This window comes from Alosa sapidissima, chromosome 5, assembly GCF_018492685.1.
Source record: "Alosa sapidissima isolate fAloSap1 chromosome 5, fAloSap1.pri, whole genome shotgun sequence".
NCBI classification, from domain to species: domain Eukaryota; kingdom Metazoa; phylum Chordata; class Actinopteri; order Clupeiformes; family Clupeidae; genus Alosa; species Alosa sapidissima.
The window spans coordinates 14,333,013-14,462,549 of NC_055961.1; the positions used below are offsets into that span (position 1 = coordinate 14,333,013).

At 41.5% G+C, this 129,537-nt stretch overlaps 6 protein-coding genes and 2 long non-coding RNA genes across 9 annotated transcripts; 3 read left to right on the forward strand and 5 right to left on the reverse strand.

Moving 5' to 3' along the window:
• Positions 1–2,956: 2,956 nt before the first annotated feature.
• ubl3a (ubiquitin-like 3a) lies at positions 2,957–26,296 on the reverse strand. Its single transcript, XM_042093257.1, has 5 exons — positions 25,625–26,296; positions 9,366–9,474; positions 6,986–7,072; positions 5,132–5,209; positions 2,957–4,803 (listed from the first exon to the last, which is right to left on the reverse strand). Exons 1-5 carry the CDS (start codon positions 25,649–25,651, stop codon positions 4,751–4,753), a joined length of 354 nt encoding a protein of 117 aa, XP_041949191.1. The 5' UTR covers positions 25,652–26,296; the 3' UTR covers positions 2,957–4,750.
• Positions 26,297–39,754: 13,458 nt separating this feature from the next.
• Positions 39,755–49,538, reverse strand: katnal1 (katanin p60 subunit A-like 1). Its single transcript, XM_042093212.1, has 11 exons — positions 49,436–49,538; positions 48,533–48,704; positions 48,206–48,366; positions 47,803–47,962; positions 47,538–47,662; positions 45,245–45,350; positions 44,623–44,781; positions 44,401–44,527; positions 43,885–44,019; positions 41,864–41,990; positions 39,755–40,471 (listed from the first exon to the last, which is right to left on the reverse strand). The coding sequence occupies exons 2-11, from the start codon at positions 48,695–48,697 to the stop codon at positions 40,273–40,275; spliced, it is 1,464 nt and encodes a 487-aa protein (XP_041949146.1). The 5' UTR covers positions 48,698–48,704; positions 49,436–49,538; the 3' UTR covers positions 39,755–40,272.
• Positions 49,539–50,482: 944 nt separating this feature from the next.
• Positions 50,483–54,579, reverse strand: hmgb1a (high mobility group box 1a). 2 transcript variants are annotated; one of them, XM_042093245.1, is made up of 5 exons: positions 54,427–54,579; positions 52,187–52,347; positions 51,949–52,094; positions 51,667–51,841; positions 50,483–51,445 (listed from the first exon to the last, which is right to left on the reverse strand). In XM_042093245.1, the coding sequence occupies exons 2-5, from the start codon at positions 52,331–52,333 to the stop codon at positions 51,293–51,295; spliced, it is 621 nt and encodes a 206-aa protein (XP_041949179.1). In that variant the 5' UTR covers positions 52,334–52,347; positions 54,427–54,579; the 3' UTR covers positions 50,483–51,292. The 2 variants fall into 2 exon arrangements, with proteins under 2 accessions (XP_041949179.1, XP_041949178.1); XM_042093244.1 differs by having other exon boundaries at positions 54,393–54,526.
• A 9,516-nt stretch (positions 54,580–64,095) lies between these two features.
• Positions 64,096–67,341, forward strand: LOC121709671 (arachidonate 5-lipoxygenase-activating protein). Its single transcript, XM_042093256.1, has 5 exons — positions 64,096–64,262; positions 64,426–64,507; positions 65,527–65,597; positions 65,923–66,004; positions 66,733–67,341. Exons 1-5 carry the CDS (start codon positions 64,193–64,195, stop codon positions 66,893–66,895), a joined length of 468 nt encoding a protein of 155 aa, XP_041949190.1. The 5' UTR covers positions 64,096–64,192; the 3' UTR covers positions 66,896–67,341.
• LOC121709664 (mesenteric estrogen-dependent adipogenesis protein-like) lies at positions 67,196–71,052 on the reverse strand. Its single transcript, XM_042093247.1, has 5 exons — positions 70,527–71,052; positions 70,248–70,381; positions 68,826–68,941; positions 68,443–68,610; positions 67,196–68,356 (listed from the first exon to the last, which is right to left on the reverse strand). Exons 1-5 carry the CDS (start codon positions 70,718–70,720, stop codon positions 68,342–68,344), a joined length of 627 nt encoding a protein of 208 aa, XP_041949181.1. The 5' UTR covers positions 70,721–71,052; the 3' UTR covers positions 67,196–68,341.
• A 1,919-nt stretch (positions 71,053–72,971) lies between these two features.
• On the reverse strand, positions 72,972–78,596 carry LOC121709686. Its single transcript, XR_006032011.1, has 3 exons — positions 78,586–78,596; positions 75,889–75,890; positions 72,972–73,071 (listed from the first exon to the last, which is right to left on the reverse strand). It is a non-coding gene; the product is annotated as an uncharacterized LOC121709686 (long non-coding RNA).
• Positions 78,597–80,937: 2,341 nt separating this feature from the next.
• LOC121709644 (beta-1,3-glucosyltransferase-like) lies at positions 80,938–107,550 on the forward strand. Its single transcript, XM_042093209.1, has 15 exons — positions 80,938–81,198; positions 82,904–82,950; positions 83,308–83,338; positions 85,547–85,656; positions 90,456–90,532; positions 91,469–91,580; positions 93,164–93,300; positions 93,446–93,509; positions 97,810–97,938; positions 100,595–100,664; positions 102,109–102,222; positions 105,008–105,107; positions 106,018–106,137; positions 106,346–106,490; positions 106,971–107,550. Exons 1-15 carry the CDS (start codon positions 81,135–81,137, stop codon positions 107,139–107,141), a joined length of 1,491 nt encoding a protein of 496 aa, XP_041949143.1. The 5' UTR covers positions 80,938–81,134; the 3' UTR covers positions 107,142–107,550.
• A 5,957-nt stretch (positions 107,551–113,507) lies between these two features.
• LOC121709680 lies at positions 113,508–115,248 on the forward strand. The gene is made up of 3 exons (XR_006032005.1): positions 113,508–113,988; positions 114,527–114,595; positions 115,119–115,248. It is a non-coding gene; the product is annotated as an uncharacterized LOC121709680 (long non-coding RNA).
• The last annotated feature ends 14,289 nt before the right edge of the window (positions 115,249–129,537 follow it).

Consider the following 129,537-nt stretch of genomic DNA (forward strand, 5'->3'; position numbering starts at 1 on the left):
ATTTTTTTAAAAGAGTCCTAAGAAAATAGGAGTAGCCACCTACTGAGTGAATAGGCAAAAAAGTCCTAAGGTACCTTGTCATGCCACAAAGAAAGGCCTTTTTGGCTGAAAACAGTTTCTGTTACAGTTTCACTCTCTATTTTGTACTTGGAACACATCATTATGTTTTTATTATTGAAATTACCGTATAATTCAATACCCATGGGGAAGGGAGGACCAACTGTTTTTGCCAACAGAATGGTTTGCAGGACTTGTACCTTAAGGGTTCACATTACACTTACAATGTAATTTTTGCATCAAATAACATACATAAACCCAAGTCCCTAAAGCACAGTGCTCAGTCTTCTGTCTCTGAAAGAAGCAACTTGTGGAGTTCAAAACTAAGAGAAACTAATCCAAGAATACCTTTTAGAAAATCTGATTTCAGCGCAGTAAGCAAGAGGAGGAGGTCCCAACATTTTCGTACACTGAAAAAGGGAGAAAGAAAACATGTCACAATGTGAGGTGCTTGGTGACTGCTTGTGGGCACTAATCTCTTCCTAGTGTCAAGATAAAAGTTAGCTCTGCAGTGAGAATGAGACAAATTCATCCCTATCCTAGATATGTCAATCGTATAAACCAGGGGTGCCCAAATTCTTCCACGTCAAGGGCCAAAAATGAATTTGAAAAAATGAAGCTTGAATTTCCCCTGGGAATCAATAAAGTATCTATCTATCTATCGCGGGCCAAAACTAAATGTTCAAGTCGTGGACCATTAAATTGAAATGTATTGCATATTTGTATTTAACATTCTATAAAAAGTAGATTAATTTTAGGAAATAAAAACACTACTCTTTACTGTGCTTAAATTGGCACTGTGTTTACAGTGCTTGCATTAATATCATGAAATGCATCCATATGGTTGTTTTAAGGGGTATAAATATACAGTGTATCTGAAGCAATCAAAATCTTTTTGGCATATGGAGCTTTTATGTATTTAGATTCTGTCTTGGAAGAAAGTATGAATTAATAATTTATAATATAAGTACTATAAACAGGTTTCAGGGATAACACTGGATTTTGTAATGTTATTTTTCTGTCAGCATTTGTTAAAATCAGCATTCAACCACAATTAATATTATTTCACAAGTTTCACAAGCAAGCAAAAGGGTCTCTGGCAGGGTCTTTAGCCAGGGTCATGAGGTGTGTTGTAGGGATCATGCAGGAGTCTAATGCACAGGCAGGAATCACACTGTTCCTTTCAAATGAAACCCTGTACAGCTGTTTCATTGTAAGTTGGCATTGACACAAGATGTGAGTGTATGTGTATTTTGCACCTGTAGTTGATCACGAGCACTATGGTGGCTAGTTCATGTTCCTGGGTTAACAGATGTCATTCGTTACAAGGTTCTTTATACAATACTTGTCCTTGTCTTTTTTCTTTCTTTTGTCTTCTGTGATCTGAGATTGTGCTTATTTTTGCTTTTCTGATGATAATCAAGTAAAAAAATCATAGGCCTAGGATACTACAAAATTTCTATCAAAACTTGTGTGAACAATATGTGACCACAAGATGGAACCAAACACTAAAATAGAATCAGACCTTCAATGTCATTCAGAGTAAGAGGTCATGGTCAGACATTTACACAGAAGCACCTCTCTTTCCATAGATTTTCCCCACAACCTAGCATCTCATAGCTTAAACCGATCGGTTTGTCATTCTGTAGTAGTCATCCATGTTGAATTTGGAGCCACACATAAAGTACATCAGATTAAACACTGTGAGAAAAACACAAAGAATTTTTGTCAAGTAAATATTTATGGCAGGAAATCCAAGCTTTCCAGTCACTGAAGTGGTTTATGGGACAGGCTCTGTATAAACAGGGAGGAGGAACAAGGAACTTCAAGGCACAGATCAGGGAAACGGTGCAACCCTCTGCAACTACACCTATGAGGTAAGTGATTTTATTGTGTCATATATTATTACTTAAAGGATTCGATCGTCATATAAGAACAGCAACAGAAAACACTTTTAGCTTCACACTGCCCAAACAGTGGGCACACAGGCTAAGGAAATGTACATCAATGCTGTTTTACAGGCAATTCAGAAGTCAGAGATCACTCTAATGTCACTATTTTCTAGAGATCTTCTTCTGTGATGATCCAGCCTGTATGACAGACAGGGAGTGTGCCATGTAATGTGTTGCTTTCTGGGGCATGCCTCTAATGGCCAGAGAGAGAGGGAGAGAGAGAGAGAGAACGAGAGAGAGAACGAACACGAGCACGCAGTCACCCCTCCTGGTCTCAAACCCAGGCCTCTGAAGTAATAAAGCTGCATCCAAAGGGCCAGGCTGGGTGAACGCTGACGCTCCACTACATATGTCAATATAATTCTCATTACTGTCATGTAGCTCTTCTTCATTCTTCTCTAGTGACAAAACAAACAATGTCCTTTTTCCTCGCCCTCACCTAAACAAAAATTATCTGTTTAAAAAAGAAAACAGCATAGCGTACTATAGTGAACAATACTTTTTGGACCATATCAAGACCATATTTCATAGATAATTTGAAAACTGGTAAATATTTACAATATCTTACATGGCCACATACAAGCTGTAAGGTCATTCAACCTGTATGTGCTATGTGAGTTCACAGCGTTTCCACACCATAACAAAAAGCAGTATATTTATAATGCTTTCGTTCATGAACTATTTGAAAGCTAATATGTCCCTGAACATAACCTAACCCTTTAAGACGGCAATGTTATAGACACCCATTGTAGTCCATTCTCAGATGAAGGAAAATTGGACAGTGTTTAAATATTTTTTCAGGACAATGCAAGATTTTCCAAGACATTGAACTTTCTCTCTCATTTTCCATGCTGGGAAATTGGTCAGGTAAATGAATGAATTGATCTCACTGAGGCATTTTTCCCATCATCTGTGAAAAGAAAATACCAAAGAAAATATTGCACTGATCCACTTCAATAATTCTTTTATTCTGTTTATAGAGATTCTCCATTTGTAGTTGGAAGGGGAAAGCATTAGTTCTATTTACAATCAGTTTGAAAACATTTTGCTCTGTACAGATTTGAATCCTGATCAATATGAACAATACTCTTTAAGACCTAGCAATGTGTTATAAAGCATTTCCTTAAAGCAAAAACCCACAAGATAACTGATCATATTATCAGCTGAAAACAAAAAAGTAAGGGATAACACAGTACAACTTGTAACTGATTAGGGGTATCCTGCTGTAAGTACGAGACACTGTCTGCAAGTGACACTTCCTAATGTACTAATTGTATTGACAATCATACACTAAACACCTATATATACCAATAAGATCTACAGTTATGTTCTATATAAGATTCATATTAAATATAATCTACACATATGTAACCTTGGAATACAATTCCATTTGGAAAAATATCAAAATAAACAAAATTACAGGTTAAGATGAAAGAGCACATGCTTCACTGTTGTGCAAATGGATTTCATTACATGAAGACCAAAAAAATTCCAAAGTCACTCCATAATCATCTTCTGGCTTGGATTGCAAACCTCAATTTTCACTATGTTTTAGACAAAAACAAAACAAACAAATAAACAAACATTTAAAAAGAAACATGAAAAAAATAATTATAAATCGAGAAGTTGTTAAATTCCCTACACAACAAAGCCGTTTTAAACTGATGAAGGCAGACAACACTGATTGGTCAAAAATAACATGTGCACTGTTAAAATCCAGCCATAGATGTTGCTGAAGAACAGCAATTTCATGTTTTTGCTTGTTATGTACTGATTAGACCTTCATATGAGACTAAGGGGAAAACATCTACCTTGTCTGCATCAAGTATTGGAATTGCACTACAAGTATTAGGAGTTACATCCATATAATGTGCACTTAAAATGCATTCAGAAATGAAGGAGAAAAAATAAACAGACAAACAAAGCATCAGCCAGATTCACTACGCTTTCAATCAGGCACATCAACACTTGGTCTACTGCACTGAAACAAAAAAAAAAGATTACGCGTGTTGATTTAATCAGTGGTTAGAGCACTACTTGTGTCCTGGCTGAAGAGGCGCGGCGCAGCGCGCACATTGGGAGGAAGCGTCCTCTGCCACATTTGGGCAGCACAGCTGTCTGGGAGCATCCCTGCACATCAGGAAACTGGGGAAGTTTGACGTGGACGACCATTTAGAAGAATTAGTAGCTAATTGTGTCTGCCTCTTTATTTTGTAATATGTGGGGGGTGGGGGGGGGGGGGGCACTACAGCCCATCTGACCCTGTTAATTTCCTTCTCACACACCGACCGACAGTCTCAAAGCCCTAGATGTAGTGAGAGCAGGCAAACTCAATGAACAAGAAGATGGCCTCCACGTGCAAACCCTGTGTGTGTGTGTGTGTGTGTGTGTGGTTGCCTGTGTGTGTGTGTGTTTGTGGAGGTGTGTATATAAAAATGGAAAGAGTTAGAGGGGGAGAGTTCATAAAAGGCCGGAAACAGAAGTTAAGATTCTAGGGCAGGATGCATGGACAGCACAGTGCTGAAACTAATGGAAAGACTACGAGCCCAGAGTCCTTCCTCAATCTCTAACCTAGGCCTAATGCTGCTTCCTTTTGTTTCCATATTGCAATGTCTCCACCTTCTTATTCATTCATTTTCTCCTGGATGTGTATCTGTGTATGTGTGTAGGTGTGTATTTCAGCAGCATGGGAGGCAAACTACGAATGCATCCTGTTCAGCTTGGGGATGGAGGCAATGTATTTACAGAATCACACAGCAGTTACTCTCTCCGGTCTTCTCGCGGTTTCTCTGCCCTGAGAGTGAAAGAGAAGACGGCACACAGTAAACAATTCTGCTCTTTAGATATAGAGAGCTTAAAAAGACTGCAATTATGTATTTCATGTTTATGTGAAATTAATGTTTATGTGTCTTTAAGAGTATCTTTGCATGGTTTTGTGGCACACAAATATATAATAATTTCAGACTTCAGTCAGAGAGAGAGAGAGAAAGAGAGAGAGAGAGAAATGGAGATGGAGCAAAAAAGATATGTGGAGCACAGATTGCAAAGCATACAGTGAGGCTTGCTTGCAGCTTGGGAGCATGTGAAACTCTTGAGAAGGCACAAAATTAAAAAATGGTTACCTTGGGAGTTTGGCTCGGGCAATGTCTCTCTGGCAACTAAATGCATCACTGTAGTCTTTCCATGGGGCAGTTTTAATGCTGCAAGACATACACACACACAAGAAATTACTGTGGCTGTACCGAGTATTATTGGGCAATGCATCAGGGAAGACATCAATCAAATCCTTTTCAGGTCACTCTTTTCAGAGTGATAAACGTTTATGGGCAGTATCTGAGGAAGGCAATGAAACAGCACATTAACCCGCTATTAAACCCCTATTAGGGCTTTTGAGGGAACGTTGACATAGGGCAGAGAGCCACAGTTTGTAGTTGCCCTCCTTGTGGCAAGCTTGTCTACCATCAGTCTGGTTTTCGTGGGCTAGTATTCTGCGCCCCAGATGGTGCCGGTGCAGATTGTGGAGCCTGACATTTTTTGGCCGAAGACCTGTCTGTGCCTTGGCACAGAATACTGACACCGACGATGATGCAAGGCTTTAATCCAGCTCTATCCCTGGTGCATATGTTCTCTAATGCGAGAGGGAAAGGAGACAGCCCAAACACCATGATGCTACTGTGTCAGAACTAGATATACTATATGTGACACGATCTGACAAAATTAGTCAAAAATCGTATATTCTAATTTTGAGATACAGGCCGATTACTTTAAAAACTATTGAAAATATTGATTTTTCTTTTTTGGTTTTATATGAAAGAAAAGACTTTCAAAAGAAATTTCCCTAAGTTTCATAGTCAAGACAAGAACGTAAACTTACAAAAAATTTAAATAAAATGGGCAAATCCTAAATGTACCTGCCTGTAACCTGTAACTTCAAACACGGTTTTCTCAGTTTTTCAATTGGAAAAAGATGGTGGGAGGCCATAATTCAAAATGCTGTATTTTGAAAACGATTTGTGACCCATTTTGCAAGATCGGATCACATATATTATTGTTTGAACATTAACTCATAATATTAACCCATAAAATTACTGTGTGGAAACTACCATTTACTGTATTACATGTCTTGGCTTAAGAACAGGTACATAATATATATTTACATGAGGTTTATTCTCAGTGAATTGCTATGGTGGTGGCTTTGTCATGCTTTTTGACTAGAATTGCATAAGGAACTGCTATGGGCACAACAAAAATGTCATCCGTTGTCTGATAATAAAGTATCATCATCATAGAATTGTCCAGGGAGCACCCATAAAAGCAAATGGAGTGTCTTAGCAACTGACTGGCCTATATGGAATCTTCCCCCTCTTTTTAGCCTCTTTTTCTCTCCGTTTGGAACGGGGAGGAGTGCCTGCTTCTGTCTTTCATTCTGTCTGCCTTCTCTTTCCATCTCATTCCTTCTCATTCTGTAAGCTCCTTCAGCACCCATTCCTCCTCCCCACCTAGGTTAACCTCTGTCTGAAGGACAGCCAAACAAAAACACGCCGGCTGCCCACCACTGGCCCAACTATTTCCTTTCCGCCCTGCTCTTCTGAAAGCAGGTCTGTCCTACAGACTAGGACCTAACTGTTCACACAGACATCATCACCACACAAACATCCCCACTGCTGTTCAATTTATCTATTTATATACAAAACCTCTCCTACCAACCCCACCAAAACACTTTTCAGTGTAATAGTTTTGGTGTGTTTCCGTTGCATGAAACATTTGGTGTATCTGGTAAGGTCTGTCGGAAACACTCTATTCTCTCTCTCTCTCTCTCTTTCTCGTACAGAGCTGGTCCTTCATTTCACCCATCACCCAGACTTTGTCACGGCAGCAGTAGCTAGAACCAGTGGTGTTAAAAAGACTCCTCTCTCCGACCCTGGCTGCCATAGCAAAGGGGCAGTGAGAGAGGAGGACGATAAAGCGGGCCTCACCTCCTAGTGTCACGTTGCCATGCAGGAAGCGTCCCTGGTAGATGAGCCTCAGGATGTTAGGACTGCTCACCTGTTCCTCTTCCCAGTCTGTGGAATGAGAAAAAGGGGAACAAAGAGGAGGAAAGAAAGTGAGGGAGACAGAGAGAAACGGGGTGGAAGGGCAGAGAGAAAGATTAGGAGTCAAATAGGGGATGGAGAGATAAGAATTTTAATAGGGACAAGGAGAATAATTATATTTTCTCAAAATAGAACCTAATTTAACATATTTAAGCATTTAACTTCTTTGAATACGCTCTTGTTACATAGTTTCAGCTTCAGAGTTAACAAATGTACCAGGCCTACACTTTGTTAGAGGAATTCACATCTATTTTGGCTATCATAATCTACATGTTCACACTCTTATTAGTGATAAAAAATATAGCTTTAGGTGTTTCTTATGGTTACACCTCAAGATGGAGTTTATGAGAGGCGAGGCTTAGAATAAGATGACAGGTATGTGCTCCTTTCTAAATTATTTAATTACAGTGCACACAATGCCTAAAGCCATGGTGTTAACTGACATTACAACCATCATTATCCTTAGAATGCCTGACTCTGCATCTCTCTTTGTGTCTCCCTCTCTCTCTCTTCTTCTTCCTCTTCCCTCTATCACTCTTTTCATCTCTACTCAACCCTCTCATTCCCTAACGACTCCTCTGTGACCTTCCAGAGAGGCTACACTGAGGACAGTGGAGCAAGCGCGCAGTCATGAGTTTCATATTAAATCCACTTTGCTTTGGTGACGTGAAACACTCTTCCTCTCTCCAATTACCCAAAGGGCTGATTCAATGCATCCCCTTTAGAATTATGACAGGCTACATATTTTTGCCCTCCCCAAAAAAGAATCTGCTTTCTGTACTTTCTTTCAAATGTCATTACCCCATGTGATCGTTTTAGGAAAATCCACAATTTCCAGTGTCCTCTAATGTCATACAGACATTGCTTCTGTGAAGAATAGGAAGCACAGTTGTTGTTTTTTACTTAAAACTAGAAGCAATCTACAAACAACGAGAATTAAGTTCAAACCCTTATTATTTGTGATAGAGCTCAAGTTTAATGAGTCTCACAGGGCAAGAAGAAACGAGACTCCCATGGAAAGACAATCACAGATAACAGAAAAAGAGAGGAGGCTACTGAAAGAGAACTAGAGAGAGAGAGTGAAAGGGAGAGGAAGGAAAAGATGAAAGGGATATCTGGACACCATCTGTACTAACTCCCCGCAGAAAGAAGTGGTGAGCTTAGACGCCGATCCTTTTGTTTGTGGGCATGTGTTCTCTTGATAATAGGCTCCAGACAGGTGCCTTCGCAAAGGTGTTTTGTCTCGTGCCAAAGACTTTGCACTAGTCATCCTCCCAGATTGGCTGTTCGTGCTTTGCTCTCAAAGTACTCTATCAAACTATACACCCATCTATCCATCCACCCATCTTTCTTTCTTTCCCTCTCAATATCTCTTTTCATTCTCTATGTGGACCTTCCAGTCATATTGTTTGACTTTCTTTCACGTCACTGTAATTTCTCATGGGGCATGTATTTATGGCATCCATGCCAGTAAGTGAAGGTACATGTCTCTGAAGGGGATTACCTATCTGGAACTGGGCTCAGATGAGATGAGCTCCGTCGCACAGTAAAGATTAACCAAGGATAATAAAGCATTACGCAAACAAATGAAACCAGCAACCTTCAACATGGAAGGACAACAACAACAACCTTGTGGGGACTGAGACTCTGTCCCGGCTTTTCTGTACCACACAGAACTCATGGGATTATGGTGGGTTATGTATGGGCCATGTGTGGTGGGTGCATAGGTCATATGGGTGTAGGGAGAGTGTATGAAAATCCACAGATTTGTTCCAGTTCATCTAAGGACAGCGACCACACATTCAATAATTGACTAGGCACTGCGTTGTAGCACAGACATGGGGTACTTTTTACTTGGATAGTCCGCTTAGGCGCCCACAGATTATCCACGGATGCTCAGATTCTCAACAAACTGTCTCTGTTAATTCTCTGTTAATCACCATTTATGGTCAAGGTTAGGGGTTGGATTTGGTTGTGGTAATGTTCAGTAATTGTTCAACAAAAATTTTACATACTGAAATTGAATCTTGAAATTGAAGATGATATTTTAAACAAAAATTATATAGACTCTCCCTAGACTATCCATGTAAAGTATTACACAAGCATGCTGAGAGCTATTGAGCTTTGAATGTGTCTTCAATAGTTTTATCTAGCTACTCTTGTGGGTACTTCCACAAGATTGATCATTTATTACAGTATAAAATGTTCCTTGCGCTGTAACATGCAGTTGTGGGGTGCAGGGTAGTGCTGTGAGGTCTCTTACCCATAGGCCAGTTATCGTACACATGTTTGGCGATGTCTGCAGCTGAGTCGTTGGGCGAGAACAGGAACTCCTTTGTTTTTCCACTCACCAAAATGAGCCTCAAGTTGATCTGGAACACACACAAAAGGTCGGGTTGTTAGGACCTCAAAAGCGAGAGAAAAGAGAGCACTGGGTCTTTTTCCTTTTTAATTCTCTGGCGGCGAGCTGCCAAGCTCCTCTTGCCACACAAACACAGGGGTTCTCACCGGGCATTAGTATGATGACTGTTACACCAGTGCAATCTGAGTTCTGGCAGGAAGTCTATGACTGTTTCTCTGTGTGTGTGTGTCTATGTGCGTGCAGAGACTACATGACTCCAACAGCTTTGTGATTTCAATAAATGTCTTTCTCTATCTGCATAACAAAAGATTTGTGTTCGATAATAGGCAAGTTGGTGGCAATAGCTGCGAGGACAAAAATCCCCCCTGAACAGGAAGAAACTTCCACTCCTAACATGAGAAGGTGAAGAAGAGTGACAGCGGAAACAGGAAGGAAGAGGAGCAGGTAATGGAGCATGTAACAAAAGAAGCAAGTACGATACGACACCTGCTTGACCGACACAGCAGTATAGATGCTGCTGTATGCTGGTCAACGGGAATGTTTGCTTGGATTGTTCCGGTGTACATGAAAGCAGTGACCCAGTAGGAGCGCAATCCAACCCAGTGGTTTTAGACAATGACATTAGATTTGTTTCGGACACCATTTTATATTGCATGTAGTACAAAAGCAATATGCTCCCCATTATCTGAGAGTTAAATAACCATATGAAAATCTTACTGAACGGTTCATTCATGCTCCATGCCCAGCAAACTGCAATAGCTAGCTATGGAGCTTGTGAAATGCATAACAATGTAGATATCTGTGCCATTTTGTTAAGAAACAGTGAAAGCAGGCTCTCACCAATGTGGACATTGTCTCTTTCTTTATCGTGTACTTATTTTGCATCCCTCTCTCTCTCTCTCATTTTTCCCCTCCCCTGTTCTCTCCCTCCAGCTGTTGGCTGGGCATGTCTGATGCACGTGAGCGTCATTACGCGGCTGTGCTTCCATGTGCCTCGTGTATGTGAGTCCACTACATCATCCCCCCCAACCCCCAGCCAAGTACACACACACACACACACTCACACACAGCCGGGTGGGTGATGTAACAGAACTAACACCAGCGGATTGAAACAGAGATCCTCCTAAGCACTTTATCAAATCAGATTAGTGTAGCGCGCAGGAGAGAACACTCAAACACTCATACAGCAAAATCAAAACACGGTCATATCTCACTGGTGCAATCAAATCACATAGCCACACAGTCAAAAAAAATAATTTCTATGCAATTTGGTAATATGTCCATTACTTCTGCAAGCACTAAACTACATTACATCTCTTGCAAGGTAGAAGAAAGCAAGACAAAAATACTCCAAAAATTATGAGAAATATGGGTAACCAGAGTAATAGTATAAGTTGCTCTGAATTAATAGTATAAATAGGGGAAAGCTTTTTGATAGGTTTAGGAAAATATGTGTATAGTGATGTTTTTTATTCCCTCTACAAATCTTATATTAGCAGACTCCAAAACACACACACACACACAGAGACACGCACACACAATAATAAAACTAGAGACTGCCCCTCACATTCCTCTCTTTGAGGTCGTGCTTAGATTGGGGCAGCCCACGTGCACACTAACCCGAGGAAGGGAGGACAAGAGTGCCTCTGACACATCCACCAGCGGCCATCTGACGGACTGACGGGTTGGTCAGTCCATGCCCTGCATAGAGCGTGTGTGTATGTGTGTGTGGATGTGTATATGTATGAGTGTGTGTGTGTGTGTGTGTGTGTGTGTTTGTTGGTGTTGGCGCCGCTCGCTCGCTCTCCGCTGACATCACAGTATGCTTGAGCCTCGCGCTCGGCACCAGAAGTCCATTTCACACAGCTCCTCGTGGCTGGCCCAGAGCCACGGAGCTGCGGTCAGAAGTCCGACTCTAAAGGACACAGCTGGCCTGGCTTAGGTCATCCTGTTACTGTAAGGTGGACCCTGCGTTTTGGGGACTATGTGGGCCTGGTCAAGCAGCCTCTTCACAGTGCACTTAAAAGTGTAAATGTATGAGACAGATTCAGTATCAAGACAGAGGCTTTTGTTCAGTAATCATTTAACACAGGGGGTGTTGACATGAGTACAAGATTAAGTAGTACCCAGTTTCCATGAAATAACACCCTACATAAATCAACAGCTGATTATGTTTTCCTCCCAATATAACAAGCAATGTCATGGTAATGGTGTTTTCAGGTATCTACGTGATTTGCATAAAAATATCTTTTGAATTCCAAATGATGCAAATGGAACTTAAACACTCCAGGGCATTTTCTCCTTCCCACAAACACTGTGACGTCATGCCCTACAAGGTTTTTTTTCCATTTGAAAAGAGCGCAGGGTGGCACAACAATGAAAAAAGGATAACAGACACCTTGTTCTTGTTTCCATAGCGACGTGCCAGGTTGGGAGCCACTGCTTACTGAGGAAACACCTCCAGGCAAGCGTTCTTCCTGTTCCACTGCTTTCTCTCTCCAATTTGATCCACTTCTCTCACACTGTTTATCATCTCTCTCCTTCTTTTTTATTCTCACTCTGTTCATCTTTACTTGTTGTGGAGGTAGCTCCCCAAATGCATGCCAATAAGGCTTCAGTGAGAAGTGAGGGAAATCCGCTCAGTGGGATGTAAACAAAGCAGTCCTGCTGTGATCCACCAACACACCAAAAGGGGGGAAACCTTTAGCGGCTCCTTCCCCAACCTCAGGTGCTCATCACTGAGCTAAGCTGTGCGTCACTGCACAGAGAGGATGAGGTCATGGCATTGTGCTTCTGGCGCACATGGGACAGGACGCAGGAGGGTTGGAGGAAGAGACGTCCTCAGAGGTGTACCTGACAGGAAACGCAGCTAGCTGCCTGGGCTCTGAGGAGGGGTTCAGGAGAAGTGCCCTTCCCTATGGGCTGCTGCCCTCAGGATAGAGAGTATCCTCTGATTAATTAACACACTGTGCTCCCATATGCACATACAAAAACACACACACACACACACCAGGGTTGTGCACAATTCGAATTGCAATTCTGCTTCCTGTTTGCTACCTCAATTGAAATGCAAGTGAAATTCAAGAATTGAATTCGAATTTAAGAGCCAGTTTCAATTCAATTCTGGAATTTTGCACAAGCCTGACACACACACACACACACCACATCAGGATGGCTGGGCCTTATCCTTAGGGTCTGCCTCATAGCTCTTGTGGTGGCTAGGCATTGCATGGTGATGGCCACCCATGAGACAGGAGGGCTCGGAAGAGGAGGAGGGAAAGCAACGATGACTGCCTACCAGGGGAGGCTTAGGAGACAAACAACAGCAGCTGACTGCATAACAAGGGAGAAGCTGGTGTGCCTGCATCTCTTGTCTCGACAAAAACAAGAAAAGGTAACATGAGGTCTATGCAACTCGGCTACCAAGTCTACCAAGTCGAGCTTTACACTGTGCAGGGACCAACATGTGCGCAATCTCTCTGCTCTCTTTCCATTACACACACACACACACACACACACACACACACACACACACACACACACACACACACACACACACATGGCAACTGAGCCATCTTATCATAAGATTCTTATGCAATCACACATCAGTGAGAATAACATTGGAAACAATGCCGCTGGCAAGGATTTCTCCAAATAAGTCCAGCGAATCTAGTGGTAAGCTCCCTGCTGCTCCCCAAATGTTTGCCAGGACTAAGCGTAAAGGCGAGGAGGTGCAGTCCACCTGTGTTGGAGTAAAGTCCCTTTTGAAGATAAATAAACATTTCTGTCATTGCAGCCAGTTAGTTGGCAGACTTTTAATGAATTCCACAACATCGAAATACATTATGGAATTTGTAATATACTGGTATGTAAATACTACTCAATATATTAGTTAAAAATTATATTAATTTCAGTCAAGTACGATTTAGATAATAAAGCATGATATATCATCACCACCAATTTTAACAGCTGCATTATGCATGTTTGTTCTGGTCTGCTGAACAGTGACTCAGTAATTTCAAATTGGACAGATGAAAGCAGTGGATCTAAGGGTGACTAATGATTAACAGGCAAACACGCAAACACACACACACACACACACACACACACACATGAATGGTACAGCACATTCTCTACTTAAGTGCAGGCTGTGGTCTCCATAGGATAATTCTCATTCTAACATTACACAGAGAGGGATTGAAAGCCATTTCACTTGCAATGAATAGTACAGAAAAGGGAGAGGGGATCAAAAAGAGAAAAGAGAAGTGAAAATGGGAGAGAAAAGGAGAAAAGGCAGAGTGCCTTAGGACCCTGTATTTTATGAATAATGAATAACAAGGTAATGACATCAGGCTAGTTTTCAAGAGGAACAGTCCTGGTAATTTATGGAGAGATACTGCCCATCATCATGCAATTGACGTAGCTAAAACATTACTCTTTTCAGTTCAGACTAAAACATACAACCATAAAACAGTTGAAGAAAAATATGCATGAAGTTACCTATGCCATCAGGATAAAAATAACATTTAATCTATCCAATGACTTCAAATAAATTCACTTGTTGAGCCAATCATGGCACTGAGAGTTTAAAGCTTAGTTTATTTTTATGGTCCATGGTCATTTATTAGACATACATCAAAAACATTGGAATTCGGAAAGCTGAACAGAGCATATGGGAGAATGTCATCATATGAAACACCAGTACGATTGCTACTTTTTTGCTACATTATTTGCATCTAACTATGTACTGGAAACACACACACACACACACACACTTCCCTTCTGCTTCTTTCCTGCAGCGTCCATTTTCATTAGCTTGATCAATCCAGGCCAGGCCTCACTTCCTCTCCAACAGCTGCAACCCACTAGCGAATAATGCAGAAGTGACAGGTGACCTACTGCACACACACACACACACACACACACACACACACACACACACACACTTCCTCTCTTTTCTCTTCCCTTCCTTATCAGTCTTCTCATCATTCGCCCAGGTATCACTCTCTAAACACCTGACAGCACTCATGTGACAAAATGGCAGTCATCAGCCACACTTTGATCACACTCCACCAATCCCCCCTTCTTTCTTTCTTTCTTTCTTTCTGTCTTTCTATCTATCTTTGTCTCTCTTTCTTCTTTTTCAGGGAGCCGGTGTCACCCTGACTGCACATCATTTCCAGCACAGTGATTATTGACAGGAGGTTGTAAAGAAGGAGGCTGAGGGCCAGAGGGCACCACACCCTGTGGACTGCTAATCTCAGCCTACAAGTGAGGTCAGGACAAAAGCTGTATCATAAGACGCACTGGCACCATATAATACAGCCATGCAAATACTGTGGACCTAAGGTTAGGTTTAAAATGTTAAATAATATAAGTGGACCGCATAACTCAACCTAAATGAAAAACGCTTGGCTCTGTGAAGTAGTGTTCTTTTTCACTAGGTGCTGTAAATATAAGTAGTCATTAGAGACCATAACCAGGCCTTTGTGTATAACTCCCTGAAATATAGAGCTCCTGAAACAGACCCAAGGGAGAAAGAGCAAAGACACAAGACAGAAGAGTGGATAACTGATTTGGTAGAGGAGGGTTATATGATAACTAAAAATATTACTCTGGCCTTCAGGCTTGACAGCATTTATAAGGCCCTGGGTTGCAGAAGCCTAGCCACCAGTGCTTATTTAATAAAGTGTTTGGAAATCCTGAAAGCTCTGGGTGTTTGTGTTCTTCTTCCTGCCCTCCTCCCCTTGTCAGAGGACGAGGTCTCCGGGGAACAGGATTAGTGAAAGCCACCACCCAAAGACCTCACTTTAGACTCAGTAATCCTTGGAAAACAACACCAACAGCCCAACCCAATCCTGGACAAAGGCCTTAAACTAGACTGACCTTCCCAAAGCTACATGCGCTAGGTGTGATAGTTTTCCCTCCTGCCATTATTATTACCACTGGTGCTCACACTACTGCTAGTAGTTGCAGGAGCACCCTCTCTAAGACACTGATAACAGCAATGCATTTTGATCCCTCAAATAACCCCCCAACCCCCAACAGCTCATCGCAGCAGCACAAAGGCTCCTTTTCACCAAACAGGACACCAGTCAGTGCTCGACCCCGCGTCAGAACATCACAGGAAGCCATTCATCAGCATGTGATGACTGTCTTGCGTCAGGCCCCGTTTACGAAAAAAAAAAAAAAAAAAAATGTTAACACAGGCAGGCCAAAAAACAAAACAGATAATTTCATTACAGTGTGGGCTAAGACATGAATAGCCCACACTATAGACATATTTAGAAGTCTGCCAAGAGGCAAAGTGGTGGGTGGGACAGGGGTAAGGCCTTAGGAGTGGGGGAGGGAGGGAGTGCTGTGCTCTCATGAGAAGTTAATTTAGTCTCTGACGGGTGGCCCCGGCAGAGTTCAGAGCTAAAGGTGGGTGGGAGGAGACTCGTAGGCTCCAGGCCTGTGAGTGACAGACATGTCTGTGTCACACCGCAAGATGAGACCCATTCTTTGTGTGTGTGTGTGTGGTTGTTTTATGAGGGATCAGTGCCACCATTACCTTAATCTGTCTCTTTTCAGAATATAGGCCTGGCACAATTACATCACCTGTTTTGACTGCTTGGAAGGACAGTTTATGGAGCTGCAAAACTGTGTTATGTTTCAAAGCCAGACAGAAAAAAAATCACTATTTTGTTATGATGTCAACACCAGCTGCAGTCTATTCAGCCCCAAAGTCATATCATATCAAAGCACAGAACATTTAGTATGTACTTACAACATTAGTATATAGTTATAAGCATAAACAATTGTAGCCAAACATTGATTAAATAGTCTTCAACTGCTTGAAGATGTTAAGTAGGACTGCGGTGGTCATGTATTCAGGAAATTGGCTTTACAGTAAGTGGTATACTGATACTCAAGTCATAACATAGTGCATAGTCCAGATCATGTTAGTAGGTAAGGATAAGTAGTAAAGCACTGAATTAGCTGTGATAGGACCACTCTGTTTTATGGCTTAGCATGGGCAGCTACCAGCATTCTACTCTGTGACCAACACACACACAGGCTACAGAGAGAGAGAGAGAGAGAGAGAAAGAGAGAGAAAAAGAGAGACTTATACACACACACCCACATGAGCAAACTAAATCTGAAAAAGAGTCAACAGCTTTTGCTTGTTCTAGGAATATAGCACTGTGAGATTTCATTCAGTCTTTCATTCGTTGATCCTATCCTGTTGTCATCGTTCCTCTGCTGACATCGTGTGCGCTTTCTCCACGGGCCAATTACAGACAGATGGAGAGGCGGGTGAAGGGAGATATACAGCTAAGACCTCTGAAATCTCACTCTGCTGCGCCTGAGACCTAATGCAGAGTGACACGTCAATCTCTGAAGACTACGGTGATCCCTCACTTCCCATGCTGTGTGTGTGTGTGTGTGAGAGAGAGAGAGAAAGAGAGATGGAAGATGAGAGAGAAGGAAAGAATGAAACATAGAGAGTATGAGAGAGGGGGTGAACGAGAGAGAAATGGGGGGAGGGGGAGACACCTCACAAAACTATAATTAGAGTGTGAATGGGGAGGATACTTGAATATAAAATAGTAGGTAGTATAGTACTATGTTATGGTGTCGGTTATCTTTGAGTAGTACACATATGCTATGCATATGTCTGCACTCACTGAGTGTGCATTAATAAGTATATGAATGCTGAAAGATAAGTGGTTTCCTCAGTGTGGTAGAGTGAGGCTATGTTGCCTCTTTAAGTGCTAATACAACAGCTCTCAGAGCACTCAAGCACTCTGATTCAAAAACAGAAGGTGTACGCAAGCCCACTCCATTCCATGCATGAAATACTGAGGCTGAAAAGGACTTTAGACTACGCGAAGGAGTGTAAACACTTCCCATAAAACAGTAATGAAAAGTACTGAACTAGTATTTCAACAGTATTAGCACGGATGAAAAGCTAAACTTAATTGACTTGGCTGATAGGGACACAGGCTCAGCAGGGCTATTTAATTCACAGTCGAGTCCCTGCGCAGCGTGGTCCATCTTTAATTTCTGTTTTAGGCCCCAGCTTTCTCTACATTACCAACTGCCAATTGTTCATAATCGCCAAGGACTTCACCAGGGCATGACCTTTCTGTGACAGGCTGTGAGAACTGTCATGTTCCTTCCTCGCCTTCATCATTTGCAGATCTCAGAGAATTATTAAGAGCCTCTAGACGAGAAAAATTCACCTAGATTTAAATGTGAGATTGCAGGCCCTCATCTTGTCACGAACACAAATGGGGTTTTTTTTTCACACTGAGAAAGGTGTCATAATTCTTAAAGCGAGACAGTGCCTTGAGTCCCCTCTTCTCACCTATGGGCTTCATACGCCAGTCAAGTGGAACAGTCGTATATCTAAGGGAGGGACTTCTTTTCTCAGTGGCTTACCAAACAACCCAACATGGCTAGAGGGATGTGGCACTGACAGCACACCACTGTCTCTAAAGATCTACAACCTGATATTCTTGAGGAAAAAGGCCAAAGGTGTTCTCTGGTCACCTTTATTAAATGATTTACCAAATGCTGAACAGCATATCCTTGGGTATTCCAAGAATGATTCATACTCTGTCTTTCATTAAATCCACAGTCAAGGTCTTCACAACAGACCGTCTTCTTAACAAAATTCTCACCTCCAGCACTCATTCAGTGTTTTTCATTCAGCTCACACACTCACACTCACACACACACTCACACACACACACACACTCACACACACACACACACACACACACACACACACACACACACACACACACACACACACTCACATGGCTGAAGAAGACGTTCCTCTGAGGCAGAAACATTGCGGTCTGAAAGCAGCCTTGGGATGATGAATTAGTAATGGTATGTTTTACTCCACTCGGCTGTACCTACTGTATGCCGCTCCATCTTTGAGATATCAACACAGCAGCAGGCACTGTGTGCAGTTAACAACGACGTTAAGGGACGACGGCGAGAGGGAGGAATAAAGACATGAGTCTGATGAAGACATTGTGTTTAGCCAAGTCAGAGGTCTGTCTCACCACAGACAGGGCCTGGCTTCCTCGGAACCATTAGCCTCGTGGTAAACCACGAGCACAGCACAATAGCAGCTGCAGGTTTGGGCATGTGCAAACGCTCGTTCAGCACTCCTGAAGGACATCCTGTCCAGACACCAAGAGGCTGGATATGGAAGAGACAGACAGAGAGAACGAGAGAGAGAGAGAGAGAGAGAGAGAGAGAGAGAGAGAGCACGAAAGGTGGTGCTCCATGTATAGACCAACAAAGCAAACCTAGACACTTCAAGAGACTCAAAGTGTTATTACTGGAGAATCAATAACATCATCTGGATGAGGGAGAATGCTTATGAACTGAGCTCAGAGTTTGACCATCCCTTATCCCTTCTCATACACAGACACACTACTGCAGCCAACCAGCCAGGGCAAATCCAGAGAAATTAGCACAGATTGAGGCTGCTAGCACACCAAGCTCAGGCCATAAGGCATTCAGATAGAAGATTGCTCCATGAGCGGTGTCCCTGTGTCCCTAAGGCAAGTGCTAGGAGAGGGGGGCTGTGCTGCTCAATTATTAAACCTGTATGTCATCATCCACATACTACCATACAGAATGTTTAGAGGGAACCATAACAGAGTAAACAGGTATTCCCATTGCAGATACAATGTAGGTTTATTTACGCTTGTGTTTAAGATTCAGGTCATAGCCTGACAACTGGTTTGTGGTTGCGTTTGTGCCAGGCAAGGAAGCAAGGATAGGCTAATTAAAATAAGGTGAATCTTCAAAGGAAGGGAAGATGCTTGATGCTTAGATGGAGTCCAGGGGGAACCAGCAAACGGATGCAATAGACAGGATGTCAATAAGGATAGCAAAAAAAACAGCTGCAGCACACAGGCTAACACACAGCCATTAAAGACAAAACCTCAACACATGAGGCAATGCATGAGATGTCATGTAACAAGTCCATTAAAACAGGAGGTGTACAGAGAAGGAGAGTTGATGCCTGTGTAGAGGGAGAGATTGAAGGAGAAATGAACAGCAAAGGAATGAGGCAGGGAATGAGAGAGGGATAAATAAACGGTGAACTAGACAATTGGATGGGAGAGGGAGAGAGAGAGAGAGAGAGAGAGAGAGAGAGAGAGAGAGAGAGAGAGAGAGAGAGAGAGAGAGAGAGAAAGACTCACATCTCCCTGCCAAATGAAGGCAGGCAGCCCCTTGCCCTGGAGCCACTGGTCACGTGCTTTGTAGCAGTAAAGGGCAGACATCTGCAGAGACACTGTGGAGGAGAGGGCAGCCGGGAGAGACGGGGGTGGGGGGCAGGGGGGCGGAACTGCTGGGCAAATTGAAATGTCCTTATCCTGGAATTGCCAGATGGCACAGAAAACTTCCAGGAGCACATTCTCTTTCATCTTGCTAGCCCCTGTGCTTCATTTATACAATATGCCCCTGTGTCTCGTTAGCATCGCTCCATGGCATGCTCTCGTCAGACAAGGCCCTCATTGAGCAGCACTTTAAAAGATACATGCATGGGGGTTTTATGGACACTTTTTCTTTTCAACTCTTTTTTTGGGGGTGACCAGTACCCCAAGCGATCCTACAATCCGATGAAGCCATCTTTTCATCCAGGCCTGAAGTTGTTCCCCAAATGCCCCCAAGACCCCGATTTCAACTTCATTAAACAGCATTCATCAATAGCATCAGAGATTTAAAAAAAAAACTGACATTCTCACAATCATATTGAATTTCAACACATAAACATATTGACTGAACTGGTTATAATTTAGCCACAAGTGAAGTGACAGATAAGGCTTTGATGACTTTCCTTAATAAGCAACATATTGTTTTCCAAATGGCAGAGCTTTACTTTTTCTACCTTGTTATTCTGGCCGCGATGGAACAAGCACATGAATATGTCATCACATCAGCAAGCATTCCAATCAATAATGCTGCACCCTTAATTACTTAAATGGGTCCCTCGATGTGCAATCAGAACATAATCTGAGTGTCCTACAATGAGTTGAGCCTGAGTCACCATTTTGGTTCTCATTCTATGTTGTGCTATACGTTATATCATCAAAGCTCAATAGTGTGAGTGCATTCTTTGAGGTCACTGTTCAGCTGTTTGCCAGGCAAACCAAGAGCCACAAAACACAATAGCAGTTCTCTGATGGAGTCTCACCAGTAATGATTCCTGGAAATGCTACTGAATGTAACATAACATAGGCTAACAGTCAGAAAACAAAACATTCAGTAACACTGACTCCTTAAGATTGCCGTTGTCTCACTAATTTCTACCACATTTAAAATCACTGGACCGTAAAGCCGCCAGTGCGCTCTGCCTCACTTGGACATTAACTCCCTAAGCTTAATTGGCTGCAGTAACAGTTTTATGGTTCTCATGCTTCATGCACGCGATCAAACGTCAAAACATAAGCTGCTATTTGAGCTCCCGTGCATCTTGACGTGAAGCCAGCACAGCAGCATAATGCAAAGGACATGCCATTGACAGACCTGTGCTATGAATAAAGACTTCTCTTTTGTTCTTCTATTGATAACAGATTTTCAGTAATGCTCTACCAGTGGGGTTTTTCAACATACATACATAGGGTGTACATGTAGTGTTAACCTCTTCATACGCCAAGTCCAAGTCATTATCCACTGCAGCGTTAGATTAGACAGGCCATGGCTGTCTACAACCACCTGGTTTAATGAAATGATGCTCCAGACCCCCTTCCCCTCTTTATGTGCATACTGCTCTGTACTGTGGGGTGTCAATGTACTAGAGCATTCTGACTACTTTGTGAGTGCTGAAATTGGAACATGCACCATGATGTTCCCTTTCATTGAACACTTCCTGGTTTAAGGTCAGAATAAGCGAGAGAAGGAGATGGACTTAGGTAGAAGAGAATGTACCACCTGCTAGGAACAAATATACCAGTATATACAATACCAACATTTTATAAATCCTTCATGACCACAGGGAAAGGGGAATGTCTCACTTTGTGGTGTTTGGTAGACTACCTGAACCAGATTGTTATTGGAAAATGATGTTTCATAAACACTAAGGAGCTTGGTATTTTCTTCACTGACCTGCTTAAAAGTTCCTAACTGTTTTATTCTCAGCTCATCTGACAACTAGAAACACCACTGAATGTTTTACCTTCTGCCAAACACATTCTACAAATGCATTCTACAAATGTGACTCTTGTTACCATTCTATATTTAAAATCGTCCAGGAAATTGTTTCTGCGAGCAAATATTCTAAACATGAATTCTGATTTGCTAAACATTTGACCAAAAGGAGGAACTGCAACAAAATGACTTCTCATTTCCTGATTCATTCTGAAACAAACTACTAACTTTTAGATGATTTATAAAATAAAGTTACAGAACTATGATTCTAGTGGTATAGGTAATGTGATATTCAGATGAAGATTTGCCTCTCATAAAGGCCTATATTTTTACCTGGGCCCTGACTCACCTTCAACACCACATTTAAAGACACCCACATACCAAGTACCTATGTAACTGTGAGGCAATGCACATGAGAAACACAACCATCCAAAAGAAGAAAGACAGAGTCCACCATTTTAGAAAGGCTGAGACTATATCACAAGATATTGACAGGATGTAGGGCACGCTAAAGGAGCAGCTTGAACAGGAGCAGGCTGAGCATTTATAAATGTGTGCACCTCTCTCAGACTCTGCTGTAAATTGTCCTCAGTCGAGTTGAAAGGGTCCTTTATTGAGTGAGTCTGTGCCACTTCCTCTCTCCCTCCCCTCTCTCTCTCTCACTCTCCCTGCCCTCTCTCTCTCTCACTCTCCCTCCCCTCTCTCCCTCTCTCTCTCCTTCTCCCCCTCAAGTCTTTAACCCCCTCATGGTTACTCTGCCGCAGGGCTTTTTTTTCAGGCTAATCTCCTCTGCTCCCAACATTTGATGAACCTTTTTTGTCCACCCCCTGCCTATGTTTACCCTGAGGCGTTGACTAAAACTCTAACCCTCCTCTTCTTCTTCTCCTTCCTCTAACTTCCATCCATCCATATTGACAGCGAGGGGATGCATTCAGAGGCAGTCAACTGTGACATCCAATGCAGGTCAGGGGTCGGTGGGGCTCTCGTCCATCAAGCGCTCTCCCTCTCCTGCTCTATAAATGACCTCATCAGCACCCATTGTGCCCAGCCAGAACAACACTTCCTGCTTTTCTTCTTATCTGGAATATGATTTGTGATTGTGTAAAGGTCTAAAATGACACAGCAATCATGTCGGGAAAAACAGGTTTAGTTTTACTGCAGATTTCCTCAAGTCACTCATAGCCTCAGACAGCTGACCTGCACCAGGCCTTATTCAACGGTTGCTGATATAACACATGTGTAATGCAGCACTAGGACGAGAGAGTAAGATTATGATTATGTAATAAATGTAATCTTTTTCAGCTGTACATTCGACCCGACTAACAGCAGCCCATTTCCATGCTTACAACAGAATAGGAAGCTTTTTCATCCCAATCAATAAAACAACCACCAAAAGAGTCCATTGGTCAATGGATTCATGACACCAACACTCAGCTATTGAGCAGTGTTAATGCACCCACATGAAGTCCTCTAACCATTGATGACTCAGACGGTCAAACTAGACACAATAAAGCATCCATTCACAGATCCATTCACAGATTACTTCCCATCATACAAACACGGACAGGAAACTGGATTATATCTGTGGAACTCAACACAATCCCACTGTAAAATTGCATTATTGCACGTCCCGTTGATGTCAGATAAAAATAGAAGAATAAATCTGACTTAAAATGGAATCTTATGTTGACTTATAGTGTCCTGTGAGAAGCGCATGAAACTTCACCTGTCCACGGTTCGATGTGAACGCCTGAATTAGAACAGAGGCTAATGAACAACCTTCTGATGACAGAATGCCAGCATTCTGCCTGCTCACCGCCCATAATGCCACGATCTGTTAAGCAATTCAGGGATAGACAGTGAGGAAATTGCTGAAAACTCAACTACTGCGGCCTACTACTTCTGCTTTCACAGCAATCCTATGATTAGAGTGTTTTAGTTACGGAAGGTGCGGCGGGTTCATCAAGAAAGAACCAACAGGATAGCTGTAGTGAAAAGTACAGTGCATTCATCTCGAGTGCTTGCATTCTCCTCCACTATTTCACCTACTTGGCTACTGCTTTACTAAATTGGTATCAAACATATGTATCTACAGCTGTCAATGTCTTTCGAGTATGGGCCAATGAATGTTTCCTACCGATGTGAAAGTTTCAACATTGTGGACTGTTTGAGACAGTGGTTTCGGACTATTTATGTGCTGGCAGAGACTAATATGAGGACAAACGACAGAACCAAAGTGCCTGGACTTGCCAATAACTAAGAGGATACAGATTCATGAGGTACTGTTCATCTGGAGATGAGGCACAAACACCAGTGTTTCCCATACATTCACTTATTTGTGGCGGCCCACCACAATATCAACATTGACCACCACACAATGATTTTCTATGTTGTACTATTTAAATAGGATGAAATCCTTTCATTGTATGTGCAACCCCGCAACAAACTAAGCTTGAGGACATCTTACACATGTTGTGGATTCTACATCACTCATAAGAGCCACGGTTTTATATCAGCTCATCTGAAGACAATGTTCTATGCATGATTTTATATCAATGACATCAGTACACGCTTACCAACAAAACTTCTGCTTAGCCCTGAGCTTTCTTTGTCACTGGCCAATACTAAGTTGAGGTTGTAATCTACACAAACTGCCACATAAATGCCCAACTAAGGTAGACATGGTACCAATATCATCACACACGTGCCACCTGTCCAAGCAGTCTCTTGATAAAAGTGTTCCGGCAATTAACAACAAAAGAGCTAATTTAGAGTCTGTGGCCTATCTGATGTGCCACTTCCTTTGCAGTGTTTTGAGAGTTACTGAGAAACTGTGAGAAAAGGAGAAGGGTGTAGATAGAGAGATCTTCTAAGAGGATAATGACACATACCCTTTAACACACACACACACATACACCACACACACACACAGTCATTGTTTGACACCCAGCCCCCACACACCGACCCCACGCCCACCCACCCACCCTGGGTGTGGACCACACACCGATATGCCAAAAGTGTCCTGGTTAGTGTTACAAGAACCTTGCAACAATCTACAAACTACAACAAAGAAATCTGATCTCTGGTGCTAACACATAAGAGGTGCAAAAGAAACCAGTGTGTTTTATCCTAATATGACATTCCTGAATAGAAGCATAATAACAAGACATTTAACATAGTATCCTACACAAACTACTAGTAAGAAATGTTTGAAGCATTGTGTGCAGAGCATTCTACATGGAGATAAGACAATCTGAGATCTACCAGTTCCTCACAACCACTAACACGATGGCTATCATTAAAGAGGAACCCAAACAACATTTCCATGGACAGGAGAATAAGACATTTCCCATTTTTTGTTATGCTGATGAAGGGACAACTCATTTTATTATACTTTCTACATAACCAAGTATTCAACCAAAACTTATGATAAGCTATAGCACTGGAAGTTGGTTGAGGAACAACAAACTAGTCCACAGGCACGAGCATAAAATCACGTGTAGACTCAGTTTCAGCTGAGTTCGGTAAAGAGCAATGGGCTCAGACATAACCTCTACGACTGTGTGGTTTGTTTGGGATACAGTATATGCTTCAGAACAATACCCAATATTCAAGGTTTGCAAATTACACTCCACGAATCACCAATGATTAGCCAAAACAGTAAGCTGAAAAATCAGTCGACAGTAGGCTATAGGTGTGCAGTAGGTTGCTTAAATCTGCAACTGCGCGAAGTAGCTTACTTCAACCATGGTTGGATATGAAAATGCATGCAAATAGTTTCTTATAAAAACAGAGGGGGGACCCGTGAGCGTCATCAGCAAACTCCTTTAAGCTATTTACAGACGTTGTCATTCTCTGGACTAGGCTATATGACGCCCTAAAAGCGCAACTGCCTATTTGAATTTTGAATACTTGAATTAAACACAGCTAAGAAACTTTACGAGGGCAAGAGACTTGCTTGGTATTCGAAAGAGTGTCTAATAAAGCGTTCTCACCATATCCGCTGGGATAGTGCTCGTCATCTTAGAACAGTGTCCTTTCGCAATTTCACAGTAGAAAGTATTTCCTTGTATTCACTTCGTTCTTTTCAGTCTTTGTTTCAGCAACTGATTAACCATAGGCTATGCTGAGGTCAATGAAATACCCTTCAAAAATGTTTATTCGTTACTCCTGTCCCCACGAATGCGCAGAGGTAGTTGGGCAAATGCAGGAATGTGTTCTTGTATTATTCATTTGCTTAGGATTTCTTCAGATTCACTTTATAAAAAAATGCCAATATCTATTGCGTGGGAGGTCCCACTCCCATACCCCAGAAAAGAAAAAAATATCAATATTGGAAAGAGGTTCCTACGCCATAGGAAAACGGAATTATGATGAAATATCCAAGGGTCGACCTCGACGTAATTTCGTGCGCTTAAGCAAAATATATCTTCAAAAGACCATAGCTTCCCTATTCCGCTGATGTCGACGACAAAAACAATAGCCGTACGTCCGGTATTTCGTTAAATTGCCGTTTTTTACTAACTGTGTTCCTCTGCGCTGCTGTCTGCTGTCATCCTGTCTCACAAAAACATGGCGGCACTTCTCATGAGAAAAAAACTGAACAAGGAATTGTGGCTGGTTAGCTAAAAAGCGCACGATGTCGTTTGGTAGGCCTATGTAAATGCATAGCCTACGCCTCCGTACGACTTTTGTGAAGGGGCGGAGAATTCTTTTTTTCTCCCCAAGGCTAAGCACGCCTCCCTCCTCAAAGGTCGATGCTCATATCGCACAGTAGGCTAATTGCATAGGTGTTCTTCATGAAATTCAGAGGACAGGCTAGCTACTGCTGTGTGGGAAGCTACCTTAACACCCCAGAGAGGGTGTTTTTATTCCATAGGCTACTATACAAGGGAAGAAGGGTAGCCTATAGACTTTTCTGATTTATAGTTTCTGATTTTTAGGCTAGGCCTATCTTAGAAGTCTTTCATTTTTGTTCAGAGACAGCTCCTAAGCCTATTTTTCCTGTGAACAACAATAACTTAACTTTTAAGCTCACATTTGTATAAATGGCCTATTGGTGATCCTAACAATGTTCTTTAGGGCCAAATGTCTGTATAGGCTACATTATAGCCTACATAGTTGGTTCTTGATGTGGGAGTTGTATTCAGAGCTCTAAGAACAGACTAAGCTTTTAATCAGCCACAGAAGCTGATTACTATTGTGAAACTACTATTAACTATTGTGGGAAATAAAAAAAGATTAAAAATTAAAAAACTATCGTGGGAAATTGTTCTGTAGCAAATTGCTGTGGTTAATCTGTGTGACTGTACACCGAGTGGATTGTTTAATGTGTGTGTGTGTGTAAATGCAAATGGTCACTTCTATTGTAAATTGTTGTTGTGACATTCTTGTTTAGAGATCCTTTAGGATCAATTGTGGTTGAGACTGTGGTCTTAAAGGTTGTATCAGCGATTTTAGGCCCAAAAAAGGCCAAAACATAAATGATCACATTCATCTAATCTTTCCTAATGATCCGCTAGCTGTCTGCCCCATAAGCAGGCCGTCAAAAAATCGTGTCTCTGTAGGCAGCCTAGGCTCCGAGATCTGTACACAAAAACAATTGCTATTGGCAACCCACTCAAAGGCAAAATAAAGTGTTTCAACCAATAACCGACGAGATGCGCATTTAGGAGAGTTTTAATTGCACGGGAGGGAAGGGGAGGGAGTAGCGAGGTAGCTCTCTGTTTTGTTTGAACATCAACAGAAGTGACGTATCCCCGCTATCGCTGATTTTAAGACAACTTTTAACTAGGCCTTATGAAATTGCAAATTATACAACCCAACTCTGAAGTACACATTTAATGTGTTTTTTTTTACTCTTAGACTATTTGAAGTATTGCTTCAGATCTATTCCTGGACCTCATTGACAGCGTTGACCTTTTTTAAAACCTTACCTTCCTGAATCACATTTCCAGTACAATGTTGTATTCAAGTAATTATTAACATTCTCTTTGACAGCCAGTATTGTTCTTTATAGTCTCAGTAGCTTAGCCCAAGTGCAGAGAACAAAAGTTATTTTTCCTGTAGATCACTAAGTTACATTTCATTTTTAAGGCAGTTGACAAGTTTTTCAGTCATTTATTTTAAATGTTTACCACCAATACTTTCTCAACTGTTTAAGAACAACTTGACTCTTGAAGTTATAGGCATGAATGTCAGTAAAATGGGTGACCATTGCTTGGCAAGATGGACAAAACCCAGAAACCTCTTATTCTGGCTGACAATGCTCCTCATGTTTAGTCTTCTTCTTGCTGCTCAGCATTTCTCCCCTCAGGGAGTGGTGAACAGCAGTGTGGCTGCCTCACCAAAGGAGACCTCTGGTTATACATTTAGCCCTGGGCTCTATTATGGTGTATGAGTAACTGAGTTCATGTCGGTGTGTTTGCTGCTATTTTTAATCCTGTTTTTCCTGGATCCAAAGGGCAAGTGGTAGGGTGGCATGTGACTGTACAGATTGTCTTTTGTACATGTTTCGGTTTCTGAATTTATGACATGCGTATATGGCTTTTTTTTTTAACATCTTCCCTTCAGAATGGATAATAAGGTGTATTGAAATATTTTTATCCAGTTGGGTACACTGCTGCAAAGCTTATTCAAATGGATTCACATCTTAAATTTGTATGACTTTTCAATATGGCTTACACACCTGCGGAAAGAAGTCGGGGACTTTTGTGAATTTTCCCATATCAACATTTAAATTATTCATATTCAAGAGTTCATCTGTCACACTGTTTGTTTGTTCAATCACTGAACTATGGAAATTGTGCAAGTCTGTTGATCTTGCTGACTTGTGGTTAGTGCTTTGGTCAGACAGCCTGTCTTACCAGAAACAGCGTAATGCCGATCACTTCCCTTTTAGGGATTTTTTTCTCTACTTTCTCTTTGCGATTTTTTGCTTCTGTTTTTCTTTCCAGACAAATGCCATGCCCGTGCCCATAAACTTTCTGTCTTTTCGCTTTCTATGTATGTCTTCATCATCACATTATTACTTTTGACTAGATTATTGATGCCAGTTGATTTGGAAAAAGCATTCATGATTTGGGATTCAATTATTTTTGAGTGTGTACTGAACTGCATCTGTTTGTCCAAAGCATATGGAATAGTTTGTCCAAAGCACATACTGAAGCACACACAGAAAATCCCCTCCGCCCATGTATCTGGGAAAGGACATGTGTTTCATCTTAGATTAATATTAGTGAAAGGCATGCAGTTACAAGGGGCAGAGGGAAAGGGAGCTGGGTGTGTTTCAGATGGGGAAATGAATGGTTATGTACCTCCGACAATGGCGCAGCTGTCCTTTGACCATGTGCGTTTATACTGAAGTAATCGACTTAAAATCAATCACATGTGGACACTCTGTTCTTCAAATAGTGACACAGCTCTCTCTCTCTCTCTCTCTCTGTTTGTGTAAAAAGCTGATGAAATGTTGCCTCACATTCAAGATACAGGAATTGTCATCAAGTGTTGTTTAATGCAAGGGCATAAGATGTTTAAGAGACTAATGAGTCCATTTTGAGATTTTCTGATTGCCTTTCTAATTTTCAAGCTATTTGAAAAGTGTTTGGACTATTAAAACCTGTTATGTCTCCTTGTTGATTTTTGTCAGGGTCTAACACGTTATGGATAATATCTATTATCTCTGTAAAGGTTCTCTGAATGTCAGACTCTACACACTATAGAGATTTCACACATATGTATTTTTTTACCACTAAGCAGCATATCTGCGGGAGCCTCTGTTCATACATTATGAAGGAAAATAGAAAGAAGGAATCTGCCAAGCTGTCTCCCCAGAAAACCAATATAAATGTGTGTGTGCATGTGTGTGGCTTTTCTGAACTAGGAGAGACATTCCAACACTATATGAACTACCTGACTCACCCTCTCTCCTCAGAAACATCCATCATCCATCTCCCAAGTGCCACCTAACAACACCCCTGTTTAGTCTCCTCACCTTTTAAAAAAAGGCTTGTCGCCAATGTTTCACAAGGACCTCAGTGTGACTGAAGTAAGAACTGTGTTTATGTGTTTGCTATGTCTGCGTGTGTGTGTGTGTGTGTGTGTGTTGGTCAGTGTACAACCCCACCCTTAGAGTCTAAGTACTGATTTTTCCATTGTTATGCTGATGTCATGCCAACTAAGCCACACCCTGCTGAGCAGATATTCTACGAGGGTGTATCTCAGGCTAGTATTATGGAATGTCAGCTTTGTTATTTTAGCAGACGTTGGAGTCTGCTTAGCTACACTGCAATCAATATCCACTGCAAAGAGTCAATGACACAGCCAAACAGAGATATCTATCTGGTAGGTGACATGCTGCTGAGAGGTGACAATGGCATCTGATACAATTTCAACCATTGTCCAGATAAAAACTGAGCTCCTTGTGTGTGTGTGTGTGTGTGTGTGTGTGTGTGTGTACAGGAGTGTGTTGACATCAAGATGGCAGGTTAGTTTGGAGGACTCAGGCTGTCATCAATGTGACACCTATGTGGGTGTGAGTGTGTGTGTGTGCAATTGTATCATCACATGAGGTCTATTTAGATGCCATTATTAAAACTGTCAAGTGACGCCAAGACTGGCCTGTCATTATCATGTGTATTCACCAACGTGAGGTGAGCACAGACCTTGTGAGCAGGAAAGGAGTACCGTCACACTGGTGTGACGGGAATGAGGAGAAATGAACGTTCTAAAGAATATCTGGGTTCATTGAATTCAACATAGAATTTTAGAACCTTCAATTGTTGCAGAACTTAGAATGTTCAAAAACCTACACCTTTAAGGGTTCATTTGTGGTGGTTTGGGACAGCTACTTCAGTTGGATGCTGGCTTTCGCAAAAATGTCCATTACGTATCCCCTGTAATTACATACCAAGGTCAACCACCATGGTCAACACAGATACAGAAAAGGTCATTCAGCTCATTATAAAGTAAAGAGGCTATATCATTATCAGTGCAATAATATATGCTCCATGATTTTTAATCCACAATTTCATCACAATGTTGCATTTGGGGCTAAGTCCTCATAATATATCATGATTTATTTTTTGTAATTCTTTAGCAAGAACAATGTTTTGGTTAAAAACAATTTGTTTTCAGAGATACAGACATCTGCTGGTATAGAAGGAATGTCAGCAGAAGTGATTGGTGAAATTGGTATGGAAAGGATGTCAACGTAATGAAGCTCACTTCCTCAGAATTCTTTATAAAAATCAACATGTCTGTTATGCAGACAACTCAGCAGTGCACATTAATGACCTAGGGAAAGGGAATTGGCATATAGCCAACAGGGACCAGTCTTAATGGAGACGGGCATATCTACTACGAAAACAACTATATGTGTGTGTGTGTGTGTGGAGAGAAAAAGAGAGCAGTGTTATGTCACCAGTGCTGGGAAGCCCTGAAGCCTTCGGTGGCTGTTTGTTAATCAACACGGATAACAACCACCTCCCCACCCCCTAAGGGATATCCTGTATCTGCGCTCTGCCATTGTCATAGCAGAGGGCCGGGCTGGGCTGTCTGCACCTCGTCTCCATACTAAGTGGGGAGCCCATGTGTTCTCCGCGGCCTGGCCACGCTCCAGCCACAGCGTGCGAGAGAGCAGGGGAGTGGAGGGGCCGACAGGAAGGCAGACGCCAGCGAGCCAGCCAGTGTGTGGACAGAGGACAGATAGAGGGCTGAGCGAGAGAAATCACAGGAGCCTGTTAATGGCCTGCTGAAAGTTTGTCAGTGAGGTCGCTCATAGAGCGATAACTGATTTTGCTTAAGAAAAAAACAAAATTAATTTCTGCTCTTGTGTCTCAGTTGTAGAGGAAATATTTTTGTTTTTATCTGGTTAATGTGTGGAATGCAGCAAACAACAGCAATGCCCTGTCAAAAGACAGACTTCTACACTTATCTACACAAATAATCAAATAGAACAAACATACTGATACATAAATAGTCAATTACAACCACAGGTTTCTTCACATCAATATTTATATAAAGGCACTGACAAGCTTAGTCTCACACACATTAATTTGGCAATTGTTTTGCAGGGTTTCAGAAATGATTTTAACTATCTAAGCTGATGTTAACTATCACCTCAGATATGCCAGTAAGTCTCAAGTGTGATGATAACGTTCACAACAAAATTAGCAAATGATTCCAAATATCTCCTGCTCCAGTGACATAACATGTGCAATCATTTACAAGGCCATGTCTGTTCTGTGGACTTTCAGGTGTAATATTAAGTTATTCTGTGTTCCATGATCAGCAATTTGGAGTTCTCAAAGACCAAGGGTGGAATTTGTTGTTACAACTTAATACTGTAGGCTACTATCAATGTTTCACATTCACTTAACAAATAAAGGCGTGTACATATCCCTTTCAGCATGTTGTACATGGGAAACAGCTCAGTGTTTTATTATTCATTTCATATTATTGGCATCATTTCATGAAATCAATCATGATGTCCTAAAGCCATTAATTATCCATTAATATATAAGGTATAGTCAATCCACCATCGACCATTTTAATCAGTAATTAATTAATATATTGTTTCACCAATGTTTAAACCTTCATATAGCTGAACTCTGCCTCAGAATGTGGAATATGAATTTCAGGAGGTGACATGCTGTCTGGGGTGCATGCATGTGTGAATATACATCAGGACCCAAAGCCCTTTCATGTGTGAAGGTTCTTTAGGGGTAATAGCCGACCATCGCGGAACGGAATGTCAGATTGCATCAACGGCGCCGGCCCAGGGGAGACAGAGCAGGGCCCAGAAGAGCAGCAACCCACATCCGGTAGAGGCCCCACCTAGAACTGAGGGTTAGCAGCAGAGAGCTGTGCTTAGAGATAAAAATCAACACACATGCTTTGGCAACCAACCCTCTTCCCCCCCAATCTCCACTTGGCCATGTCCAGACAGTGCAAAGTATTCAGACCTTTCACTCTTTTTGTTGTGAACCTGATTGCAGATTTGAAAGGCATGGTATCTGTGTTTTTTGTTGTAGAATGACTTTGCCTCTTCATGTAAAAGAATTATTTTATGTTATCTCGCATTACTTCATATGCAGTAAAAAATAAATAAATAAAGATACACTTGATGAATAGTGGAGAACTCTTAGTCATGACCAGAATGACATCATCATTGTAGACCCGAAAGCATTTTTACTTTTAACCTTTATAGGGTTTCTAATGAACTGTGACGCAATGTGTTTTCTGTAATTTTACAGATCACGTACAGCAAAGACAAACATTATAATGAATTAACGGATAAGTATGCTGGTGTCCATCTTAATTTAATGAGTGTTAGAATACCTCTAGTCATTGGCTCTGAGCCTAATTTAATCATAAATGACCTTGATCACAGAAATATGACTTGACAAGAGTAGCGAAATGGATCTTTCTATTTCATTTCAGATCCTTCAGGTTAAGATCCATCAGAAAGAGCGACAGAATAGTTGTCACCTGCTGTCTTCATTATAAGCCGCTCTCGTCAATTTTTCTTGGAAAAACAAAAGAAAAAAAAAACATGGACAGGGTCACTTAAGGGGCAAACCCTCTTCCACTGTACTAAGGGGAGTAAGGGATGGAAGTGTTTTCCCATGATGTATTTTCAAATTGTTGGTCCTTCCTAGATGGCTAAAAATAGATGCATTAGAGGCTCCTGCAAGCAATCCCTTTCTCTGTATACTATTCCTGCTAGATTGACCACACCATTGGAGCAGGGAGGGGAAAAGGCAGCCATTACTTCTTCCATTTTCTCCACTCTTCAATCTTTCTCCCTCTTTCATACACACTCTCGCACATCAGTTCAGACACACCTCAGTTCACACATTCTTTTATAGCGCCCACGGACAGAGTTAATTTAAGGAAGTGATGTCGATACTGATGAGGGCCCACAGTCTCTCCTCTCACCCATCATCTATGAGAGGAACTCCTGTCAAGGGACTCAGAGATGTTCATTCAGAAAATGTCCACCGGTCCCATGCATGCACCCAACCCAAACTCAGGTTTGCACATCTTCAAACAAAAGTACAACCATCTCAGTACCTGTCTATATGTAGCATAATGTGGATACAAATAGAGATCTAAAAGTTCAATTGGCATACACTGTAATTAACAGATGTCCACACAGCATGATCTTTTTCCTGTCCAATAGCATGATAGCATGAACAGTTTTATGGTCATTCCATGCATGTTCACAGTGTTTCTCCATCATGTTCTGTCCAACTGCTCCATTTCTATTTATTTATTTATTGTTAGTTTTCGATTTGTCATGTACTCATGATCCACCTATTTTCTCTCTGTGACACACATGACATACCACCATACCATACCATGACATACTCACTAATAAAAGCTCACACACCTCCATTATTTTTGCCCATAATGCTGTTATTCCTCTCTATATGTCAGCACGGCTGAGTAAGACAGACAGCATGACAAAACGAGACAAATGGCAGCTCATGGAGGTGTATGTGTATGCGTGTGTGTGTGTGTGTGCATGTGTGTGTGTAGGCTCACGCAGCGATGACAGCACTAGTGTGACACCGACAGACGGCTGTCCTTCAGAGTGAAGCATCGCCGCAGGCCACTGAGGCACGAGCAGACTCCCACACTCACAGCCCTTCCCAGCCCCGGTGGACCGGGCCAGCATCGGGCTTCTGCTGCTCTCAGCAAGCTCTGCCGGCTGAGTCACGCCGACCGGTTGGCAGTCAGTCATGAGCAGGCTCTACAGATTGCTGCGTGCTTACAGTAGCAAATGTTCGAAATATACAACCCCAAATCAGAAAAAGTTGGGACGTTGTGTAAAATGCGGGACAGGAAAGTTGGGACAGGGGTAACAAAATGCTTGAAAGGTAGTCTAATGATAAAGAAAACAAAAGGAAACATGTTTCACAACTAATTAGGGTAACTGGCAACATTATTGGGTGTAAAAAAGAGCATCCCAGAGAGGCAAAGTCTTTTAGAAGTAAAGATGTAAGGGTAATCACTAAACCTGTGTGGACAAATCATGAAAGAATGTAATTGTAATGTTCTTAACATGAAATTGTAAAGTATTTGGGGAGTTCATCATCTACAGTACATAATATCATTAAAATATTCAGAAAATCCAGAGAAATCTTTGCAAACTAGGGATAGAACATTGGATGGCCATGGTCTTTTGGACCTCAGATGGCATTGCATTAAAACCAGACCTATTTCTATACAGAAAGTCATTGTATGGGCTCAGGAATACCTCTGATAACCATTGTCTATGAGCACAGTTTGATACCCAATTCAGAAATGCTAGTGTAAACTTTACCATGCAATAGTCAAAATTGTAGACATGATACATAAATACCAGTGTCTTATCTGGGCCTGAGCTTGTTTAAAAGGATCTGAGGTAATGTGGAAAAAGGTCCTGTGGTTAGACCAATCAAAATTTGCAATTACTTTTGGAAATCATTGACTCATCTGGGCTAAAGAGGAGAGGGCCTATCCAAGTATCCAACTTATCCAACTTGTTTTAGGACTCGGAACCCAACATCTATGACGATGTAGAGGTGCATTAGTGCCTACAGCATAGGCATCTTGCACATATGGCAAGGCACAATCAAATTTGAATGATGTATACAGGTTTTGAGCAACATATACTGCCACCCATGCAATGTTTTTTTCCAGGGAAGACCTTGAATATTTCAGGAAAACAATGGCAAAATTAATTCTGCACATATTTAAACAGTATTTCTCCATAGAGGAAGAGTCCAGGTGCTAACATGGCCTGTCTTCAGTCCAGACCAGTCAAATTAGTGCAGCATGGAATGAAAAACATGATTAGGAATACCTCATACTGTTGAGCAACAGAAATCCTATATTGGGCAGGAATGGGACAACATTTCATTCTCAAAACTCTAGCAACTGGTCTTCTCAGTTCCTAAACATCTACAGAATTTTGTTGCTAAATATGGGTTTACAAGACTTTTATAATCACATTCTGTTTTTATTTGCATTTTACACAATGTCCCAACTTTTTCTGATTTGGGGTTGTACATTGTTTTACATTACATTGTTACACAGAGTGATGAATACCCCTACATCTTTTAAATTGGAACTCATACAGAACTCTGCTGCTAGACTTTTAACTAAGAGCAAGAAATATTTGAAGAAATAAGTGCTGAGAGAACACATCACCCGTGTTAGCTGAATTGCACTGGCTCCCTGTTTCCTATAGAACTGATTTTAAGGTTATGTTAATTACTTACAAAGCTCTGAATGGCATAGCACCTTCATATATCTCTGAGCTTTTAAGGGTTAAGGCTGCCGGTCACTGTGTTTCTTAAACATCTGTATGTAAAGTCATACAATCACAACACATACTAAGATCATACTAAGGCTAACTGCTTAGAGTCCGCATCAACGGGCCTAAGCATTTGTTAGAAAAGCCTATATAATTGTATATAAATATATAAAAGTATTTCTGATATGTTGCTGATTGGATCATAAACGGCCACAGCAACGAAGAGGAATGACTTATTCTTCTCTATTATCGTGTTACATGTTCTTATCTATATTTTTGATATGTTCCTGATTGGATCATAAACGGCCACAGTAACGAAGGGGAATGACTGATAATGACTGACTCTTCTCTATTATTGTGTTACACTCCAACTGTAAAGCACTTTGAGCTGCCTTATGTGTATGAAAGGTGCTATACAAATAAAGCTTATTATTATTATTATTATTATTATTATTATTATATTACTTCTAAGAGACCCTGCCTCTCTGGGATGCTCTTTTTCATACTCAATCGTGTTAAAGGATAGAAGAAAAATCGGCACACTCCAGTCTGTGCAAAAGAAGTTTTTACTCAAATCTGTGTGTGTAGATTCTTCTTCTATCCTTTATAAGTTGCCCATCAATCCTGCACCTTGATAGATGAGTGGTGATCTTTGACTTTTATACCCAATCGTGTTGCCAGTTACCCAGTTTGGGTCCCAGTTCTGATTCTTTCACATCGATTCTACTTTTTCTAAGTGAGAGAGAATCTGTCTTTGTAGTACTTTGCCTTTGAGGCCGAGGCATTTTGCCTTTGAGGCCGAGGCATTTGCTTATTGGGGGGGGGGGGGGGGGGGGGGGGGGTCTGTGTTCCTAACAGACAAATATGCTCTTTTCACTCCGGGAAACTATGAGAGTATTTCTGTGTGCTTTAATCAGCTCTTTTGAATCCTACTTCAGGCAACATTTATTCAAAGGACTGATTATTTAAACATGAAAAGAGATTTTCAAAGCCTCAAAATAGCTGTTAAATAGACTCATTGTTCATGTCATTGCGCCTGGTCATACTGTGATGAAAAATGCCTAATGTAATTTTAGGGTCAAGTTCAAGTCCGGTCACATTAAGAAGTACCCAGACATAAAAGGTTAAATCTTATGCTAAATGAAATTAAACCATCCACACAGACACGCATCACTTGACATACAGTGGTGTGAAAAAGTGTTTGCCCCCTTCCTGATTTCTTTATTATTGTTTTTTGCATGTTTGTCACCTAAATGTTTCAGATCATCAAACAAATCTAAATATACAACAAAGATAACACAAATAAACACAAAATGCAGTTATTGGATGAAGGTTTTTATTATTAAGGGGGAAAAAATCCAAACCTACATGGCCCTGTGTGAAAAAATGTTTGCCCCCCCTCTAAACACATAACTGTGGTTTATCACACCTGAGTTCAATTTCTCTAGCCACACCCAGGCCTGATTACTGCCACACCTGTTCTCAATCAAGAAATCACTTAAGTAGGACCTGCCTTACAAAGTGTAGCAGACAAAAAGATCCTCAAAAGCTAGACATCATGCTGTGAGCCAAAGAAATTCAGGAACAAATGAGAAAGAAAGTAATTGCGATCTATCAGTCTGGAAAAGGTTATAAAGCCATTTATAAAGCCATTTATAAAGCTTTGGGACTCCAGCGAACTACAGTGAGAGTCATTATCCACAAATGGCTAAAACATGAAACAGTGGTGAACCTTCCCAGGAGTGGCCGGCCAACCAAAATTACCCCAAGAGTGCAGCGACGACTCATCCAAGAGGTCCCAAAAGACAAATATCTAAAGAACTGCATGCCTCACTTGCCTCAGCTAAGTTCAGTGTTCATGACTTTACCATAAGAAAGAGACTGTGCAAAAATGGCCTGCATGGCAGAGTTTTAAGACGAAAACCACTGCTGAGTAAAAAGAACATTAAGGCTCGTCTCATTTTTGCCAGAAAACATCTTGATGATCCCCAAGACTTTTGAGAAAATACGGTGGACTGACGAGACAAAAGTTTAACTTTGTGGAAGATGTATGTCCGATTACATCTGGCGTAAAAGTAACACCGCATTTCAGAAAGTCATAGGCCTACCAACAGTAAAATATGGTGGTGGTAGTGTGATGGTCTGGAGCTGTTTTGCTGCTTCAGGACCTGAGGCCCGTTGCACAAAAGTAGGATCAAGAAATCCAGGATAAGTGACTGAGTCGAGGTCAATGAATCCAAAACAAGAGCGTCCAGGCTTAATTGGTTGCACAAAGACCAAGCCAGGATGAGCGGACACGGATTCATCAAGCCAGGTGAAACCGATCCTGGATAAGTGCGCGGACACGGCTCCCTCAAATAGACCCCGCCACCGATCACAGATTTACCATGGCAAGTAGAGCGGCTTCATTGCTTCTTCTACGGTGTAAAGTAGGTAGCAATAGCCTTTTCACAACAGCAATATCTCTGTTTAGGAGAATATTCCAACCAGTGTCGCGACCACCACGCGCAAGTATAAATGGTTACGGCGCTCCCGTGACGTCACATTGTCGCACGACAGGTCGGGAATGGCGAGTATGTAAAAGACATAATTAAAAAGAAAGGCAACACCGCCACAGTGATAAAGCAAAACAATCTTCCCTGATGATGACCGTGGTCGGCCAATATGTGTTAAATTAGTTCATATGTGTGCTTTAAATTTAAGTTAAATATGTCTTGCAGTGGCAGAGGAATTTGGATTTTTTTTTCTCTGTGGCCCTAATATTCCTTCATTTTATATATAGCCTTATAGTCTATAGGAAACTGTAAATTATCTAATGATTGCAACATCTAAAAATCATCATTTATCCAAAATTATTGAAATTAATGATCACAAACGTTTAAATAATGGCAGTGGGTCTAGTTATATGTGATACTGTGTAGTGAGCAGTGGAATAACTATTGGTTTCCGTTTGTGGTGACTGCTGACTGAGATAAGGGATGAGATTAAATAGATCCTGGAACGTAGCGTGGTCTGGAGCAGGCTAGCTCCACTGAATAAATCTCCATGGTAACTTATACCATAACATATCCTGCTGCCCCCTATCCCGCTTTTGTGCAACCAGATCATGGATAAATGGAGCCAGGATAACCAAGATATCCCGGCTAAATCCCTTATCCTAGTTTTGTGCAACGGGCCCATGGAGGACTTGCTGTGATAAATGGAACCATGAATTCTGCTTTGGAGTGGCCTAGTCAAAGTCCTGACCTGAATCCTATTGAGATGCTGTAACATGACCTTAAAAAGTCAGTTTATGTTCAAAAACCCTCCAATGTGGCTGAATTACATTAATGTTTTGGCGCTCTATAAGTTGACTTGAATTGCAAATTGAAATTTGAAAGTTATCTTTTTGTTACCAGTTGTTGCTGCTAAGGGTGGCCCAACCAGTTATTAGGTTCAGGGGGCAATCACTTTCACACAGGGCCATGTAGGTTTGGATTTTGTTTTCCCTTAACAATAACAACCTTCATTTAAAAACGGCATTTTGTGTTTACTTGTGTATCTTTGACTAATATTTAAATGTGTTTGATCTGAAACATTTAAGTGTGACAAAAAAAGTAAGAAATCAGGAAGGGGGCAAACACTTTTTCAAACCACTGCAGGTGTATACTTCTAGTTGCCTGGGTCAGCAATTTTAAGAAAGGAACTGAAAAAAATCCAGCAATTACTCATTAGCATTACTAAGGCATGAGACCTGAACACTTAATGATAACCAGGTAAAAAAAGACAAAGAAATCGTTTTGAAAGCACCCCACCTAGAAAAATGAGACAAACACTTTGATTATCAAGATGAACATTTTAATGACAGTTTTTGTAAAATTGTACTGTACCTTAACATTTCCATACCAGCACTTTTCCCCTGTACAACACACACACACACACACACACTTACCAAAGCAGATACTTTAAGTGAAAATGACATTTTGACAAATTGATAACCATGACAGACAGGGCACACACACATTCTCTTCAACATCACACATTCTCACAGCCTATCAGACTATTTCAAGTCAGTGCAATACCAGCACTAGTGCATTTTATAAGTAAAAAGGTGCACACCAATATGAGTTTGCACCACTTTCAACATAAAAAAAACAAGACCTAAAACACAGGATCCGTTTCTCAAGTGTCCTTCTAAAACACCATTCTACAGCATTTCTGAACACTAAACAGTTTCAAGTATTCGCCCTGGTAACGCTAGACGACAGGGCTAAGGAATGATTAGGTCATCCAGTGGTGTCCCACCCTCTGTTCTTCATACCCACTCATCTTTCCTTTCTTCTTCCTCCTCCTCCTCCACTACACAGATCCGAACTCTGACATCCAGGACTCGTACTTCTCCAAGTCGGCGGAGGAGACAGACTTGGAGATCTTCTTGAGCGTGAGCTCAAAGTCCTCCATGGTGACGGGCATCTGGAGTTCATCCTTGGGGAGCGCACGAATCTCCTCGGGGCTCAAACCCTGGATCCGACGCCGCATGGCCATCATGGCCGCATCCCTGAGGAGTCGGACACACACAGCAGCTCCTGTTAGAGACTCGTTATCATGGCTGACAAAAGATCTGTACTACTTTATATCAAAGGCATCCAAAATTTTATTTGATTTATTTAAACTCGAGGAATCATTGAGAGCTTAGCCCTCATTTAGAATTATGTTGAGTAGGTGGAAAGTACATCAACAATGTTGGCTGTTGAGAAATGTGTGTATTGTCTTTGGCTATTGGGTTACTAAAGGACAGCTGCTTTATTGTTTTATCCTCTATAAAGCTTTCACAAGCACACTGTTGCATTGATTGCTTTTTCAGTAAAGCAAGACAGAGTCCTGTGAACCCACCCAATACTCACACACACACACAGTTACGTAATAATCAAAGGCATGTTTGTGGAATCAGGAATGGCAATGGCAGGAAGCCATCTGACAAAATCACTGTGCAGAAAAACAATCACAAACTTAGGCGTTTCACTGGAAATACACCAGAATTGAAGGACAGGCCGTACATAAACACATCCTGTCCAGCTTCACAAAGCAGAGGAAGACAAAAGCACAACGGGGAAAAAAAAGTAAAACGGGACCGGTCTATTCAATCCTCAAATTTTTGTCTATATGTCTAATTATGTCTAATCAGGGATGGGCAATATTTATGATATGTATTTAAAATATGTATTTCAGATACAAATGACAAAATACTCTTTTGTATTTTATTGGGTTGAAGAAAATGGCTTCATATTTTGTATCAAAATACTTTACAGGTTAGTATTTTTTGTAGTTAAAAAATACTGCCACATATTTTTGGTAAACCAGTATTGGTGATGTGATGGCATCATAAAAATACAAAACAATGAATGTAGCCTCTGACTGGTGCTGAGTATTTTGCCCAGACTTCTTGTGATCAGAATATTAAGTTTCAGGAAGATGATCCAGTGCAAGATGGGTAACGTGTAAGTTGCTCACATATACACAATACATTCACTCTTACACCAACCAAGTTTCTTGACAACTTTAATCATCCAATCGGAACACATCGAACTGGTTATGTGGTTGGTTTCAATGCAGTGAAGCGGAACTTCCGGTTACCATAGTGGCAGATAATAGATGTGAGCTGGCAGTTTTCATAACATTTATCCATGTTTCTCTAACAGATTTCTATTCTTCTTGCTCTATATTTCTTGTACAAAAATAGCGGTGAGCAAGGAATATTTTGCTGGATTGTGTGACATCGGCACTATGGTAGGGTAACCAGGCTCGCAGTAAAAGTCTAACTTTAGCTGCCATTTCGCCATCAACAAAGCATACAACGGAACTGGGTTTACACATCCATGACATTTTTCCGTTTTTTGATCAAAAGGTCTATTACATGTTGTACTTCAGGGGGACTGACTGACTCACTGACCTGCAGACGTTCGTGATGTCTGCTCCGGAGTAGCCTTCGATCTTCTCAGCGATGAGGGCCAGATCGACATCGGGCGCCACCTCCACCTCCCTCAGGCTGATGCGCAGCAGTTCGGCACGGCCCTTCGCTGGAGGAACACACCAGACCATAGTCACAGGCGCCCACACACAGCCCCCGCAATGTGTCATCAGCACGCAGTCACGAGCCACTACACGAGGGGTGGTGAGGGTGAGGGGGATGTGTCATGGCTGAATACATTACTACTGTGTGTGTGAAGACTATGTGTTGTGCTGTCCATGCTTGGTGTGTGTGAACATTCATGCCACATTATGGCCATGTGTGGTATTGTTATAAGTGGTATTCTGCAATACCAAATGGGAGATACCAGCAGAGATAAAAAGATTGGTGGTATTGTACTTTAGCTGGTCTCTGGTTAAAGTTTGGTTGATTTATAAATGTATTTATAAACTATTTATTTATTTAAGTATAAACTGAACTATTTAAAGGCAAACTGAATAAGAAATGTCTCTTTATGCTTTTAAAGGGACACCAGGCAAGCCTGATGCTTTTTCTCTACGAAACTCCCCCTCGCTTAGTCTGAAGCTCTTTTCCTTTTCTTTGCATATTCCGTCAGAGGTTTTCGCTGCTTCTTCGCCGGCTCTGCCATTATACACACGTTTGCAACAATCTCTAGCGATTCGTTAGCCTGCCTCTGTGCTGTGGATGCAGGATGTAAACTGATCCTGCTTTGGTCGGCGGGTACGATACACTGAACTTGCAAGCGGGATATTCTTCCTACAGGCAGTAGAGGCGGGCGAGAGAGTCTTCATTCGCCCTGTAATCATTTAACCATATACCGACTTACGAAGATGAGTAATTAACATGAAAACGTTGCCTAGTGTCCCTTTAATTAAACAAAACCTAATTAAAATTCCGTTTTGAAAAGTTACAAACCCATCTCAGTTACTCAGAGCCAAATAATGCATCCTGGGCATTTTGAAAGTAATATGATTACTCTTAAGAAATGCAGATATCTAATGTAATTATTTATGAGAATGTTGCAATTCCTAACCATTGTAGTGAAAGCAGGCTAGTGTTTGACAGCCTCCTTACTGTCATTACATGAAAAAGTTTAGCATGTGTGAACTGCTGCCTTTAGTGACAATGAGGCAATAGCATGCTTTTTCTTTGCAGAAGTAACTGTCATTTGCCAAACTGTTGGTGCCTTTCTCCTTCTGGGTTGGAGCGTTGCCTATAGTTACTTTCTCACTTCTGTTCAGAAATGCTAGCACAACCATGTCGGCCTTGGAGAGAGAACCAGAGCACACGACACCATAGCAACATGATGTGAAAGCTCAGAAAAGGAACAGTCTCCCTTGATAGTTTGTCAGACAACAACAGTTTGTGATATGGGTGACCTTTCGCAATCACTAGAACTTCACCTCCAACCTGTTGGATGTTGGATAAATTTGTTTGATTCTCTGTGACCCTGTTCACACCTGGGCAGAAAGATATGATCTATCCGATCTATATCTTCACATCTCTAATGCCAGGTATGATGAATGACCCCAACCTGCATGCAATCATCAGCTAACCCTCACGCAAACCACAAACAATGTTGAACTTTGACTGTGGTAGTGACTACTTTTTGCAGAAGACTGTGGCAAGCACAGCGCATACTGCTTCCTATCTGAAAACCTGATTGATAATGAGTGTATTTCAATGCAATGAGGAATCACTACAAATATCCGTTTTGAGGCTGTAGACAAAGCTTGTCAGGAAGGGGTCCAAATATAGGCTACATTTTGGCGAGAGAGAATACCAGATAGGAACACTCGCGCATGCATGGCTCAGATGGCAGATGGATATTTTAATGCTTTAATGTAAAAGGAGGAACCACTACAAAGATCAGACCAGTAAAGTTTTGTGTGTGTAGACAATGCTAATGAGAAGTTACAGATTTGTCATTTGGATTTAGGCTAATAGAGCAGTAATGGAGTCTTTTGTGAAGGTGCACAGACCTGTGGGCAGAGAAATGTAGATTCTCTTCTCCAGGCGGCGTCTCAGTGCCTCATCGATGTCCCAGGGGAAATTGGTGGCAGCCAGCACCATCACCATCTTAGAGGGATCGTCATTCTCCACTGCCCCACCAACCCCTGTGCAAGAGAGCAGTGAGATCTTTTCATTATACAGTGTCATTCTTTTGAACCAAGACTGGCTAAAGTTCACACTGAAATCTAGATTGGACAGTTCAGGTTATGCTTTACTATAGAGATGCCAAAAACGTGAGGATGAACATAAGAGGGGTTAAAGCGTGAGGATGGACATGTTATGGTGAAGTGTCAAGTGTAGTTGGGGAACCCTAAATGTGATACACATTTGTATACTGACGGAGACTTGATGATGACTTGAGATAAAGGTAAAGCTGGTAACAATTTTAGGAGAAGAAGTGAAATTGTGGAATTGGTCTGAAGCAACTGTGAGGTCGATGAAGCAGTTTCTCTGATTAGCGATTTCACTTCCTCTGTCTGGCTCACCGTCCATCTGCACCAGGAGTTCCGACTTCACTCGGCGACTCGCCTCATGTTCATCCGATGTTCCCCGTCTCCCGCAAATCGAGTCGATCTCGTCAATGAAGATTGTACTGGGGGCGTAGAACCTTGCCTGATTTTAAAGGTTCCAGAAAAGATTTTAAAGGTTTCAGAATCTACCCATATGTAAAATGTTCATTATTCTTAGAGGCGCTCACACAGACTCACCATGTCAAAGAGCAGCCGCACCAGTTTCTCTGACTCGCCCCGATACTTGGAGGTGAGGGTGGAGGGGGAGATGTTGAAGAACGTGGTGCCACACTCTGTGGCAACAGCTTTGGCAAGCATAGTCTTCCCTGTGCCAGGAGGGCCGACCATCAACACTCCCTGCAGTACACACACACGCGCACACACGCGCACACACACACACACACACACACGCACACGCACGCACACACCATGCTGTTCACAATCTGATCACAGCACCATATGTCAGGGATTGCAAGACTGAAAATCATGGTATTGACTGAACCATTATTATACAACAAAAATAATTTCTTAGCGAGACAAATACTTTGCGTATTGCAAGAACAGACTGGAATATCTTCTTTGTACATCAGGTCATGAGAAATTAGCGCATTATATCACACATCATATGAGCTTCACCAATTGGACTACATAATAGTGCCATCCACTGGTTTGAAACGGTAGTGCTGGTGATATGTGAATATTGCTTCCATGATGTCATCTGCATAATCAATGTGCACAAATGCTTGTGGCACATACATGTGTGAATATCTAGTGGGTATGTTCATTTCTAAGATAAAAATGATTCTGAAAAGGCAATGACCTTCCAAGGCCGCCGAATGCCCTTGAAGAAATCTGGCATCCACATGGGCAACACCACTGCCTCTCTCAGCAGCTTCTTGGCATCCTCCAGATCGGCTATGTCATCCCTGCAGAAGAAAGAGAGGGAGCGACCAAGAGAGAGAGAGAGAGAGTGAGAGAGAGACAGAAAGAGAAAAAAGAAACCATGAGAGAGAGAGAGAGAGAGAGAGACAGACAGAAAGAGAAAAAAGAAACCATGAGAGAGAGAGAGAGAGAGAGAGGGGAAGCGAGAGAGAGAGAGAGGGGGGAAGCGAGAGAGAAAAAAAAAGACAAGCGAAAAATCACGACAGATTGTGTGACTCCCAGTCGTCATGAGTCATCCCCAGCACCTCACCTCTTGGGCATCTGTCCCTCCGCACTCCAACAGACCACTAATCCGACGCTCTCACAATTTATGCAATTACAGACAGACGAGCGGCAGACACACAAGAGATAAGTCATGATTATTTATGATGCTGTAGTGCTCTCTGCAATTCATTATTCCACTATGATAAAAATAATGGGCCTCAATTTTCATTAAGCAATTACCCCACCCAAAGCCCCAACACAACAGCAAAAGTCTTACTTTTGGTGGGGTAGGAGAAGGGCATTTGCCATGCTCGATGGTGTTTTAAGCCCCCACCGTCGACTTCAAGGCAGCGCTGCGACCATTGACTTCAAGGCACCTAACCCTAACCTTAACCCTAACACTATCCCTTGCTTAACCCTAGTGCCTTCCATGCAGCGCTGCCTGGAAGACGACGTTGGGAGCATAAAACAACAAGTAACATTTGGCATGATGTCCATTCCTGCAACTCAAGATAATAGTATGTGGGACCTACTAGGAATAAGAAGGTATGGAATGTTATGGGTCATTACTATGGTTATCATATCATGCCTTCTCAACCAATCAGTGATTTTGTACAGTATGGTCAAATAAACAATGGCGAATATAACTGAAAGGTCTTTTTTTGACATTTGGAAATAATTAGGCCTAAATTGTTAGCCACACCCACCTAGATCTCCTTTCAGGGAGATACTAGTCTGGAACACACTAAATACACTAACGTTTCCATCAAACCCCAAAAAGGTCAGGCCAATTAGTGATGAGAAGGAAGGATGCTATAGTTTTGAAATCGAAAGTGGCTGTGGTATATGGTAGTAACAACGCCTGCAAACATCAAAAATTGCAGTCGTTAGAATGTGTAAATTTATGTACAAGGCAGGTAGGCCTACATACATTGCATCTTGCTGCTGTTTTTGTCAGTTTCTAAAGTTTAGGCAAAGTAGGAAGTAACATTAGGAATCCCTAAACAATGTGATTGGTTAGCCTGGACCAATGATTTAAAAGTTAAAGGAGAATTCAGGCGATTTTTCACATAGATCTCTGTTTCTTGAGGTCACCAAGTACTCTCGTACGAAAAAACAAAAACAATCGGTTTTACCTAGCTCGAGTTGCTGCAGCCAACAGCTAGAGCTACCAGGCAGCTACAGGGCTACACTCTGGGGGCATGTTCAAGAGCCCCCATTTCATGCCCCCAGAGTGTAGCACTGTAACTGCCTGGCAGCAGAAACTCGAGCTAGGTAGAACTGATTGTTTTCAGGTTTTTCTGTACCAACCATACTCGGTGACCTCAAGTTTAAGCCGGTCATGATGCTGGTGTCAGAAACATTTTTCAAACGTTTTACAAAGTGAATGAGTCTGGTTTCAACCAGGCTACTAAATTGCACCAACAAAGGCTGATTTGGCCAATTTGCAAATGATTGTCATAATAATAACACCCACACAAAAATAAACAATAAAATCTCACATGAAACTAAGATGTACAGTAGGCTACGTATGATATTGTGCAGGTTAATCAGTTTTTTTTTCATTTATCATTTATACATTGTATTGCTTTTTAACTTTTCTATTGCTCATGTTGTTTCAATATCTGGGGTGCCTTCCTCTTGGTATAAGAATATTTTTGTAGTAGCCGTGTCAGTGAAGGAAAGCAAGTAGTATTGGTCATGGCATGGCAGTAGTACAATATATTGTTAGTACTGAGGGTGCCGGGCACTATGGGTGTAACCATAAAGCAGTGCTTACATTTGATGTGATGTTGAGATTAGACATGGCTCTTTTTATCTTGCGGCATATAACCTAGTTTACACAGAACTCTGATTTTGTACTGATATTGGTCCCACAAATGGTGAGGACCGCAGAGGCAAATGATGAAATGTATTGTTTGTGGTGGGAACACATAGACAAGTATAAAGTGGAGAGCATCCATTACCAGCTGATATTAGGATTCCTTGAAATAATGTCCCTTTCAAGGGCATCCACCAAGTCACTGTCATAGCCTGTACCATCAAACTTCTTCAACTCTCCTTCACCACCTTCTTGGCCACTCTTTTTCCCCTGAAAGAATCAACAGTAAAAAAAGATACACAAAGGTGACCATCTTATAGATGTCTACCAACTCTACTTTGAGATATATGGATTATGTTCTCTTGGGGTTCCTTAACAATATAAGCCTTGAAGATGTTAGATTGCATTACCTTTTCATCTTTGGCCTTTGTGCCTCGTCCATTGCGGGGTGATTTGTCTGTTTTGGGGTTCACTTGCCCCCTGACCACTGGACCCTTGTGCTGCATTGCTGGGGAGTCTTTTTTCTGAGGCTTTGCTCCACTATTGGGACGCTTCACCTGACTTGGTGCTCTGGGAATAAAAGAGAAGCAAACCACAGGCCATTTATTGGTATTAGGTACCAAGCTGTGAAGTGTGTGCTCACAAGACTTGCATCCGTATTTCACTGGCCACTGATCTGGTAGCACTGCTAAACAAACCAGCAGTCTTTTGTCTGCCATTAGTATTAGCCTGGCTGGCATCTGTGTTGTATTTGACTCGTTCAGCAAAAGCTAGAAGGGGTTGTGTCTATCAGATGACTATGAGGTATTTTACCTGTGTTCTGCCGGGGTAGGGGGCGGCCATACTGCAGGATCCTGAGGGGCTTCCTCTGGCAGGAAGTTAGAGCAGTCTACTGGCTTGTCCACCTTAAAACTTTCCAAGGTGTTGACAATACTCCTCACATACTTGTATTCCTCTTCTAATTCCAAGCGTACCTAAATTTAAAGAGCAGGATGTAGGTATTTGGTCTTTAATTTATCTTATTGCATACCAGACAATGACTACATTCCAGCATTTCTCAAATTATTGACATGGGTAATTCAAAAATAAATAAACAAACACATCAACATTTCATAAAAGTTGTTTTATGGGCTGTCCCACCTGCTGCCATTTGGCCTTGAGTGATGGATCTCTCTGAGACTGACAGTATTTCTCGATTTGCTGCATCACACCTTGATAGTAGACCATGGACGAATCATAGTTCCCGAGAAGAGCGTACTCTCGACCCTTTTTAGCGTTGTCATATATCTCTGCTAACTCCGCCATGGCTTGACTATGAAGAAAAAGTCTTTACATTCAAATACTACAGGACTGGCTACAATATTGAGGCTTTAACAGACGGATACTAGAGCAGTCGAGTAAACGTTGTCTCTGACGGTAACCAGCAAGCGATATTCAACTAACGTTAGGCCTATGTTAAGTTAACTTATCGTATTTCAGACACAATAAATCTGTCCATTCCTGCTAACGTTAAACCATCTTAAGCATACACACAGTGCTAATTAAATTAGCTCAATGCAAAATGAAGGGTAACGCTAACGTGCAGGCTACATTTAACAAATAGGGGTGCAACGACGTGCTTATAAGTAACGTTAGGCCATCATTAACGTGACAGATTAAAATGACTTAAAAGGTGGGCTGGAGCACATGTGGAATATGAGTGGTGGGGTGGTGGTGTTTACCTGACAATTCATTCATAAATTACAAACCCATATCTAGCTAACAGTAAGCGCAGTTCAAACACCCGTACTTGTAGTTCAACATAGACCAATAGACTATGCCCTCTATCGGTGAAGATCATTACAAGGAACAACAATACCCATCGAGCTCATGCCAAAATACACACCACCGTTGCGATTTAGCTAGGCCACACAGACAACAAAACTGAATTGACGCAAGCCTAAAAACATGTATTTACTGGCCTCAAACGCGAGAAATAATGGTATGTATTAGCCGAAGTTAAGAAAAACGACATTACGTTTCCGTTCATGGCTATATACTCACCTTATCTCAGCGAGACTATTAATTTACTTCTCTGTCCTCCTTTGCGTGGTGGTGTTACCATGGCCGCAGAGAGGAAGCGGAGGAGGCGTGGCGTGAGGAAGAGGCGGGTGGTACTTGGGCTGGACCAGAGTGTCTGGCCATAAACGTGTCTGGCTGGACCATAGACAGTAAAAGGCTGGACATGGGAGGTAGGCTACGCTAGAAGTTTACAACTTCATCATGGCATCACTTTTCTTAAGATCAGGCATGATCATTGCCAGCCTATACCATTAAAACGATTACTGTCAACAATTCTAATTCTGTTTAGAATAATAACTCAGGCAGCCGACTGTGTGCATATCTTCACCAACATACTGTAACACAAAGCTACCTATAGGCCCTAAGCAGTATTAAAGGCTGAATAAAGTAATTCTAGACGGAACTGTACTTGGCCTGTAACCACGAGGATATGTATGAGTTAACTGCTGTTATCACTGCAATCCTCGATCACAGGTAATCTGAGTCAGGTCTAATAACAGGTCAGTGAGAAAGGGCCAATGTAACTTACCTTCCATTAAAAGAGATTCAAACAAGAACACGCATTATGAAAATAAATCACACACATCTAAGTCGATTTAAACATTTATTTAAAGTTGCATACAGATATGAACAGTGCTACATGGAAGGAATTACTCTTGACCAATAGGTGGCATGCTAAGCTTTTTTCCCCCAACGGTAGAGTGACCAGCAGGTGGCTCATGTTTGAGATGCAACCCAACTTTGGAATACTGACTTCTGGGGGCATAGTACAGTTCTCCTTGGTCTTATAGTTTAGAATGAAATGTAGCCCATATTTTTTGTTACAGCTGCTCATTGACTAAACCAGCTGACTACATTTGATCTGTTAAGGCTAAAAATCTAGTCAAGAGGCCTGAACTACAATATATTCATACTGCACAAGTTATTGTTTTACCACATTCCTAAATGATATGGCCTTTTATTCTGCAGATCATATCTGGATCTCTAGTGGGTCTGACATTGCTACAAATAAATTACAGACAAAAAACATATTTCACACAGTGTTTTTATAGTATTTGACAACCAAAACAATCAGTGCCACCACTTGGAACTGAATGGAGGGCACACTTGTACTGCAACACTAACTTTTAAACTTCAGTTTACTGACAGTTTATGCAATTGATATCTTTTCCTGTAATATTAATATTCTTTCCAAGTATGTATGACTCATGTTAATCAGAATGTATTAATGTCTACTAGTAATCACTAATAAATGATATATCTATGCATCAATGAGATAAACTGTCAATAGTGACACATTATTTCCTTATTAAAAAAAAGTTTATTGACGTCAAAGCATGTCAATGTCAACAACCACAGCTGCAATTTTTCTTACTGTTGCAATTACAGTGGTATTCAAAGTACAGTAAAAGAACTTTATGATACAGCATTTAATGATAATTCATAATTTTAATTATAAAAAATAAAACACAAAAACATTAGGGTAAAAACTGCTACCCAAAATGAAACTAGGATGTGTGCTGGGCACCATTAGGAACTCCACTGACTAAGCCAATTTTACAATCCCCATTAACTGTACCACGGAAGGATAGTGGCTTGGGAGCTACCACTAAGAAAATAAAAAAGAGGAAAAATACAAACACAGATGACACTTTTTCATAGTGTTAACTATACAAAAAGGAAAAAAGAAACTGTACAGCTTAAAAACATACCATATACACAGCCTTATTTTTTGTTGCTTTTTTTTAAACTTTTTTTGTCATAAGTGAAATGTTTACAGGGGGTTAACTGCTTTATAAACAAGACTGAACTCTATTATGAACTATATATGTAACTGATCTACTCATCATCCTCTTCATCATCGTCATCGTCATCATCGTCATCATCATCGTCGTCGTCGTCATCATCATCCTTTTGTTCAACTTTGGCTGAAGCTTTTGCAGCTGCTCCTCCCATCTTGCCCCCCTTACCTTGGCGATATGCTGCAATGTCCTTAAATAAGAGAATTCATAAATATATTAAGTTTCAGAAATGTTATAGTCCCTGTATTAAACCCATCTTAAAATAATAAGAACATGGATGGCATCATTATGTATTGTTTGTTTGTTTGTTTGTTATTGTGTTTCCCTGCCTTCCTACTATGTAAAGCGACCTTGGGTTTGAGAAAGGCGCTATATAAAATACTTATTAATATTATATTATTATGTCCATACCTTCTCATACTTCTCCTTCAGTTTGGCAGCCTTCTTCTCATATGGCTGTTTATCCTCAGCTAATGTTTTATTCCACATCTCTCCCATCCTCTTAGCAACATCGCCAATTGACAGGCCAGGAGTTTCTGCTTTGACCTTGGGTCGAAACTCCGAACAGAAAATGAAAAAGGCAGACCTAAGAGATAATAGATAAAACCACAAACATCCAGTCTTAGTACATGATGACAGACCACAGAAGAATTCCCACAGATACTATATTCCCAATCTATTTAAGTGACTCACGGAGGCCTTTTGGGGGCATTGGGATCTTTAAACCTCCTCTTTTTCTCTCCTTTTGGTGGGATGTAGTTCTTCATCTCCCGCTCATAGCGGACCTTGTCTTGTTTGGCCATATCTTCAAATTTACCTTTCTCTTTGGCTGACATCGTCTGAAAGAAAATATCTCACTATTAACAGAACTGATCAATTGCCTTCATGAGTTATTGCTTATCATTCCATTTAATGGATGATACAAATTTACCTTCCATCTCTCAGAACACTTCTTAGAGAACTCGGCGAAATTGACCGAAGCCTCAGGGTGTTTTTTCTTGTGTTCCTCTCGGCAGGTCTGGACGAAGTAGGCATATGAGGACATCTTGCCCCTGGGCTTCGTTGGATCTTTACCCATCTTTCTTCCTTTATCTGTAAAAAGTAAGTTTAACTTCAGTGAGGTGCATCTAGTGACGTGTAGGATGACGCCATTGCAACTTCAGTTAAATTCATGATTATATGTTATTCCTAATCCTATCACAATTCATACGCAGTTCCTAGCCTAGGGATATGTAAATAAATTCCCTGTGTAAAATAATCAATTACCAAACTCTTAGGATTAGATTCCACTGTGGAGGCTCTAACACAAATGCTACGAGCCATATAGGCCTATTCGAAATAATTTAAAAGCCATCGTGACAATTAAAGCGGTTACGCAAGTTGAGTAGCAAGTGACGCTTGCTACTCATCATTACGGTACACGAGACCAATTTTGACAGTAGGATGCATTACGTTAGATTAGACTATACTCTCATAACTAACTAAACGTTAGCAGAGGCCTGAGCTAACGTAACATTGTGCCTTCAACTACCATTATAACTTTTACAACAGCCGATTCCCCCTCCCCTATTCCTTGCTTTCAAATATAATAACGCCAAAAACGTATTTCACATAATACCTTAACTTCGCTAGTTGACACGTCAAGGGCGTAACTTTTAAGCATAATAGTTTGCGTTGTCAAATAACAATTTTCGCGATTAAAATTAGGCTGCAAGGTTATATTCGAATGTTTACGTTACTACTAACCTCAACTCAAAAGTGGGCAAAAATCAATTTTTTTTTAACTTGCTACCTCCCTCTTTTCTAATCCACAATGACACAAAAATGGCGAAAGGTGATTATCTTAACATTCTGTTAAAAATGTAAAGACAATCTAACATAAAAACATGGACTTGTTATATTCTTTACGATATATGGGGCAATCGTATAGACTACCACTGTACTAATGGCGCATAACGTTAACATAGGCTTTCTGAGGAAAAGGAGGTCAACAACGACAGCAATATTTCTTCTTCCATTTTGTGAGAAAGCCTTCTTCATGAAAGAAAGTCCCCCTCAAATGTCTCCACCCGCCTTCCTGTTCGCTTTTTAAATCGACAAATATGTAAAGAAAGCCCGTCTCCTTGACAATTTCCTTCTTCGGAAATCCCTATGCACTACCCCGGTGTATAGTAATACACTGAGCCTGTACTGTGTCTATGTACGGGCTGTATTGAGTTAGTTTGCTATGTGCTTGGAATGGCCGCTTGTCTTCATCTACCAGCACAGGGAATATGGCTCCTTCTCTTTGTGTCAATGCACAGCCATTACACTGCACGCAATAGAGGGCAGAGCGACCGCGATACCACATATTTTCAAAAGGATTTTTCGGACATTATTCGATGTCGAAAAAATACAGAGATATATGGATTGCAACTAGGAAAGATGGTAAATGTATTTTCTTGGACTAGTTTGTTCATTTACACATTCGTTATGGTAGAAAACACGGCTTGAAAAAGTTGAACCGAACTGCGCTTGTCAACCAGTCTTTGTAGCGGGCTCAGCCTTGTTTCCTATGCAAGTAGTCAGCCATTACAGTAAAGCGCAGATACTGAGGTAAATTTTTTTACCAATTTACCATCGAGTTATTTGACACCTTAACAGTGTATATGTACATAGACATAACATGCATTTCCTTAAATAACACTTATAGTTTCTCATCGTATGCCGTATATTTCTCAAGATTTCTTGTCCTCGCATGACAGGCATCTCCAGGCTCTCGCAATGCACTGCAATGGCTAATGTTACTGTATCTAGCAAAGACCCTAGCCTAGCCACCATAGACCTTGTTTGTACGCATTTAGCCAGTTGTCCGAAACACATATTAAGTCGAGTAGTTTCAAGGTAACTCATTTGTAGTGATGACATAATTGTAAACGGCACATTCTGAGAAATACATTTTTTGTCTCCAAGAAAGGTAACTGTATTCATATAATGTCACCAAATCTGTTTTTGTCCAATAATATTAATATTAGCTTAATGCTACTGACATTAATGTAATCATGAGATGACATATTTAAACATAACTGACATTTTAACATCTTTATATAATTACTGCATTACAATTATTTTCTGTAAAAATCATTGTTTTACTTAACTGTGAACACTTTCTAATTTCATTCAGACACCTACCGCTGGCTTGTACTGGTTCAGTGTGATGCAATGGCTGTATGTGGAGGCAGTGGCGATACGCAGTCTCCTCTCTGAGCTCTCAAAGCTGTAACATTACTCTCCGTACGATTGCCCCTCTATTGGTTACCGCCAAGTCTTGCGCTCATCTGATTCGACACGGGGTTTCCATTGTCCTAATAACAAGCACTATCTGATTGGCTTTCTTTAATGAAACGTCACTAGAGTTTTAAATGGCGGGTTGATATGAAAACTCTCCCTGTACTCGGCTTTAGAAGTGCTGCTGGAAGACTGTACTGAGTTTGCAATGGTTTGCTATAGTATTGGATTCAATGTGTGTAGTGGCGTAGGCTGTTGAATGAATGAGGGTATATGCAGTTGTACTATGGATCAGGAATACCTACTGGGGATGAGAAGACATTGATTTCAGATGCATTTGTAGAGAAACACCTCTACTTCATAACTGTAGCAATCATATTTTTTCCAAAATTACCCAGTATGTATATATTTTAATGAATATTGAATTTTAAAATAATATAATGTAAAATAGTTTTTAGACTAACCTAAACGTCTGAGAAAAGTGTCTAATAAAAGGATTTACTTAAATGCGCAGAAATCATTTTGTGATAGCTAATGGCGGCTTAGTGGATGTGATGGATATTTTGGCTTCACAGAACTGCAAGCCAGGAGAGCCTTTGCCTATATTTCTATTGACCCTTTCATATTACTTTATTACTTGGTGTTAAACGTGCATTAGTTTAATAAATTAAATTATTATTGGAGACTGGAAAATATTTAGAAAATGGGCAAATCAGTCCATACATCTATCTGAGACATTTTGTTGCCTGGAACTCCTCCCTTGTCCTAGACCTTGGCAATAATCACATAACATAATATAAATTATATACAATACAAAAAATACCTTGTGTATGTGTATATGTCCTAAAGATGAATATCAGTGTCTTAAAATGGTTTTCGCACAGTTGCTTAAAATTATATTGGCATAGGCCTAGGCTAGGCATGTATGCCTACTTTAGCCAATGGTGTATGTGCAGTTTAGAGCCAACACATAATAGGAATTCCTCTTTTCATCAGTTTTCAATGTTGCCCATTTTGCACTATAGGGATACCCAAAGACAAAAGAGTAATACTCGAAGAGCAACAAGGTCAGGCGTTAGGGTAGTTCCAGGCAAACATCCGCAATGTCAGATTCTATGTTTTGTAAGTCAATGTAACATCAAAATGAGTTTCAAGCCTTTATTTTAAGGTATACGAACTACAAGGAACCTTGATTCCAACATTTGGGGCCCAGTTGCCTGCAAGCTTTAAGCCTATATTAGGTCTATTTTCAATACATCCCCCAAATGTATAGGCTCTTTACCCACACCCACATCATTGGTTGAACATTAATCAATAATTACCAGTCAAAGCTGAAGACTGGCATGGATACACTTGTTTGTCAGTTGTGCTCAAGTTAGTGATCTGTGCAGACCTAGCCAGTTATGTGTGACACCCTTACCAATAATCCTATTGATTTGTGCTGCCCAGTCTGTCTCTATATCCTGAATCCCATACTATACATGTACACACATCACATGTACACACCCACACCCAGCACCCATGTACATACACATCCACCCATGTACACACACACACACACACACATTTTAATTCTTTATTTTAATCCACCAATCAAATTTCTTGGATTCAAATATTCTCAGAGATGATAGCTTTGACAGTCAAGGGTACATAAAGCATTGCGTACACCACACAGCAAGACTGCCTTTCACAGCTGATATATGGAGCAGAATTTTTCCACAAACACACACACACACAAACATTCATATATTCAAATGGAGTCATCACTAAACAACTTAATTGATCCCTATTTCAGTTATGCTCTCTGTTTGCATTCATGTGTGTTAGCTGTCCTACAATCTGTCAATATTGAACGCACCTTATTCTGTTATAATCATGAGATTTAACCAACAAGGCTGCAAAGCACATGGCTACAGTTAACTGACATTTTGAAAATACACTAAAGAAAGAATTCCCTTAATTTCAGTATATATATATCCCATTAAAACAAGTCATATTTAGTTTATAAGCTTTAAAATGGCTTAAGATTATGATTATGCACCAACTAGACACTTGACAAAAATACACACCCATTAAAATATCCCCGACTTTGTCTTTGAAAAACACACCTGCATGTTTATGTTAAAACTGAAATCAGAGTCCAAACAATCATCAAGATGTAATTCTAAATATGTACCACTAGGCTCCACTGAAGCTTAAGAAATCTTTTAATCAGTATCACAACATGAAACATGCATACAGACACAATAGAGACACAGCCGGTACAGGCACAACTGCTCAGATTCAGGGTTATATCCAACACCAATGATGCTTTGATGAGTAAATTAAGGAGATGTAAAATATTAGATCAAAATGTTTGATTAAATTGAATGTTTAGCTATCCCAGCAAGCAGCTGATCTATTATCAATGTCAGGCACATCGTAACCTAACTGTGTTATTTTAGAATATTTACGCAAACACAGCCAAAAATAATGTTGGCTAATTCTTTACCTGCCCAATTAGGTTTATTTTTTTCTGTTTAGGGTTAGACTTTAGCAGTGTGTGCAGAGAATGACACAAGCAAGCTCACAAATGTAGACAACAGTTACTGATTTAATCAATCTTTTAATGAAAATGCAGGGACCATTAATTATGTGATTCTATTTTGCTGTAAGTCCCCAGAAATTTAAGTTTTTATTTGAAACACCTGATTTGAAAAATCAGAGCAGGGTTTCAGCACAGACAGAGCAGCGGTTTATAGTCACAGATTAACATTCATGGAGGCTCAATAGGGTCAAAATGGAGGAGAGGAGTCGGATCAAAGTAATCTTTTTATTGTGTAGTGCTTTAAATATCCAACAGAGGGTGCTATGAGTAAATCTTACACCAGCAATGTCAAGACCCTGCTCAACAGGAAAAAGATGGCGTTCAGAGAGGGGGACATGGCAGAGCTGAGGCGCGTGCAAGGGGAACTCAAATTCAAGCTTAAGGAGGATTACAGAAAGAAAGTGGAACAGAAACTGCAGGAAAACAACTTGAAGGAGACATGGGACTGCATGAAGGTTATCACTGGCCTGAAGAAGAACAGCAGCTCTGTGGAGGGGGACCTGGACAGGGCGAACCAGTTGAACCACTTCTACAACAGGTTTGACTGCCCTGCTCCAGCTCCAATGGCAGTGGTCTGTCCACCATTCCCCAGCCCCCACCCCCACACCCCCTCAATACCAGCGCAACACTCACCTCCATCATCACAGGCTATCGTACCCCCACCATCACTGGATTTTGCACCCCTCCCCCACATGGCGATCACGAACAATAAGGTGACAACGACTTCAGTCAACAGCCATCAGACACACAGATCCCAGATGCACCCCTCCCCTTTACACCCTTACACCCCTCACCATTACAACAGATCAAGTGACAGTCCAACTTAAGAAATTGCGCAGCAGTAGCAATAAAGCAGCGGGGTGAACACCACCCTGTGTCACTGGATATTTGACTTCCTCACCAACCGTTCACAAGTGGTTAGAGTGGGGGGTCTGACATCTGACTCATTAACCATCAGCACTGGTGCTCCCCAAGGCTGTGTTTTGAGTCCACTGCTGTACAACATATACACACATGACTGCAAAGCCAACAGTAGTCATACCTCCATCATCAAGTTTGCAGATGACACAGTGATCTTGGGCCTGATTAGTAACAACAATGAACAGCTGTACTTGGATCAGGTTGATGAGGTGGCACAGTGGTGTCAATCTAACAGCTTGACACTGAATATCAATAAAACCAAGGAAATGGTAGTGGATTACAGAAGGCAGCAGCAGAACTACAGTTACACCCCACTAATGATCAGCGGGCAACCTGTAGAGAGAGTCACAAGTTTTAAATACCTTGGTGTCCACATTACTGAAGACTTAACATGGACTGTTAACACTCAATATGTTCTGAAAAAGTCCAGACAACGACTCTACTTCCTTCGTCAGCTAAGGAAATTCAAAGTTTCTACATCTATCATGAAGGCCTTCTACACTTCAGCGGTTGAGAGTGTTCTAACTGGTAGCATCATCACCTGGTATGGGAACTCCACAGTTAGAGATTGTAGTACTCTGCAGAGAGTAGTGCGCTCAGCTGAACGTACTATAAGAACTCAACTCCCTGCTCTACAAGATATCTATTCCAGAAGAGTACTCCTAAGAGCCCAAAAGATTCTGAAGGACTCTTCTCATCCTAACAATGGATTATTCCTACCGCTGAAATCAAGAAGACGCCTATGTAGTCACAAAGCCAGAACAGAGAGACTCAGGAGAAGTTTTTATCCCCAGGCCATCCGAACTCTGAACTCACACTATACTGACTTTGCACTCATTCACTCCTCAGCACTCATGACCCCCCCCCCCCCCCCCCCCACACACACACACCTACAAGACTTTTAGCACTTTTACATCCCTCTCCCTATGCTACAGACCTTTTATTTATTTTCTTATTTCATCACACGTCAAAACACACACACACACACACACACATATCTGACTTTCTCCAACTTTTGCACATCTCCATAGAACTTTTTATTTATTATTTTGATTTCTCCTCCATCTACCCATGTCCTTGATTGCCTAGGCTTTCTGCCCCCCCCCCCCCCCCAACACACACACTTACATCATCACTGTCATCACCTCACATACATACAGCACACTGCTTGCTACAGTAAGCCTCCTCTACATACAGTTGGGTTAGCCCCTTGAGCCGTGGATCTGCCCAAGGTTTCTTCCTTGGTAAGGGAGTTTTTCCTTGCCCCTGTTGCTCTTGGGTGCTCCTTGTTGGTGCCCCCCACCCAATCCCAATCCTCCCCCACCTTTTTTATGCAGCCCTTGCCACTTAATCTACTAAACCCCTCTTCTACTGCACTCTTTACCCCCCCCCCCCCCCCCATTAATGCACAAATAGGCTGACACCAGACATAATTTCACTGCATTTCTTACTTCTAGTAACTATATGCATGTGACAATAAACTTCCTTGTATCCTTGTATCCTTGTATCCTAACAGACTGTGTCCAAGGCTACTCAAGGCCTGTGCTGCTGAACTGGGGGAGCCACTGAAGCACATCTTCAATTTGAGCCTATGCCTTGGACAAGTTCCAACACTGTGGAAGACATCATGTCTTACCCCTGTCCCTAAGAAGCCACACCCTAGTGAGCTTAATGACTACAGACCTGTTGCTCTTACATCACATGTGATGAAGACAATGGAGCGATTGGTCTTAGGCATGCTCAGACCCCAGGTACGCCATGCAGTAGACCCGTTACAGTTTGCATACCAGGAGAAAGTGGGCGTGGACGATGCCATCACTTATCTTCTACACAGGACACATTCCCACCTAGACAAGGGGAAAAGTGCTGTGAGAATCATGTTCTTTGGGTGTGGATGCTCACCTGGTAACCTGGATTACAGATTACCTTACCGAGCGACCACAGTTCGTCAGACTGAAGAACTGTCTCTCTGACACTGTGATCTGCAGCACCGGAGCACCACAGGGAACTGTGCTATCTCCAGTCCTGTTCACCCTGTACACATCTGACTTCTGCTACACCGAGTCATGCCACATGCAGAAGTTTTCTGATGATACTGCAATTGTGGGGTGTATCAGGAATGGGCAGGAGGAGGAGTACAGGAGCCTGGTGGAGGACTTTGTGCAATGGTGCAAACTCAATCATCTTCAACTTAACACTTCAAAGACCAAGGAGATGGTGGTGGATTTCCGCAGGTCTAAGCCCACTCTGCTACCAGTCCACATTGATGGGGTCAATGTGGAAGTGGTTAGCACCTACAAGTATCTGGGTCTCTACCTGGACAATAAACTGGACTGGTCAGCCAACACTGATGCACTCTACAAGAAAGGGCAGAGCAGGCTGTACTTCCTGAGGAGGCTGCGGTCCTTCAATGTGTGCAGTAAGCTCCTCAGGATGTTCTACCAGTCTGTTGTTGCCAGCGTCCTCTTCTATGCAGTAGTATGTTGGGGAGGAAGCACAAGGAAGAAGGATGTGGGGCGAATTGACAGGCTGGTAAGGAAAGCTGGCTCTGTAGTGGGAGCTGAACTGGAGTGCATCACTTCACTATCTGACAAAAGGACCCTGAACAAACTGATCAACATCTTGGACAATTAGTGTCACCCACTCCACAGCACTATTGTTAAGCAGAAGAGCCTGATCAGCTGGAGACTTCGCTCACTGCCTTGCACAACTGACAGACTGAGAAAGTCATTTGTCCCCAGGGCCATTGAACTGTTCAATGCCTCACTTAAGGGAAGAGGAGAGATAGACTTCTCTGCAGTCTGCCTCTTCACCCCCTCCATGTTTGGTACTGTCTGTCCACTAGCCACTTTTACCACTGTCTTTATGCCTCACTGTTTGCATGCTATATTAGCACATTAGCACATATGCCTAACCCCCCCCTCCATGCCACAGCCGAACTGTGGCCACTTATACATTTTCTTAAATAGTTAAATATATAGATATAGACTTTACTTTACTTTATTTCTGCATTGTTGCACTGTTGGACTTACTCACTTGCACTATCACCATGACCACTATCACCATTGCACTACCACCATGACACTCATTCACACAGAGCACCTTAGAGCACCTTACCATACCTTACTATGCACAGAGAATCACAGGCTCAGTCCCTGCCTCAGTCATTGCAAGCGCCTCTGATTGATTAATCACCACTATGTGGATACTGTTTTTAGAATTGATTTAGATTAAGTGTTAGTTAGTATAATTTGTATTTTTGTAATTTTTATTTTAGTATATTTTTATATATTGTATTTAAGTTTAGTTAGTATAATTTGTATTTTAGTATATTTAGCATATTCTTTATCTTCTACTGTCCTTATTGCTTAGTTGTGTTTTTATATTATATACTTTAATTACTCTTTCTGCTGTTAGAGAATGTGTTTGTGTTGTCTGTATGCTGCTGAGACCTTGAATATCCCCTGGGGATCAATAAAGTATCTATCTATCTATCTATCTATCTACACTCCTGTTACAGTTTACTAATGTTTTCTTTCATGTTTGCTTGCATGAAGTGTAGCCTACATGGAGCAAGATGTAGGGGCCAAAATACAGGTTAATATGACAACAGGGGCTCTTTCCTGCCTTTTTGCTGCACCATGCACTTGAAAGTATTCTAAACTTCACAGAGGCAAATCAGCTGTAAAGTTTAGAAAGTTGTTGTGGTTCATGCTTTCCACAATAGCCCTCTATCGAAGAACACACTCTCTCAGTTCCTTGTCGACCATATCTAACTAGTTTTTTTTAATGTTTATTGGATTGCTGATCTGCTCAGCAAAACTCATTGCTGCAACAAAACAGGATTAATGCATCTAAAAAATCTGAATATCATGGAAAAGTTAATTTCCCCCCGCAATTTATTTCAAAAATTTAAACGTTCATATAATTTAGATTCAATCAACATAACAAATATTTCAAGCCTTTTTTTGTTTGTTTGTTGTTTCTAATATTGATGATTATAGTACAGCTATGGAAATCAAAAATCCATATATTATACAAAACTGTCAACCTTGAGATGCACCTGCATTCACATTCAAAAATGTTATCTTTTGCCGCACTGACTGACAAGTATAAATGGTCTATGGATACAAACAGTAAAGGAAATGCTGATGACGGGATCTGCCCTTCTGGCATAGACCAGACCTTCCCTGGCATAGCTCTAGACCAGTGTTTCCCAAACTTTTTTTTCTGGAGACCCACTTTTTTAAAATGACAGACTATCGCGACCCAATTCACTTCAGATCTAACATGCAAACATGCACCAATATTGCCCAAAATATCGATGTTTTAGGCCACAGGTTCTCAAACTTTTCTATAACCATTCTACAGTGCCATATCTAAGTGGCTGGATAGATATCTAGCGCCTGGTCTGGCCCACTAGGGCTTGGTGATGCACTGACTCCTCAGTTTTCCCACAATTCTGCAATCTCAAAGTACACTCATGAGACAATGTTAAATATGTTCAGTTCATGTTCTAGCTCAGTTTTGTGAACACACACAACCTTAGGTTGTCCTCATCCTGCTTTGAACACGGTTGTGTTGCATTTTGAGCACCATCAGCTTGGGAAGTTGGAAATGACTAGCCTACCAAAAAGATGCATTTTAATGTACATCTAAGAGTTTGGGGATATTCTGGCATGCTACGCAGTCATCACTCTTCAGCATAAGCTGCTCCTGTATTTCTAGATGTTCTTGTAGCCTATGTTGCGTTGCAGACAAATGGGTCCATAACACCGTGGACAATTCCGATGTAAACAGCAAATAACGCCCGACAGAAATACTGTTTCATTTTACGAGTGAGCTCTGGCGTCCCCTCTGCAACGTGTTCTCCCCCTAGTTTTAGAGCTATTCTAAATGCAAAAATGCACAGAAGGAGTTAGATAGATAGATAGATAGATAGATACTTTATTTATATAGTTATGACAAAACCGTGACTGTTAACAAACTAGATCCTAAAAGAAAGCTGTTAGCTTATAAGCTAGGCCTATTACACAACATAAATTGTCACTAGGCTATGCTGGCGACCCAAATAAAATCTCCTGCGTCCCAGTCTTTGGGAACCAATGCTCTAGACCATTCTAAAAGGAAGTCTCTCTCTCTCTCTCTCACACTGTCTCTCTCCCAGTGGCGTGGTGTTGTTGAGATATATGAATGAAATAACCCCACTGTAACCACATTCATCACCCTGTACCCAAAGCAGACATCTCATATAGTATAAGTATATATACTCTTTTGATCTCGTGAGGGAAATTTGGTCTCTGCATTTATCCCAATCCGTGATTATGAAACACACTCAGCACACAGTGAGGTGAAGCCAATCCCGGCACAGTGAGCTGCCTGCTACAACAGCGGCGGTCGGGGAGCAGTGAGGGGTTAGGTGCCTTGCTTAAGGGCATTTTAGCCTTTCCTACTGGTCGAGGTTCGAACCGGCAATCCTCCGGTTACAAGTCAGAAGCGCTAACCAGTAGGCCACGGCTGCATTTTTTTGTCTGCTGATTTTTATTTTAGCTTCAATTGTAGCCCCATCGACTCAGACCTGCACCAAACAAAACATACATTTGAGTGAAAATGTAGGTCATAATTCTATCAGATAAGGTTGCTGATAAACGCAGCAATAAAATTACCCTTCTCCCTTCCATGCTCCTGAGGCAATGTACTGATTAAACAGACCTGTTTATGGCTATGTCATAGATGTTTGTTTACTGAACCAGAGGACTAAATACAATCACTTATCTTAAAAAAAACATGTAACTTTTGCAACAATATGCTCAGTGCAGTACAGCTCAGTGCAGCTCATCAACGTTATTAATTCTGGACCTTGCCATTACTTTTAAGTGATTATGTAATTATTTCTGTAGACATATGTTTCATTTCCAGAACAGTTAAATAGTTAAAGTGTATGAAATGTGTGTGTAATTAACTCATACTGTCACATAAACCTGTTCCTGTATCTGGCAGAGAGAGAGAGAGAGAGAGAGACAGAGAGACCTCCTACAGGGGAAACATACAAGTTGTGTTGCATCGAGGTGTGAGGCTTCTTCCTCATTTAGTTGTTGCAACTGTGCAGTGAAGACCTGTTCGCAAGAGACAGTATTCAACTAATTTGAACCCAAATCGAATATGGATGCTGATATCATGGAGAACATCTTTCTTCTGGTGTTGGTTACCCTATTAAGCGTTGTTCAAAATGGTAGGTAAATTATTTACGATCACCATGCTATCCTTGAATCATGCAATGGGTCAGCAGGGTCATGATTAATGCTATAGAACTCTGAATATTGGTTTTCATCTACTGACATAATCTGAAAGCCATTGATGGTACATAAAAAAATATTTTTTTAACTTCTTTTCAGCGTTCTTCGCTCTGAAGGTTGAGAAAGAATGCAAATCCCAAAATACAAAGGCTGCTGCATTTGAGCGACTGTCATGTGCCAAGTAAGACTATTATTTCTGTGCATGCATTTTGACAGAAATAACCGATAATGCAAATAATGATAATGTAAGGTATAAACATGTCATATCATTGTCAAATGAATGCATGTTTTCCTCTCTGTGTAATTTGAATATGATGTTGGACACTGCTTGTTCTGTTCGCTGCATGTCAACGTATTTGCATGTTAGGCCTACTCACAGGGTTCCACTAATGTTGTAAACTTTCCATTTGATTTGCATTAGTCAGCATCTCAGACGAGACCACAAAGAGTGTCCCTTTCACCATTAATATGGCTGCAAGTGTGGAAGCAGATAAATCATACTGGCTCCATGTTTGTTCTATATGTATAACAATAACTGACTCCACAGAATAGTTTATTTGCTGAGCTGGGGTAGCCTGAAGGAAAGAGGCTATGTTTGTAATTAAGATGAGTGATAACAGCAATATAATTATAACCAAAGCACCTTCTCCACATCCTGTTCAGATCAGCATACAAGTATGTCATATCTGCGCAGATCTTCTGAGCAGATCTTTACCCAGTCTGCAAGGAAATTCTTTTTAAGATGACTGAGAACAGATCTTACCAAAGGAATGTCAATACTTGTACATACTTATCTTTCCCTCTTGAACACACTGTACAGAGCAAGTCGGTTCTCATTGCTGTTTGTGTCAATACTGTCTTTCAGAAAAAAATGTACATTTTTAGTGATTCATTCACCAACTTCTAGCAAGAAAATGCTGCTTAAAGAATGCAGGCCTGTCATTATATGAGGTCATTGCACATACTTGGTCTTAGAGGAAGTGTATTTTTAAAATGTTTGGCTTGAGCAAACATCTTGACTAACTGAGAAAAGGGAACATGAAATTTGTTGCATCCCCTTGTAAAAACAGCAGGGCAACCTATTAATCAGTCCTCTAACAACAGTTAAATCGTGGCTATGAGTCTGGCAGGGGAAGTATGGGGAGTCTCAATTTCATGTGTTTGTAACCCTAGAATGTGTGATGTTCTTTGTCTCCTCAGACGAAATTGCATGGACACATATCCCACATTCCTGGCTATCATGTGGTGCGCTGGTCTCTGCCTCAGTCAGGGTAAAGTGCGCTTCCCCATGCCTTTTTTCACCTCACATATCTGCCACAATATACTGATGGGTGTAGAATATGAGTCTTGCCAGCTTAGAGGTGATGGAAATGGCAAGATGGTGCAATTACTAACAGTGCCATCCTTCCTGGAAACATGCAAACTTGTCATTAGGGGCATACAGGACATGCATCTCAGTAATAAGCCTGATGATAGTGGGGCTCTGTGACCTTGATTTGCATCGGTGGTCCCTGAACATGCAAGTTCATTATCAGGAAGAGCTCCTGTTTTAGTACTGCTGTGGTCTGTTTTAACAATATTTTTTTTATCCTTTAGCTCCAGCAGCATTTGCGGGAGCAGTGTACCTGTTCGCACGGCAGAAGTACTTTGTTGGGTACATGGGGCAGACATGTCAGAGGTAATTACAAATAACTTAATCTTTTTAGAAGCGTATGCAAAGTGTACAGTGAGGGTATAAAAAGGACTGTTTGTGATTCCTTCTGCGGAGATGCACTCAGTTGTCGTCAAAATACCATCACGCTGTTTGATCTTGCGCTCCTTGCACTTAAAGGGAATGACAGATGTCACTCTCATTGGTTTAAGGGATGCCCAAGACACAGCCATGACTAATTAAGACACATAAGAACAACCCTTTTGAACGATGTGCCTGGCGTCTGATCACTTATTACGCTGTCAAAATAGCGAATTTGGACTGGACACGCCCTAAATGCACTTCAACCATATGCTTTAGACTATGCGTTTCACAACGTCAAAATAGGGCCTATAGACTTATTTACTTTACATGGGGTTACAATTGAAAATATGGCCTGAAAAAAAGCGACACTTAATAAAAACACATAATAATCTAATCGAATAATCGACTGAATAAAAATCCTAAGCACATTCATCCAATCAGACCAGTCGACTTGTTGCTGTCCCACCAATTGTTACATTTCATGGGGGTGTGCCCTAAGAGTGTTTACTCTGTAAGTGTTTACCCTGATTATACCCATAAATTAGCATTTCACTAAGATCTTTTATGACTCCAAAGATATTGCTGATACTTATTATGAAAGCCTCATGCAGTCTGTTTCACACAAATGATCTTCACAAACATATAAATAAACAATGTCTTTCTTATGACAGCACCCCTGGTTATCTGTTTGGGAAACGTATGCTTTCCTTCCTGTTCCTAATGTGTGTGGTGGGCATCGTCAACTTTCTTCTGGGCCAGTACTGTGGAAGTGACTACAAGGAATACATCCAGACCATCACCAAGACCCTCTCTCCTCTTCTTCTGATTCCCTGAGCTTTACACCAGGAGCTGCAGAGAATTACTTCAGGCTTTTGTTGCCAGATCTTTGTGTTGATGCCATAAATGCACAGGCTTTTTTGACCAGGCATTTAATGCGAAAATTGATGTGAATTCTTTGCAAGTTTTCTTGTGTGTGCACAAAGTTTTATGAACATTGGGATAAAATGTGTTGGAGGACCAATGTGTCCATACAAATATGCAAGTATGAGATAGGCCTACGCATCTAATAAAGTGATAAATGTGTAGATATTTTTAAAAAATCAAAGGAACTGCATGGATCCACATCGCTGTAAGCAAAATTTACATTCAAGTTTATTTACATCAGTAGGTATCAGAATCTTATTCTGATCCATCAGTCTTCATTTTTACATGTAACATCATTCATTGAACAGACGTCCAAAGACAATAATAATATACGTATTAAAAATGTAATGCTTGTATATTCTTCTATGAGATGCATGCTGGTCGATGTAAGCCAGAGATTAAATGTAAATCCTTGGAAGTAAAAGGTCATTCCCCGAATCGGTGCCTTTTGTGTCCCACAACAGATAATCAGTTCTAAAGTTGCTTTAACAACAAATACATGTATAATTAAAAAAAAAAAAAAAGTAATGTTACTATAGATCATATGCATCAATATAAGACTAAGTAAACCCAATAAAATACAAGTGCAAATGATTAAAATCACATAAATATATGCTATGGGTAAGGATTTTGGTTGATTTTGGCTTGTCCCACGCTATATTTTTTATTTTTCAACAGCACTTCTCAGTTGTAAAATGTTGGAAAAATTATACAATTTTCACAGTTTTATATTGTCTTAAGTGTAATCTCATTGTTAAGCAATGATTTTGACATAAATAGATCTGATTTCTTAGAAAATATAAGTCATTTATCATTGTCCCTTAATTTTATCTCAGTCCTGTTACTTTCACTAAACCCCCTTATAAAATAATGGTAGCTAGAAGTGACATCATTTAGAAGAAGATTCCACAGTGTAAGAAAGGGTAACTTTCTCTCTTCTTAAATGTCCTTTTTTCATGTTTTATCAGGGTTGTGAGAGAGGGGCGAGCATACAACATCAGTCCTGTTACCATTTTTATATAAACAATTATTTATGAATACTGATATTACCAATATCTAGAAGTAATAACCTTTCAGATTACATACCATGTGCCTCCCTAACCTTACCTGTTAGCTAGAAAGGAGCAATTTAGCATGAAATCATCAGTCCTGTTACCATCAGTCCTGTTACTATCCTACACAATTTCTTGTCATGTTAAGATGTGTTAATTAAATGGGCATTGAAAAAAATCAGTTTGAAACAATTATATTTTTCACATTTTTAAAGTTGAAAAGGCACCGATTTCGTGGAATGACCCAGCCAGATGACATCTAGGCTACTCCATCCAAGGAGAATAGCCTTGCCTTGAAGTATCATTATTCATAAGTTATCTAGGGGGGGACAAAACATTATTAATATATGTTTAACATTCTTGAAAAGACCACTGTACATTTTTTAGAACCTTAAAACAAGATACCTTAAAATGGCGGTTACTCAGGCCAAACCAGAAGGGAATGTCGAACAGGGCATCCGAATGGTACTTGAGGCTAAAGGAACAATCTGTCCAAGACTTCCCCTTTAAAGCACTGGGCAGAACATTTTCCCTTCTCTCCACCCAACTCTGCAATGCTTGGCTCAGGTCGATCTAAGTGGGAAATGTGTACAGATTACTTCATAATGAATGTCACATTGCATGTAGGTCAGCTTTACTCTGCCAGTTTGATGTAATTGATGAAACACAGGAAAGGCGTTATCCGTTCTGCGTGCAGTAATTACAACACGTGTCCTACTAGGCCTACATCATCAGGAAGTGGAGAAAAAGGCCAGAGGCCAACTTGCTGTGATGCAAAATCATCTTACTTCCACGTTGTAGCTTTCTCCTGCCACTGAAGAAATTGCCCGATCAAGTCCTTTTTCCATTTGCCATTTGACTAAGGGGTGTTTCCCATTTAACACCACTATAAAGTATGTGCTCACTGCAAAATGTGAAAGGGGAGGAGAGATGCTTAAAAAACAAACCCATCACGTGACAATAGTACAAGATCTCTACCATTTGCACTACACAAGTTGCTTGAGGGTTTCGTGCAAACAGAAAAAAACAGAATGACATTGGCTAACAGGGCCTCCCCGAATGCCAGTCCAACCTGGCGGGACCGGTGTTATACGGTAACTGGCTTTCATGTTAACTGGCTGGACTGTTCACTTTGCCTCTGGAGTTAACGTAACCGCCCCCTTCTCTTGCAGGTGTGTTCAGCTGATGATTTAGCCTCCGATACCTGGCGCCGCAGATTCGTCTGTTTAACTGAAGTTCAAATAGACATGTTTGTGATGCTGCACTTTGTTATTTAATAAAGCTTTACAACACGATGTGTCGGCGTTGGAAGTGTCAGGTTATCTGTAGTAGGCTAGGTTACATGCGCTGGACCATGAATATGCTACCAAATAAATAAAACTAAATAAACTCCACGTGGGTCTCGAATCACTACCTAAATTAAACTGCTTTCATAACCTGACATTTACCTGCTTGCGCCACAAACCAAGCTGACACTTAGAGAAATTGGCCATACTTATTTACTAGGCCTACAAGTAAAATAGGTCACCTAGTATGTTATTGTGTTTGTAGCAGGTTAACACAGTGGATCATGGTAACTGGCTACTGTGTTATCTTGCTGCACTGCCCAAGCCATTTAGACCTTCAAAGTATAGCCTAGGCTTAATGGTTTTTACGTTTCACTGACTGCTGGTCAGGCTGCCCGCGGCCACCTAGTCTATCTTCAGCCTAAATTGAGGAAGCATTGCTGGTCTAAAAATGTATAAATTTAAAAAACTGTGAATGGCGAGGATTGAACCCTAGGCTTGACTAAAAATAGCCTTATCAACGCATCAACCTGTTGCGCCACATACATCTTATCACTTGATGAGAAATCAATTATTAAAATATATATAAATCCAATACACCTCAAACCGTTAACATGTCAAAATACGAACGTAAATAGCCTAGGCCTACGTGTATCAACAAAGTGCAGCATCACAAACATGTCCATTTGAACTTCAGTTAAACAGACGAATCTGCGGCCAGGTATCGGAGGCTAAATCATCAGCTGAACACATCTGCAAAAGAAGGGGGCGGTTACGTTAACTCCAGAGGCAAAATGAACAGTCCAGCCAGTTAACATGAAAGCCAGTTACCGTATAACACCGCCATAGCAGTAGGCTATACGCATAGCCTATTCTAGGAATTACAGGACTTCTGTGATAACTGAATCTGGTTTGTTTACCAACCTTCAGCAGTTCGATATATTTTTTCACCCTTTAGTGAACTGATATCACTAGCAGATGCCAGCAGATAAATTTGTTGTGAAGTAATTTTTTCCCTCATCTTTGTGTAGTTGCCCAGATTGTCGATCACAAACTCTCTAAGAAAGAAGACACTGGCATTAGTTTCTTACCAACGTGTAGTAGACTCTCTTTCTCTCTCACACACACACACACACTTGGAGAAGTGATAGGCTAGTTGGCATACGGATCACATTTTAGTCGGATTTCAAGTTTCAAGTTTACCTTCCTGTCGAAAACTGGAAGATAACTTTTCTTTTGTCCAAGTTAAATTCGTCGATGAACACGCAACAGCTATTTGGGTCGGACTTCACAAGTGTGTGCCCAGAACCCCGACTTTCCACTCTAAATCCATGTGGAGGATTCCGAAGGAAATCTTCGACTTCAAATATTTCCATACAAATCCGTCCGTCTGCCATGTTGCTGCGTGCGTCTCGTGCATGAAGTATAGCGAGATGTTTTGTAGGCGACTAACAGTAGCCTACTTTAAACCCCATGGGTGGTTCTCAAACGCACAGATTTATGGCTTGTCCCAAATAAGCCTATCCTACAGGTGTGGGTTTACGGGGTCATGCCATTTCCTGAAACAAGCAAACGCAAATTCACACATTGATCAGAACTGTTCCAAATGATGGGAGTTGTAAGGTCTGCTGATTGCAGTGTAAACTGAAACAAGATTCAAACAAATAGAGAATAAAGATACGTAGCCTACTGTAGGCCTATGTGCGCAAACAGGCCAGAAAGACCTACATTCAAACATGGCAGAATACGTGTGAGCATTTTTTTTCTTTCTTGTAGGCATACATTTAAGTCTACTGCATTAGTTGGATGAATTGTCACTACTAGGGGAGGGACACACATGTTCAATGTGTTAAATTTTCGATGAACAAAATGGATTTCTTGTGGGTATTTATATTGTGATGAATAGTATCTTAGTTTGATCAGCCACCTGATTGGTTCATGTGTGAACATGTAGGCTATGAGACATGCGCAAATACGAATAGTTAATAAACTAACAGTTCAGCAACATGGTTGTCCAGCGTGCTTTATGACATGGTGTCAGAAGCGGTTTAGTGTTCAGTCATATCGTCAAAGTTATTGTGAAACGCCTGTCTTGAGTGAAGATGCTCAAGTTCACGCCGCCGGAAAGTTTCCCGTTTGAAAGGCCGAGTGAATGGCCGGAATGGAGACAGGTTTGAACGGTAGGCTACAAAATTGCAACGAAACTTTCTTTAGATGGCGACGTGCAGGTCAGTGCTCTAGTGTACTCAATGGGAAAGGAGGCTGAGAACGTCTTTAAGTCATTTGTGTTTGACCAGGACGATGATCAGGATAATTATCCCAGATAGCAAAATTTGACCGGCCCACTACCTTGCCGCAGGGTTTTGTGAGTGTTGGCCCAGTTCTGGCTGGGCCTCCGGCCAATGGCCCAGTTACTGATAGCCTAACTGACATAAATAATTTCCTCTGGCCCAGATGTGGCCCACACACTGTAAAATGACTCTCATTGTTTCTGTTGGCCCAGGTCTGGCCCACACACTGTAAAATGACTCTTATTGGAACTGTTGGCCCAGGTGTGGCCCACACACTGTGAAATGACTGTTATTGTTTTTGTTGGCCCAGGTGTGGCCCACACACTGTGAAATGACTGTCATGCATTCTGTTAGCCCAGGTCTGGCCCACACACTATATAACTGAGTGTCGACTGGGCCTCTGGGCCTGTACTGGCCCACACACTATAAAACTGATCTGACTGAGTGTTGGCTGAATGTCGGCTGGGTCCCCGGGCCACATGCGGCCCATTAACTACCAAAAGTACTTGAAAATAAACACAAATCCAGAACTAGTAATTAAAAGCACAAGCTACTTTTATTAACAAGTTTGACAAACACAACCTTGCAAATAAAATAAACATTAAAAAATTATACAAGCTTTTACATATATACACTTTAGAAATTAAACAAGTTAAAATATACAAGCTACTTTTATCTACAACAATCAACATCTTTCATATACAAAAACACAAACAATTAAACATTTTAAAACTGTATAATGATTCAAAGAAATAAATTATTCTAAATTAACATTAAACATTTACAGAAATATTCTATCTCTCTCCCTCACTCACTCACTCTAAAAGAGTAATTCCATTGTCAGTAGTTGTGGGTTGTGAGTTAAGTGTTGTGCTAGTGCTTTAAATTCTGTATTTTTGTACCATGTACCATGACCTACCCAGCTACATACATGCACACACACTCACTCTCAAAGTATTTTTCAATAGCAGCAACCTTTGCCACCTGCCTTCTCTTTCTGTTGCCGCTTCATTGTTGCCTCCACCAGTTTCAGCAGCACTAGCCGGGGGTGATCATTATGAGGTCTAAAGCAAGATTTCAACATGTCATCTGTCAGAGAAGTTCTGTTTGTCCACTCAAATATACTTACAGATAACCTCAGCTCTCTGTGGGGGTTGATCAAAGAGTTCTTTCCATCCATCCTTCAATTTGAGATGCATGAACAGCATGTCATTTCAAAAGAAAAGAAAAAAAATCATAAAACTATTTATCCTTTACTGTCTGACAAAATATTACTAAAGCCCAGTCTTGCCACTCTGCAGCTGTCTTGGTAACACCTCCCTGGTAGTTATTTTGGGCAACATTGACATTGTGTGGGTGCTCCAGTTGGTTGGCCATGTTTTCAACAGCGCATGTTTCCTGCCCACTCCTGTTCTTTGCTGACATAATGGATGAGGCAAACCAAAAGCATCTAAAAACTAGATGTACCGCAGAGCGGTACAAAATATGACCGCCGCCCAGTCCAGCACATTTTTTCCACAAAAATAAATCACGCTGAAAGGCCTATATGATTCTAACTGTCTCACTAAATTGCATTATCCACACTCAATTATCACTGGTATCTGCTAGACAACAAGTACCAAAACATGATTAGTTCATAGATTTCACATGTAAAATTCATTTTATACAACCCCACCCCCATCTTGCCTGTTCATAATTCTGAGAAATTCTTGAATTGTGTGCATGTGTGCGTGTACAAGTTTATGTTTATGTGTGTGTGTGTGTGTGTGTGTGTGTGTGTGTGCGTGCTTGTGTGTTTGCCTGCGTATGTGTGTTTGTGCATGTGCATGCATGCGTACATATGTCTACTGTGTGAGTATGTGTCATACGTATGATTACTGTAAATGTATGTGTGTGCGTGTGTATCTGTTTATGCACATGTGTGCACATGGAATGGGTTAACATGACCCCTGGAGGCAAACATACGGAAAAAATTGGTCATTCTAGGCCCTACGGTTCTCAAGATATTCACAGAAAACTGTGTCTGCCCTACCCTCCTTTCGGGGGGTCCAGTACAGCGGGGGGCTACAGATCAAAACGAAAACCGATGGTTCCATGCTATCCATGTGGGGTTACATGCCCACCAAGTTTCGTGTACCCCGGTCTTTCAGTGTCCCGGGAATCCTTGTTGGTGTACGGTCTCTAAATGTACACATAAATTATTTTATTGTAAGGCCCCCCATGAACAATTTCGTGCAGTTTTGACCATGTCAGCCAGAGATATTGTGGTGAAAACACCTAATTTTTTGCTTTTTAATTTTTAACTAGGTGGCGCTATACATGAAATAAGTGGTAATGGGATGGGTTGACATGCCCCCTTAAGACCAACATACAAAAAAAAGGTGGACCTCCTAGGCCCTACGGTTCTCGAGATATTCACAGAAAACTGTCTCCGGCCACCTACAGGCCAGTTGGTGTATAGTAACATAAATTAATTTATTGTGTGGCCCCCCGTGAACGGAATTCGACGAAACTTGGTGTGCATTCAGAGGGTGTCAAAATGATCCTACACTTCCAATATCGTGCAGTTTTGACTATGTTAGGTCACATATACCTGCGATTACAACACCTCATTTTTACTTTTTTGTGTTTAACTAGGTGGCGCTATACATGAAATGAGTGGTTATGGAATGGGTTGACATGGCCCCTTGAGATCAACATACAAAAAAAATGGTCCTCCTAAACCTTACGGTTCTCGAGGTATTCACAGAAAACTGTGTCTGCCCTACCCTCCTTTCGGGGGGTGCAGTCCAGCGGGGGGGCTACAGATCAAAACGAAAAACGATGGTTCCATGCTATCCATATGGGGTTACATGCCCACCAAGTTTCGTCTACCCCGGTCTTTCAGTGTCCCGGGAATCGTTGACGGAAATTTGGGCATGCGAAAAAGAAAAAAAAAAAAATCTGACTAAACCTATATGACCGCCGCTTCGCTGCGCGGCGGTCATAATAACGATGAAATGCCCAATTACCAATCGAACCCAATTTCTTCCAGTAGCAGCAACTGGAATCCATCCATACATCAGGGACAGAATTGTTATCGGATTAAGAGACAAATCTCTATCAGAAAAGTTGCAGTTACAAGGAGCACTGACGTTGGCCAGAGCAATTGAGATGGCACGGAGCCACGAGCTCATTAAGACTCAAAATTACGAGCAAAGCGGAACTAAACTGGAGGAGGTTAAATTCTCTCAACGAAATCGCGGCAGAGGCAGAGGAATGAAAAATAATGCTGATAGCCAGAGGAAAAGACAAGGCAAAGACAATGAATATAGTGAAAGAAAGAAATGCACAAGATGTAACAATCCACACGGTTTTAAAGAATACTGCCCTACTAAAAAAGCTGAGTGTCGTAAATGCAACAAGATTGGCCATTTTGCAGTGGTTTGCCACACAAAATTGGTTCAAGAAGTAACATCTTATGAAGATGAGGGTTCAGAGTTGTTCCTTGGTTCAGTCCAGTGTCAAAGTGCACCAGTTCCACCATGGATGGCCGATATCATATTTGATGGGCAAATTATCAGTTTTAAAATTGATTCAGGTGCAGATGCTACTGTAATGTCTGAAATAAGCTACATGGAGGACTGAGAAGTAAAATACCACTGAACAAAACCAATGTCATTCTCAACAGTCCAGGAGGCAAGCTGGAATGTCTAGGCCAACTGAAAACAAAAGTGAGCGCAAATGGAAAGCCTTATGTGATTGATGCCGATGTAGTGAGAGGGGCCCATGTAGGAAATTTGCTTGGACGCAGCACTGCCATACAGATGGGGCTACTTAAAAGAATAGAGGAAGTAAGTGAGAATGTGTTTGGCTCATTGGGATTGCTAGCATGCAAACCAGTTAAAATAATGCTCAAAAGCACAGTCGAGCCATATAGCATCCATGTAGTTCGCAGAGTACCGATCCCATTGGTAACAAAAGTCAAACAAGAACTGGATCGGATGGAGTGGTTGGGCGTGATTTAAGAAGTTTCAGAGCCCACTCCATGGTGTGCCCCAATGGTACCTGTTGCCAAAAAGAATGGGGAAATCGGAATATGTGTGGATCTTAAGCGACTAAACGAGGCTGTCATTCGCGAGAAGTATGTGCTGCCAACGCTAGAAGACATTATCTCTAAGCTGTCTGGGGCAACAGTCTTCTCCAGTTTGGATGCTTCAAGCGGATTTTGGCAGATCCCATTAGACGATGACAGTAGGAAATTGACCACCTTTATAACTCCCTTCAAGAGGTACTGCTTCCGCAGATTACCATTTGGAATCACAAGTGCTCCCGAAATTTTTCAGAAACTCATGACGGAGCTGCTTCGGGACACGGAGGGGGTTTGCTGCTTCATGGACGATGTCCTGGTATATGGCCGCACGCGTGAGGAACACGACCGCAGGCTTGCGGAGGTGTTGCGGACCATTGAAGCCTCAGGGCTAAAGTTGAAGAAGGAAAAGTGCTTCTTCGGTCAAAAAGAGGTTGAGCTTTGTAGGCCATCGGCTAAGCGAAGCGGGCATTAGCCCTGACCCCGAAAAGGTTTGTGCTATTCGAGACCTAGGTAGGCTCCAAAATCAGACTGAATTGAAACGGATACTGGGCATGATAAACTACCTTTGCCGCTACCTGCCTCACAGTGCTACTGTGCTTCAGCCACTGAACAAGCTGCTAAGAGCTGACTCAGTATATCGTTGGGACAGGACTCAAGAGGCGGCTATTTGCTAAGGTGAAAGACATTCACCAGCATTAGCTTATTATGATGTGAACAAGCCGACCGTCGTCACAGCGGATGCTAGTAGTTACGGGATAGGTGGTGCCTTGCTCCAGGAGCATGATGGAAAGATGCTCCCAGTGGCTTTCTGTTCACATACTCTCACCGGAACGGAGAAACGCTACGCTCAAATAGAAAAGGAGTGTCTGGCGTCGGTGTGGACGTGTGAGAAACTGTCACGATATCTCTGTGGCCTGGAGTCGTTCAAGGTGCTAACGGACCATAAACCTTTGGTTCCCTTGATTAATCTGAAAAACCTTGATGAAGTTCCCATCCGCTGTCAGCGATTCTTAATTAGGATGATGCGTTTCAATCCTGTGGCAGTGTATACCCCAGGAAAGTCTTTACTTGTCGCGGATACACTGTCCAGGCACCCCTTGACAGAGACAGAGCGGTCCGACTTTGAAGAGGAAGTTGAGGCTTACATAGCCAGCGTGGAAGAACATCTGCCTGCTTCTCCACAAAAGTTACTGGAAATAGTGCAGGCTACCTGCACTGATGAGGAAATGAAAAGAGTTCTCAAATATGTCCAGCAGGGGTGGCCTAAACATTTCAAAATGTTACCTGTCCATTTGCGTGCCTACTTTAACCAGCAGGGGCTCTTGAGCGAGTTCAAAGGTCTTCTCTTACATGGAACAAGAATTGTGATTCCAACCAAAATGAGAGATGAAGTATTGGATCGCATCCACGAAGGCCACCAAGGCCTCAGTAAGTGCCGTGAGAGGGCACGCCTCTCTGTGTGGTGGCCAGGCATTGGTGCCGATCTAAAACGCAAAGTGAGTGAATGCCAGACATGCCAGATCAATAGGCCAACGCAATGCAAAGAGCCGCTGTTAACCACAGACTTACCACCAGGCCCTTGGAGACATCTTGGAGCTGATATCTGTGAAACAAATGGCCAGCAATACCTTGTTGTCGTGGAATATTATTCAAGATTTATTGAAATCTCCCATTTGATGGACATGACGAGTAGGAGAGTGATTGGCAAACTGAAGAGCTTGTTTGCGCGGTTTGGCATTCCGGAACGGCTATGTTCTGACAACGCACGCCAGTTTACATCTGCCGAGTTTAAGGCATTTGCAAGACAGTATGGCTTTGTCCATGTGACATCTAGTCCTCACTATCCGCAATCAAATGGTGAGGCGGAACGGGCTTTTCAGACAGCTAAGAAAATACTGAAGCTGAATGACCCTTTCTTAGCTCTCCTTAGCATACCGAGCAACTCCAATTGCATCAACAGGCTGCAGTCCATCACAGCTGCTTATGGGGAGACACCTGAGGACAACGGTTCCAACAATAGCAAGCCACTTGGTCCCTGCATGGCCCGATTTGAGAAGTGTGGAAGAAAAGGATTGTAAAGCAAAAGAATCTTACCAGTACTTCTACAATCGCCGTCATGGTGCCAGGTCCTTGTCGCCATTGCGTCCAGGTGACCCTGTGAGGATAAAGCTCGATGGTCTAAAGGGGTGGACAACAAAAGGAACGGTCAGTCGTCAGGCCGAACAGCCAAGGTCTTACTACATCACAACTGACCAAGGAGTTCCGGAGGTATCGTAAACATCTACAGCCATACCCGGGCAGAGTCAACACGAACCGGTATCACCTAATTGTGCAACGGACGCTAAGGAAGAGGGCCCACCCGTGGTTCTGAGTGAGCCACTACTTGTGAAGAGCAAAGGGAAACCCTCTCCCAGAGCCGAGGCTACCATGGCCATTCCCCATACCCCAGAACGGGCTTCGCCCAAGACCACACGCTGTGGACGTGTGATAAGGAAACCACTACGCTTCCAGCCGTAAACAGGACAATGGGAAATCTTTAGAAAGTCTTTATTGAGCTATCTTTAGTTGTAGCCTAGTTTATTTTATTTTTCATAAGAATAAGATTGGGGAATAAATAGGTTGCATAAGAAGTGATGTTTAACATATTTGCAGTAAAGCACTCCAATGTGTTGCTTCTTTTGTTTTGTCAGAGGTGACAGCTGATCTTTAAAAGGGGGGAGATGTGATGAATAGTATCTTAGTTTGATCAGCCACCTGATTGGTTCATGTGTGAACATGTATGAGACATGCGCAAATACGAATAGTTAATAAACTAACAGTTCAGCAACATGGCCCCCCACCCCATTTTTACTGATGTTAATGCTGATTATGCATGCTTTATGGTTAACTCTTTAGAAACACACATCACACCTATATAAAACACACAAGGTAATAATTAGATTAGATTCAACTTCATTGTGCAGAGTACAAGTACAAAGCCAACAAAATCCAGTTTGCGTCTAACCAGAAGTGCAAAAAAGCAGAAAAGTGCAATGTGTTATACAAAGTATAGACAGGTGGTGCAGTGCAGTGTAGACAGTAGTATGCAGTTGGTTTACAGAAGGTGGGTTAGAGTAATATACATTAGATATAATTATGTGCAGTGTAAGCAGTTACTTTATAAGAGCAGAATAAATATGGCTATGTGATATGAACAATGTATGAACAACATGTACAGATATGTGCAATGTAGTAGCAGTAACACTAGTAGTAATAATATTGATATATGCAGTGTATTAACATAATATATTATGAGAAAAACAGAATAAATATGAATATTCAGTATGAACCATATAGACAGATAAGTACAGTATGTACAGCTATGTACAGTGTAACAGTACCATTGTAGTGCAGATACAGTAACATTACTGTTATTAAGAATAAGTGTATGTGCCTCCTCATTGTCCCTGTCAAGGTTGCCAAGTCGTGGACATCTCAACAGGCACAGGCAAGGAGGCATCAAAGTTGCTGATGAGACCAATCACCATATCATCTGCAAACTTGATAATGGTGTTAGAGCCACAGACGTTGGTGAAAAGGGAGTAGAGGAGAGGGCTCCGCACACATCCTTGCCAGGGTTCAGGGTGATGGTTGAGGAGGAGTAATTATCTAACCTAACAGACTGAGGTCTGTTGGTTAGGAAGTCCAGAATCCAGTTACAGAGGGAGAATAAAAGCATAAAAGGGCAATAGTTTAAAAATGTTTAAAAGTACTAATTAAAAGACATACAACAACATAGAATGATTACTCAGTGATAGTGATAGTCAAACACCCAGTGAACAGCAGCATGGATATTCTTGAAGTAGTCCCAAACATTGCCAAACATAAACACACACACACACAAACACACACACACACACACACACACACACACACACACGGAGTACAACTTTTTGGTACTACACCCTTCTCTTCCTCACCCATTGAATGAATGCAGTTGGTATGAAGTGAATGTTGATGAGAGAATGTTGATGACACCACAAGCTAAGTTGCGGGGGGCAGCCGTGGCCTACTGGTTAGCACTTCGGACTTGTAACCGGAGGGTTGCCGGCTCGAACCCCGACCAGTAGGTACGGCTGAAGTGCCCTTGAGCAAGGCACCTAACCCCTCACTGCTCCCCGAGCGCCGCTGTTGATGCAGGCAGCTCACTGCACCGGGATTGGTGTGTGCTTCACCTCACTGTGTGTTCACAGTGTGTTTCACTAATTCACGGATTGGGATAAATGCAGAGACCAAATTTCCCTCACGGGATCAAAAGAGTATATATACTTATCTGTCTTAGTCACGAAGTTAGAGTTCAAGTAGTTTATTGTCATGTACACATAAAGGGAATTACATTATATTACATTACATTTGGCTGACGCATTTTTAGCCAAATAGACTTACAACATGGTAAACAGTTTAAAGCTTTTAAAAATAATTCTCTCAACAATTCTAGAACAATTTAAAACAATTTAAAAGGTAGAGTACAATAGTAAAAAGTGCATCAGTGAGTGCTGTTTTTAATTATCATTAATAATAATAATTTAATTTGAATTATAAGTGTGTGTGGAGGAGGGGGGTAGTAATGGGATGGGTGGGGGAGGGGGGTGTACTGTGTGTGTTTGTGTGTGTGTGTATGAAGGGGGGAGGGGGTTACATGTGTGTGTGTTTGGGGGGGGGGGGGCATGGCGCTTGGGTTGAAAAGAAACTTGGATAATATTTACATAGAGAATGATGACAATAAAACATTAAGACATTTAGCATAGGCATCCTGTATCACAAAGAGAAATAATGAGAGAGAAGGGCATAAAGAAAAATATACATGATAGCTAATAAATAAACTATATGGATTAAAAAGGTATGAGACAATGCTTTACAAAATACTTTCTGATGGATTTAGGCTCTTGCAGGAAATAGTATGCATGGACAACATATTTATGGGTAGGCCCACAATTAAACCAGTCAGTAGATTACAACCCATGTGACCTCTTTTATGCAATTAGCCTACATTTTCCTACTCTTTCTTCTAGCCTATACTTTCATGACTGATATCCATCAAATCTGTGGGTCTTTCAGTGGTCCCTAACTGAGCATTAAATAATGTAGCCTAGTTTTATTGGTAATCACATTGTTTTTTTATTCAGCACAGCTGTGACTTTCTTAACCAGAAAGTATTTGATACGTCGCAAGGCTGATCCCTGATCCCAAATTCAGTTGAAACTCCTAGAAGAGCGTGAGACCAACAGGACCTGGCACATTTTGTAGGCCTACTGTCGAAATATCGGCCACTAGAGTGCGCAATCTAAAACAGCACTAGAGAAATTCATCGGTAAAATCCATCTTCTTTCTGGCGGTCATTAAAAATCATCACAGGATATCAAGTGGCTGTGCAACTCTGAAACAACAACTAGCACACCACATTGCGTTATGACATCTGACTGCTGTTGCACATGGTTTACAAATATATGCTGGAGCTTTCTTCTTTTGCTCGGTAAGTAAGACTGGGTCGGATCGCCAAGTCTTAATTACGTCATGCCGATATACTTCCAGGAAGCAGTGGGTAATAAAGAAGGATACAATTTAGCGCTCAGATTCCTCCAAGCTGGCGAATGTAGGTTAACGTTACTTAGACTGGTAAATAGTCGAGAAGACGCGTGGATAGAACTAAACTTAATTAGTTAACAGTTGTAAATGTCTTACCGCTCCACTTTCTTGCCAACAGGATCTAGCTGTGTAGCAGCCAGCCAACGTTGTGTTGTGCTGCTTCATTTGGTTAGGGGGGTTATTTCAATCTAAGCCTAAAAGCAGACTGTTGTGTTGTGTTTTGATTTGATGGATGTGTTGAAATTCGAGGTAGTCTTGTTGCTTGTTAGCACAGCGTTTGTCCTTTGATCTATCCAAAAACATAAGGTCAGATGCCATAAGACCGTTTCTAAGCGACTGCAGGACAAAATAGCCTAACACAGTTTCAGTTTGCAAATCAGCCAGACTCACCTAATCATTTTGGGATGATTTCGAAAGATTGGGAGTTAAGCCTAGCCCAGGCCTACCCACCTCAATAGGCTATAGCAAATGTAAATCTATACTGACATGCAAAATAATGTAGGCTACAGGTCTAGCTAATCATTGTAAACCAATGCAAAGGTATTTGAGATGAATACATTCATTTTTAAATGAAAAGATAATTGGATTTGATGGTAATTTTGATACCATAGATTTAATAGAGACCCAGTCAGACCAATAGTATGAAAAATCAGGAACAGAGTTTATTTACAATGATGCGCATCAAGGGAGAGAGCATGACTTCACCTAAAGATTAATCAGCTGCTCTAACTAGACAAGGAAATAGTTAGGGTTTAAGTATCCTTCCAGGCTAACGGGAGATGGTGTTGGTCATCCCATCTCACGTGGACTACACTGAATCAGACCCTGATTAGTGGCAGCCTGGCAATCCAGAGCAGCTACTGACGCAGCCTAGCAGAACAGTGAAACACTGCAAAGTCATAATATTCCTGCTTATCTCTAAACACAGTCACACAGAGATATACACAGGGACAGTACAGATATCATAAAGTCATTACATAAAATCCTACTTTTAGTATCAAAGTGACCTACTAATGAGAAATGCAGAACATTAAACTATATTGGAATATTGGACATAATGTTCTATTCCACTTTATCTCAGATTTAGCGAAGTTGTTGACTGTAGACAGATAGACCTATTTCTTGCTCAGTATCATGTAGACCACTTTTCTCAAAACACGGTAGGCCAACTTGTATTGTTGGATTTGTTATGATCAAATAAACCATATGAGAGACTGAAGAAGCACTTAATGATAGGCCTATACATCCTTTACACTATCTATGCCATACCATGTGTGGAATATTATTGGGTTATAATCTGTAGGCTGCTCCTGAACTGAGTTTGTTTGGCTGTTTTAGTTCTTTCTCAAATTATCTCCATGTGACTGTTGAACTTTGCTTGGTAGCCTATTCAATCAAGCAAGAGGCTAAAATGGCCCACATAGCCTATTTGTGCACCAGATATTCATCGTCAAGGCCTTTCAGTGGCATTTGTGTTGATATTGTTGATGGTCAGTGTTGTTTTGCTTGTAACCTACAAGCAGTCCTTTTAAATTCCTCCAACACCTCAGAAATGACGGATGGCTTTACTTTTTCTCTCATGTCTTTTACAGGTGTACTCTGCTGCACTGACAGTAGCGTAAGAGAAGGTACAGCACAGGTAAGAGTAATTTGAGGATATTAATATAGATTTGTCCATCTGGAAAGAGTCAAAAACTCAGATAATCTGACTTGATAATCTGACGTTCTTAAGAGCATTTTTTAAAGATAGGCCCACAATAGAAACTACCAATATATTGGTTTACCAATACAAATACCAGAGTAATGACCAGATGACTGAACATTTTCTTGAATTTCCCCTGGGGATCAATAAAGTATCTCTATCTATCTATCTATCTATCTATCTCTCTGACATTTTGTTTCATCATTACAGAAAAGCATTATAGATCACAGTAATCAAATTTGATGTTTGGGGAAAGTGTCTGACCTACACAGTCATTTTCTTATTCATTCTCAGGTGAAGGAGCGTTCTTTGGACAGACAGACAGGTGAGATTACTGGTATTTCACTTGTAGAGATACACACGCACACATACACAGCAGTGGTGGTTGTTGCTCTTTGGAATAGGGGAAGCGCTGATAAAAATGGTCAATTATTAAATTAATATTATTAAGGTGCCATATTGTTCTTTGAGGGCAAAAATTATTCCAAAACCCAGAATAGACCAAACAGTATAGACTTCTGAGACATGGCAGCTTGGGGTGAGTTTAAAGAGTTATTTCTCTGTGACTATTCTGTACGTTCATCTGCCTTGCTGTTTCCTTTTTAATCTCCCCTGGTAGGCTTTTAGCCAGGCTACACCGTTATATAGCGAGCTATCTAAGCCTAAATACACAACTGAAACAAAAGCAAGTCACAAACTCTGTAACTTCACATTACGGTTTTATTTACAGTAGCCTATGCTATTTACAAAGACAAATAGAAACCGTCTGTATAGACCCCTCACAAATTATGAGAATTTGAGCTGCAACTTGCCTTGCCTCTCGACTTCACCTTCCAACACTAAAGTTTAAGGCATCCCCTGAACCAGAGACTTTCTAATGTGGCGACACAGCACTCAAAAAATACTCCATATAAATTCATGGGGCTAGTTTGTCACGCCAATATGGCCGTTGTCTACACATATCCCACCCCTTCCTCGGCAAAACGTTGACATGTGAATACATTGAGCCAATCATGTGGTGTGATGTGAATACATTGAGCCAATCATATGGTGTGTTGTGAAGACATCGTGCCAATCATGTGTTGTGATCTCGCCGCTGGAGCAAGATTGGTCTCGTGAAGCCTTGCGCACGCGCAGTTCGACCCAAAAACTGTGCCCAATGAGTGCCCATAAAACGTTGGTATATGGCCGCCGAGTGGAGGGACTTGCCTAAAAGGACTTTGCCTGAACTTACTTGAAACACTTCCTGTCAGATCGCGACATATGCTGTCAATCAAGAAGAGTCCAATGACGGTTCCTCCAATCATCATACAGAAGCTCGGAGTCCATCCCACTGTCCCATTCACTCCCAGAGACACCGGGCTTCCCTGGAAATTACTATTTTGTGGCGCTTGTCCAATAAACGTCTAGCTTTTCTGCACTGAGATCAGCCCACTCTGTAGTGCCATTGAAAGTCCAGTGAACCTGAGCGTCTATGGGTTTTTTGCATGGTTTTTTTATTGGATTGTGTGGTCACATCAATGTAGGCCTATTCCGGTTGCAAAATCACGATAAATGACCGACAAAACCTTATTGCTGAACTAGCAGTATTATTTGATTCGATTTTCCGTGATATTTTAGAGGAGGCTGAGCTTCCCCTGTAGTCTTCGAGCAATCGCCTCTGATACCCACACACACACACACACACACTCTCTCTTAATGTATAGAACACTGGTCATTATCGGAAAATAAGTCCCGACAGGGCGAACAGGACTCCCAACGCGCCAGCATTTTAGATTAGATTCAATTTTATTGTCATTGTGCAGAGTACAAGTACAAAGACAACGAAATGCAGTAAAAAGAATTCAGTATGCATATACTTTTGCATTTCTTTGTACATTGTGCAGATAAGGCTCAAAATGGGTTCCAGTCATGGCAAATGGGTACTTTCTGTCCCAGTACTTCTTGGTTTTAATCTAATTACGTGTATGAATAAAATGTTCAATGTTTGAACTGAAGCTATCTGGAGATGTGTTGGTGTTTTAGGAACCTTTTGAAATGATTTAATCTGTTTGCGCAGATAAGCATTATGACTGCATATCTTTTGCAAACTGGGTTAGGTCTTTGCATGGCATGTTCTAGATTCAAGGCAAGCAATAATTTACACTATTTTGTTAAATGTTGTTGATGATATGGATATAGGCAAAACATGCAACCACTTAATTTTGAGAAAACTTCTAGAATTGGTCTTAGTAAATATCAATCAAAAACATCATGGAAAGCATACTACAGTCTTTAAAAAGTAATTAAAAAAAATGTTTTTAAGTGATGCATTGGCAGGAAAAAAGCAAACATTTCCACTAAAAATGGAAATTTGTCCAACCTCTCTATACCCCTTTGCATCCGTTTCTGTCTTTAAATGTTTTTTTTCCTACTTTTCTTCTTCTCTGCTCTGTTCATATATGACTCCCCCAAGAATATATGTAGAATATTCACAGTGGATGATAGAGGGCACTGATTAAGCATCTCTCTTGGTCCCACAACTTCCCTGTAGAGTTGAACCAGGTGGTGTTTGTCATCCAGAGTCAGAGGAGCGCTCACCACACCCGCTGGGCAGAGCAGCACCGACAGGACCTTCTCCATCAGGCCACCAGCCTCCACCAGGTACTCTTGCCTCCACCCTTCACCCCCTCATCCTGTGCTCATGTGTCCCATCATGAAATATACCAGAGTATTTGAGAAGATGTTAACAGTAGGATAATTAAATACTATTATTATACTGTATAGTAAATAGAGCCTGACCGATATGGAATTTTAAAGACCAATTTCGATATTTGAGGATTTCAAAAACCAATAAACAATAAATTGTCTGATATTCATTCAACTCAATGTAAAAATGTACTCTAATATTTAGCATATTGAAAAGTTCTGATCAAGGTGGGACATTGTGTTTAAATAGGCCTAACTATTTGGTATCCTAATGAAACACTAATTATGAAATAATTATTACGAATAATAGCGTCAGGTATTTGTTCCACCAATGCATCCAAGGCATGTACTTCATGCTTTATGATGTTTTATTGCCATTGGCAGCATTGAACAATGCAATACTTTGTGTGATTGGAAAGGAAAATTGATAATGTAAGATAATGTCCACACTCTCATATAACTAGGGGCTTGAACACGTTGCCTATGTGAGCGGTTCTGTGCAGTTGATAGTCATAATTTGTGTTTAAAAGGGGAATAGTAGACTATATATGTGTACTATAAATGAGCAAAACCAGGATGACCACAAAGGCTCAGACTCTAAATGAGGACACCCCAAATTTCTGCTGCGGTCATAATAATGTCCATACTCGCACGACTTACGGTTGAGTTAGACCGCTGTGGCGTGTGCGTTGTGTGTCTGTTGCATACCTACTGTGTCACGTTTCATGTGAGCGTTCATACCAGAAATAGGCGCTATTCCTATTTTAGCTGGTGAGTGTTTGCAGTGCAGCAATGGAAAGACAATACTGGAAATTTAGATAAGGATCAGTATTGGGCTTTTTTTTACTTTATTATGAACGCCGCGCAAGTAAAGTAGGTTTAGTCAAGAGTTTTTTTTTTTTTGTACGTTGGGCTCAAGGGGCCATCTCTACCCATCCCATAACCACGCAGGACTGGGCGGTCATATTTTGTACCCCTCTGTAGTACATCTAGTTTAAAGAATTACCGTCCGTTATAAATGGCAATACCAATAGATCAACAAATAGCTAATATCGGCACACCGATTTATCGGTCGGGCTTTAGTAGAAAACAAGAGCTCTCAGACATGGTGTTCTTCCACATTTCAGATGTTTTTTTATAGGATGCATAGTAGATGGATGCATAGTGTCTTTGGGGATCATATGTTTTGTGTGTCCCTTAGACACTGATTTACCCCATTCATACAAACTTTGATTAATTTAATGTCTGAAAGAGTTAACATGGCATGTCTGACCGTGCTCCGTGACCCACCTAAGCTCCCAAGTTGGGTCAGGTCAATTTCAGTTTGAATGGCATGACCTGGGTTGCTTGTTTTACCCATTGTATTGCTAATCGTTGCTTCTCTCCCGGGTTGTGACTCAGGTGGTCCTATCTGAATTGCCACAACTTGAGAATAACCCATGTCGATTGGCTTGGTTAAAATTGAGATGTGAGTGAAAAATCACTTTGTAATTCAACCTGAGCATGGCAGTGATTGGACGAATAGATGAGTGAACTCAACTTAAGTTTGTTTTGTTTCATTCAATTAGTTTATTGAAAAACAACTCAGTGAGATCTAATCAGTTTCCTCATTGACCCTGCCCCCCCACCCCCCCCCCCCCCCCCGCCCCCCATTTGACTGCAACCATATAACCAGAGGATGGCTGTAGCACTGTCCATTTCAACACTGCTCAGTAGTTTGCCCATTATCCCTCAATTCGCCAGACCCCAGAAAACTCCAGGTGTTCAACGGTTCAAATTACAGAATTAAATGTAAAGTTGAATTTAAAACCGTACTGTTGAAGTTAAGAAAGAATTCATTTTTAGTGTGACTTCATACTAATTACTTGTGCAAAAGAGTTGCAGGACTGTGATGTTAGAGTCGTGACCATGTTGATCCTGTAGTGTCTCATATTTGAGGAGGTGGTGGCTATCAGTCACAAAGCAGGCACAGGGTGAATAGACCATGGCAGGGCTACCATCACCACCACTTCCTGGATTGACAAACAAAGCACAGGGTTATTTCTGGTGCCAATTTATGTGACCAATTTTCTCTTTTGGACTGTGTGTGTGTGTGTGCGTGTGCGTGTGTGCGTGAGTGTGTACACCCTTTGATTACCTGACCTCATGACCTGCTGTCCCAGAGACAGGGTTTCTTTGCAGGTGTTTTCTGGGTTGCGTTAACACACAGTGTAGGGTGATTTTATCATTACATACAGTCTTCTTACTTTCTTAACACATATGCCCTGTCGATGTAGTTCCAGGTTGATTTTTGTTTACACTGTCAATCATCGAACACCGTACAACTTAAAGTAAACAAAAGACACATCCGAGAGCTTCTGTGCAAGCAAAGATTCTCATCATCTGGCTTTCCATACATCTCACGTGCATATTTTATGCACATTCATGAAAATTTGATTATACAGTTTCTATCAGCTTTGTAAACTGAATAAAACAATGGACATTTTCCTAATGAAAAGAGGAGTTTTGAACAGTGTGGGGATTAAAACCTAAAATTGTCAGGGCAACTTAAATGGAATTGACACTCCAGGTGGATGGATTGACAAACGAAGCACAGGATTATTGCAGAGGTTATTTCTGGTGCCTTTATGTGACCATTTTTTTTTCTTTTGGACTGTGTGTGGGTGGGTGGGCAGGGATTAAAACCTAAATAGAAACACCTGTTAAAATAGTAACAAATGGAGATTTTTGCAAATAAACCTGTTGCCATCAATCTTAGTTGCAGTATACCCTATGTTAATAGCAAAATAATCCGACCCCACCTGCGAATGAAATTTTTATTCACATTAAAACATTTTCATTGTCAGGATTTCTTATTCTGGTCAAAATGCCCATAACAATGAATTGAAACCCAGCTATTGATATGAAACGGTACGAGAGGCTATCCATTTGTTTTTTAGGACATTGTGCAATAGAAGGCATCGTGATGTGTTACTTTTTGCTTTGCTTTTTGAATCTGTGGTTATATAAGGGATAATATAATTCACAGTTGTGCTAATTGAACTTATTGAAAATGCTTATCAACAATAAACTAAAACGTTGACAAAAATCAGAGGATTTGTGGACGATCAGATAAAATGGAACAGTATGTAATGGAGCATGTGAATTGGTCCAAAACATGCCATATCCATTCTGCATCAAACTCAAACTGTTCAGCTGATTCTCTTCAGTGTTTTCTATCTGTCCGTTGGGATCAAATTCATAGTATGTTGGCTATTGTGCCTAATTTCATTTAGCCAACATTTGTCTTTGTGTTGACTGCTTTTGGGGAGGTCCTCATGAGCTGGATGTATTTGTTTAGTGTAACTGAGTCCAGTCAAAGTGCAAGCCCTTTTCTGTTATTTGTAGCGTAATGGTGGAGTGTGTAAATGAACACAGCACTGTGATGCCTATGGGTTGAAGATTAGACAATCTTGACTTGTCTTTTGTTGTCTTTGGACTGTCTGTGTCTGAGGAATTTTCATTACTGCTACTAGAAGTGACTGAAGTATAGAGTTTTTGATGGTGACTGGCCAAAAGATATTATTTCCAAAACAATATTGGTCCGGACGCCTGTTTTCTTTAATTAATTTGTGCTCATTATTATTTTTAAGATGTATATTAGTTGTGTATGCTGTTTATACAAAGGTATCTCTTAGTTGCAGCAAAGAAGCTGTGCCTTGCAATCAGGTCATTATATTGTATTGCATTTAGCCTAGTCAGCAGTTATTTTGCATCTAATGATTAAATGGCAAGGGAATTGTAAGGTTTAATGCTTTGATAAATTCAATGTAAAATGCTTTTAATTTAGTTGTAAACAAGTTAATTGTGTGTTTTGGGGGATGAAGAGCAGCTAATTGGTTTCAAAAAATTTCATACATTACACAACCAAGTCTGGTCAGTTTGAGACAGCAGCAGGTTTAGCAGAGTTAGCCTGGCCCACATAGATCTTTCAGGGAGATACTAGTCTGGAACACCATAGTTCACTAACGTTTCCATTGGTCGGCAGATTACCTGCCCAATCAGCGATGAGAGGGGAATGATGCTATAGTTTCGAAATTGAAAGTGGCTGTGGTAAACGGTAGTAGCAACTCTTGCAAACATTAAAAATTGCAGTCAGAAGAATGTGTAAATTTATTTACAGCAAAGGCAGGCCCTTTTGTTTCCTTTTTTTGTCAGTTTGTAAAGTTTAGCCTAAGTAGGAAGTAACGTTATGAATCCCTGATCAATGTGATTGGTTAGGCTGGATCAGTGATTTCAAAGTTAGGACAAACTTTGAGATGCGATGTGCGATGCGATGTGAGTGCTAGAAGGGGTTCCCAATCTTGAGGGACCACTTTGTGAATGAATCTGGTTTACCAGGCTAGGGCAGAGTTGCCCAGGGAAGAGATCAATACTGTATATCTGACAGGTAACCCACTGCTGTTGGTACGGCCTCATGGGGAGCAAATGAATACAGCTAGCAAAGCAACTCACTTGTGTTGTTCAGAGCATAAGTATTTTCTCCTTCCTACACAGTTTATTGCATCCAAAACTCTTTAAAAGCACAGCTTGTACTGTCTTTGAGGTGCCATTTAGGGTGTACTTGCACTATAGCATCCGTACCGTACGCGAGTACGCTTGACCCCCAAAGTCCGGTTTGTTTGATCAGTGGGATCACTGTACTGTACTCCGGCACGGTAAAAAAGAACTGTGCCCAGTGTGAGTATGCCATTAATCTTTTCTTTGTTTGGCAGGATCCTCCTGTTGTGTTGTTGCTTCACAATCTCTCTGACTATGAAGGGAATTGGAGCATTCTACCCATCATGCCTTAGTGAGTACAGGTCTTTGGCCTCCTCAGTCATGTGAACCATACTTTTTCAATAATAATAAAATACAAGCTTTGGCTACCCACTTGCCCGCTAGTACAGAAACAGAAATACAGATGTACCAGTTTATCAATCAATCACACAACAGGCGTAGCATTAAAGGAGAAGTTCGGTGTGATATTGACCTAAAGTGTGTTGAAACATGATACAGAGTCTCATAACTCATTTCGGCTTGTCCCCTGCACTCAGGTTTTCAAAGGGGGTGCCTTGGGCATCGGCCTAGCCATGCAAATAAATCACTGTTTTACACCATTTACGAAGCTCAAAGTAGCTCCATACTTCATTAGTAGACTTCCGAGGGCCCTGACATTTAAAACGAGACATTGAGATCTTTGAAAAAGCACTGGTAGTTTATTTACAAGACGTTTTATACAGACAGTACCTTCAGGAAGTTTACCGTTCGCCGCCATCTTGAATTTAGTCATGGTAAGTCGAGCGACGAGTGTGAATGAACAGGTATGATAAGGGATCAGATTATAAAAATAATTCCCTGGAAATGCATGGATTCCAGTTGCTTCCCAGTAGCAGCAACTGGAATCCATGCATTTCCACTAAATTATTTTTGGAATAGAACAGTTATTTATTTGCATGGCTAGGCCGATGCCCGAGGCAAACCCTTTGAAAACCTGTTGGTAGCATCGGCTAACTAGCGCCAGATATCAGAGTGCAGGGGACAAGCCGAGATGAGCTATGAGACAAAAGTTCACACTCGGTATAATGTTTCAACACACTTTAGGTCAATATCACACCGAACTTCTCCTTTAATGTCACTAATTGATTATCCAACTGTCCAAGCACGTTTTGAGTTTGTTAGTTTTCACATTCTATTCAGTTTCCTACATTTTATTCAGTATTTGTACTTTGTACATTTCCTCGTCAAGCCTTTCTGCTACTTTTGGGAAAAACTGCTCTTGGATCTTTTTCATCGAGGAGGTGACAGTGGTGAAAATCCCAAGGCTTCTGCAAGTCCTCAGCCATTTTGATGCTGGTAAGGTGAGGTATGCTCATTTATGGCACATTTTGATGCACATGTCTGATTTGCTTGTGACATAGTACAACCCCAAAACAGAAGAAGTTGGGACGTTGTGTAAAATGCAAATAAAAACAGAATGTGATAATATACAAGTCTCGTAAACCCATATTTAGCAGCAAAAAGGACATAGACAACATATCAAATGTTGAAAATGAAAATTTGGACTATTTCATGGAAATATATGTTACTTTTGAATTTAATGCCAGCAACATGTTTCAAAAAAAGTTGGGACGGGAGCATGTTTACCACTGTGCTGCTTCACCTCTTCATTTAACAAAATTCTGTAAATGTTTAGGAACCGTGGAGACCATTGGCTACAGTTCTGAGAATGAAATTTTGTCCCATTAATCCCCAATATAGGATTTCAGTTGCTCAACAGTATGGGGTATTCTTAGTCATGTTTTTCATTCCATTATGCACCTAGTTTGACAAATCTGCAGACAGGCCATCTTAGCACCTGCTCTTCCTCTATGGAGAAATACTATTTAAATATGTGCAGAATTCATTTTGGCATTGTTTTTTCTGAAATATTCAAGGTCGTCCCTGGAAAAGACATTGCCTGGATGGCAGTATACTGTATGTTGCTCAAAACCTGCATACATCATTCAGAATTGATTGTGCTTTGCCAATTGTGCAAGATGCCCATGCTGCAGGCACTAATGCTCCTCCACACCGTCATACATGTTGGGTTCGGAACTGAGCACTAAAACAAGTTGGATAGGTTGGATACTTGGATAGGCCCTCTCCTCTTTAGCCCAAATGAGTCCATGATTTCCAAAGAAGAATGGCAAACTTTGATTGGTCTAACCACAGGACCTTTTCCCACGTTACCTCAGTCCTGTTGATGATAAGCTCTGCAAATACTTCACAATTTCATGTTAAGAAGCATTAAAATGACATTGTTTTATCATGTGATATATGAGTGATAAATACCCCTACATCTTTACTTCTAAGAGTCCCTGCCTCTCTGGGATGCTCTTTTTCATACCCAATCGTGTTGCCACTTACCCTAATTAGTTGTGAAACATTCTTCCTTCTTTTGTTTTCTTTATCATTACACAACTTTTCTAGCATTTTATTACCCCGTCCCAACTTTTTTTGAAACATGTTGCTGGTATCAAAATCGAACTTAGCATATATTTTCCACAAAATAGTCAAATTTGTCATTTTCAACATTTGATATGTTGTCTGTGTCCTTTTTGCAACTAAATATGAGTTTAAGAGATTTGCAGATTATTACATTCTGTTTTTATTCACGTTTTACACAATGTCCCAACTTTTTCTGTTTTAGGGTTGTATATAGTAGTAATAGTTGTTGTTGCAGTAGTGGTGTATGTCACTTCATGCTTCTCAAACTGAAGCTGAGCAACAAGTTTAAACATTCCTTCCTTCCTTCCTTCCTTTAATTTGATTAGCAGTTGAGCTCAAATGTCAATGACCTTTCTTCAGAATTGGCTGACTCTTCAAGGCACCAGGAGTTGTATATTTGCTAGTGTTGCTAACCCAACATCACATGGCCATCTTTCTGCCTTGTCATATCTAGGAATGGTTTCTTGGTAGTCCTCTCCATGATGATGAGTCAACTATTATACACCACTATGCTTTTTTCGATGACCCCTCCTCCTTTAAGTACCCAGACTTTGCAGCTGGTTGGGGACTGAGCTGTCCACTGCTTAACAGGTTAGCGCAAAAAGCCTTTTGGTTGAATGTCATTGTGATAAGAGAAAAGGTGCTAATCTGCGATTCCTGTTGTACTCTCCTCTCCTGCCGTTCTCTCAGTCAAAGGAGAGCTTCTTTCACCTAACAGTTGCTTTTGTCCATTCAGGTTGGCTGAGCGAGTCAACAGTGAGTCACCCAAGTCAGACTTCACCATCGATCTCAAACATGAGGTGGGTGTGCCACGCATAAGCGCAACTCTTATACGAGTGTTTTGTGTGACTGAGAGATGTAGGAAGTGCAATAGTATGGGTATGGCACCAGCGTATTAAGGTTCTGGGAAACTAGGGAGTGTCTGCTCGGTTAAGATATGTGGCCCTTTGTGACTACTTCAAATAACATAATCCATCAAATGTAATGCAGTTTCCCAGAATGGTTGATGATCAGATTTGCATACTGACCAGTCATTCTGCCTAACCAGAATGCACTGTGTGCAGTTGTGCTGATTTACACAGTTTACACACCCTGGTGGAATTTGTTAAATTCTTTTAAAAAAACACAAGTGCAGGTAAAACACATAATATTTATTTGATTCAGATGAAACCGTCACAGAATAGTACACTCATCAAGCAAAACATGGCAATAATGCAAATAATGAGATGGTCCTTAGTTCATAATACTGTGTATTGTCCCCTTTAGCATCAATGACGGCTTGCCGTCTTTTGTAATAGTTATGGATGAATACCTTTATTTTCTCAGATGGTGGAGATGCCAATTCTTCTTTACAAAAAGCCTCCAGGTCCCATAAATTCTTGGCTTATCTTCCATGAACTACACACTTGAGACCGCCTCAAAGTGACATATTGAGGTCAAGAGACTGTGATGGCCACTCCAGAACCTTCACTTATTTCTGCTGTAGCTACTGAAGGGGTTGATTTGCTTGTGCTTGTGATCATTGTCATGTTGCAAAGTCCAAGTGTGTCCCCTGCCCAGCTTTCGGGCTGAGGCCTGCAAATTGTCTTCCAATATTTTCTGATAACATGCTGTCTTCATCTTGCCATCAATTTAGACTAAATTACCTGTGCCCTTGCAGGGGCCATTTGCAGGCCCATTTGAGTAATTTCAGTTATCATTACTATTTAAATAAAGGGCACACACGATTATGTGATGATAGAGAGATAGGCTTCACCTGACCATTATCCCTAAATATGGCATGATCAGTAATAATTTCCAAACACTGGCCAGTATCTCATAGCAGTTGGCAAGATTTTTTGGATCATATTCACTGAAACCGACACTACTCCGACAGAACAACATAAATCAGCCGGTTTTAGGAAAAAAACCAGCACTTCTACCTCCACCTAGAGCCAGTTATTTGTTTTGCAAAAATCCACAGCTCCCGGTATTAACTTAGCTATACAATATTAGAACATTATATGGTCTGATCGGTTCTGTCTCCGGTGAATGAAAATGTCACATAAGATTTTGTGTAACAATCAGTTCAGCCTGAGACCTGAGAGCCAGTTATCCATACACTATTGGTCGTCATCTGTGCGTTTGAGGGAAATATGTTTCTCTGGGTTGTGCTTCTGTTGGTATGCTTGTGCTACACTCACCCATTCATATTTGCAATGCATTCTGGGAAATATTACAGCCCTCACTTTGCTAACTCATGTTGACTGTCCCTCATTTGTCCCAGTGTGTCAATATGTCCTCTCTCTGAAAAAGTTATATTTAGCCTCAAGCAGTTTCTACTAAAAGGAAATGATTTAAATTGCTTATCTCTCATAAAAGCGACTTGTCCATCACAAACAACTAAATTATTGAAGTGAAGCATTGATTTTGTTTTAATAGACATAATAGCCCTGTTTATACTGATGGCCCACAGTATAAACAAGGCTAATGATGTGGTCTTATCTTTTATGACTGAAGAGCTTTTGGTGGACCACTGCAACCTGAGGTAATTTTGCAGGAGCTAGGTAATTCAAGGAAGGAATGTATCTGAAAAATCTAAACAACGCTAATGATGTGGTCTTATCTTTTATTACATTACATTACATTACATTACATTTGGCTGACGCTTTTTAACCAAAGCGACTAACATGGTAAACAGTAAGTTTTAGAACAATTCTCACAATTTTAGGACAGTTTAAAAAAACATTAGAGTACAGTAAGAATAAGTGCGTCGGTGAGTGCTGTTTTTAACAGTTACTTGTCAGTTTAAAACGGCTGGTGAGTGCTAGGATCAGTAAGACTTGTTGTAAGTGTTGCTATGAGAGTAGATGTTCTCTAAAGAGCTGGGTCTTCAGGAGTTTTTTGAAAGTGGAAAAGGATGTCCCTGCCCTTGTAGGAACTGGCAGTGTGTTCCACCAACGAGGAACAACAGATGAGAAAAGTTTGGATTGGCTTGAGCGTACCGGTGGTAGAGCTAGACGTCGTTCGTCAGAGGAGCGCAGCGGTCTGGAGGTAGTGTAAGTCTGTATGAGGGCATTCAAGTAGGTGGGAGCAGAACCGGAGACTACTTTGTAGGCAAGCGTTAGAGACTTGAATTTGATGCGGGCCGCCATAGGTAGCCAGTGTAGCTGGATGAGCAGCGTGGTAACATGTGCCCTTTTGGGTTGGTTGTAGACCAGGCGCGCTGCCGCGTTCTGGATCATCTGAAGTGGTTTCACTGCGCAGGCTGGGAGACCTGTCAGGAGGGCATTGCAGTAGTCGAGTCGTGAGATGACTATTGCCTGAACCAGAAGTTGGGTAGCATCTTGAGTCAAGTAAGTCCTGATTTTCCGTATGTTGTAGAGTGCAAAACGGCATGACCGGGCGACTGAGGCAACATGATCTGAGAAGTTTAGTTGGTTGTCAAGAACAACTCCTAGATTTCTTGCAGTCCTGGTCGGTGAAACAGACAGGGAGTCAAATTTGATGTTGATGTCGTGGTGTATGGTAGGTTTAGCTGGGATGACCAGCAGTTCAGTCTTTGAGAGGTTCAGCTGGAGGTGGTGTGCCTTCATCCATGTAGCTATGTCTGAAAGGCAATCCGAGATCCGTGCTGAAACCAGGGGGTCGTCAGGTGGAAAGGACAGATAGAGCTGTGTGTCGTCTGCATAGCAGTGGTATGAGAAGCCGTGCGAACGGATAATCTGTCCCAAGGAGGTGGTGTAGATAGCAAAGAGGAGGGGGCCCAGCACTGAGCCCTGGGGGACCCCTGTGGTGAGATGGTGAGGTGCGGATAGCTGACCAAGCCATGATACGTTAAACGAGCGTCCTGTGAGGTAGGATTCAAACCAGGAGAGAGCAGAACCGGAGATTCCCATGTCAGCGAGTATAGAGAGAAGGATACGGTGATTAACCGTGTCAAAGGCAGCCGATAAGTCAAGCAGAATGAGTACTGATGACCAAGCGGTCGCCCTGGCTTCTTTTAAGGCTTCTGTTACAGACAGCAGAGCCGTTTCGGTAGAGTGGCCGCTTTTGAACCCAGACTGATTTGGATCCAGAAGGTTGTTCTGTGAAAGGAAGTCAGAGACCTGTTTGGAGACTGCTCGTTCAATGCCTTTGGATAGGAAAGGCAGTAGTGAGACAGGGCGGTAGTTCTCGACTTGAGCAGGGTTGAGAGAAGCTTTCTTAAGTAACGGTGTTACCCGGGCCATTTTGAACGCTGTTGGAAATGTGCCGGAGGTTAGCGAGGCATTGATCACATGTGTGATAGCTGGAGCGATGGTCGGGCTGATGGACTGAAGTAGGCTCGTAGGTATAGGGTCCAGCGAGCATGTGGTAGGACGGCTGCATGTCAGGAGTCTGGACACTTCACTCTCGGAGAGAGGCGTGAATGCTGAAAAAGATGTTCCAGCAGTCCCTAGAGGTTGTAGGAGTGCGGTATCTGAGTCAGATGCGTTGAGTGGGCATGTAGAGAATTGACTGCTGATTGCCGCCACTTTGTTTGTAAAAGCTCTTCAGTTTTATGACTGAAGAGCTTTTGGTGGACCACTGCAACCTGAGGTAATTTTGCAGGAGCTAGGTAATTCAAGGAAGGAATGTATCTGAACACTCTAAACAATGTGAGTTGGTGAGTTTTCTTGCGCTTGCTTTATTGAGAAATAAATAAAGTGCAACCTGTCTGTCAACACTAAGATGGACACTAATGTTCACAAACATTGGTCTTACAATTCAGGGACCATACATAATGCACAAAAACAAAGCAAACGGAGGTAGTGGTGAAAACGCAACCCTCCTTAGGAGACAAAAGGCCTGCCATTTATCTACACCTCTTCAGGTGTGGAACAGTTATCCAGATAAGACCATGCGCCAGCCAAAGGCTGTTGCACTGCCATTGCAAGGCCAACAGGGAGGGGCATGAACACAATGTAGATGAGTCTCTCGTCTGGTCTGTCTGTCTGCCAGTGATATTCAGAGACCTTAATCTCAGTCCCTCCTTCAGAATCTCACACCAAAACCTTCATATGACCTTCATTTTTTCACAGCGGATTTTATGTGACGTTGCTTGTTGGTTATGCTCTGCTTTTTTCTTGACTTGTTTAGATTGCCCTCTATATTTGGCATGAGGGAAGAGGTTCCACCCTGACCCCAGTCCCAGAGTTCTGTGCTGAAGTGCTGGAGTCCGGAGTCAGTGATCACTGTGCCACTGTTGTCGACAAACTGCCTACTTGCGTATGTATTTTTATATCCTCCTGATAATGAAACTTTGTGGCATTTGCATGCATCTCTTTATTATTGATGGGTTAGTAGCACTGTTGCCTGTATGAATAGAGTTTGAAATGTTGGGGTTGTTTATACTGCATGTAGATTTTATTTCATTATCAAAGGTATATTTCAAGGTACTTATTTTAAACCTCAAAGTCAACAACAAGTCTACTTTGTCGTGTATGTTGTTTTCTTTAAGAAAAGACTTTGCAAGGCAAGCCATTGTTGGTATACAGTCATATACATCTTAAGATAGGTACACAGGTGCTGATTTTCACACCTTTTTTGGTGACTTGAGAAGGTCACAAACTAGCAGTAGGCTAATAAGCATTTGTCTTCATGGATCTCACACTCCACCTCAGCTTCAGTCGTTGAATCGCCTTGCTTTCTTGCATGCACTCATTTGAAATGGCAGATGTGTGTTTTGCTGGGGAAAGGGGGAGAGGGTGTCTTATTCTTCAATATCCTGCCAAGCAGATTAATTTATGTCCCAGTACATCAAGTGAGCTTTCCTCAAAACTTTGACACAATTATTTTAATTAAGCCCCCTAATGAGCTTGATTGCATGTGTTCACAGACCAGGGAAGAATGCAAACACCTGTCCACTTGTTTTTGAACACTAACAAACATTTCCAGTCACATAAAGTTTGGCAGATGCCTTTTGCTGACATTTGAAGATTATGTTTAAGTTTATGTGCAAGGAAAGTGAAACTTGATTTACTGTCTTTATCCCTATTTTATTTGCTTAGCCTTTTCAAAGGACAGACTGGTATCCATAATCCTTGCTCAGTGTTTCTGGTTGCACTTGTGCTGGTATTTGCCTGGCATGCCTGGTATGCTTTCTCTGAAGAGAGTCCTATCCAAACCTGGTGTTTTTTGGGGACAGGGTTGGGTGTGTGGTTATTGCATATTCTGCCATGCAAATAAATATACTCCAAAATCAAGTGATTTGCCATCAGGACCATAGCAGAAGTCCCCCAATAAGCTTGATTGCACCTGCCCCTTAAACATAAACATACCCACAGAGACCTTTTCTCTTGTTTCTGAGAATCATTCATCATTACACCTCACCATCACACCATCATTTTCCTCTGAAAACACAACACAAGTGTGTGAAATGCTTTTTCCTGACATTTAGTAGGAAAAAGTAGTCACAGACAAGTAGTCTGTGAGAAAAAAAGCACCTAACCTAAAACTAATTGCAACATAAATTATTTTTGTTGTATTCAGTTCATTAAACCTTCCCATATCACATACCAATAGTCCATTAAATTCCAAGTGGTGGAACATTGTCAAAATTTAAATTATTTATGCATAGGTCAATGGCCAAATCTGTAAATTTGGCAGTTGAACTTTCACAGAAAGGGATATGTGAAATTTAGGTCCAATTCTTTCATAAAGGCATGAAACTTGTAGACTTTGTACAGTTAAGAGCCCTGAACATTTTCAGATATAAAAACATAATCAAAAAACCCTAATGGCCTTAACCAGTACATGTTCCATTATAACTGAATTAAGCCTATATTTTGCATCTCCTGAATCAAACATGATATCTCAGAACAAGTGATGTCTTCTCCCAGGGATGGGCAGTATTTATGATGCATGTAATATGTAAAAATACATATTTCAAATGCAAAATAGTACTTTGTAATTTGTATTTGATTGGGTTGAAAATGGCTTCGTATTTTGTATCAAAATGTGTGTATTTTTGTAGTTTGAAAATATTGCCAAATATTTTTAGTAAAACCAATAGGCCTACTTTTGGTGATGTGATGACATCATAAAAGTGGAAAACAATGAATGTAGCCTCTGACTGGTGCTGACTTAGTAGTAGTAATTACTAGTAGTACTAGTAATTTTCTCACAGTTGTGGTCAGAATATTGAGATTCAGGAAGATGATCCAGTGCAAGATGAGTAATGTATCGGTTGCTCACACACACAATACCCCCCTCACACCGACCTCAAGTTTCTTCAGAATTTTAACCATCAGTTTCTTGACAACTGTATCCATCAGTTTCTTGCTTTGGCAGAATACTTGGAAACCATTATGTGGTTCCCTTCCCAAATTGCTCAAAAAATTATATATAGTCTGGACGTCACCAGTTCATCAATAGCTGCTCTGTGCTTTCAGCTTTGCACATGAGAGAACTCTCCCGTGCCAAAAAATAAATTTTGTTGCAATTAATTTTGGGTCAGACCTTACTTTGCCTGGACTAAAGATAATGCATGCAAGACACACCACTGCCAGTGATTGATCAAGAGTGAAAGTCATTGGGTTCAGTGTCTTTACCTTTTTTAGTTTCCTCACTCAAAAAACTTCTGTCCCCTGGCCCTTGGGTTTTAATTAGTAGACACAGAGAAGCCCTTTGCATCCCAGGCTTCTCTATGCTTTGACTGAATTCCTTATTGAGCAAAGCAGGATGCCTGTGCACTTAGATATTCATTTTAATGTTGCACTACTGCCCTCTGAGGATCAGAGTCAGATGGAAGTACAGTACTGGTGCACTAGAATAGCCTATTTTAGTTTTCCTCATCTTCTAAGTTAGTTTCTGTTCTCACCTGATTTCTTTCGGCAGCGAGTGTTTTTTGATGGATTCCCTTTACTGTTCTTCATAACTTTAGGGAGAACCAGTGAAACAGGAAGAAATCTTTGTTGCTGTGAAAACCTGTACAAAATTCCACACAGACCGAGGTAAGTGAATTTGCACAATGCAAAACAAGACCGTAAAGTGGAAAGAGAACTGATGTGTCGTTATATGTCTCCTTATTTCAGTTAGTTGTAAAGTCCCGTCAGATTTGCATTAAAGTATATTTTGCTTAAACTTCAATTCATTCGGGTTGATTTGGATAGCTCTGCTCAAAGCTCATAGGAGACTATGGCTATGATTTTCTTCATAGTGCTTTTGCTTACTTTAGTCTGACGCAACTTTACGACTGAAACTGAAATAAGGAGACATACATGTATAACGGCACATTTGGCCCAGCCACCAAGTCCTGGCATATTTTCAGTGTTTACTGGTGCAACCATCTGTCTGTGGTGGCTGTTGGGTTGTTTTACCATTATTATGCCTTCATGACCTCCACCGGTCAGTCTAGGATAGAGGGGGTAATTGTGGTTCATCTGACACCAACATAACACTGGTATCCAACAACATGCACTTTGAGATACGGGTGCTGGAGGAAAGATTACTAATAACACACAAACTTTGATTTTTACTGTTGGAACTGTTGTTTTATAGTCATTCCTAGCAATATACACTGACTTACGAAATAGAAATAGTATCTTTTCATTAGAGCATTGTAATGTGATGCTTGTTACCTGCATTTGCTTGGACTAACAAAGGCTCAATCAACTGACGCAGCGGTTCCCAAACTTTTTTTCCCTGCGTACCACCACCTACATCCTGACTCGGCTCACGTACCCCCACCATCCGAAACATAAAAACGTAACACATTCTGTTGACACATTCCAGGCATCATGTTTAATTAGCCACCCTACATGATGACAAATTACAAAATCAAAATGTGCAACTGGTCTATGAGCTCTCACACTAAAAAAAACAGTGTGGAGAACAACATTATGAAACACAAAGAACAAAGACAACATTGGCTTAATCATTTTTAACACCTTTCCAACATTGCCCTTTTAATTAATAAGTTAATGTCTCTGAACCAATGAGGGAGGTGGATATGACCATAGGGGAGATTTATTTTAAAAGGCTTTTATTTGTTCCATTGTCTATATGTTCCGGCTGTCTTGCCAGTTTCATTTGTGTTGTTTTTGTCTGTGCCCTCCATTGAGGCTAAAAGCCTCAGCAGATTAACGTAAACAAATGAAAACAGTCCATACAGTCAAATGGGACGGATGTTCTTTGGAGTGTTGTGGGTAACAAACTGCTCCACAATGACCTTGATTTGCATAATGACTTGAAATTAATTCATTTTTTTAATGTCCGAGTTTTTAAAAGAGCGACAGGGCTAAAAGAGCCACAGGGATAAAAGTGTTTTTATGTGAGCAACTGCAATCCATTTGCCTGAATTACTACTGCTCTTAAGACAGACAAACCTGAGGTTGAATAAATGTTTGTTTTGGTGGAACTTCCCCCCCCATCATGTGTTGATTCTGTCTTTCTCAGTCCCTGTGGTGAAACAGACATGGGCCAGAGATGCGGCTTATCTGGAGTACTACAGTGACTCTACTGACCCCTCCATACCAACTATTGACTTGGGGGTCCCCAACACAGAAAGAGGTACAGTCTTAAAGCAACACCAAAGAACTTTCCCTCTGTCGCACGCACTATTTGTTTATCCAGCACCAACTTTGCAAATAACAATGACCACAGACAAGGTAGAATATGTTGCATGATTTTATGAAAGTACGATGTATTGCGACATCAGATGCAAGTCAAAATTGTAGTTTCTCATGTCTCATTCCATCGAACTACAGATCCGCTACCCGATCCGGCAAACTTACATAGGGCGGTTATAGCCGATAGAGGGCCGCGAAGCGAATGCAGAAAGTGCTGTTCACCCTGTTACGAGTTGATGAACCACTGAAACGATTTTGGAAACATTATTTTAGGTACAAAAAACTCTTTGCTGTTGCTTTAAGTTTACATTTATCTTCTTATTTTAAACAATAGGTCTATATAAACTGAGCACAAAAAGTAAGGAAATTAGTGTTTGCTAGATTATTTCTCTGTGGTAACAATGCTTGTTGCAATAAATCTGGAGATTTGGCACATTTTTCATGGATGCATTTTCCTTACAAGTGCATTTTCCTTACAAATGGGCCACCATTTGAAAGGGAACTAAACAGGCTTTCCAACGGTATAAGATGTATTGCCAAAAAGAATTGTTACCATAGAGAAATAATCTACCAAACACAAATTTTCTAAGTTTACATACTCCTATTCAAATGTCCTTGATAACAGATTTAAAGAAATTCTTTTAGCCTTGGTTCCAAAAGTTTGACGTGAAAACTGGACATACTCACCGGTCTGTCTTGTTTGTGATGTGTCACATTGGGAGATTGTATGTTTGTCATTTCTTGCCCATCAAAAATGACACACCAAAAATGATCTGTTGCACGATAAGTCAGTTCACTTCTTGTCAGTCTTCTATCAGCAAAAAAAAATCGCCGGCTCAGTTGGCACCAGAATCAGCTCCTAGTGTTTCCCTCATGATGCCATGCTGTTATGGAATAGAGACATTTTGTCCCTTGTAGTGGAGGCATGGTTGTGCCTGCATATAAAATCAACTTGTTTTTTAAATTTGTAGTCATAGATGTTTACTGTATAAAGGTTGTAGGCAATGTGGGCAATGTCTGTAAAAGTTCAGGGTAAAGCATGAATGCAGAAATACAATTGCAGTTAGACTTTCACACAGAGATCCACCAATTATGTCGGAGGTGTGACCGGGTACAGGAGTGAAGGAGACCTTTTTAAACATTCTTTTCCCTGTGTAGCTGAACTCTGGCTGACTCTTATTTTATTTAGTAAAAAAAACCCCATCAAAATCCTCCTTACCTCTCCCTTTTCACCGTTGACTTGTCTGCTAAAGATTGGTAGTGTGTTTTATATGATAAAAAGCTAAGCACTAAACCATGGTGTGTCTAATCGTTTTGACTCAATGCATAATGAAGTTTGCATTCTTTTTTACGCTTAAACATAATTATTTTTCCACTGCCTTGGTCTTTTTAAAAATATCCTTATCTCAGTCTGTTTAATATGTGTGGCTACAGATGGGTTGTTTGCTGCACAGTCATTTAATTAGATGTTAAATACCAGGGTCCCGTTTCACTTCAGTCGGCACTGGTGAGGATTTTATCTCATGCCCAGGTGGCATCACCGGATGATGTGCAAATCCCCACCCATTTAAAACATTCTGGAAAAAGATTAAAAACAAAATTTCTGACCCAAAAGGATTGTGGTGATAGAACTGTTCTCTATTGGCAAAGCAGCTTACTATGCTGGTATAGGTGGTCTCTATTTACTCCAAAATAGAACAAATATTGCAAGTTTAAGTGTCTTTATTAATAATTAAAGAGATAACATTCAGCAAGCACTTTGGGTAGTGTTTGATTACATTTCTAAGTGATTTGGGAGGCCCTGTATTTTTACTATGTTCCTGTAGCCCATCATTTATTTCTACTTGGGTTCCTCAGGTGCCTCCTATTAAAGGTGTCTGATTTCTCTATCTCTCCGTCTTTCTGTCTTTCCTACTCTCCTTTCCTCCTCATTTCCTCGGTACATTTTGCTCTGTTCTTGTGTTACCTCTGTCATTCTATCTCTGACCTTTCCCATTCAATCTCGTCTCTGTTATTCTCTCATGTCAGGTGAAGTACATTTGCTCGACTGTCTCCCTCCATGGTATTCCTGCTGTGTTCTTTCTCCTTCTTTCTCACACTTGGGCTCTCTTCTTTCTTTCTCTCTCTCTCTCTCTCGTCTGTTCTCTCTTCCATTCTCTTCCTGTCTCTGTCTGACTGAAACAACAGACACCTCTGGAGTTTAGTAGCTTGAAGATTCTTACATTATGTTTTTTGTCTCTTTAATAGTTTGAATTATGGAGTTTTGGTCTAAAATGTCAAGCTACCTACCTAAAAAGCATGTAAAACCTTTCAAACACACCTCCAACAACTAATTGGAGGTGATATACTGTAGGTTATGCATAGGCCTTCATGCTAACTGGAGTCTTTTGGCAATATTGTTGGACATGTAATGCTGTGAAGATTGACAGGTGTCAATTGATTGATGAGGTGTTTAGAACTGAGCCATGGAATTGGACAGCCATTGCAAACAACAACGTGTGTTGTTCAAAATCAATTTGAAGATTGTACCAGAACATGCCTCAAAAAGAGGCAAATTTAGGAACATTGTTGAAACTCATCAATTCTGTAATAATAATAATATAATGTTATAATAATAATAATGTTTTCTCCCTGTTGAGGATGTCAAGGAGGATGGACTTAATGTTGGGATGTTCCATGCATGTTCAGACCCTTTATAACATGAGAATGTATTCTTTATCTTGCAGGGCATTGTGGGAAAACCTTTGCCATCTTGAAACACTTCTTTAGCAATGACATTCCTGAGTGCCAGTGGCTAGTGATTGTGGATGATGACACGCTGATCAGGTGACAATCAGTATTCAGGCTTACCCACACAAGAGTGTTTTTTACGTCATTATTTTTTTTTTGATGCCGTGATCTTTTCAACTGTGGCATGAGTTAGTTTTTCTTAAATGATAATTCTGATAAAAACTCAACAATTAGCATATACCATGTGACCTTTGAGGACTTTGTTGCGTAAGAGTTCTCTGTAATTATTGCAACATTATGCAGTGTTAAAAAATGTCATGCACACCCATACTGACACTTGACGAGCATCTATTTTGTGAAACTTCTCACTGCAGTCATTAAATTTCACCTAGTGTTTGCTTAGCTGGAAGCACTTAAATGAAACATTCACAGCCCCCAACAGCATGCAATAATAGACATTTCAGACAATTATGATTGAATATGCTGATACTTTTGTGAACTTGAGTTGTAGTTGTACCCATACAAAGCAGCATGACAATGATATTTGATGCCCCAAAATTACAGGTCTGAAATACAATATGCTGCTGAGCTCTCTTTGTCCTATCTCAAGCTCACATTGATATCACTGCATTGTATTCTAAAGATTAAGCTATTCCATTGTTGTGTTATTCCGAAACAACACTATCCTCTCTGACAGTCACAGGAGGAAACAAAGTGGAATTCTCATATTTTTATCATATCACAAAATCTCTGTGCAGTGAAGGGTCTATATTATATGCCCAGTCCTAAATATCTTGTCCTAATCTAGTATTATTAATAAAAACCTTACATATTGCTGTACTGTTTGGAAAAATCCTTTCTCTCTTCTCTGTATCTTTTGAATGTGGCTTTGGATAAAATCACCTGCTAAATTACTTCATGAATGAATGTAATTTTACTGAACAAAGGGCCAGACGGCATAACATAATATAATGTCCGGCACTACGGTGCATTTCTGTGTCCTCAGCCTGCCTAGACTCCGGAGACTGCTGAGCTGCTATAACCCCAAAGAGCCAGTGTGCTTGGGTGAACGGTATGGATATGGACTGATTCAGAATGGCTACAGTTATATCACAGGTGGAGGAGGGTAAGGTCAATCTCTTTTAAAAATGTAGTGTATTTTTGGAACTTTGATTTGCAGTTTTGTTTTGTTTTTGTGTTGCATGCTTATATTGGCCTGCAGGGTAGTTTTCCATTGCAATGCCATTCAACTATCCACTGCACATATTGGCAGCTTGTTCTGTTCTGGTTTGTTTTATTTTATTTTTTTTAAGCCCATTTATTTTCGTTGACAGGATGGTGCTCAGCCGAGCAGCAGTGCGCAGGATCCTCTCCGGGGGCTGCCGCTGCTACAGTGACGACGCTCCTGATGACATGGTGCTGGGGATGTGCTTGAGCTCGCTCCGAGTCCACGTCACACACAGTCCTCTCTTCCACCAGGTGAGGTGGCTGGTGGAGGGTCTGGAGGTTTGCTTCATGCTACTCAAAGTGTCCATCCCCCTTACAGACTCCACTAGTCTGCAAGGGAGATGGACTCTTTGATATATTTCAGTTCTCTCTAGAAGTATTCTTAGTATCAAATCATGTCACTATTTGCAGCTTGTCCCAGTTCACGCTTTCCATAGCCGTTAACCTTGAGTTTATATTTACCGTCATCATTTTGCCAAGAGATTACATGCAAATAGCTTTGAGACTCTATTTGACATGCCTGGCCCTGAATATTTTTAGGCAGGTCTTTAAAAGAGACATGTTTTAGGTATGTGTGTTTGTCTGTGTGTGTGTGTGTGAGAGTGTGTGTGAGAGTGTGTGTGTGTGAGAGTGAGTGAGTGAGTGATGTTTCCTTCAAACTTAATTTCAGGGATGGAATGTCATATGTATCTAAATGTTGCTTTCATTTGCTTTGCATTGTTTTGTTAAAAGGCACGTCCAGATGATTATCCAAAAAAATTCCTTGCCCGAGAGAAACACATCTCCTTCCACAAACACTGGAACGTGGACCCTGTGGACGTCTACAAACGTTGGCTGATGGACACAGTAGAAGAGGGACGAGAAGCTGTGAATCGACCAGGACAAATTAAGGAAGAGTTATAGAGTAATAGCAAAGATGTACGAGAAGGAGGCCTTCACCCAGAGCCGTGTAGTTAGGCTGCCGGTGTGTATTTTTTTTTGTGTGTTTGTTTATGTGAGTGTGTGTATCTGTGAGAGCGACAGATTTTGGCCCAAAAAGTGTTGGTGTGTGTGTGTTTTATTGTTGCTGTTCTGCTCTGCTCAATATTTTCAAATCTTTTGCACTGCCAGGTATGGATGAATGAGTGAATGAGGGTGTGCCTTTATATTTTTGTGGAATCTTTGAGTGTTGTACAATTATGACAAAAAATCTTGGTAGCCTGTTACATCTGTAATGATGCTATGCAACACAGAACACATTTCTCTTGCACGAAAACCAATTTAACATGAACGTGAAGTTTAGAACAATAAATTTTTACTCTGATGAAAAGTACATTCCGTTTCCCTTCTTTCAAACTTTTGTTGAGGGTTGCGCATTGAAGCTTGTTTTGGTAAAGGATGAATTCACACTGACCAGGCTGTCAAGCAGAACTGTATTAAAACTCAGGTGAAGTCATCTTTTCTACTCACATTTGGTTAAAAACATTGGAAACCACAATTTGTGTGGTCTAGAAATAGAAATTTGTGACACTGTATTTAACCAACACATTTCTTTTTCTGTTTTTCTGAAATCTCAATCAGAATAGAGAGGGGTTGTGCAGATGTTACTCTGCCATCATGTCCCAGACAAAAACTGAATCAGTGTCACAATGACATCCGTTACCATGGACACCGCAGCCAGTTTGTAATGTCTAGGCGAGCCATGAAAGCACTGGGTAACAAAGAGATGCTCACAGCATACCTTCAGAGAGAGGGAGAACAAGCCATAGTCTCTGCCCTGGCTCTGTGTGGGCTGCTGCAGACTCATAATGAGATCAGTCTTAGGCTCTTAGGCTGTGTCACATACACAAGGAGACATCACTTTCATTAGTTTTTTTTTTTTTAAATCTGGGCTCTTGGCTTCAGTGGTGTTGTTGGCAAGAGTGCCTAAGTGTTCTTTAGCCACCAGTCTGTCAAATTGTGTTCCTCAACCACACATCCCTTCTCTCTCTTGGTTTCATCTGTCAAGAAGTAAAAACAAAGCACAACTGTGGCAACATCACTGAATCACTTTATCATGCCCAACCATGAATAATTAAATAAAGATGATAAAAACTGTAGTTGAGATTTGCCTTTTGATGATGCCGTGTGTCGGTTTTGGCACTTATGTGTCTGCAGAAAGCCACCATGCCGTGACTATGTTGGTACCCCCTCCTTGCTTTTAATCTAATAATGTGAACTCTGTAAAAAACAAAAACAATCTACTCTGTTTCTGTTTTGCTGTCATATTTGGTTAAACAAAATATGGTGACTATATTTGTGAAACCTATAACGTTTATGGTTGGCTGTTCAGTCCAGGCCCTTTATGCAGCAAGGGTCCAGCTGATGACACTGGCTAATCTGCTGCAGATCATAAATGGGTGATGACATTTACAAACCGAAGCCATTGTTATTATGATGTGGACAGAGGATGGAGTAGCCTAAGCACCAAACTGTCCACGTACAGCTTGTACAATGTCCCCTGCTCAGGTGGTCTATAATCTTGTCCTGTCAGTGGAATTGTGCATTCATTTACGTGGAGTGTTCAGTCACAATTGACTAAACATTCAAACTTACACTTCAAAGCATTGCCATTTTAAGTAGTGCTGTTGTAGAAGCCTGCGGATAGTCTCTCAGATTAAGAGAATGAGTGCACATCATCACCTAAAACGTTTCGTATTTAAGTTCTTCAAAACTGTATTATGTTTCATATACTGTAGTTTGCCATTAGCTCTATTCAGTTTTGCCAAAGTGAGCAGTGCTTTTTGTCTCAACACTGAATAGAGCTAGTCACACTCTGATAGTACTACTTTTCAAAAGAGAAACCTTAGTATAGGCCTTTGTTAAAACCTAGACCAACGCCGCGACTGGCGGGCGAGTTGGACTACTGGACTCGTGAGCCCCTGCACGAGCTCCCCAGAACTTTCATACTGGAATTACAGACTAGAACTTTCATACTGGAACTTACACACTGGAATTTACATACTGGAACCTCGCTGGCCACCTGAAGGTTCGATTCGCTGTCCATTGCCATCAGGCCCCAGGGGAGGGTCTCGGGGAGCAGGGAAGTCTCCCTTTTAATAACTCATTTGACTAATATGTATCTGTGTCTGTTTGTTTTTATAATTGAAAGTCGTAACTCTTGTGCAATATAATTTATTAGTGACGGGGGTGCGGGGAACCTTTTATTGAGAACACTGGAATGGTGTGCTGTGGTACCCGAATGGAGATGTTTTCCTCTTTGTGGTGTTTATGACTTGCTGTGTTTTATTGGATTGCTGTTTTGCACGGATTGTGAGTGAGGATACCCAAATCATCTGTCAGTGGATTAATTATAATGTCCGGAGCTGCCTGGCTGTGCTTGTGGAATAAATAAAGCTACTTTTGTACCGTCAGTGGTGGTGTGGGGTCTACCCATTCTCTGAGTTGTCTAGCCTACCTGGGGGAAGGGACAAAGGGGATCGCGAGAGGGGGACCTTTTTCTACCCAGCAGAGTTATTACACTACTATGGATACAGCTGAAAACAACATTTTTATGAAAGCTATCGGTATATCGGGGGTTCTTCAAGGCGGTCTCCAAAGTCTGAAGCTATGGCAGAGCTGCTTCTGTCCCATCTGTTCATTTCAGCTCTGACGCCTGTCCACAGCCTCAACAGTGGTCAGGATCAAGTTCTGTTCCATTCACTCAGATCCGATGTAGCACAGTGATCCGTGTCTATTGGATGGCAGCTACACCGCTCAGCTGAGGTCACTTGGAGCCCCAACGGTCCTTTGAAAACAGAAAGACAAAGAGATTGCAGAGAGATTAAAATGCGACCTTGAGTCATGCGCTTTAAAAAAAAAAAAATAATAATAATTATAATAATAATAATTATTATTATTATTGAATATGAAGGAGTTGCATGTATATACCCCATGTGATTTGGTGGGAATGTCATAGTCCGATTTAAATGTCAGGCATTTTGTGGGTCTACTTTAGGACCGCGTTCAGCACATTTAAAATACATTATCTCCATTTTATTACAGTTTTTCTCAGTTGCTTTGGCGCATTTCTCAGATCAGAATCGAAATTCTCAAAACTGTTTGTTCAAACTCCATATCATTTTATCACTTGTGCACATCATTAAAGCAGTTTCTCCCCATCTTGAACAAAATAATGCTTTACATTCATGCAACTGATTTTGTACAAATATCTGCTGTTTTTATTTTTAGTTGCTAATTTCATATTAGTCAAAATGCACTATACTGGTTCCCTGCTAAATAGCCCTACCCCATAAAACAAATTGGCCTTATTTCATCGCTTATGTCAGTATGCAAATGTGTTGTCGTAACTAGTCATAGTCTGTCTAGCATATATAAATATTTGTAACCTGACCGACAGGAACGTCAGGATGTATAAGGATGTACAGTGGTGCACAGCTCTGACCAAGGGGTGTTTTACTGTATATTGGTCATTTTTCATTTGCATTTTTCAACCTTTGTTTCCTTTACAATGTCTGTCAACAGTAAAAACGGCAAACTGCAACCAACCCCCCTCCAGTGGGCTCCGTCTGATCGGCGACTGCGTTTCAATGGAACCAGGAAAGCACTGTCATCGTGTACAGCATGGAATTTAAATGGAAACTTAAGAAAGTGTCCTGAAATCCCATTGTGCTGCTGTTTGAGTCATGTGCTGCAAGTAACAAAAAAGATGACTGCAAAGGAAGTACATTCGAATCTAAAGTGAAATGGGAACCAACCCCAAAGCTTACATATTCACTGTGATTTAAAATGAATGCTCGTGTAATATAGTCAAGTCAGTTTATTTAGTGCATTCCACATGCACAGAGTGCAACCCAAAGCACTCCACACATAGACATTGACACAAAAGACAAAAGATTACATTACATTACATTACATTAGGCTGACTCTTTTTTAACCAAAGCGACTAACAACATGGTAAACAGTAAGTTTTAGAACAATTCTCACAATTTTAGGACAGTTTAAAAAACAAAGATGCCGGACGAAGTGCCGTAGGCCTAGTCGCCAGCGTACTCGCGACACCAAGACAAACGAACAAATTTACAAAATAACAAATGACACACAAGACAAAAGATGCTGGATGGAGCACCCGAGACACCTAACGGTAGACATACAAGACAGACAACAAACAAACAATTAACAAATAATTAAATAAATAAGAAAAAAGAAAGAAGGAAAGAAAAAGTCTGCGTTAACTTCCAATGGCAATGATGGCGGCTAGCTGTGTCTTCAGGCCAACCCTGTGGATTTAACGTTTTACGTTAGGCCTTGAAGGCTGTAGTCTGGAGATCACTGGAAGCAGTCTGAAATCGTGAGCGATCTTGCAGATCAGCAACTCTGATGTCAACGATACGTGGCCAGATATGCCCCCGCCAACACGTATAGGGTTTTGAAGGGAAAATGTTTTTTTTAAAATGTGATATTCACATCCAATTGTCATTGGTTGTGTGTAATAGGCAATAGCATTACAAACTGTGGTGTTAGCAGTGGGGTGTACTACGAATCTCGATTAGTGGGTTAGCGAGGTATGTTGCGCTCAAAGCCAGGCTATGCTGTGACACGAAAGTGGATCTGTTGTAGTGTCGCTATATCACCATGGCATCTTATGCTGTCAACCAAACCTGGTCGGGAGGAGGTTATGTGCTAAATTATAGCGCAAATCGTGTAATCTACCGCACACTGACCAATCAATTGTCTTAAAAACGAAGTTCTCTCACATGTAGGATTCTGTCATATCTGACAGGTGGAGCTCCGCCTCTACTAACATTTTGGATCTCGAATGTGCTTTAATAGTGCTGTGCGTGCAAATATCCCACTATGGACATGCATACCATACAACAACTGATGACAATTGATTTACTTGATGTTATAGGTTAGACACAAAAAATGACCGCAGTGTAGATTAAGCTATCGCTCATGAATGCGGAAGTAATTGTTTTTAAATAGAGGCGGTCTTGTGCGTCTCCACGTTTCACGATTGGCCAACGTCATCCCAACACCGAGAACGCGCACAGATCTGAGCTGAAAGCCTAGTTTGACAAATATATCACATAACTGCTATCGTAGCATCACTAACATATACCCCTGAGTCAAGGCTTTGTCAAGCCTCGATATGTCTACATAGCCTAGATATGTCTAACGTGCTTCGTAGTATACCCCACTGGTCAGCTAATAGCCAAACACAACTAGTCAGTAGACTAGTAAACGAGACTGCAGAAAAATGTGAATAGCAGAGTGTATAGTAGTAGGACCGTGGTGAGTCAGCCTCTCGCCGTACAGTACCTTTAGAGTTAGAGTCCCGAACCCAGACACAGTCACCCGGGTTGAGTGCTGGCAGCGGTTTGGCTCTGTGACTGGTGCCAAAGTGAGCTTTTGTTTCAGCTTTGACTGCTGCCCTTGTCCCGTGAAGGCTGAGAGGACAGGCCAGCTTGGCTGGAGGAGCAATGGGTGAGCAGGTACTGGTGTGCAAAGCCGCCGACCCTGCAGGAGTTCAGAGGGGCTATATCCACTGGCGAGAGGGGTGGAGCGGTAGGCCAGGAGTGCCAGGTAAGGTAAGGTCTGATGACTTCTTGAAGACTTGCTTCACTGTTTGAACAGCCCTCTCTGCCACGCCAATGCTCTGTGGGTAGAGTGGGCTAGAGGTCACATGAGTAAAGTCCCAGGCCCTTGAGAAAAGGCGGAAGGTGTCGAACGAGAATTGTGGTCCATTATCCGTGACCACCATAACTGGAGGTGGTGTATTGCAGTTTGGCGACCTCAATGGACTGTGAGAAGTAGTCAAACATGACAAGGTAAGTGGAGTCATATAGATGACAGAGGTCAGCCCCAACCTTCTGCCAGGGGCCATCAGGGGTGTTTCCTGGTAGGAGTGGCTCAGGGGTAGCCTGTTTGAGCTCTGAGAGTCGCTTTTCAGTGATGGGCAATGACGCAATCACAGAATGCACAAACCCCTCAATGAGCTGCTCTTGTGCAGGGGCGTCTGGGGCCAGAATGGCAGGCACTGGTGCTCTAGATAGTGCATCTGCTGTGGCCAGGCTCTTTCCCGGCACATGAGTGAGAGAAATGGAACCACATGAGTCTCATTCGAATGCGGGGTGACAGTTTGTCAAGTTGTTTGTACCCTAGGAGGGCAAGGAGGGGCGTGTACATGATATGTGTCCTTGCGGCCTAGTATATGTAGGCAAAACTACACACGCGTTGCGCACTAGAATCAGCGAGCACAATTATCACTAATTGTCTTATGTGGTGATGGATAAGGTGATACTTAGGCCTTGGTAATTGGTGTGAATGGGCTCAGCTGATGAATGATCAGCTGAGCAGGTATATGCTCTATTTATACGCTTGAGCCACTGCTGAATGACATTTGCCTGAGGAAAACCCAGCCGGGTCGAAACGTTGTAGCACATAATAAATGTATGGGAGTTTTTAGCAGAGTGCGGGCATTTCATTCTTTTTGAGTTCTAGTTCCATTTGCCCTGCACCTCACCGGTGGGGATGTGCACACTACTACAACTACTCTGAGAGAAAGTTTCTCAACCGTTTTAGATTCTCTCATTCAACACCGGGGTAGACTACCGAGTTTCATCTGAGCTCAACGAGTGACAGGTTTTCCCAATCACAGGCTCTGACTAAGCCTCCGAAAGCCTCTGGATCTCTGCATGCGCTAAGGGAGAGGGTAATGAGTACAAGTTGTGTGTCATGCCCAGCATGTTATTAGACAGTGGCACAACAGGTGAGTACATTTACATTTGTTCATTTTTTTAGGCCATGCTGGGCAAATGGGATTTGTGTGTTTTGCATTAATGCTGGGAGAAAAATGCTGGGGGTGGTGTGGTGCAACAGGCTATAGCGCCCATACCATGTACAGGTCCAAGTGCCCACAGGGACTCCGGTTCGAATCCGATCTGCGGTCATATGGTTATGGTTATGGAATTTGGCAGACTCTTTTGTCCAGAGCGACATACAAATACAAAACGATATAATACTTAAATTTAGCAGGGAACAATTTAAATATGTTGGTCAGACTACATTAACCCCTTAAGGAGAATAGCAATAATAAACAACAATGTCAATTGGCCTACACACTTCTGCCATCTAGTTTCCATTGGATTTTTTGATTTTCGGTGCCGTTTAAGTCCGACAATCAAAAAATCCAGTGGAAACTAGATGGCAGAAGTGTGTAGGCCAATCTGCCCACCAGCTTTTTCTACTTTGTCACCTACAGAGTTTGACGGGTACGATCTTTCAAAACGCCATGTTATTTCCCATAGACATTTGACGACCGAAGGTTGGATGGATACGGAAGTTAGGAGGCGGGACTTATTCTGGAGAGGTCTATAGTAAGAGCCATATCCCGGTCCCACCCCATTTCTCTTTCTCCCACTCATTCACTCATCCATCAGGCTGTAGTAAACGCAGTTTATCCACCTCTGAAATTTCACAAATAGAGTTTATCCACCTCTTAAAAGAGTTTATTCACCAATAACCTCCACCATCATCAAACATGTTCTGAATGCCTTTTTAAAAAATCTGATACCGCATGGTACAGTCCACCTTACCGTGATGACAGAATTCATAGTTTACCCACCTCTTATTTTACCACTAACACCCCTGGGTATAAGATGAGATGAAAATTGATGATTGTTGATAGATGCTTCATGAAGAGTACAGCCATTCTCATGGCAGAAATAATTATTACTGTGACAGGTCTTTCAAGTGGTTCTTGCATGAATATTCTGATTTTGAATATCTCAGACTGGTCTTTGCATGCATAAATTTGGTGTGTAGGATTAGTGTGAGGGCATTTAAACAATGATTTTTTTCCCCTTAATGATTGTTTACCTTAGCGATTCTTGTGAGCAGATTTTGAACAGTGAAAACACCGAGATGCATGGTGCTCAGGATCAGCACCATGACTCCAGGATCATCAGCCAACAGACTCCACACAGACTAAACACTGAAGCCAGAACTCTCTGTCCCTAAAGGCTGCTCACTGACAATAGATACATAATCTATTGTTCTCATCAGCAATATGAGCACTATTTTTAAATAATTAAAATAATAATAAAAAACATTAAAGTGAAGGGTTCAGATGCAAAACCCTCTAAGTCAAAACCAATGTGGTTTTTAATATTAAATCAAATCAACACAATCAACAGGACCTAAGAGTGATTGGCACCTGAACCCTTCAAGTGTCAAATCAAGTTTAAGTGGATAACCCAATGTCAATCTATGTGCTATTTAACACTCAGCTCTCTACTGAAAAGTCCAAGTGAGTGAAAACATCAGAAGTGTGTTCCACTTGAGACGCACAGCCTCTTCTTGACCCAGAGTGGTCTGAAGGTGGGCTTGACAGTTAATTATACAGTGGTCTAGACACTGAGTTTCTCTGGGACTGCATCCTCTCACCTCTAAACAGACCTCAGCCAGGATTCAATTTCCGCATGACGAGAGACCCACTCCAGGGTTTCAAAGATCCAGAGTGAGAAATACCAAATTCCTTTTAGGCAAGTCCCTCCACTCGGCGGCCATTTGACAACGCTTTTTGGGCATTCGTCGGGCATTCCATTTCGGCAGAAATACGTGTGCGCAAGGCTTCACGACACCAATCTTGCTCCAGCGGCGAGATCACAACACATGATTGGCACAATGTCTTCACAACACACCATATGATTGGCTCAATGTATTCACATCACACCACATGATTGGCTCAATGTATTCACATGTCAACGTTTTGCCGAGGAAGGGGTGGGATATGTGTAGACAACGGCCATATTGGCGTGACAAACTAGCCCCATGCATTTCTATGGAGTATTTTTTAAATGCTGTGTCTCCACATTAGAAAGTCTCTGGAAATACTACAAAGCTATAACCAGTCCTGGAGAGTGACTTTACTGGCCATGTTGCTGGGCCTTGGAAAAGAAGACTACAGGAAGCCATGATGACTTAAGTGAAGGAAGTCTATGCCATGCATTTATTCATTGCTACAAACCAATAAGTGGATTAAAACTGTTCTGTCTTACTCACCTCTCTGCTTATCAGCACGCCGACTCTGTTGGTCCCTGTCTTTGCGGGGGTATGCTCATATACATGCCTTTTAGAGCATTGTATAATTTAAGGCACAGTTAATTTTGTAAGTCGCTATGAATAAAAGCGTCTGATAAATGAATACATGTACTTGTATCAGTGCTCCTTGCATACATATCAGCTCATCAACATGCCACCAGAGCCCTCCTTTTAAAATTCCAGAGCATGGGTCCATTTTCAGTTGGGTAGATAATCTGATATTTTTTTATACCATAAAGTTTATCAACTACATTCTGTCAAATTTCACATGATATTCATGAATTTATTCAACACTGCTAGTTCTATCATTCCATAGTGTATTGACCGGGCTATTCGTAGAATGCTAGAAGTTACAAAGTACACATAAGACGCCAAATTAAAGTCCCCATAAAGAGTTGTTTTTAGGTAGGAGGGCGAACGGCACTTCTGCTGCACTTTGTGCAAGTCTTATCATTTGTAAAATAGCCTTAGGAAGTGGCTGGCTGGGTATGAATAAGTGGGGGACCCCAAGGACAAATCGTTGGTGCTGCTTTAAGTTACATTTTGATATAAAAAAGTGTCACAATTCATGGTTGTCCAGTAATGGTGGTTTTATGTAATAAAGGCCTAATTTATGGTGGCCGAAGGTCCAACCGTGTTTTGAATGCATTTAACTTCCATACTGCCCTTTGGATTGGCCAACAGTCCCACAGTTTTTCAAGCATTTATAAATGATTTATTACGAGACATGTTGAACCAATTTGTATTATAGCATTTGACACGTTAAAGAAACACTTCGTGACTGCTCCAATTCTACGCCATCCAGACCCGGCCCAGCCGTTTGTGGTGGAAGTGGATGCTTCTGATGTCGGACTGGGAGCTATTCTTTCACAGAGATCAGTGGAAGATGGAAGGCTTTACCCATGTGCCTTTTTCTCACACCGCTTGACCTCATCGGAAAGGAATTACACGGTAGGAGACAGGGAGCTACTGGCTGTCAAGCTGGCACTTGAGGAATGGCGCCACTGGTTGGAGGGGGCGGAACACCCCTTCCAGGTCTGGACAGACCACAAGAACCTGTCCTATATCCAAGAGGCAAAATGACTGAACCCACGGCAAACAAGGTGGGCACTAATTCTTTTAGCCGTTTTAACTTTGTGCTCTCTTACAGGCCTGGGTCAAAGAACACAAAGGCGGATGCTCTCTCCCACCAGTTCTCGTTTGTATGTATCAAATCTATGGGCAGCCGTGGCCTACTGGTTAGCGCTTCGGACTTGGAACCGGAGGGTTGCCGGTTTGAACCCTGACCAGTAGGAAGCAGCCCTTGAGCAAGGCACTTTTTTTGTTAATGTAATCAATGCATTCAAACTATTCTATTTACTTTATGAATATTGTGTATCAGGGATACTATTATCGTTTCTTTCTTCATAATGTCACTCTTTTCATGATATTTCTTTCTTCATGTTGTTCCTCTGAGGGCCATATCCAGGTCATAAGTCTTCTATCTTTCTGCTCTGTCGGGTTTATGAGTTCCGATACAAACATGTTTTCCTCTTCTTCCCCTTTTTTTGCTCTGTCTGGTTTATGAGTTTTGATAAAAACATGTTCTTCCTCTTTTGATAAGGGCATAATTGTACATGCTATGAATTGATGGGTTGGCCGTCAGCACAGGGTGAGGGTGAAGTGCCAGCTGGTCGAAACAAACAACAGAAGGGCGTTTAACACCATACCATAAAAGGACCTGAAAGCCTAGACAGTGGCAATGACACGTAAGAATGTAAAGAGGGGGGCGTGGTTTCCACCATTGTAAAACGTCCCCTGAGCACTAATTGGCTGAGCAGCATTCTGGTGACGTCCCAGGGAGGTGGCGCTCCGGGGACAGCCAAGGGTGTACACTGTGTGCAGAATTATTAGGCAAGTTGTATTTTTGAGGATTATTTTTATTATTGGGCCACAATTGTGTTCTCAATCAACCCAAAAGACTCCTTAATATCAAAGCTTCATATTTTTGGAAGTTGATGTGTTTTTAGATTTGCCCATTTTATGAGGATGTCTGTGTGTGCAGGTAAATATTACTGTGCAGAATTATTAGGCAACGTAATAAAAAAACAAATATATACCCATCTCACTTGTTTATTTTCACCAGGTAAACCAATATAACTCAAAATTCAGAAATAAACATTTGCGACATTCAAAAACAAAAAAGAAATCAGTGACCAATATAGCCACCTTTCTTCACCATGACGCTCAAAAGCCTTCCATCCATAGATTCTGTCAGTGTCTTGATCTGTTTGCGATCCACATTGCGTGCAGCAGCCACCACAGCCTCCCAGACACTGTTCAGAGAGGTGTACTGTTTTCCCTCCCTGTAGATCTCACATTTCATGAAGGACCACAGGTTCTCGATGGGGTTCTGATCAGGTGAACAAGGGGGCCATGTCATTATTTTTTCTCCTTTTAGACCTTTTCTGGCCAGCCACGCTGTGGTGTATTTTGATGCGTGTGACAGAGCATTGTCCTGCATGAATATCATGTTTTTTCTTGAATGATGGCGACTTCTTCTTGTACCACTGCTTGAAGAAGGTGTCTTCCAGAAACTGGCAGTAGGTCTGGGAGTTGATCTTGACTCCATCATCAACCCGAAAAGGTCCCACAAGCTCATCTTTGATGCTACCAGCCCATACCAGTACCCCATCTCCACCTTGCTGGCGTCTGAGTCGATAAGGAACTTGCTGCCATTTACTGATCCAGCCTCGTGCCCATCCATCTGGCCCATCAAGACTCAAGTCATTTCATCAGACCAAAACACCTTGGAGAAATCAGTCTTCAGATATTTCTTGGCCCAATCTTGACGTTTTGTCTTGTGTGTTTTGTTCAAAGGTGGCCTTTTTTCGGCTTTCCTTACCTTGGCCAGGTCCCTGAGTATTGAGCACCTTGTGCTTCTCGGCACTCCAGACATGTTGCAGCTCTGAAATATGGCACAACTGGTGGCTAATGGCTTCCTGGCAACTTCACGCTTGATTCTTCTCAATTCATGGGGAGTTATTTTGCGTCTTCTTTTTTCAACACGCTTCTTGCGCCCCTGTTTGCCATGAACCGCTTGATTGTGCGATGATCCCGCTTCAAAAGCTTGGCCATTTCCAAACTGCTGCACCCCTCTGAAAGACATCTGACAATTTTTGACTTTTCAGAGTCTGTCAAATCTCTTTTCTGACCCATTTTGCCAAAGGAAAGGAAGTTGCCTAATAATTAAGCACACCTTATATAGGGTGTTGATGTCATTAGGCCACACTCCTTCTTATTACAGAGATGCACACCACCTGATTTACTTAATTGGTAGTTGGCTTTCAAGCCTATACAGCTTGGAGTAGGACATGTATGAAAAGGATGATGTGGTCGAAATACTCATTTGCCTAATAATTCTGCACACCGTGTATATCAGGTAGAACTTGTAGAGCCAGCGGAGGGTCAGATCGATCTCAGCGAGGGTACCAGCTGGTAACATTGCCTTCACCCTATTGCATTGACTCAGACTCAGTTCAGCCATCGTTTGGATTGTGTTTTCATTGCAATACGGTAAATAAAGGAACAACAGTTTAGCCGAATTCTGTCTACATGGTCTCTTTCGGACGTTTGATTCCAGAGTGCTGATTGGTGTTTTCAAAAGGTAAATTGATTCCAGAGTGCTATTTGCTACAAAGTCCAAGAGAGTGGAATTTTCCACGACAGCACCTAACCCCTCACTGCTCCACTGTGTGTTGAGTGTGTTTCACTAATTCACGGATTGGGATAAATGCAGAGACCAAATTTCCCTCACGGAATCAAAAGAGTATACTTACTTATACTTATACTCTCTGAAAGGGATCGAACTCCAGAGCCCATCCTTCCAACCTCCTGCATCGTGGCGCCAGTACAGTTTGCCATTGAGGACCCGGTCCGCCAGGCCCTCAAATCTGAGGCTTGTCCCCCAGAGGCCCCAGAGGGCTGTCTCTTTGTACCAGGCTCAACTAGGTCTGCAGGCGTGCAGCGCACCTTAGATAGATAGATAGATAGATAGATAGATAGATAGATACTTTATTGATCCCCAAGGGGAAATTCAAGGGTCTCAGTAGCATACAGACATAACACACAACATGCACTTACAGCAGAAGTGTAAACATATAACTAAACTCCACTGTACAATAAAGACAGTAGAAGATAAGAAAACTAACAATACTAAATATACTATATAAATTAAATTTAAAAAGTCCAATGTGCTTGAGGGTGATCAAGCATAAGACGCTTGTAGTGACAGGGCCGGGACTGGTAAGGTGCTAAAGGGAGTGAGTGTCATGGTAAAGGTGCAAAAAGTAGTCCAACCATAGTCCTTTAGTTATGTGTGCATGGCAAGGTGCTCAAGAAAGTGAGTGTCATGGTGAAGGTGCAAAAAGTAGTCCAACATTAGTCCAACAGTGCAAGAATAAGGTCTAGAGACCAGCATAAATAATATGGACAAATAGGAGAGTAAAGTATAATGTAGACAAGGTAATATAAAAAAAAAACTGTCAGTGCAAGAACAGGTTGAGGTAATAGGGTTATAGCTTTTTATAGCAGTATTGTAGCAGAAGCCTGACCGCAGCCATTGATCATGTGTGCTAATATAGCATGAAAAACAGTGTAGCAGTAAAACAGTAGTGAAAACATTAGGCTCTGGACAAAACAGTAGTAAAACAGTAGTGAGCAGTCAGGACTCAAACATGGAGAGGGTGGAGAGGCAGACAGACTAAGCAGAGAAGTCTATCTCTCCTCTTCCCTTTAGTGAGGCATTGAACAGTTCAATGGCCCTGGGGACAAATGACTTCCTCAGCCTTTCAGTTGTGCATGACAGTGAGCGAAGTCTCCAGCTGATCAAGCTCTTTTGCTTTTTAATAGTGCTGTAGAGTGGATGACATTCATTGTCCAAGATGTTGATCAGTTTGTTCAGGGTCCTTTTGTCAGATATTGAAGTGATGCACTCCAGATGAACTTATGATAAACTTATTTGGCGAAGGTTCTGGTGGCCTAGGATGCGAGGAGATGTCAAGTCCTTTGTGAATGCATGTGCATTCTGCGCACAGCACAAATCCAGTAACCAATGACATGCAGGTCTCCTACTGCCACTGCCCATCCCAAAGCAACCATGGTCCCATGTCTCCATGGACTTTGTAACAGGCCTGCCAACTTCCAGGGGAAATAAGGTAATCCTTGTAGTAGTAGACCGATTCTTAAAGGCAGCACATTTAATAGCTCTTCCCAAGCTGCCATCTGCTAGTGAGACCGCCGACCTCGTCCTGCAGCATGTGGTGAAGATGCATGGCGTTCCTTCGGAAATTGTCTCAGACCGTGGGCCTGTTTGCAGCTCGATTTTGGAAGGCCTGCTGGTCTCTCTTTGATGGCTCTGTCAGCCTCTCTTCGGTGTTTCATCCAGAGTCGAATGGCCAAACTGAGCGTGTGAATCAGGATCTTGATAGATACTTAAGATGTTTTGTGTCCTTTTACCCAGACAGATGGAGCCATTTCTGATGTGGACAGAGCTGTCATACAACACTCTTCAGCAGTTTGTATGCATTTGAATGTCAACTTGGCTTTAAACCTCCTCTGTTCCCAGGTCTCTGTGGCGGTCCAGTCTGCTGAGGTATTCATTTCCCGCTGCAGGAGAGTCTGGAAACGGGCTCGCGTTGCCTTAAGCCAGTCAACATCTCGCCACCAGAGGCAGGCCAATTGACTTTTTAGACCTGGTCAGCGAGTATGGTTGTCTGCCAAGGACCTCCCATTGAAAGTGGATTCTCGGAAGCTTGCTCCGTGTTATATTGGACCATTCCGCATCATTCGGAGAGTGAATCCAGTCACTTACCAGCTGCAGCTCCCAAGATCCATGAAGGTGAATCCAGTGTTTCATGTATCCTTACTGAAGCCAGTGCTTACCTCCCCTCTGTCTCCCCCCATGCCCCCCCCCACCCCGTCTCATAGGTGGAGGTCTGACTTATTCTGTTAAGCGGCTGGACTCAAGACGTGTTGGACGGGGACTACAATACCTTGTAGACTGGGAAGGCTATGGCCCAGAGGAGAGGAGTTGGGTCCCTTCACGACACGTCCTGCATCGAGGACTTATTGAAGAATTTCATCGAAGTCGATCAGATCGCCCTGGGCCGCCAGGAGTCGGCCGTAGAGGAGGGGGTCCCGTCACGAGGCTTTCCGACCAGCAGATGGCAATAGAGAGCACTTCCAAGGGGACCAAGAGGAAGTAACCTGGAGATGCCCATATTTGGTCCTTCCTGCCCTGTTTTGTGTTAGTACCTCTGTTATCAGTGCCTCTTGCTGAGTCTTGAACGTTTATTCCTGAGACTGTGGTTCTTCGTAATTTCTAAGTTTTCAAGTAAAGGTGTTGGACCTCCATCGACTGTTCTTTGATTCTGCATTTTGGGGTTTTCCTGGTAGGCCATCAGCTTTGGCTACAGTGAATGGAGCCTCTGGTGTTCGAACTCTTTATCTGCCGTAACAGAGATGATGCATCACATGTTCATAACACAGTTCTGGACAGAACAGCAGAGCATTAGACCGACAAGTCTCATGCTGGAGTTTGCTGGCAGGGAGATAGAGAGAAAGAGAAGGGGTGTGATGGTGTGTGTGTGTGTGTGTGTGGGGGGGGGGGGTTACCGGGACCATTGCTGTTATTTCCAGGGATCCAGGGTATGACCCAGTCTCAACTAAACAACTCTGTATTGCTTCTTTCATAAAACTGAAATGTATGACTTGCCATCAGCTTGTTTCCAAGATCATGGCTGAATTATTGTTAAATGTGTGCTCTCAACTTGTATGTTTTGTTTTGTTTTTCTTTTGTTTATTGATGTTTATTTGACGTTATCTGTTATTTATTTGACGTTGAGTTGATTGAACACTGACACCTGTGACTGTTAATGTGGGTGTGTACCTGTAATGTGATTGGTTTTGTGGAATAAATCACCCTAAGTGAGCGCAGCTGTTGCTGTGTGTTGGAAGTCAGTCATGCCGTTGCGTCTACTCTGTCAACAGGTTATGGGCCCAGAGTAAGCCTAAGCAAGGTACACCGCGTTATTTGTTTTTAGCGTGCTGAAGTAGTAGCACCATTGAGTAACGCCAGAAAATCCTCTGAACATAGCGGTCGCTGGTCACGGCTTCTGTTTGACGGGGATGAGAAGAATTACGAAATCTGGGAGATTACGTTTTTGGGGCACCTCCGACTGCAAGGACTGAAAGAGATTATCACAACGGAGCCCGAGGGTGTGGAGACAGAAGAGGAAGCGGCCTCAAATGCGGAGGCCTATGCAGAATTAATACAATTCTTGGACGATAAAAGTTTATCGCTCGTGATGCGAGAGGCAGCCGATGATGGGCGCGCAGCGCTAAAGATTTTGAGAGACTATTATGCAGGTAAAGGAAAGCCACGAGTAATAAGCCTGTATACTGAGCTGACCTCGCTTCAAAAATCAAGCAGAGAGAGTGTGACTGAATATGTTATTCGTGCAGAAACTGCTATCACGGCATTCGAAATGCTGGAGAGACTTTGAGTGATGGGCTGCTGGTGGCTATGGTTCTAAAGGGACTTCCTGAGACTTTTAAACCGTTTGCCATCCATGTAACGCAAGCAGATGAGACAATAACGTTTGCCGAGTTCAAAACGAAGCTTCGAAGCTACGAGGACATCAAAAAGATGTCTCCAGCCCTAGCCGCTGAGGACAATGTTATGGCGGTGCAGGCGCGACAAAGGACTGCGAGACCTGCCAGTGCAGGCCCAACTGAACGTGGAGCTGAACGGGCTGCAGCGGACGTGGTGTGCTATTGGTGCGGCCTGCCCGTGCTTGCCACCGCAAACTGTAGTGCAGCCACTGCAAAAGCAACACGCACCGCGACACAACCTGCAGAAGGAGAAGGCGCCAGGACTCAACATGGAGGGCCGCCGAGGAAGTGACAGACGATTATGTATTCCTGGTGACCGATGGGGCGGCAGGATTCCAGCCAAGCAACCAGGGTATCTACATGAGGGGCCTGATGGTCGACTGCGGAGCAACCTCGCATATCGTCACAGACATCGCCAAGTTCAAGAGGTTTGATGAGTTCCAGGCCGGGACTTACCTAGCGTTCATGGGCTTCGGAAAAACCTTTTTCCCAGTGAAAACATCATCATTCCGCGTCATTCACGTCACGTAATGTGTGAGTCAGAGGTCGGAAACTGGGGCTAGATTTTGCTAACAGAGTTGCCCAGTTCGGGGCTCGTCATCACTTTTGTCGTCATGTTGTAGTTCGTTTGTAGTCCATGTGGCCTTTCATGTCCAACAGTTTTAATGTGAACTTGGGAATTTGCCGTATTTGTCACTTGAAAGCTGCATATCTTTCTTTCACAAGCGTCTTACACTATATTTTAAGGAAATGCAGTTGTTTATTTAGGACTGGTGAGTGTATGTTTTAACCTTTGTTGTGGCATCCGTGTTTGTCACACATTCCGACGGCAAAGCACATGAACACTTGCTGTGGGATAAACAAAGTAGCCACGGGGGCGGTCCTTGTGATTCCGAAGTGCCATGAATGCACCAGCATTGCATGGAGCTGGCTGACGGCACAAGGTGCAAGGGAGTGGCAGAGCGCCGAGGTGATGCAGAGGTCTGCTTGGTGGACAGCCGGGGACGCCACCTCAAACCCGCAGGACATATTTTCGGTGCAAGCAGCGGGTGACAGCGGAGCGATTGTGACTTTCAAGAAAGGCGAGGACATTCTGGTGCACAAAGACGGTACAAATTTTCCCATTCATGTAGGCCTACATGATAGACTATATTACTTGCATACAGTACCTGATGGATGTGATGACTTAAGTTAAGGGATGTTGTGATTTAAAGACATGAAATACTGGGACACTGTAATTTTGATGATGTACAGAGGTTAGAAGGCATGAAAATTGAAGGTCCAATAAACAAACCTACATCTTGAGAAGTGTGCACCCAAGGGAAGTTCACGCAAACCAGAAACAGAAAGCCTGACGTGAGGGCTAAAAGACCTCTAGCTAGAGCTAGTGCACACAGATTTGGCAGGTCCAATTCACCCAGAGTCCAGAGAGGGGTACAAATATGTCTTGTCATTCACTGATTATTTTTCCAGTGCAGTGTTTGTATATGCCCTTAAGAATAAAAGTGATGCACTACAAGCAACAGAGAGGTTTCTTGCAGATACGGCCCCATATAGTAAAATTCAACGTCTTAGATCTGATAATGGCACTGAGTTTACTGCAAAGCATTACAAAACTTTGTTGGTTAAGAATGGTATTAGACACGAGACCTCTGCGCCATATTCTCCCCATCAAAATGGTACAGCGGAGCGAAATTGGCGTACACTTTTTGACATGGCACGGTGCATGCTGATAGAGAGTGGGTTACCTAAAAGTTTGTGGCCTTACGCAGTGCAGACAGCAGCCATAACCAGGAACAGGTGTTTTAACAGACACACCAAACAGACACCAGTTCAGATGTTAACAGGGAAACGGCCCAATCTATCCAGAATGCAAAGGTTTGGTTCAGAGTGTTTTGCTTATAAAGAAGATAAAAGAAAGCTGGATCCAAGATGTGAAAAAGTTGTTTTTATTGGTTATGACAAAAGCAGTCCAGCATACATTATCTATTTCCCTGAAAGCAGGAAAGTGCAAAAGCACAGGTTAGTCAAGTTTCTTTCTAAGACCTGTGTTGAGCAATAGACTCAGACCAGCATTGTAGATGATGATTATGATGATGATGATGATGATCTGGAGCAGATGGCCAATAGGACTAGGCAGAAAGTGACAGCAAGTCCATTAAGTGACCAGGTTCCAATCAAAGAGGAGGAACTAAGTAGCAGTCCTCAGACCCAGATAATTGAAGCTATGCCTGAGCCTAGGTACCCTTCTAGAGAGAGGAGGAGGCCAGCCTATCTCCATGACTATGTTTCTCAACAGGCATCTGATGAGGAAACTGATCAGGTACAGATTAACATAGATTACTGTTATAGAGTGACATGTAACATACCTGTAACTTTCACAGAAGCTATAACCTCAGACAGATCAAAAGAGGGGGGTGCTGCAATGGATGAGGAGATACAGTCACTTAGAGAAAATAACACATTTACCCTGAGTAGCTTGCCTGAGGGTAAGAAAGCAATGGGGGTAGATGGGTTTATGCAATCAAAAACAACATAGATGGATCTGAAAAGTGTAAAGAACATTTTGTGGCAAAAGGATACAATCAGAAGAGGGGTGTAGATTATGAGGAGACAATTTTCCCCTACAGCTAACTTGACGAGTATCCGAGTGATGATACAAAAAGAAGTGCAAGAAAACATGATTCTGCTCCAAATGGATGTTAAATGAGTACTTAACCAAAAAACATTTTGAGCAGAATCAAGCTGACCACTGTGTGTACACACGGAAAACAGAGAGTGAAAAAGTGATAATTGTAATATGGGTTGATGATTTGATGATTGCTGCAAGTGATGAAAATGTTCTCAGAGATGTGAAGGACATGTTTACAGAAAGATTCAAAATGAAGGACTTGGGAAAACTAAGACATTTTTTGGGTATTGATTTTAACCAGAGTGACAACTGTGTGAGAATGTCACAAACAAAATATGTGGGAAAAATATTGGAAAGGTATAACATGCAGGATTGCAAACCTAGATCGACACCCTGTGAACAGAAATTAGACTTTACTAATGATGCTGAAAAGATGTCTGATGTGAAAAAATATATAGAGAGGCAGTGGGAAGCCTCATCTATCTGACCATCTGTACTAGACCTGATATAAGTTTTGTGGTAAGCGAACTGGCACAGTATTTCACAGAGCCTACTGTTGAGCAATGGGCCACAGATTGACAAAGAGCTGTGTTACAGAAAATGTAATGAGACACTAGGAATAAAAGCGTACAGTGATGCAGATTGGGCGGCTAGTAATGAGACGTAGTACAACAGGCTATTGTGTAAGTCTAACCGAATGTGGTGCTTTGATTTCATGGAAGACAAAGAAACAGCCCACTGTCGCACTGTTCACTTGTGAGGCAGAGTATATAGCCCTAGCCACAACCATACAAGAGTGTCTCTATCTTAAACAGCTGTTAGAAAATCTTGATAAATGTCAGTACTCACCACCTAAGGTATACGAAGATAACCAAGGTACAATAGCCTTAGCAAAAAATCCCTGGTACAATTGTGTTAGAGTATTGTCCAACTGATGAGATGGTGGCAGATGTACAGTATTGACAAAGCCTGCCACCAAGTATAAGTTGATGAAGTTTGCTGCATTTATTTTTGGAAAATGATGTTGTATATTAATAATGTGAGAGCAAGTGGGGGTGTTAAATGTGTGCTCTCAACTTGTATGTTTTGTTTTGTTTTTCTTTTGTTTATTGATGTTTATTTGACGTTATCCTGAGTTGATTGAATTGATTTAACACTGACACCTGTGACTGTTAATGTGGGTGTGTACCTGTAATGTGATTGGTTTTGTGGAATAAATCTCCTTGAGTGAGCGCAGCTGTTGCTGTGTGTTGGAAGTCAGTCATGCCGTTGCGTCTACTCTGTCAACAATTATGATAGATGGATAGATAAATACTTTATTGATCCCCAAAGGGAAATTCAAGTGCGGCCTCATTGAACTCCTGATTATCAAAGAGTACACACCACACTTTGGTCTTTTTTCAGATGGGCTTATATTTGGAGAGAAGAAAAAGGATGCCTTCAACCACATACCCCGACCCCATTTTGTGGCCAACTAGCATGACGAGGACAGTCTTCCAGCACAATTGCATCATTAAATATCATTACATTTCTGCATGGCCATTTACATGTCATTTCCAAAAACTTATGAAATGTGTAGCAATTTCACTGGACCCACCCAATGCCTAACCTGACTCTCGCCAGATGAATTGTGTTCCGCTTAGCTCCGCCTAGCTTCACTCACATCCATCTGGCACCTCTTCCGTTGAGAGTGATTTCAGCACGAGATTGTATGGTAGAGCCAATCAGGACGCAGGGCGGGAGTTTCATAGATGTGACATAGCGTAGAAGTGACTGTGAGACTGTTATCATCACGGGTTGGCTTCGATGTGAGTGGTTGAAGTAGCATGTCAATAGATGACGGAGAAGTGGCTTATCCAATCATATACAAGCATTTTTTGATTAAGCCCAGCCTTCTGAAGCAACACTCCAATGGATTGGTCCCAGGATGAGTGGAGCTAGGCGGAACGAAATTCATCTGGCGAGAGTCAGGTTAGGCATTGGGTGGGTCCAGTGAAATTGCTACACATTTCATAAGTTTTTGGAAATGAATACCCAATGCCCTCTACTCACTGTGAAATGAATTAAAGAGGGCTTTATGAGTACAAAGATAACCTTATATGCTTTCCGTGACCTCCCCAGTTGCCAAATTCACAAAACGCTGGAGCTTTGTGTGAACGCTGAATGCCCACTAGACTTTAACCTCTTTTATCCTTAAGAGGATTATTCTACTGTAAGCATAGTCCATGTGAAGCAGATGAATGCTGGATGAAGGACATTTTGGCATACAGTAAAAACACTAGAGCTCTCATGCATGATTTCAGTTGCTCAATGTAAAAATACATTAACATGAGTTTCACATATTTCGCTTACTCTTTCATTTGGTATGAGCCTGAAGTAGAGAATACCTGCCTACCAGAGCCTGACCACCAGAGCCTGCTTACAGTAATTGGTTTGACCTTAGAGACAGCAGGGGTCATACCTATTTATTTTATTTATTTATTGTATGGTTATTATTGTGTGGTTGAATGCAATGTGATTGTGTGTATGTATGTAAGAGTAAAAAGTGAGTTTTGTGTGTGTGAGAGTGAGAGAGAGTGAGAGAAAGAGATGGAATAAATGTGTGTTCTGTGTGAAAAGATAAAGGTGAGGAAAAATGGAGTGAAAGGACTTTTTGGAGAAACACACATGAACCACCTGAAATACGAATTGATGATAATTTGTCTGTTACTTCTGTGATTTTTTTTTGCACCTGGCACATTTCTGTCTAAAGGGAATCTCATACAGTGCAGCTAGTGTAGATGAAATGATGAATAACTCTCTATGGTCTCCATGTAAATGAGAGTGCATGCTGGAACTAACAATAAACTAACAATTATGTTGCACCTCATACATGGAGATTGTTTTGCTGTGCATATGCAATAGGGAAAGGTATGCTGCTTTCTTGAAGTA

What these genes read in the sequence shown, in the direction of transcription:
- ubl3a (XM_042093257.1), bottom strand. Translation starts at nt 25,651, where the DNA reads ATGACGAGCACTATCCCAGCGGATATG. An exon ending in GCACTATCCCAGCGGATATG is followed by an intron (nt 9,475 to 25,624) that starts GTGAGAACGCTT and finishes TGTGTGTTCCAG; the next exon opens with ATCAACTTGAGGCTCATTTT. An exon ending in GTACGATAACTGGCCTATGG is followed by an intron (nt 7,073 to 9,365) that starts GTAAGAGACCTC and finishes CTCATTCCACAG; the next exon opens with ACTGGGAAGAGGAACAGGTG.
- katnal1 (XM_042093212.1), bottom strand. Translation starts at nt 48,697, where the DNA reads ATGGCGGAGTTAGCAGAGATATATGACAACGCTAAAAAGGGTCGAGAG. An exon ending in TGCGGCTGCTCTTTGACATG is followed by an intron (nt 44,528 to 44,622) that starts GTGAGTCTGTGT and finishes CTTTAAAATCAG; the next exon opens with GCAAGGTTCTACGCCCCCAG. An exon ending in GACATCACGAACGTCTGCAG is followed by an intron (nt 40,472 to 41,863) that starts GTCAGTGAGTCA and finishes CCGACTCCTCAG; the next exon opens with GGATGCGGCCATGATGGCCA.
- hmgb1a (XM_042093244.1), bottom strand. Translation starts at nt 54,414, where the DNA reads ATGAAATTAGAAAGTGTTCACA. An exon ending in GAAATTAGAAAGTGTTCACA is followed by an intron (nt 52,348 to 54,392) that starts GTTAAGTAAAAC and finishes TACTTTTTACAG; the next exon opens with ATAAAGGAAGAAAGATGGGT. An exon ending in AGTGTTCTGAGAGATGGAAG is followed by an intron (nt 52,095 to 52,186) that starts GTAAATTTGTAT and finishes ATTTTCTTTCAG; the next exon opens with ACGATGTCAGCCAAAGAGAA.
- LOC121709671 (XM_042093256.1), top strand. Translation starts at nt 64,193, where the DNA reads ATGGATGCTGATATCATGGAGAACATCTTTCTTCTGGTGTTGGTTACC. An exon ending in TGGTCTCTGCCTCAGTCAGG is followed by an intron (nt 65,598 to 65,922) that starts GTAAAGTGCGCT and finishes TTTATCCTTTAG; the next exon opens with CTCCAGCAGCATTTGCGGGA. An exon ending in ATGGGGCAGACATGTCAGAG is followed by an intron (nt 66,005 to 66,732) that starts GTAATTACAAAT and finishes TTCTTATGACAG; the next exon opens with CACCCCTGGTTATCTGTTTG.
- LOC121709664 (XM_042093247.1), bottom strand. Translation starts at nt 70,720, where the DNA reads ATGGCAGACGGACGGATTTGTATGGAAATATTTGAAGTCGAAGATTTC. An exon ending in AATATATCGAACTGCTGAAG is followed by an intron (nt 68,942 to 70,247) that starts GTTGGTAAACAA and finishes CACATTTTGCAG; the next exon opens with TGAGCACATACTTTATAGTG. An exon ending in GAGAAAGCTACAACGTGGAA is followed by an intron (nt 68,611 to 68,825) that starts GTAAGATGATTT and finishes TTTCCCACTTAG; the next exon opens with ATCGACCTGAGCCAAGCATT.
- LOC121709644 (XM_042093209.1), top strand. Translation starts at nt 81,135, where the DNA reads ATGACATCTGACTGCTGTTGCACATGGTTTACAAATATATGCTGGAGC. An exon ending in AGGCCACCAGCCTCCACCAG is followed by an intron (nt 85,657 to 90,455) that starts GTACTCTTGCCT and finishes TTTGTTTGGCAG; the next exon opens with GATCCTCCTGTTGTGTTGTT. An exon ending in ACAGTCCTCTCTTCCACCAG is followed by an intron (nt 106,491 to 106,970) that starts GTGAGGTGGCTG and finishes TTTTGTTAAAAG; the next exon opens with GCACGTCCAGATGATTATCC.